General features: G+C 40.4%; 8 protein-coding genes and 2 long non-coding RNA genes across 11 annotated transcripts; 3 read left to right on the top strand and 7 right to left on the bottom strand.

Annotated features, from left to right (window-relative positions):
• Window positions 1-10,729: 10,729 nt before the first annotated feature.
• On the bottom strand, window positions 10,730-22,003 carry prox2 (prospero homeobox 2). The gene is made up of 5 exons (XM_088305679.1): window positions 21,953-22,003; window positions 19,198-20,762; window positions 16,061-16,168; window positions 14,753-14,947; window positions 10,730-11,569 (listed from the first exon to the last, which is right to left on the bottom strand). Exons 2-5 carry the CDS (start codon window positions 20,722-20,724, stop codon window positions 11,402-11,404), a joined length of 1,998 nt encoding a protein of 665 aa, XP_088161805.1. The 5' UTR covers window positions 20,725-20,762; window positions 21,953-22,003; the 3' UTR covers window positions 10,730-11,401.
• A 2,222-nt stretch (window positions 22,004-24,225) lies between these two features.
• Window positions 24,226-35,561, top strand: dlst (dihydrolipoamide S-succinyltransferase). The gene is made up of 15 exons (XM_088316543.1): window positions 24,226-24,414; window positions 27,019-27,052; window positions 27,137-27,176; window positions 27,853-27,914; window positions 29,160-29,234; window positions 29,330-29,385; window positions 29,578-29,686; window positions 30,256-30,432; window positions 30,565-30,638; window positions 30,733-30,830; window positions 33,105-33,235; window positions 33,572-33,645; window positions 33,731-33,814; window positions 34,512-34,679; window positions 34,990-35,561. Exons 1-15 carry the CDS (start codon window positions 24,352-24,354, stop codon window positions 35,122-35,124), a joined length of 1,380 nt encoding a protein of 459 aa, XP_088172669.1. The 5' UTR covers window positions 24,226-24,351; the 3' UTR covers window positions 35,125-35,561.
• A 48-nt stretch (window positions 35,562-35,609) lies between these two features.
• rps6kl1 (ribosomal protein S6 kinase-like 1) lies at window positions 35,610-43,416 on the bottom strand. Its single transcript, XM_088316533.1, has 10 exons — window positions 43,267-43,416; window positions 42,198-42,322; window positions 41,865-41,957; window positions 41,709-41,756; window positions 40,545-40,677; window positions 39,077-40,411; window positions 38,907-38,996; window positions 37,904-37,986; window positions 37,469-37,564; window positions 35,610-36,654 (listed from the first exon to the last, which is right to left on the bottom strand). Exons 1-10 carry the CDS (start codon window positions 43,400-43,402, stop codon window positions 36,544-36,546), a joined length of 2,250 nt encoding a protein of 749 aa, XP_088172659.1. The 5' UTR covers window positions 43,403-43,416; the 3' UTR covers window positions 35,610-36,543.
• A 2,640-nt stretch (window positions 43,417-46,056) lies between these two features.
• On the bottom strand, window positions 46,057-50,286 carry olfm4.2 (olfactomedin 4, tandem duplicate 2). Of its 2 annotated transcripts, none has more exons than XM_088305629.1 (6): window positions 50,208-50,286; window positions 49,247-49,357; window positions 49,000-49,167; window positions 48,095-48,307; window positions 47,127-47,268; window positions 46,057-47,046 (listed from the first exon to the last, which is right to left on the bottom strand). In XM_088305629.1, the coding sequence occupies exons 2-6, from the start codon at window positions 49,301-49,303 to the stop codon at window positions 46,253-46,255; spliced, it is 1,374 nt and encodes a 457-aa protein (XP_088161755.1). In that variant the 5' UTR covers window positions 49,304-49,357; window positions 50,208-50,286; the 3' UTR covers window positions 46,057-46,252. The 2 variants fall into 2 exon arrangements, with proteins under 2 accessions (XP_088161755.1, XP_088161765.1); XM_088305639.1 differs by lacking the exon at window positions 50,208-50,286 and adding an exon at window positions 49,830-49,848.
• LOC148343178 (uncharacterized) lies at window positions 49,131-50,708 on the top strand. The gene is made up of 3 exons (XR_015845178.1): window positions 49,131-49,545; window positions 50,043-50,119; window positions 50,201-50,708. It is a non-coding gene; the product is annotated as an uncharacterized LOC148343178 (long non-coding RNA).
• A 1,022-nt stretch (window positions 50,709-51,730) lies between these two features.
• Window positions 51,731-54,106, bottom strand: LOC148343177 (inactive Rho GTPase-activating protein 11B-like). Its single transcript, XM_088308810.1, has 8 exons — window positions 54,019-54,106; window positions 53,680-53,824; window positions 53,252-53,319; window positions 53,075-53,171; window positions 52,733-52,989; window positions 52,485-52,648; window positions 52,273-52,398; window positions 51,731-51,966 (listed from the first exon to the last, which is right to left on the bottom strand). Exons 2-8 carry the CDS (start codon window positions 53,803-53,805, stop codon window positions 51,731-51,733), a joined length of 1,074 nt encoding a protein of 357 aa, XP_088164936.1. The 5' UTR covers window positions 53,806-53,824; window positions 54,019-54,106.
• A 1,310-nt stretch (window positions 54,107-55,416) lies between these two features.
• LOC148343176 (actin, alpha cardiac muscle) lies at window positions 55,417-59,310 on the bottom strand. Its single transcript, XM_088316520.1, has 9 exons — window positions 59,202-59,310; window positions 57,873-58,023; window positions 57,659-57,787; window positions 57,392-57,502; window positions 56,745-56,829; window positions 56,292-56,453; window positions 56,023-56,214; window positions 55,747-55,928; window positions 55,417-55,655 (listed from the first exon to the last, which is right to left on the bottom strand). The coding sequence occupies exons 2-9, from the start codon at window positions 57,999-58,001 to the stop codon at window positions 55,512-55,514; spliced, it is 1,134 nt and encodes a 377-aa protein (XP_088172646.1). The 5' UTR covers window positions 58,002-58,023; window positions 59,202-59,310; the 3' UTR covers window positions 55,417-55,511.
• Window positions 59,311-60,991: 1,681 nt separating this feature from the next.
• On the bottom strand, window positions 60,992-77,258 carry tonsl (tonsoku-like, DNA repair protein). Its single transcript, XM_088303907.1, has 28 exons — window positions 76,842-77,258; window positions 76,635-76,730; window positions 75,830-75,972; window positions 75,556-75,736; window positions 75,332-75,461; window positions 74,512-74,683; window positions 74,303-74,417; window positions 73,912-74,063; window positions 73,661-73,813; window positions 73,461-73,586; window positions 71,510-71,708; window positions 71,372-71,427; window positions 71,205-71,294; window positions 70,206-70,278; window positions 69,952-70,115; window positions 69,345-69,468; window positions 69,031-69,269; window positions 68,015-68,489; window positions 67,741-67,943; window positions 67,157-67,251; window positions 66,925-67,081; window positions 66,783-66,861; window positions 65,833-66,140; window positions 64,659-64,830; window positions 64,405-64,580; window positions 64,223-64,296; window positions 61,698-61,831; window positions 60,992-61,600 (listed from the first exon to the last, which is right to left on the bottom strand). Exons 1-28 carry the CDS (start codon window positions 76,864-76,866, stop codon window positions 61,401-61,403), a joined length of 4,311 nt encoding a protein of 1,436 aa, XP_088160033.1. The 5' UTR covers window positions 76,867-77,258; the 3' UTR covers window positions 60,992-61,400.
• Window positions 77,259-79,611: 2,353 nt separating this feature from the next.
• Window positions 79,612-99,216, top strand: LOC148343174 (gamma-aminobutyric acid receptor subunit rho-1-like). The gene is made up of 10 exons (XM_088316508.1): window positions 79,612-80,089; window positions 85,417-85,467; window positions 85,879-85,985; window positions 86,677-86,744; window positions 87,172-87,395; window positions 88,456-88,538; window positions 90,015-90,155; window positions 90,595-90,747; window positions 92,227-92,423; window positions 97,661-99,216. Exons 1-10 carry the CDS (start codon window positions 79,980-79,982, stop codon window positions 97,961-97,963), a joined length of 1,437 nt encoding a protein of 478 aa, XP_088172634.1. The 5' UTR covers window positions 79,612-79,979; the 3' UTR covers window positions 97,964-99,216.
• A 2,100-nt stretch (window positions 99,217-101,316) lies between these two features.
• LOC148343173 (uncharacterized) lies at window positions 101,317-102,088 on the bottom strand. The gene is made up of 3 exons (XR_015844734.1): window positions 101,956-102,088; window positions 101,514-101,582; window positions 101,317-101,419 (listed from the first exon to the last, which is right to left on the bottom strand). It is a non-coding gene; the product is annotated as an uncharacterized LOC148343173 (long non-coding RNA).
• Window positions 102,089-112,490: the final 10,402 nt, after the last annotated feature.

Below are 112,490 nucleotides of genomic sequence, written 5' to 3'. Positions count from 1 at the left end.
TCTCCCATGGTCTATATTTACATTTCAACTTCCGCTAAACAGGCATGACAAACACACATAGCAAAGGCCCTGCCGCAGTCGCGTCTCATTTGCATACACTTTCCTCTCTTCCAGACCAGACCGCGCTGGTCCTCTTCATGCAAAAGTTCCTGACATGTCGGCAGAAGGCACAGAGCAGGTGAGAGAGAAAGTGAAAGAGTGAGACACCAAGAGAGAAAGCGGGAGACGGTGCTGGGATGCTGAGAGCGGTTCCACTGAGGATGCATTTCAGCTTTCAGGTGAGTGTCCATCATTCAAGCAAAGAGGATGGGTTCATGGCCTTTGCAATCCATCCATGGTAAGGGGGTCTTCACAGTGAATATAAATATATTTGTGTGAGCGTGTCTGCGTGCGCTCCATGGCCAGGGCCACTCTTGACAAGCCAACAGCTGTTAATTATGAATTGGCCCGCAGAGTGGGAGACAGGCTGGTGAATATGCAGAGCTAAAGAGGCACGCAGAGCCAATGCAACACAAGTGTCAGACCCCGACTGCACCTGGAGTGGCAGAACTTGACCTGGGTGTCAATCATTGGGAAAGGCCAGGCAACATTACAAGGATTGCTTGGATTTGAACCAAAAAATGTCATTTGACTCTTGTTAAAAATAAACTAGTACGTAAGTAAGTAAGCAATCGTAATACACAAGAGCAAATTTGGTCATGTCAAAAGAAACGCCAATGTTAATTTTGTCGTTCTTCATTATTGTGCTCCATCAACTATTATAAGAGGGAAAACTCACTTGCATTCAAACCTATACACCAGGGGTGGGCAAACCTTTTGATTGCTGGGCCACAGTGGGTTATAAATTTTGACAGAGGGGCCGGACCAGGAGCAGATAGTTGGAGTGTTTTGGTAACCTCACCTCATCGGAGAAAAAGAATACATTTAATTTTAAATGAAAATGAACGAAAGCATTAAAACTAAATATCTGTGTTGGACACACCAGCGTGTTTGGAAATTAAAACATTAACAAGCTTTATTCATTTAATTTTTTTCAAGTTTGCCGGGCCGGATTAAAACGTTTAGTGGGCCGCATGTGGTCCCCGGGCCGTAGTTTGCCCACACCTGCTATACACCATTCCTAACATGCATGTTTTTGCTGTGTAGGGGCAATCCACATAGAAGATCCAAACTCCACACAAGAACTTTCAAATCAAACAAACTACAAAAAAAAAAAAAAAATCTAACAAATCAGTTTTGGCATAAGAAATGTCGGCAGAAGAAGTAACATTTCAGATCTTTTATGAGAATAAAGTGCTTATGGGACTTTACCTGCCTGCAGTCACTAATCAGCTCATACATTTAAAAAAAATTAACTATTAAAGCTCCATAAAACACACCGTATGAGACGCCCTTCTGCAGTCACGATGACAAGCGCAAAGGAGGAAATCACGGATGGTCAAATATATGCTTTTGATTCTGTACATTTTTCCTACATTTTTGATTGGCGGGCCACAAGGGGTTCTAAAATTTGACAAAGGGGCGGGACCAGGAGCAGATTGATGGAGTGTTTTGGTAACCTCACGTCATCATTGAAAAAAAATAGATTTAATTTTAAATGAAATTGAACAAAATCATTAAAACAATATATATGTTTTTGAAAAACCACAGTATTTAGAAAATATACCATTAACAAGGTTTATTCATTTAATTTTTTTCAAGTTCGGCAGGCCGGATTGAAATGTTTAATGGACCGCATGAGGCCCCCGGGCCGTAGTTTGCCCACGCCTGATCTAAACATTTTGAATAGGAATCAATCGCGCACAAGTTATGCAAAAGTGGTAACCTGTCCACTTCCTGGTCCAGTCACGTCAAAAACATGAATCAAGTGTTTATTGCTTTGCAATGGCAATGAGGAAGAAGGCAGAAGCGAAACAGATTGTATAAGTTACCATAAAGAGACATGGACAAATATAAAAGAGTCCCTTTAATGAGGCAGTTACCTCAGGGGTTATTCACAATTATTTGCCAACCTTTAAAAGCCCACACTCCTCGTTGTGGTTACCTCAGAGGGCCCCTGTGTGTACACACATTAGGACCAGGGTTAACAAGGCCTGTGCCTCTTACGCCAGGAACATCAGAAGGAATTTTAATTAATTTTCCACTCTTCGGAGCTGAATCCGCGTTAATTTGCCCCTCAAGGACTTTTATAAATTTCATCATTAATAAAATCAGACATTCAATTAGAACCAAAATCCAGATGTTTCATAGCAGTACTGGTCCAATTGTCCCTTTTTTTACTCAGCTAAGTGAAAAAAAAAACCTAATTTCATTAATCTAATTGTCATAACTTTAAACATCTCTTAATTAGTTCAAATTAATATGATTAATCACAATCATGACAAAAAAACGCATTCAATTACAAGTTTTCAATGGCAAGTGGATGTGTCGAGGGTGATAGGGGCATAAAGGATGAGGGCGGGAAGCAGAGCTGGCTCCTACAAACGGGATTGGTCGCGATTATGCCCGTGACTGACAGGTTATCAATCATATAGCACACTTTTAATAAAGGCTGCTTGAACTCTCGGGGGGTGACGGTGGGTCTTTCTTGTTTTATTTCTTCTAAACGCTTTGCAACTCCGCTTATTCCTCAATGAAATATGATCCTCATGTGAATGACTTCAAGTGCATATTTTAATGAAGAGACATACGACTAACTCATCCATATGTAAATCAAACGATGGCTCATCTCCACTGTCCCATTATTGTGGAAAATTGCACATGTTTATGTGCTCAAATGAGATCACTTTATTTTCATTTGTCTGACTGTCGGAGCTTTCCAAAACAACCTCGGCCCCCTCTTCGTTCCTTCTTTTCCCCAACTCTTCGGTTCAAACAAAGCAGGGCAGCAGAAGCATGTCGCCATTTGTCACACACCACTGTGGCACAAGTTGAGCAGCAGGTCCACCCTCGGGTGTCCTGTGCCAGGAGGGAGTGCTACAGCTGCCAGTCTCAGACAGGTTTCCTCTTGTCCCATGAGCTCCCCGAGGACAGGCCACCCAAATGTCTCCATGCAGTCACTGAGGATTTGGGTCTGGGATTTCCACCACCCATCTGGACAAACGGCTGCGTTTAGGAGCCTGCTTTGCTTCTTTCACCCTGACGAGGAACGGCAGTTGTAATGTACAAATATTTTGTTACTATACTTAAGTTGGTGGGCAAAACGTGAGTATTTGTAATTTTAAAAAGAAATAAATAAATAATTATAATGCTTACATGGTATTTGAAAACAAAATTGTTACTTTGTCGTCCTTAATTTTTCAAAAACAGCCAGGTCACTATTTTTTTGTAATGTTAAAAAAAAAAAATTTAAATAGGGGTGGGATGCTGTTAGAAAGGAAATACCGAGGGGTATGGACTGAGATTCCGATTGATTCAGATTTTTGCGACAGCCGATTCAGAGAAGCAGATACCGCACCGTTAAAACATGTGCTCATACAGAACCTTTCAGTTTAGTGTTGAACTTGGCAGAATTTAGCTTCCAGCAATCCTGTCCAATGATTTTTTTCTTCCCCATAAAATATATAATTTTGTGTGCAAGTAATCAAACGTGTATTATATAAAACAGGGGTGGGCAAGCTTTTTGATTGGTGGGCCACAATCGGTTCTAAAATTTGACAGAGGGGCCAGACCAGGAGCAGATGGATGGAGTGTTTTGGTAACCTCATCTCATCGGAGGAAAAAAAAATACATTTAATTTTAAATGAAAGTGAACAAAAGCATTACAACAAAATATATGTCTTTGAAAAACCACAGTATTTTGAAAATAAAACATTAACAAGGTTTATTCATTTAATTCGGCGGGACGGATTAAAACGTATAACGGGCCACATGTGGCCCCCGGGCCGTAGTTTGCCCACGCCTGATATAAAATGTTTACATAAAAAACATTGTCACTTTTTACTTGAGTACTTGAGTACCTTTCCAAGTCTGCAAATGTATACGTTTACTTCCAAGGAATTGAATCAATGCTTCGACTTTTAACAGAACTTTTTCATAGTACTAATACGTACAGAGTATGGACTACTTTCACCCCCCTCTGATGGAGAACGATGACAAGGCCCGACTGTCTGATAGAGATTCCCACCCCAGGTAGAGTCAACCCAAATCCACTGGAGCATTAGGCATCGCTACATAGCATAGCTACATATGTTATATCAATGTGACGGTGCTTATCATGCAGCTCAAGGGCTCATATCCTTTTACCCAATGCTTATATCTCACACTACATTGGATCCATGTCTGATGTATATCTTGGCTGACAGCGCAGTTGAAAGCCCACAGCATGACAGACATGTAAAAAGTAGACATTGTATACCCAAGTGTGCTGAGAACCGTATACCGAGGCTTTTAGGTTGTGTTCGTTCCGCATTGGCGTGTTTACAATTGTTGGCAGAGCTCTGTGATTAGAGGTTATTGGACGACGGGCCACTGCCGCCGCACTTTTTGATTTGGGTTGTTGCAACCACATGGGGCAGCATATGGAGCTATTTCCTCTTCTCTCTCCCCAGGACTTTTTAGACATGTCAGTTAGGCCATAATCATGCATTTTTCTGCATGAGGGGAGAAGTGGAGAGTCTGCACCAAGCTGGCTTCTTTGCCCCAAGGTGCTCCACCAACACAGCCAATCAATAGTGCCCATCATCCGTGCGTGCATGCACACATGCAACATATACAGTTTATCAAGGGCACGTTTCCAGGCCTTTTTTTGATCTAGTCCGGTACGCAGGAGACAATTTCCTTATTGTCCATTTAATTAGAGAGGATGGAAGCTGTCGGGTGGACCACCGAACCTCAATGGTTCAGCCTTCAGGAAACGCAGGGACAAAAGAGACATTTTTCAAGGTCTAAGCCCACCCTCCCCTCATATAGCGAGCCATCTCGGAGTCCCCAGCCACCCTTGAGCGGGTAGCACAGCCTTCCATGTGCATAAAGTTGAAATAAACTGCAGTCTGTATTTTCATTGGGGAAAGTGAACCCAATTTACACGCTGCTCCATTGGAGATGAGCACTCTAGCGTGCACCTGCAGGTAATCTCGCCCAGATTCCCCCTTTGTGTCCCGCATTATTGTTGAAATAAATAACCTTTCACAGCAATCAGCGTGGGGATCTTCACTTAAATTATCGCCACACAGATAGCTCACTCATGATCTGCTTCTATATCCATTAACTATCTGGGAAAGTGATTTATTGGTGAAGGGTAAGGAGGGGGAAAGGTATGAGCGAGAAAGTGAGGGAGACGCTTTGGTAAGACAATAGTGCCCTCTACTGATTCTAAATAGTACTGATTTCAGATGATCATATATTCAGGCCTGATGCTCTGATCAAGTTTGGGGAATTGGTTCTGTGTCTTATGTAACCACAGGACTGTTTATCTCTGTCTATCTAGCTTCTTTAATTAAAATAGTAAACAAAATGGGAATCAACCTTTTTAGCGATGCAGGAAAATGAGAAACTAATCCCGAATTTCATCACAACGGTGCAACTAAAGTTGACTTTAGTTTTGGGCATTGTGCCTTCGATGTGCCAGGGCTCCAGTAGCTGCCCCCACCACACCCCGCCTGCCTCCCCCCACCCACCTCGGCCATCCTTCCTTCCCCACACTCCTGTGATGTGTCGTTACACGCTCGGCTGGCTCCTCTTCCATGACAGACTGTTACTTCCTGGAGCGGAAACGCATTTGATTGTTAACATCTGGGCCATTACAATTGCAAACTAGGGCTCTGTACATCAATCAGGAAGTGATTTCAAAACAAAGAGACCATCCTCCAATCAATCTATTGGGAAGTAGGGGCATTACATGCTCCTGTAATCCCGGCTAATTAGCGGGATAATGGGAATGAGATTTATGAATCTGCTGAGGAGAGTGGAGGTGCGAGGGCACACTCAAATTAGCAGGGACGCATGCCAGGCCATGCTGCAATAAGAGGGTGTGCTCTCGTTGTTTCTTTGCAACATGGCCACCTTTGGACATGACAAAACTAGGAGATGAGCACCTGCTTTCAGTGAGAGGCATCTTGAAATATTTGTGATTGTTTCCAAGATGAGTTTATCGTCATCAAGCCTTCTGTCATTAATCAACATCATTGGTGATTGTCTTATTATAATTGTGGAACTTGTGATCACTTAAGACAGAAATGCTTCGGATTTGTGAGTTTTCATGGTTTTGTTATTACGCACCTCCATAATTCATTGTGTAGACACTGAGCTTTAATTTAGGTTTCACAAAAATTTGGCATTCAGCTTTAATGATTTTGATCGTGATTGGTTGATGAGCAGTACGGCAGCTCATTCATAGTCAGCTGGGACAGGATGCAGCTCCGCCATCAGCCGTCTACTGAATACAAGTGCTACAGAATATTGGAGGGTGTATGTGCGAGGTTCAACAGTTTTGAGAATGAAGGAGTGGTTGAATCGACTCTCCGTCCTTTCTGTGTGGAGTTTGGATGTTCTCCCACTTGTGTGAGATTTTTTCCACATACTCTGGTTTCCTCACACATTTCAAAAATACATGCATGGTAGGTTGATTCAAGAAAATAATTCCTTAAGTGTGTACAAAGTCAGCTGGGATATTATTCAGCACACCTGTGAACCGAGTGAGAATAAGCATTTTACACTGCTTAGTGCTTACTATCATATTATTATTATGGATATTATAGATATTATACGTATTATCAATCGATCTGTGAAATCAACAGGACTAGCAAACAAGCAGCAACTGAAGCAATTTACATCTAATTATTTCTGTGTATCTCAAAAAATAAATAAATAAATAAAATGTACATATATATATATATATATATATATATATATATATATATATATATATATATATATATATACACAAATCATCACTCCTGATTTAAGGCAGCCATCTTGCTTTTGACCTTTGGCCTCATCAAGGAGAACATACCTGTAAACGCAGCCACCACACCTGGCCCCTGAGGGGCGCACCAACCAAAAACATCCATATAAGTTTAAGACTTCAAAAACCGAACTGAACTACAACAAAGGCACAACTTCTACATGAATGTCTTTCAATTATTAACAAATCAATTAATTTAATCCACAGACAGAAATACGAGATTTACACAACTGCCGTCAGAGATGGTGGCTCAAACAATTGGTGTTGATGTGAATAAACCGTCATAATCTGTTCTAATTGTGCATTGTGTGAATGAAACATTTTGACACTGTGACCTGAGAGTTTTACCCTTGTCTTTAATGCCTCCCACACTTTCAGGTGTCCTCGTAATAGAGCATGACGAACTACATTTTACTAAATGGCTTACAGTATGTCAATGCGTGCGTGAGTGCGTGTGTGTGTGTGTGTGTGTGTGTGTAAGTTACAGTCTGTATCCCAGGAGCGTAACAGCGTGGTGCCACCCTGCAGCATCTTCCTCCCCAGCGGCCCATGGGCCTGACCTTGCCTACTGGCTGGGGACATCTTCTATTAAAGCAGCGCGCCGTGATAAGGCCATTTCTTTTCCTTCAGCATCCCTTTAATGTCATCCCTGAAATATGAAGTCATTAAGCGATATTAAAACAGTGCTGACAAACTAATTAACAGAAGACATTATACGGGATGGGCTCGATTAATCCGCTTTAATTGCTCTTTTAAATGGAGGCCCCAATTAAAATTAATAAAGATTTACTGGTGATCGCACCAAACTACGCCAAGAAGTGGATCTCTGAAGGGCAGCCTAAAGTCAGGCTCCCCTATTGTCAAGTTGCTCTCCATTGACTCATGATGCCAAAAAAAAGCTTGTATAAGAGCATGAGCGTGGAGATTAAATAGTCCGAATGTCTCAGACCTCCCGATTCACTGATTCCATTCCTCTGCAGCCTCCTGAGCCGCTTGATCCCGTCTTCATCCTCCCTGTTAAAGAAGATCCACACACACTTCACTTGAATGGAAAACGGCGCACGCTGCTGTGGATTTTTACATACAGCAGAGGAAACACAACAATGCAATGACAATCTTCTCTGCCTCTATATGCTGAACCGTATTTCATTTTTAAAAGTGTAATAAGTGAGGTCCAATATCTAGGCAGGGTCGTGTGCAATATCTTCGATTTTCACTAGATGGCGGTGTTCATCTTTCCTGTGGGTAAGTTCAACCAAGCAGCTTTGAAGTATGATTCAGTAGGCTCATTTATTTCTCTGAAACGCACATTGAGTAAATTGCTGTGTGATTTTCCATTTCAATTTCATCTAGCTATGCGGCATTTTTCATCTTCATTACTGACACACTTTGCTTCATCAAATACATATTTCTTTTATCGGGCCATTTAAGTGCTTTAAGCCTTGACTGCCAGAGGCAGTAGAACAACTGAAGGTATTTTTCGTTGTTTTCTTTCATTATATCAGAGGTGACCAAGTCCTGTTCTGAAAATGTCACCCAACAAATTAATTGGAGCAAAGCTCTTTGCTGCAACCGGAGGCATTTTAATTGTATTGAGGATGTAAATCAATTTGCGGAAGAAGGCAGCTTTAATTGAAAAGACATGTCTATTAAAAGATTAGTATAGTTTATTGTTTCCTGTCTTTCTCATCACCAAATCCAACTAATGTTTTAATTTCCTTAATGTTATCATTTCTGATGTAATTGGTGCTTGGCTACCTAACAGCGTTTCCAATTAAATGTTTGTTTTTGTTACCAACACATTGACAAGAAAAAGTGGCACTTGTGCATTGTTCTCTGTTGTCTTTTCTCAGTTCGCAGAACATCTTGTAGCCTCGTGTGTCAGAAACACGTGACAAAATCTGCTTTATTGGCCAGCTATGGCCAAAATCAAAAGAAATTTGGTTCCAACTGTATGTCTAGAACACTGATTCTCAAAGTGTGGTACTCAGGCCCACTCTCGTGGTATGCAAAAGAGTCAATTGAAAAATAGTTCACAAAATGTAAAGGGGAAGTCAACCCAAAAAAATCTTTGCAGTAAAATGTCCCATTTGGTTTCACTAATTGAAACATGGCATTCTGATTAATATTGAGTTTGTGGAACATGAGTAAAGCAGCAAAATCTCCGCCACCCCATAGGGCAGCCATTTTGTCACTTCCGTCTACAAAAATGACAACACAATTGCTCAGGTGTCAGGTAACGACCAATCACGGCTCATCCGGTTTCTGAAGTTGAGCGATGATTGGTGGTTATCTGAGCTCTGAGAAACTGTATACGTAGCCAGATGAGGTGGCTCGGGAATCTGTTTCAGATGCATCCTGCTTGCCTCCATGGTGCGATGTTCTGGAAACATCCAATCGGGAGAAGATCTTAGGAACAGCGCAGGACACGCTGGAGAGTCTGTATCTCGCGATTGGCTTGGATTCCCACAGAAGACTCAAATAAAGTGGCTGGGGAAAGGGAAGTCCTAGCTTCCCCATATAAATGAATCTCGTGAGCCGATTCCAGATAAGCGGAAGAAAATAGATTGATGAACGGCTGGTTGTGTGAATTATTTATAGAATTATTAGAATTCATAACATTCTGCACGTGTATCAAATTGGTGTCCAGTGACTGTTTCTCCACAAGACCCAAACTTGATACACTCATATCAAATTGAATCAACAATTGTGTGTTTCGTTGTGGTTGAACTCTGAGGTGTTTAACACATGCGAACATTTTTCCTTGCATGTGATGTTGTATGGAGTTAAGCAGAGCATTATTGCAAAATGTTCCTTTTTTTTTTTTTGTGAAAGAATTTCTCAGAATAATTTGAATGTTAAAAAGGATTTCCTCAAAGTTTTCCAATAAGAGCATTGAAAAATGATTTTGATTTTCATGAATTTATCTAAAAAAATCTAAAGCTTACAGTCACTTTCTTGTGTCACTCATTCCCCGTTTGAAGACCCCCATCAATAGATGACAATGAATTTTAAATAAATCACTTTCACACTATTTGGATATTGTGTGAATAAATAGCCTGTTCAAAAAGTTGGCCTGTTCTAAAAATAGCTCACAGATGATGGGGCATTGTGATTTCCTTGGAATGCGGTAGAAGTGATCAGTTCCATGATACTTACAGAGATTTGTTGATAGTAACTGGGTGCTACCTTGCTAAATCCTCGTTGAAAAATATTTATTTCAGAAGTTTGTATCAAACTCGCAGCCCTAATCAGCACCCATGAAGTAGGTCTTAGTTTTAAAAAGTTTTGTGACCCCTGCCATAAGGGCGTCAAAATGCGTGGCGTTTTTTCGTGATTTCATCCGACTTGCGTGCATGCTTTTCCAATCAGTGTGCTTTGAGCGGCCGGCTGCCTGGAAGAAAGAACCAGTGGGTTTGCGGAATTCTGCCTCGGTGGCACAACCGTGTTATGAGGTCACCTCGGGCATTAGTCATGAGGAGGGAATGCATTGTGGCTGTTTTTTAAGAAAATGGCATTTGTCGGCATCCGCAGTGGCCGCACAATGAATGCAGGCCTTAGAAAGTTGACTTGAATTGGCTACGGGAACAATGTGGACAGAATAGTTGGGGTCAACGTGGATTAGAGGCACCTTCAGGGCTCGGGGCCTGGACGCAGTATTTTCATATTTCAACATGTGCAGCTGAAAAGAAAGCTTTTGAACAGAATTCAATGAGTGATTACTGTGAAGAAAAAAAACATAAACCAGTGGAGTTATGTGGTAATTTAGAGCTTCTTTAATTCCGGTATTATCCATTACAATGTATATTACTGAAATATCCGGAAGTGATTGTACTTTACATTTCCAAACTTTGTCTATGATAAATCATTTCTTTCCACATGCACTTTATGTTAAGGAACTCGTGTACAGCAAAATCACAGAACATGACACAAACAGCATAAGTGCGTGTTTTTTTTTTTCCCCCTCACAGCACACAGCAATGGAAAAAAAATATATACGAGTCTCAATAAAACCATCTAAATCAGGATCAAGCTAAAATATAGTTGACAATGAAGGGATGGTCATAATGAACAAATACAGTAAAACAATGAATTATTGTTTTCAATTACAAATTACAATTTGTTCTTAAATAACAGTAAGTTAACTTCACCCATAGTTGATCAAGGCGATACAGTCAAAGGGCTCACCTCGAGTTGATGGAACTGGAAAAGAAGGATTGCATTTTTACTACAAACTCAATAATTGTCTAATTGTACTGAGGCAGATTATATAAGTAAACACAAACTCTATAATACACAAAAAGTATCAATAATTCATTCCATTTGATTCAACAAGAATATGAACAAACTACCTCTAGTCATCCAACATAATCCAACAGCTACATTTCACTTCACTAGTAAAAAGCACTACAAGAAATGATCAAAATACTGAAGTGACTAACTTCCCCCGTCACCAGTTCCTACAATATATTTGTCATCATGGATTTCCATTTGAGCCTACAAATAGGAAGACGTCTTGAACTCATCTGGGACGTCACTGTCCAGTTTACAGATGACCTTGTAGATGGCCTTTTTCCACGAGGGGTCTGTATCTTTGGCCACAGAAATGGCTTTGTAAAACTCATGCAGAGTGATTTCTGCAACCTCGAGGAATTTGTCTGGAACCTAGAAAAGATGAGAGGTGGAAAGACTAAGTTAATATGTTAGAGCTACACAGAACGAGGTTAAATAGAAACTAAAATGTTCCACCACTATTAACTATCGAGCTTGAGAAATTAATCATTTCCCGCAGCACTCCTAAGGATCTTTCACGGCATGTCGGTATGCCAAGGTGATGGAAAATTTAGCCACACATATTACAAATGCAGTACAGCAATTCTTGACATTAAAAGCTGTTTTAATTATCCTGATCTGACAAGAAGGCTAAATGTGAAGTTGTTCTTCAGTTGTTCACTCGAGGACAGTAGTAATAGATTATTTGATTGATAAGAATTTTGAGCAAGGAGTGGAAGTAATTGATAACTAATCCAGTCTTAAAGCACGTAAGGCATCTTGAAGTAGTTTTTACTTTAAAGATCATGACTTCGGCTGTGGATGTTGTGTTTTTGTGATAAGCATTTACTGTCCTATAATTAATTTATTGAACTTTTTCTTCAAATCGTGTAATAACTATATCTAATGTTTTATACGCATGCGCTCTTGCACTTTGGGAATGCTATCAGTGAGGTTTTTACTTATTGTTAATTTGTTTAAACAATTATATTATTACTACTATTACTATTGCTATTACTACTACAACTAATAAAAAATATAATAATAATAATAACTATTATTATTATTATTATTATTATTGTATTGACAAACTTTCACTTGTGCATTTTGTAGATGCAAAAATTTGCCTTTAGTACTTTCCACCTAAAACAATTTAGAGTTAATTTTCCCCACGGTCAATCAGGGAAACCTTAAATTTCAGTCAGCTTAATCACAATTAAGTGTGAGGCAGACTGTGTTTTTCCTTTTTTTTTTTAAATTCCTTTTACTTAGAAACACAGCAATTAAAACTGAAATACGAAAATTGAACTACTGATATGACTGTGGTGTTCTGATTGTGAATTATTGCTCATTTACACCCAATCCTTGGTCCCAGCAGACAAATTGTTGGGGAGGTTGAAATGAAAAGTTAATGATTAAAGATAAGAATTCTTAGAAGCAGTCACAATACAATCAAAATGGATTCCAACATTGTGCTCCTTATGAAAAGAAGTCCATTCACATTTTTCCAAGTATAGACACACACACACATGTATACGCACACGCTCACACACATCAGACAATAGACAAAAATAATTAGCAATGACAATGGTGAGATGAGACAAACATTTTGTTCTACAGTAAATCTATGCACATCATCAACAAAAGAATAATGCAGTTGCAAAAGATGCTGAGCAAAAACTGTCTTGTTTCCCATCAACTGGCCCGGCGGTCAGCACCAGTTGTTGGCATTAGTTATTTTTCTTTCCCCTCATCTCCTGACACAAAGCATCCCTGGGAAAGGAATGTCTTAGTCCCAAGGTAAAGAAAACGGTCCCATCCCTTTCCCACTGAGTGGCCTTCTGCCTCGCAATCCACAGCGTCTTTCTCAGCATTCCGCATCAGTAGCAATCTCGGCCTCGCTCAGGCGTACGGGTCCTCTAATCCGGAGTTGTTTTAGTGGGATTTTGCGGCTTCCTCTTCCCACAGTGTGATAAAGCATCATTCTGAAGTTTAGATAATGGCGGCAAAGGCTGGCAAGCCGCAGGTGCAATGTGACACACAGGTCAGTAGGAGGACGTAGGTGAGCAGAGAGTCAGTTGCATGCAGGAGCTCTGACATGCCTCTGCAACGTAAAAGCTCCAATGATGATGTGGCTATTTTTTCGCTAATCATGTGGATCGCTATCCAATTTGTAAATGTACTTCTATACAGGGATGAATGATTTAGAAAAATAAAAAAATTATTACTTTTCATCCCCCCCCCTCGATATTGCAATTAATTAATTCATATGCGATTCACAAACGCATTAAGTTAATCCGTTAATTTTTTTTTTAAACATACAAGTAATGATTTTATAAATTAATCTCATGGTAAAATAAGGGCAAATGAACTTGAATTAATTTGAGAGACAGTTTATCACCTTCAATTAGCCTTGTTTATTTACGGCACTAAATCGTTGGACTTGCGATCTTTAAGTGTTCACTAAAGACAACTTCACAAAATTCGACATACAATGTATGTGTGTGTGGGTGCGGGGGTGTGTGTGTGTGTGTGTAGGTGTGTGTTTCTTTTTTTTTAAAGCCTACCAACCGATCGAAGCAGTTGTTTTGGAGGAGGACATTACCAAATTGAGCCTTAACGATTTGAAAATTGCGTTTGACTACATTGCGATGTCTATTTGAATTTGATAACTTAGACATCGCGACGTCTATACTCCTGGCTTGGAAGTTGCATCGTACAGCCGTGAGAGATAGTCTTCAGATCACCTCACACTTTTTTAACTATTAACTATTAAACATCCATCCATATAATGCGCTTTTCGTCATTGAGGGCACGTATAAACAATTAGGCTGTTTGATAATCAAATGTCTTCCTTCTTTTTTCCAGGCTGATTTTAGACCTGGATTTAGTACTGTGTCAGCAACAATGAAGGTTGTGAATGCTCTTGCACATATTTTGAATAACAAACATGAATGTGTTCTTTTTAAAGCCTGTGACATAATTGAGCATGCCGTACTTCTATAGCAGTATGATATTTGGGGCTGACTTATTCTGTTGGCAACAGGTAGATACCCAGGTTTGTTGTACCTTTTATGAATTGGAAGAGCATTAAATTGTTCTGCCTGTCATCACATATCCGTGGCAACGATAGGTGAACAAAGAATTATTTGTAATTAACAAAGAATAATTTTCAGACAAATCAAGTGAAACTGGGTCACTCGGGCCACCGTGCCTCCACAAAATTGGATCCAATGAGCAAAATGCATTTGCTGAGTTTGAAATGACCATATTCTAGCGACCGTAGAGCACTTTTAGGGACTATAAAACGACTTTGAGGTTTAAGCTATTGTTGGGCTCTAAATAACTAAAGATAAAGATAAAGATGTCCTTTATTAGTCCCACAATGGGGAAATTTGAAGTGTTACAGCAGCAAAGATATAGATCACACAGAGTTAAATCTCTATCATTTCTTTAAAACCTGAGCAGATGAGATGACAAACCCATGTCAATGAAACCATAACCTCCTGGGCTGAAGTAACAATAAAACATGCAACATAAAAGATGACGACTTATTGACCGACGAGCAGCACTCACATGGAAGTCATTGGCCTTGTTGTAGTGCATGTTGAGTGCACGGAATAGCTCGGAGTCTCTGCTGACGGTGATATCTTTGACTTCACTGATGCCGTCCACGATGGCTTGGCGGGCAAACTTCTCCATTTGGATGTAGTAGAACTCCCTGAAGTTACTGAACCACTTGATCAGCTGAGATGTGATGCAGCGATTGAACTGGAGACAGGGAAAAGAAAAATAGAATAGAAGGCAAAAGAAATGACAATTTTGAGAGTAAATAGTCATTTGAAACTTCATTTCGATAAAAATGAATTAGCTCTAAGGTTTTAAATCAAATCAAATCAATTAAATGGCCTTTGTGGCAGATGTGACTTATTGAAGGCTCTCGCAGTAATTGACTTGCATTCAGTACCTGTGGGGCAAAATTCCAGCAAATAGTCTGTCAGCCTATTTATACGAGACACAAATTGCGCTGATCTTTTCCCATCAATGTCCAGAGTAAAAGAAAACACCTGCCAGGCCTGTGTATTTCTAATCACAGTCTTGACATTAGTCGTGTTGTTCTATCTCGTCATCCAGAAAGATGAGTGAAAGAGGAAAAAAAAGGGCCTAAGGGCTGGGCAGGCATCAAAGACGCTTCTTCCCACTGGTGTGAACGCGATGTGCTAAGGACAGAAGGAAGCTTCCCTCTCGCTGACTCGGGCTGATAGGATGGAATCAGACACTGGGATTAAGCGCTCTTTTGTTCCGTGCCACTTCCCACCGCCGGATTGTAAGCAAGGAGGAGACGTTTGCAGGCCGCCGCCACAGCATCCTCCCCCCTGACCCGGGGGTCAACATAGATTGGGAAGCAGGGGCCCAGACTGAGGGACGATAAGCGGGGACAGAAGAAGCATTTGGGAGAAATTTCTAACGCGGCATGTATGATGGTGAAAAGAAACGAAGCAAAGACAAAAAGAACGGATGCCGGCTGTAAGAACGGACACAAGACCGAGGCCAACAGGATGTTTTGTTTAGGGCCAGCAAGTCTCTAATACCAACTCTGTTGACACTCAATAGCAATGCCTTGCCTACAGAGTCCTTTGTCACTCCATTTGCTGACTGGAGTGGCTTTTTTTAAACAGAGAATGGCTCTGTATCTCCCTTTGCCCCCAGGACACACTAGCAGCTCAGCGGCTTTGTTATTTAAACCCTCTGCGTTTTTGTCTCTTTCCTCCGACACACTGCGCCTCTTTTCAGTCGCAAACACACACTGACAAGTTGATGCCGGGAGTTAGATGCAAGAGAAACGGTCCGAGAGGTCGTTGAATGTTAGGTAGAGTATATTACCTTGACATCAGGGAAGAATGTCTTCAGGACATTGGAACTGGGGTAGCGAGTGTAGAAGAACATCAGTTTGGCCTTCTTCAAGTGACTCGGGGTGAGACCCTCCTGGATGTTCATCATCACGTTAAGACAAACACACGGACAAATAGAAACGTGCAGAGCAGTGCAAGTGCAAGGTGATAGTAGAGCAGAGTATTGTGTTGCATCAATCTTCAGCTAAATTTAATTTGGCTGAAGACTAGCTCGAGTCAATAATGACCCGAACATGTGCTTATTGGCAAAACAGAATTACGAATTGGATTAGGGATTTTTAATTAGCAAGCAAAGCACTTCATGGCTGGCTGTTAAAACCAAAGAGGAGCTAATTTAAAGCCAGCATATGTCGCACCCTCTTCTTCTTTTTCTTCATTTTTACAACAAAAAAAAAAAAAAAGTTCCAGGTGGTTCATTTTTACTTCTGGCTTCTTTGTTCTTTTTTTTAAGTTTGAAATTAAAAAATATATATTTTTTCAGAAGGGCTATACACAACAATTTAATGAGCGCTGCTCCTGTTTGAGTTTTTCTCCCCTGTGGCAATGAAGATGTTATGGAGCATTTCCTCTGTAGTCCACCAACATGCCTCAGGTCACAAAATTTCTTCATCAGGCCACAACATGATACATTTATTCGAAAAGCCTACCTTTCAAACGGAGATGTGCGGATGAAAGATTAATGTACTATTGTTCAAAGAGAAGCAGGGCCGCCAAAAAATCACCATCAAATGTTTCTCTCGCATAATCAACTTATTTTGACTAAATCAATTCCTCCATCAGGTAATCAAGCAATGGATGTGAGCGGAGCATCTTGTCCCCTACGGACTTTCTTTCAGTGTTCACACAAGTCAAAGCTGCTGCTGTCATCTTGTACGCTTGTAAAATTGTGTGCATTCTGACAAAGGTACACGATAACATATACTCAAGACAAGAGCTCAAGTGTTGTGGTTGGGAGGCACTTGTGGTTTCCACCAGCACTCAGATGTGACCTTTTCTATGCACCCCCATCACTATGATGATGGAGAAATAGATCCTGAACCTTTTCAAGTATGAAAAAAAAATGATGCTTCCTGAAACAGGACACGATGCTTTCTCTGCCTTTGAAAAATTGGCTTTTGTTCCTGGCAATTCTTATCAAAGCCTTGTATTCCTTTTTATTTGTCTTTTTGCGGACTTAAAGTCATTATTCGGCTCAGATTAAAGAAGATGCAGTAATTTTCGATGGGAGGGGGGAGCGAGATCAAAGAAATAAATTCTCCTTGAAGTTACTGCCGCTGCCCGTTCTAAAACTGACCAGCGAGTCAAAGCTCAATTATAGTGAAGGTTGCATAAAAACATAAGACATCACCAAACATTGTGTCGATATAACGATAGGCCGACTATATTGATTTGATTTACGGTAATTGACTCGCCTCTTATTTTTCAAACATGTTTTTTTTAAGAGATGTTACAATACTCGTGAATACTGAGAGATATGCATAATAATGGTATTGTTTTTTTTATATTTTTCTAATTATTATTTTCATTGATCTTAAGAGTTGTGTAGTGGTAGATATTGCTGTCTTTCAGATCTGTTCATTGCACCCAACGGATCATGGTGCGGATCATGAAGGGAAAAAATAACAAGCTATTCAACAATCATTAATGTTACAAACATGTCAAAAGACAAGGAGATTATTCAAAATTAATCCGGAAAAAAATGGGTTTTTTTTTTGTTTTTTTGTTTTTTTTAGGACAGATCTATTGCCTACTTTTCTCGGAACAAATAATTATCTTCCTATTACTCCATTGCACGTCCAATCAGATGCCACTCTATCGGAAATATGAAACATAACATCTGGAGGTGTATAATCTCAAGCTCATGAAGAATGATGTCAATTGTGTTGAATTGTTTACTAATTAATCATGTTTTGAGAAGATTAGGGCAAAAATGAGTTATGTACTTGCCTGCAACCAGCAAAGATGATTTTAATTTAGTCTCAGGCAAAGTTTGGACACTATCTGAAGTACAGGAGTAGTAGTAGGAAGGATGCCCACACCCAAAAAACTGAATTTAACCCGATATCAAGGAAATATTATGTAAAGAAAATCTAGCATCCTTACTTTAAACAAATTAATTTGTTTAAAAAAAAAAAAGATTTCTTTAGAAAAGGGAGGTGAAATTACCAATACACGTATGACGGTCTGACAGTTCAAGGTGTTTTCCAATTGCCCAGGTCACATGCACGGCCGACTGCATCATCCGCAAGGGGTGATCGTGCAGTTTACGTGTATAAGCAAAATTTGCGACAATCAAATGCACTGACTCCAGCAAGTCAATTTGTACTTGAACAATATGTGCAACTCGCAACCGCCCTGATTTTAAAGGGGATGAGGGACGACACTTCGATTTGCCGAGAGTCTGCAGTGTTCCATCCCACAACGGCGCAAACGCCCTCTTCCACTTGTTATTAATAAAGTGAGAGCACTGGTTTAGTTGTTCTTTTTTTTAAATAATGGAAAACTGTTTGGGGGGGAGGGATACTTGCTGCGACCCAGACACACCCAGTTGAGTTTGAGATAGATAGATAGATAGTTAGATAGATAGATAGATAGATAGATAGATAGATAGATAGATAGATAGATAGATAGATAGATAGATAGATAGATAGATAGATAGATAGATAGATAGGTAGATAGATAGATAGATAGATAGATAGATAGATAGATAGATAGATCATAAGTATCCACCCAATGTCAGAACCACTTATCTGAAAAAAATAAATGATTGGTTGTTAATTTCGAGGTGATTAAAGTAATTTAGTCAACTGTCTAACTGTCTTCTCATTGAAGTTGATATCTATCATTCCTTGTTGTACTCATTTCATTTACTTATTTGATATTTTACCACTGTGAGACACGCTCTCAGCATTCACAGGTAATTTCTCGCGGGTCTGCCCTTTCAATTTCAAAAGATTTTAAAAAACATTCTGTAACCTCTATGGACGACTTTCTTATTTTTTTCAAATTTTAAGCCAGTTCTCCTACCATGGGTGAGAACAGGCTGGATCACATGAGTAGGTGAAAAGCAGACATTCTGTCTCAATGGCTACTTTGGTGAAAGGATATATTGAGAGACATGTAGGGGTTTCGCTCAGCCATATTTTGCAGCTCCCCACACTCTAGCTTGACATGAGGGAGGCAGAGGGCGTCGACCGTCACGGGTCCCAGGGCGGAGGAACGAGGGTGGTGGCTGAGGTGACTGGGTGTCACTTTGGATCTCAATGCAATGGTGTCCCAAGGTAGATCTACTGGGTCTGGAGAGGACCTGTCCATTGAATGGGGTATGCAGTGGAGAGCCCCAAAGTTAGAATGTGGCCCGTACTTCAGAAGGTGCTCCAGGATCTGACTATCATGCAGGGGGGCACTGTAGTTGAACTGGAATGGCGTCTGGTGCACTGGATAGGGCCGCTTCACTGTGGAGGTGACCGAACTCAGAGGTGTTGTCACTGGTTTGCGAACGACGAGTGAGAGTGCTTCAGTCTGGTCATGGTGTGCCTCGGAGTTATCATAATATTCCAAAGAGTGGGACTTGGTGGGACTCTCTTCAGTCTGCTGGTGCTCTTGCATTGAAGCATCTTGTTGGTTCTTTCTACCAACACTTGAACTGATCCTCACTTCTGGAGAAGGGCACATTCGCTGTTGATTGGACCCATCGTGTACTGATGAGGACACCTTGGTCAATACTCGGTCGACACAGTCATTCAGAGCTGTGGACAACTCCTGCTTCAAGATTTCCCGAAGGTTCTGACTCTCTCTTTGGTGAGCCAGATGACCAACTACTTTACTTCTATCGTCACACTCTGAGCTCAGCCTACTCTTCCTCTCGAAACCATCTTCAGTTCTCGTGTAGCTGCTTTCCACCAGGGTGTGACAATCAGTGGCTACAGCTGCCCTGTCGTCGGGATCTGCTCCTTCCTGCTTATAAACTTGAAAGAATTTTTCCTGGAGCTGACGTAGAAGCTTTTGCATGCTGTGGAGTTGCTCTTTCAGTTTGTGACACTCCTCCTCCTTGGTGTTAGTATCATCGCAATCACCTTGAGTTTTTCGACTCGCCGGTCCTCCAATGCTGTGCTCCTGATGTTGAGGTAGCCGTTGCTTGCGTTTATTCTCCCGGTATGCCTCTCTAGACTCTCGGGTGTCTCGGGAATCAACGTCGGGCCGCTCACTGTCCCCATGTGCCCTGTTGCTAGGAGAGCCTGCCATCACCCTGATGATGTTCTCCACTCTGGCTCGCTTGGCTTGAAGGTGGTCCGTCGTAGATGGGTCTCCCTCGGTGCTGCATCTTGTAGACATGTGGCAATTGGGGGAGGATGCCTCCGTCGTGCTGTCTTTTGATGACACACTGCTGCGGTCCTCCTGCCCAGAGTCAGTGGCAGTAGAGTTGGAAATGTAGAAATGGCTTTCATCAAGTGCTCTTTTGCCGTGCATGGTCTTCCGGAGAAGTTGCGATATGATCGAGCCGTTGGAGTAAGAGGAAAGTGGCTCATCGTAGATGTTTCTGCGTAAGCAAGGCAGCAGGACATTGTGTTTGTCATCCTCCAGACAGCTTTCATTGGAGTTGTGAATGCTCTGGTCTGAAGGGCTGAGGTTCATGTTCACTGAGATCTTTACACCCTTTGCAATATCGCAATCTGAAAAGATGGAGAAGGCGGATCTCAAGTAAGTATGTAAATAATAATAAATGCATCTCAAGTCGCATAAAGAAAAAAAACAATCCTTACACGTTCAACATTTCAGAATATCTACTGATATTTCTGCGAACAGAAATGGAAGCCCCGAAAAGATTAATCAGTTTTATGGTTGTCGTATTTTTTATAGGTTTAAGAATCTTGATCAAACTGTTACAGACTTCTTCACCCTTTAACTTGATGTAGATTTAGAGTTTCAATAATGCTTGAACACGAAAATGAATGTTGCACACAGCCAAAATGAGCAAATCGATGACATTTGCAAAACCTTAATTGGGAGCAATAAGAGTTTCCTCCTTTTGATCTTGCGGCAATAACACAGAAAAAGATTGTACAGCATGTCTAAATTATTTTGCGAATTATTATGTATACTCTGGTTTTGTATCAGTAAACAAACATCCCTTCTCTGTTTCATTTTCATTGTGTCCTCTCGTAGGCTTTTATTTCAAGTGCATAGTGTATATTTAAAAAAAATTACCATGGACCATATGTGTATTCTTAAAAAAAACAATTCAACTGGAATAGAAGGAATTTTTAAAATACAATTTTGATTTGTTATTGTACATTATGCGATAATGTTTAAGTAAAATTAGCGATGAGGCTTGTGTTTGTGTCTGCGTGCGCGCGCGTGTGTGTGTGTAAGTGTGTGTGTCATTAAAATACTGGAATTGTCTTATTCCTTGATTCAGCAAAAAGGGTACAATGATGCACAATTCGTGTAAAGCAAAAGTGATGAACACATTTAGAATAGTTTCTAAAATGCAAAACTTCACATGAAAATGACTATTAGAATTTTTTTTATTTAATTTAATTCGCAAAACAGTAACTGTATAAGGAGTTTACATAAAAGTATTTATTCTTTAAAAGGCACACATATCTGAAAGAAATGTTAAAATTTTAGGCATGGGGAAAATAAACTATTTTAACTTCAACTTATTTTTACAAAACGGAACTTGCACTGTCTTAGAATTAAATCTAATTAAATGACAACAGTGAAATAAATGAAAAGTTTGAGCTGTCACGTGATCACTGCTTCAGAACTAGAACAAGTCACAAAACAACGGAACGAAAGATTTGGACATTAGCTGGTTGGAACAAAAATGAGCGGGTAAAGTGACAAGGAACCCCCTTACCTGTTGCCGGGCTGGTGGCCTCACGCTCACTCTGATGTGAGCAGTGCAGGAGCAGATGCATTGTAGTGCCTGAGGAGGCGTGACCATGAACGCATCACTCACGAGCAAAGTTGAGTGACAGCACGCGCTGGCTCGTCGGACCTGCCAACATGCATCACGCGATGCTTGAGGAAACCTTTGGATTTCCAAATGTTCAATTTTGTAAGATTTATCTACAAGTGGAAAAAAAAGACAAACTAAAATGTCAAGTTGGATTTGTAAAACGAACATGTTGGACCACATCATTCTGAGATGGGGTTGGAAAACAATGTTAGACGTTGCAGAATATGTAAATTAGTTAAAATAGTAAAATGTCATTCATGCTAATTTTGTACTGTATTGCATCTACTGTATTTAAAGTAATGAATTAACTCTGTATTTATTTTTTATTTTAAATCGTTTTTTACTAATAGTTTTGCATTTTGGTTTGCCTTAATAAAAATAATTAATTAATATATTTTAAATAGATTCAAATAAACACATAATTAATTGACCGATGATTTAATGAAATAAAAAATACATTATGTATTTTATTATTTACAGTAAATCAAATAAATTATTTATTTTTGCATTAATGATGAATACTTGTTGACTGGAAGAGAACCCAGTAGGCTGTATGTGGCCCACGGGTCATACATTGCACCCACACCCCCTTGTAGTCTTTCACTTAGGGAATAAAAAACAGAATAAACACAATGTTCTTATATGACAGTTCATTTGGCATACTTGAACCTTCTTATGTGATCTAATTAAAAAATGTTGTCAGAGATAGGGATCAGACAAATCATATACAACTTAGAGGTATTTCTTCTCCAGTCACATACAGCCTGGGGGAGAGTGTGTATGTAAGATACTGTCAGGTTCGCCAATTTGACATATAGGGTTCATAGCTGAAAAGGAGAGACAAACAGCTCTTGTGGAGACAGAAAGGTTAACAAAGTTTATTTGACAACTTTATCTCCCCCCCTGTTCCTCGATGCTTTTCACACATTCCCTTTTATAACATCGGGGAATCAGATTACACTTCAAGAAATCAGATTACACTCAAGGGTGGTACAGTTCGTCTTCTCAAAAGATGGTTCAGTCCGGTTTATCATTGGGGTGTCGCCATGGATCGCAGCTGACTTTGACGTCAACATCCTTTATCAGGACCCAGTTGCTTGCTTCAGACTTCGATGCCAACTTATCAGGGCTCTTCAAGATGTTGTTTACTTCATCCTCACTTCTGAAGAAGTGCCACCGCCCCGCCAATTGCAGACACCTCTCTGCAGTAGAGGTGTCTCCCTGTATCACCCCTCACACTGCAAACACTCAGCATAGTTCACTATATTAAACTGCAACATGTTATATGCACTACATATTAAAATAAGCTGCATCACGGCAAATGTATAATAACCTCTAAATATTATTCTAACAGATACGAAAAGGCATTGTATTCTAAATTTTTTTTAAAATTAAAGAAAACATGGAGAAGCTGCATTTAGCTGTCATGCAGTTATTCTATGTACTCCAAATAGAAGTGAAGTCAGCCCGCTTTTAAATTCAGTTTTAAAAAACATGCGGATTAATGTCTTCTCAACAACTTTATATAATTTTATTTACTTTAATCTTTACTCTTTACTTTTGAATATTCTGAAAGTTTTTTTGGAAATTTGTTTCTTTGTCAATGTTGTCAACGTGTCATGTCATGTCATTATCCACACCGCTTATCCTGAACAGGGTCGCGGGAGGGGTCTGGAGCCTATCCCAGCTGACTTGGGGCGAAAGGCGCACTACACCCTGAACTGGTCGCCAGCCAGTCACAGGGCCGATGTTGTCAACGTACTGTCTCTTAAAAAAATGTAAGATACTGTATTTTTGTTTTCTCTGCTTCTGCTTTACTTGTAAATGTTGTTAACCCTTGTATTTATATATGCTTTGAGGTGTTGTCTTTGCTTGTGTAAAGCACATTGAGTTGCCTTGCGTATGAAATGTCCGATATAAATAAAGCTATAATATAAATCATTTTGTGTGAGGGCGAAGGGTTAAATTGGGTTGGAGTTTGTGAGAAGAACGCTACCACACATCTACTGCGCTCTTCGCTCTGGGTGCGGTAGGATGTGTTCTACGTGATACAGCATCCAATTATGTTGCAGTAATCCGTGACTAAAGCCAATCACATTGCAGTGGGGCGTGACCTACCAGAACCGTGGCTATTCCGTCACAGTAAAAAAACAAATTCTGCCATGGTAGAGACCATTTTGTTCCCAAACCCCCCTCTTAATTCAGCGCACTTGGTTTGTCCCGCAACGCTTCCTCCATTCTAGTCCGACTGTTTGACCCGCTCCCTTCCGCTGACAGGTAGCTGTCACACGGCCATCATGTTGTCCCGTTCCCGGTGTCTCTCCAGGAATATTGGTCGCTCCCTGTCTGCGATCCGCCAGGTAGGCCAAAATGCACAAATACGACAAGAGGAGCCTACTTTCGATTGGAATCACTTTGGGCGGGTGCTGGTTTCGCCGCTATCGTCGCTAGCATTAGCTTTAGCATGAGCCCCGCCACTGTAGGCCACGGAACAGGCCGTAACATTGTGAGCCAAGGACAGTATGACACCTTGCCTTTTAAGTGTTTATTGCTCTCCGTCATGCACGTGTAAATGTATTTTCTGCACGAATGTCATCTGTTTTGCCCTAAATGGTTTTCATTTCTAAGACGTTGTGATTATATTGAAATTCAACTTTACATTACTCGCTGACAAGCAGTGACGTTCTATTGTCAGATTACCGAACTTTTGTAGGTTAATTTGTTGGTTGGGTTGAACTTGATTACTAACTAGACACGTGCCTTGATTGCTTATAATAGAGTATTTCGTTATGAATGTCAATGTTCTGAAAGTAAAAGTGAATGCAAGAAAACGGTGGGGAAACCTTGGAATGGAATTGAATATGGTTATTGATTGTAAAATATTATAGCTGCTTATCTTTTAACTAATGTGCTGGTCACATTAGTGGTTGTTTGCCTGCAAGGTTGATTGTGTCAGCGGGAGCATCGTCTAACATTTTACCTTTGACCCTGGGTGCTATTCCTGCCGTTTCCTCCCATCTCCTTGCAGGTTGACCTCCCAACTGTCAACACTCATCACTGCTGCAACTTGTCACTTTTACATGATATTGCAAGATTACATTTTGTCTGTCTTATTCTCTGTGCATCTATGTGCAGGGAATTAGGGCAGGACATGTGTAACGATGAAGAAAAAAAACAGGAATATTGTATTTTGAAAGACTTTGCTTCGTCTCATTCACTTTAATGGACTGAATGAAGTGCGTGCATTCCCACAAGCTTTATTTCATATACAGGTACACATGAAATTATGAATATGGTTAAATACTGTTGCAAAAAGACAATATATGTGTACTTTCCCCATTGTGGGACTAATAAAGGCATTATTATTATTATTATTATTATTATATATTTGGGGTGAAACAAGTCCTATGTTCTTCAAGTACTTTATGTATTTATTTTTATTTTTTTAAACCAAAGAAATGCTTGAGGCATTTATTGTGCTTCAAGTAGCTGTAATCATGAGAAAGAAGTCAATCCAACCGCAGCAAAAATAGTTCATGCTATACATATTTATATATAGTAACATGCCAACAACCCGATGATAAAACCAACCTCAAAATAAACCTTACCTTACCAAATAATACATAATTTGATATGCTTTTATCTTGGAGTTGTTCCCGACAGTGTGTCGCTGCATAACCACTGACTTTACATCGTCGTCCCGGAATCAAGTTCAACTGCTAACGCGGATTAAAAAAAAAAAAAAAAAAAACTATTTAATTACGCCTGTTGTCAGAGTTTAACGGCAACTCCAGCATTAGCGGCCGCCAAGCAAGTGCTCCATATAGGCTGTCAAGAGCGCCATTGGATTACTTTTTCAATGGCAGTTTATAGACAAAGATGACTCACTTACTGATGCTTCTAGAGGGGAAAATAATTTGCTGCCCAGCGCAGTTTCAATTTAAGTAAAAAAAGGTTCATTCATTCATTCAAGAGGACATGTTTTTTTGTTCTGTATTTATAGCTGTTCTTTCAGCAAGCATTTTCTTTAAACCCGAATACTCGGTTATTCTATAGAATTTTAAGTAGGGCTTCCCAAAGCTAAAATATGCAAAAGCTGCAGCCTTACCATATGCACGGTATTTATGACTTGGGGGAGCGTGGCTGTGTGTCACTCACTTGAAACCAGCAAACGTGTTTCTTCCGTGTGTCTGTAAGATGATTGTTGGCTGGCGTTAAATCAACAGCAACTTAGTACCTACTAAAAATATTATTGCTTAGAATTGCATACATTAAACAATACAAGCATTAATGTTTTAAAACTCATCTTACAACACGACACTTTTAGAGATTTGCATTTAGAAAAATGCATCAGGGCTGTGCGGACGCAGGTGTGTATGTCGTTGCTTCGCAAACTTAAGCAATACCAATTTTGAAGCACCAACTAGACCACCTGACCCCAGTTTTTAGCTTGAATGTTTAAAGCCACTCGGCGTAGCTAAAACATACACATTTAGGGATGTGTCTCCATTATTATAACAACCACGGGTAAGATTAGGACCCCCTCGACATAGGAAGAGCTTAGAATATTTATCACTTGAACATACTTCCCTGACACCAGTCACTACGTTCCTATTAGGGAAGCATGCTTTGGCACCGACCTGTTGCAGTTGGATCTATCGGAAAGAAAACCAAAAACACGCAACTAAATAGCCCACTGTAATTAGGGGGCGGTTCACTATACTTACATTTTTTTTCACAAGTAACTCTGTTTTTAGTTGGGCATTTACATTGAGTCGCTAGCCTTTCGCAGCTGATCAGCTCTTAACTTCCAAAACTGCCAATTGCTAGACCATTTTCTTCATCATCCTTAGGAAGTTTACCTCACTGCTTTCTCCAACATGGATTTTTTTTCAGCCAATAGTTATTTGTCAGTTTTAGCCGTTGACTATGCTGTTGTTTTATCGTATTTTGTCTTTCCGTAGGGAAATAATGTGTTGACTCGCAGAGGCGCAGCAGGTATGTGTCAAGTCCACATTTATGCTTTTGGATATTGTTGCTCCTGTCAAGTTGGTGACGTCTTTTTTGTCCTTTTCTTTGCAGCTATATCAACGAGCTACCCTTTCCCTGCCAAGAACTCTGTGTAAGAGAGCACAGGGGCTTTGAAAAGCGCAGTGGTTAGAAAGGCAAAACATGTAGTCCTTGTAGAATATGAGCAAATGTTCGCATTTCCTGGTATAGGAGTATAGTGTTGTTGTTTTTTAAATTTATTTTTATTAACCATTTTCAGAGGCATATTTCCTGCCCACCATATTCCTGAGGGCTGTGGCATAGTAATAATTATGAGCACGACTTCCTCTAAGATTCGAGAAGGAGCATTGAGCATTATTTTTCACAGCGGCTTTAGTTTTCCTGGAGTGTATTATTTGAATTAAAAAAAATGCTTTGGGCTGAGTTCTACTTCTGCTTTAAGGGTAATGCTGTGTTCAACCTCTTTCAACAAAATGCAACCATTTGCAACCATACAGTGTAAATAATGCAACACTTTTTTTCTTTTTTTGGGTCATCCTACATTAAGTCTCTAACCGTCAAATTGGCCTCATGCCAACAGTTACCATGTAAACAAAACGGTACTGGTTTGTACCAGAAGTCACGCCCATAATTCACCCAGATGCTCCGGGGGGGGCTTGGTATAAGGTGGACTTCAAAATTTCATGTCATTATACGGCAGAAATAGGTCGTTTTGTGCATGAATAACAGTTAAATTTAAATCAATGTACTACATGTTTTAATATATATATATTTTTTCTCTTCTAAAGAAAATCTGATCCACGCTCCAGTGTCTTCCAAATCCATTACTTCAGGACCTCTGTTGCCTACAGTATGTCTCGTTATAATATAGTATATTATCTGTGTATAATGTTTGTATGTGCATATGTACTGCATGTGTACGTTGTATCACAAATCAAAGCATAATGGTAAACTATTCCTGTATCTTAATTTAAAAAAAAAAGTGAAACTCGTATAGATTAACGACATCTAGTGAAGTATTTCTTTATTTTATTTTGGATGATTTTGAGGTTAGGAGTTTGAATCTGGGCTTCAGTCTTCCTGTTTGGTTTGGAATAGAATAAATATTTATTCTCCACCCAGGGTGGAAATTTGACTTAGTCCTACCAAGCACAATAACAATGTTGATATAAAATAGGAAGAAAGAAAGAAATTTCAAAAAGATACTTATAGGTAAGATTATATACATCAAAAGCACTGAGCATTAATTATTAAGAGCAGACTCTGCAGCGTCTCCCAGAGTTTAAAAGCTCAAACTGGTTGAACAAGGGATGAGAACGGTCCGATAAGGATGCGCCTCGCCTTTTTTCTTGTCTTGTCCGTAAAACGTTGCGTTAGAGACTTTTGAAGTTTGCCAATTATTTTGTTTGTCACCGACAAAGTCTTGGCGCGTTTGTTCTTAAGTCTGCAATTTAGGTGACCATACCAAGCAGGAAAACACTTTTCCACCATAGTTTTATAGACAAGCTCCAAAATCTGCTGACTAGTTCCAATGCCATAGTTTCCTCCTGGTTAAAGACGGCGTGAGAAAACCTCTGTTTCCAGAGAACTCTCCTGAGTGCCAAAAATCATTCAAAGATATTTGGAATTATGACAGTTTCAACATGTTGACCAGCAAGCGAAACTGGTTGTGTGTTTTCACATCTTGTTTTGAGCAGATGACTCACTCTTTGGAGCATGACTCCGTTTTGAAGTGTCTAAGACAAGTGGGCAACTTCACCTACCTGTCTTGTCATGCTTTCCGCTTCACTGAAAATAGATGGCTAGGCATTTTACAAGCAAACGAAAACCCCCAAATTCACCCATTCAAGGAAGCGGAATTTTACATAAGCAACCAACAAAATATTTTAAAATGTGGAAATCCGGTCAGAATTTGGTCTCTGAAACGTATTTGTTGATTGTAAGATTATCACTTTTAAAATTGAACAACCCACATAAACTTTTCTACAATATTTATTGAAATGCACCTGCAGACTGTACCTACATACACGATGTACAACCTGAACTGTATTTGTGAGTGCCATTTTAATCTTTTTTTTTTTTTTTTGTGGATAAGGAGATGAAGTTCTCACCATTAAGACCCCTGCCTTTGCGGAGTCTGTGACAGAGGGGGACGTGCGGTGGGAAAAAGGTAACTCATTTTATCCTTGACTTCATGGTTGCTTTTATTGTGGGCTGTGTAGAGTCACCATTTGGATTGTGAAACACATTTTTTTCTCCCTACAGCTGTGGGGGACACTGTTTCAGAGGATGAGGTGGTGTGTGAAATTGAGACTGATAAGGTAAATGAATGTTATAAGGACTATTTAAGGCATGTAAAAGCAGTGTAAGACTATATAATAATAAAGTACACTGGGTTAAAATCGTATTGGTGACCTAGTAGAATGACGAATAGTTTTCCAAATAAAGATTTGAAATTACCTTCAAATATGAAATAAATATGAAATATTTCATCTGCTTTTTTTTCCCACTAGACATCTGTGCAGGTTCCTTCTCCGTCTTCCGGAGTGATTGTGGAGCTTTTGGTTCCCGATGGAGGCAAAGTCGAGGGAGGAACGCCTCTGTTCAAGCTTCGAAAAGGCCGTGTGTAGTTCAAAATTAATTAAATAAGATAAGACTATTGATTTTTTTTTGTTTGTTTTCTATTTTATTTACTTTTTCTTTTTTAATACAATAATGATTTTTTTATTTCAAAATGAGCCTCTGTTGCCAATGATTCTGTAATTGGAACTGAGAAGTGTAGCGACTTAAAATCCACTTATGGGCTCCTGAAATAAATTGTTGATTCATTTAAAAAAAAAAATGTATACATATGACAACCATGATAAAAAGACATCCAAGTGAATAATTCTTAAATTTGGGCTTATTAAAACAATATGATTCTAGCAAAGCTCGTGTGTCAGCTTCGCTTGGCTCCTCTCGTTAGCACAATGAATACGTTAGTCAGTCAACCGCGTCATGTGATGCTAACCCAAACTTGAAAATATGTTAACATTTACCTCAACTTGTGCATGTGACTTGATTTCGTCCAGCTGTTATTTGAAACCCACTTTTAATCATTGAACTATGGGCTGTTACAAATACCATTTTAAAAGTAATATGTGGTCGAACTCAAACCTTAATGTCTTATGTCCTCTCTTGGACCTTTTTAGCTGGAGCTCCTCAAGCTGCAGAAGCCCCAAAAGCAGAGGCCCCCGCAGCAGCTGCCCCCTCTGCTGCTGCACCTCCCCCTCCACCGCCTCCTCCTCCCCCCTCAGCTGTTGGCCCGATTCCCACCACGATGCCCCCTGTGCCACCCGTGCCAGCGCAAGCTATGGACTCCAAACCAGGTTAGCGGGCCGTGTTGTGCGAGAGCTGCTTCACAATTGCGCGCTTGACATTCTAGAAGAATGCGTGATTCATCATTCTTTGGCTCAGTGGGCAACAGATTTTATGTTCACTGTCTGTGTCTTTGTCCGCAGTGTCGGCCATCAAGCCCACCACACCGGCGACTCCAGTGGATGGAGGAGCGAAAGCAGCCCGCACGGAGAGCAGGGTACACAAACAATAATACATGGAGAGGATTTTGATGGCTAATAATGGAGTTAAAAAAGGTTAGCTGAAACTTGTAATTCTGTTTCTGAATTCAGGTTAAGATGAACCGCATGAGACTGAGAATTGCCCAAAGGCTGAAGGAAGCACAAAACACCTGCGCAATGTTGACTACCTTTAATGAGATTGACATGAGGTAAGGAGCTTTAATTGGTTAAGTGAACATCCTTCCTTGCCTTTACATCAGGAGAGGGCAAAATATGGCTTGAGGCGGGGCCACATTCTTAAATCCGGCCCACCAAGCTATTTGTTGCGCTAATTTAAAAAAAAAAAAATGTTACTCATTTGTTTTTTAGTTAATTGATCATTTAGCAATTGGGTGATGAATGAATAATTATGTATAAGTAAAAGGTTAAAAATATTTTTTTATCTTTAACCTAATTACAAGTAAATGAATTGCAAATAATACAGGTTTGGAAATGCAACTAAAAAAAAGTAACATTCTAGATAATTTTTGTTTTTGCTCATCTACAATAGACTAGTCAGTTGTAGCCCCTGTGCATAAAACTTTGCCCACCCTTAATTATTCATATGCTCTTCAACTAGCAAAATACAGTCAACATCTCAACAGTCTTAGTAGCTGCTTGCGCGCTACTGTGGGTTTGTAAATGCAATTGATACTAACTCAAATGGTTATAGATTGGAATCTGCCCAATAGAAAAAGCTTTTTGAAACCGAATCCCCGTCTGAAACACCGGAATGTAAATATTTGGTCATAAATCCATCTAAAACCAAGATAAGAAATGTTAAAACAGGCTTTATTAATTTAAAAGGAAATGTTATTGTCTGCACTCGCCCCCGCTGCTCATGAGGACACTTTGAGGATTTCTTTCCTCGGCAAATGCGCGGTGTCAGCTTTCAGCTATTGAAGCTTTTCCGTGTGTCCTAATTGGATTGACATTGACGGTCTGGAGGAAGACTTCCCAGGCTCTGGCTCATCTGGAGCCGAAGGAGGCGGTCAGCGTGCGAGGCGGCAGCATCTACGGGGGCCCGCAGAGACTTGCGCCCTGAGTGGAAGGGCAGCCTCCACTGATAGGGGCTTTTATGTCAGCCCAATAAGATTTACACGTGCTAGAAAGTGAAGATTTTTATCGCTTCTTCTCTCCTTTCTCACAGAGTCTGTGTCTTGGGAGGGGCTAATTGTGTTAGCAGAGAAACCCTAGAGCTTTACAGACAGGAAAACAAACAATTAAAAAGAAAGATAAAAGTGAAAGAGCAAAGGTAAAATGATTAGCCGGCCAATCGCAGTAGCTTTCCAAAGGGCCATTATTTTTGTTCTAAAGTGGAGAAAATAATTTATATATTTTTTTTAGCTTCTTGTATGTTGTAACAAATGATAACTGACAAACATTCACAATAAATACTCCATCATTAAACAAACATTTCCTGAAGTATTCAACCTTAGGTGCTTGCAAGCACCAGCGCAACAGTGACACTTGGCTGGGATGTCTTACCCATCAAGTGTGTTATAAAATTGCTGAACCTGAAAGCAAAAAACAAAATTATCACCTCAGACTATGATTGACGTGCAAGCTTTTGATATCAAGGCTTTCTCCGTAATTAAATTTAGTGCTTGAAATGGTCACAGCCACCCTTCAGTGCGTGAAGCACAAAGGGTAACTACCCCGCCCCCTTTTTTTGTTTTTTAATTATACAGGTGGCCAGTAAATTTGAATATACTTACATTTTTACACTAGTTAAATTAAAAATAGTCAATATATATATGATATTCATTAAAGTAAAATACTTTTCACAAGACCGATTCCTACATTCTATTCATAAAAGTGTTTTGGACTTTTTTTTTTTTTTCTTACGTAGCCAAATTGAAATTTCTTGAAATTCAAACTTTTGGATCTTTAACTGTTAGTTATAATCATCAAAATTATTTTTCAAAAATTCAATTAATATAATGCACTCTGTTTTGTGAATCTGTATAAGGTTCAATTTTTAAATTTAACTACAGTACTGCAATACATTGTTTTCCACATTTTGGCTGTGGGGCGAGAACCTCCTATGTCACGATTTGGTTAATTTTATATTTTTTCACAAATTTCTACCATTGGCACCTGTGGGAGTTATTGTTTAGCAAATTTTTTGACTAATATAAAGTGTTGAAATTGGCTTGCTCATTTTTTTACGGTGTAATGTGAATGGTTGAACAAACATGCCGTTTTTGGGGGTCCTCTTAAAAGTGTCGGAGAATTCCGCCCAAGGCCAGTGATATTCAAATATTTTGCTCTCATGTTAAATAATTGGAGTGTACACGTTATGTACCTGAACAATTTTAAATGTTTTGAAAGTACTTGAATGTGACCTTGCGAAGGTTGTTTGAAACATGTAAATATTCTTATTTATTTATTCTTATTTTCTTTGGCTCATTTGCAACTTTTCCTTGCCTCCCTCACTGTAGCAACATCTCAGAGATGCGAAAGACTTACAAAGACGCCTTCTTGAAGAAGCACAACATCAAGTTAGGCTTCATGTCGGCGTTCGTGAAGGCGTCCGCCTTCGCTCTGACTGACCAACCTGCTGTCAATGCTGGTATGGGCTTCACCACACAAGATAGCCTGGCATCACACTTTAGTTTTATTTGACTCAAGTGCATGCTGTACAACGGTGTCAAGATGTCTTTCAGTGTCAACCTCAAAACCACCACTGACTTCCACCAAATGTATTTACTGAATTTTTCCATTGCTGACCTACTTAGAGCGACCACAGTCAACTTTTGGTGGTCTGTAGGGTATTTTTTTGTTTTTTAAAATATTAGTAATAATCTAAGACAGTTTTCTTTCTGCATCCATGTAAAAGTTGTAATACAGTAATTGCGTGCTGCATGACCATATTTGTTTACGCATTTGCTGTCTTTTGTTTTGCCAGTCATTGATGACACAACCAAAGAGATTGTGTACAGGGATTACGTAGACATCAGCGTGGCTGTGGCCACTCCAAAGGTAAATCGAGTGTGTGTGTGTCACGCTCGTGCGAAGCGTTCAACGGCACACCTGACAATAAGTTTCCTTGTGTCTTCTCCCTCAGGGTTTGGTTGTTCCTGTAATCAGGAATGTTGAGGGAATGAATTTTGCCGACATTGAGAAGACCATCAATATGTTGGGCGAAAAGGTTGGTATTTTTCCAAACTCTAACTAAAGAACATAGATGGATTAGCACGTCTCCAACACCCTAGTGAATAAATATAATTCAGTGACAGCAGCAAATGGAGATTCTTCCACTTTCTGCTCAATACCAAGATCCGAAATGTTCAACATAGTACACCATAATGATGCTCATGTAAACGCTAATTTAAAGGCTGTCACCATAGTGCAAATCGCTGTTTTGGTTCTGTGTGGAGATGATTCTGTTGTTCAAAGTCATGGACTTTTTGCTTTCTCACCTAGCTCTTTGTGTAATAAACTGCATATAAAAATAAGACAGAATTGGTTAGCATATTTTGACCTAAACTGGTGAATTCTTTTTAGTGTGCTGAATAAATTAAAGGTGGCGAATGTTAAAGTGGCCCTTGCATTCTTTAATTTTGGATGAAAAAAGTTTGGACACCCCTGCTCTAAATTGTCCAGAGGTGTAAATGTAAATGAGTGCTTGGTCATCTTTGTCATCTGCGATTGGCTGACAACCAGTCCAGCGTGTACCCCGCATCTCATCCTAAGTCAGCTGGGATCGGCTCCAGCTCACCCATGACCGCAATAATGCTAAGCGGTATGGTAAATAGATGGATGATGTTGCAAAAACAGAATTGTAAAGATTGTTGCGTTGTTGTGATAAAGCCGCATTTCAAGTGTATGTGAATATTTGTTTGTAGGCCCGCAATAATGAGCTGGCAGTGGAAGACATGGACGGAGGAACCTTCACCATCAGCAACGGCGGCGTGTTCGGCTCCATGTTCGGCACACCCATCATCAACCCGCCTCAGTCTGCTATCTTGGGCATGCATGGCATATTTGACAGGCCCGTGGCAGTAGCTGGCAAGGTTTGTGTTCTCCCTGTGGAACTTCAGCATCTACATTGATAGAGCCAGTAGACTTTAAGGAAGATTTATAAAATCAAATGTTTGAAATTAAAGCAGGACTGCAAGCTCTGCAGTTCCATAAAACACCACAGGGTGGAGCTTTACTCCACGTTAGTATGAAATTCTACACTTCTAAAAGGGGTTATAAAAATGGAACCAGAGTTGAGTGGACATTTTTAAATTCATCAATTTAACGCAATCAATAAATGAACATTGTGATGCAAGTTGGAGGTCTTTTTTCTTAACTTGTTTGGTTTTGTTGACGGTGCAGGTAGAGATCCGTCCCATGATGTATGTGGCCCTGACATACGATCATCGCCTTGTCGACGGAAGAGAGGCCGTCACCTTCCTGCGCAAGATCAAGTCTGTGGTGGAGGACCCCAGGGTGCTGCTCCTTGACATGTGATCCCACCCCGTCAGCTGCAGGCCCGACCGACTGAACCGCCCCATCCAACCAGTGGCTATAACCCACCCTATGGACATGAGTCAAAATACAGATTTTCTTTTTCTTGGTAAACAGTTGGGTTGTGCAATAAAAGGCTGGCACTGATATGAGGGTTTGGTACTGTCTGAGGATTTTCCGGGTTCTGGTCTTTTGATCAAATAGTATATTCAATCTTGTATGTTCACTATATGTAATTTTCTACATACAATATGTTGAAGTTATTATGGGATGGCAAATCTAGGTTCAACGTGCTTGCTGAGACAATAAGGATGCGTTCAGACCAAGGAACAACGATATGTCCAAAGTTAAGAACTCTAATTGGAGAATTGGCGTTCTCCTTATGCTCTGTTAGAATATTTAAGGAAAAAAATGTTTTAATAAAAATCTACATTACTGGAGCTTGTATGTGTTTGTGTCTCATTGGACATTAAAGAGGGAGAAAAGCATGCTGTGGAAAGATGCAGTTTAATTCATGGCAAAAGTAAATGCATCGTACAAGTTGGGTATTGACGCTGCACACATTTATGAATATTCAGTATTGACATTTTCTATTCATTCCAGTTTGGCTTGATACATGCAGCTTTGGTGTCTGGAGAATTCTATTAATACTGAACCCACTCAAATGTTAATTGTATTAATTTTGGGGGGATTCTAGAAGAGTGTGGGTATCCTTCTGGTATTTGTTTTATGTAGCTTTTCTACCTTCCGGGGACTGTCATCTGGCGTGACAGTGATAGTATTTATTCTCTCCACAAAATACGGCATAATTTCAGATGGCGTAAAGGATTGTCAGAAGTTATCCAGTTCCATGCATGGTGATAATGTTGGATGATTATGGATATGATAAATAAGTTACGAATATCAAAAGTCTAATGGTGATGTGTGTTGAAGTGAATTTATAAGTCCAGTAATAACCGCGTTTTTGTGGTTAATTTGGACCGGATGTTTTTATTGTGATTAATGTGGAAGAATCTGGCGGATACATCTGTGGATGCTGGGATGATGCACAGCCAATCAGCTCACGGGATAAATCCACTCGTGCTTTCATTGGTCGGTCCTGCGACCGGAAACCAATCATGCGCCTTAAGAGTGACCGTGGGTATGTACAAAGCCTCCGATTCAAAACAACGCTTCTTTCCGTAATATGTATATAGAATTTTTTTGACCAATATTTTGGACAAATCGGCCTTTAACTGAAGCCACGTAAAGTAAAGCGCGAAGTGGCGAGGAACTACTGTGTATGCTCTAGGTGGGACTTCATGTAGTGATTACTTTTCTTTTTCACAGTCACTTTTCTTTGGGAAGCACAAAATGCCAGTTTGGTCACGTTTCGTTGCTCTTTCTTCATTTCCAGTGCATCGCAAAGGTGTCTGCACTCAGCTAGCAGCTCAAAGCCTTCCAGGAGACGCTGCTGAAGAACGGGTGACACTTAATGTCGCTCACACCTCCCCCGCCGCAGCCCAGACGATAGCCAGCATCAAACTGAAGTAACTGCGGAAGAAGAAGAAGAAGCAAAAGCCAAAGTGACGTATGGTGACATGCAGAACAATCGCATGCTCTTCCGCTAAACCCACAAGTTTCAAACTCCAGTCCTGGAGGGCCACTTTCATGCGTGTTTACTATCTCTCCCGGTTGCAACACACCTGATTCAAATGAGCAAGATACTTATCAGGCTTCTTCTGAGCTTGTTGATGAGCTGATGATTTCAATCAGGTGTGTTGCAGCCGGGAGAAATTGAAATGGCATCCAGGAAAGGAAAGCGGCCCTCCCGGACTAGAATTTTACACTTATACACAAAACGTAATCTATGCATGACAACATTTCCAGTTAAACTACTCTCAACCGATGAATGCACATCTATGTACAACAGATTATTTCTGTACTCTCTGCACAACTTTCTGTTCTCTAAGAAGGAGCAAACATTTCCATGTATGCAGTTTGGCACCATGAGGCCAAGATGGCGCCAAACAACTGATCAACAGTACTCTAAATTGGAATATCTCAAAGAAACGTGGCCACAAGACTTGGAGTGTCACCCTGTCATCATCGGGTTGCAACAGAGACAGAGAAAAGTGTCACTGAAAGGCATAAAAGTGAATGTCCTTGGAATTGTACTGGTTGATACATGGATCAAGCACCTTCTGTGAATTTAAGCAAAAAGTAAGGAAGAGTCGGATGGACTCAAAAATTTGGAGATGGTCAAATTAAGTTCACCAGTAAAATGTGTGCCAAGTGGTCTAATGCTGGTCGAATATACATTTTGCTACAGGAGCGAATTGTCATAGAGTGATATGATGTTGCGTACCTCAGTGAGCAGGGATGCAGCTGTGGTGCTCAGGTGGTCGGGGATGAGCAGCTGAGTGTGGGAGTTGATTCCTGTTGGGTGGAGCTGCCATAGTGGCTGAAGGTACAGAGAGCAAGAAAACACATTTTAAAAAAAAATAGTAATTTTCATATTGTGGTTGATGAGGTACAACCACAAAATCTTATGAGATCCAATGCAAGAGTTGTATCACTATGCCTGCCTTTACAAAGATAATAACAGTTTAGATTCTTGTTAGAAGAGTGTGGAAAAAGTTTGAAAACATTCGTCAGTTGGTCGTGTGCATTAAAAAGTTTAGAAAGAGTTGAATTAAGTACACTTGTAAAGTGTTGACTATATCTTTGGTTCATTCTCAGATTTGATCTGGAAGCTTTCTACCCGTAAATTTTGTGAATATTGTATGCGTGTATAACTTGCCATTCCGGTGAGAAGTTCAAACAGCAGAGCACCCAAACTCCACCAATCACAAGCTTCTGTGACTCTGGACACTCCGCCAATTTCTGGTGACAAAAGCAACCACTCACTACTTGTAATAAATCCATATACACACTTGGACAAAATTGTTATTGCCACTCTGCTCGTGAAATAATAAATAAAAAAGAAAGAAATAATAATGATGTAATTTCAATTAACCAATAAAATACAGACACTGCTTTTGAATTTGGGTTCAGCAGAATTATTTAAACACTGATTAACTCATGAAACAGGCCTGGACAAAAATTATCTCACCCTGAAAGTAATATTTTGTTGCACAAACTTTTGAGGCAATTACTACCATAAAATGATTTTTGTGTTATTCCAGTTGTCCCAGATTTGAAGGGTGATTTGTTCAAAATCTCCTCTGTTCAAGAGGATTTTGATCAAGGCTCATAGAGGGCCACTTTAGACTTTTTGCTCTTGCTTGCCATTCTTGGATGTAATAGCAATGTTTTGGGTCAGTATCCTGTTGCAAGGACCAATATTTCAGATCCAGAGAAGCTCTCTAGAATAGCTTGATAGTCTTGAGATTTCCTTTTGATTTCCCCTGACACCCAATGCCTGATGTAGCAAAGCAACCCCAGAGCAAAACAGAGCCTCCTCCATATTTCACAGTAGGGGTGGTGTTCTTTTCTTGGCATGCTTCATTTCTGCGTCTGATGCGCTTTGTTAAAAAGGAATTTATTTTCCACAGGGGTCTCCTCCTTGGTCATATCCATGAAGTCCACTTTGGATTTTTTTTTTTTACATTGAACATCAATTTTGTCCAATCCTGTCTCATGAGTTAATGATAAAATAAAATAATGCTTGACTCACAATTAAAAAATCGATATCAAATTGTAACTTGTTAATTTTCATGACATTATTATTATTATTTCATTAATAGAGGAGTATTAAACATTTTGTCCAGGTGTCTACAACAAGACCAGAGGTTGAGAGCTACCTGGAGCACAGTACATCTGTTCCATGGCATCACAGTAAATCTCCGACTGAACCTCACTCCATTGTCCAAAAAATGTCAAGCATACCTTTCCTGTATCAACATAAATTCGAATTGAATTTCAGCCAATTGAAATCGAACATCCTGCATACAATCCTTCGCATGACACTCACCATGGCTGGTCAGCAGAATGTTTCTGGGGTTGAGGTCCCGACATATGATGCCCTGCTGATGAAGGCTCTCCAAGGCCAGCAGAATCTGGGCCCCCCACACACGCACATCAGCTTCAGGGAGCCCCCAGCAGGTCTGACGTCCAGTTTTATCTGAGGATTTGAGCGGTACACGAGGCACGTGGCACCATCCGTCCACCTCAATGATCTGGTCATCTCCTTGCCCCGCCGGCTTCACCGGTGAGCCCTCAGTCGTCTTTTGGGGCCCGAGCAGGCGAGGGGAGTACCAGCTAGAAAAGGATCCCTCTGCGGGCTGGGCCACGTTTCCTGGACTGAGCAGCTCACATGCTTCTTCCACACCGTCTCTCACATCGACTGGACATGTTTCCCTCGTTGAGAAAGGCCAAGAGGTTCCCTGGGTGGCCCGTGCTTCCCTGCGGTCTGAGAACACAGCTTGGTCGGTGCTCCTAAGGACCACTACTCCATTTCGTTCTTCTGAACTGGGACTGCAGCCAGACTGCTTTGCGTCCAAGTTTGTAACCTCGTCCGCAGCACTTAATATGGATCCCTGATGAAAGCCCGGACCATCCCAAGATGCCATTCCGTGAATTTGTGTTTGGCAATGGAGAGGAAGATGTAAAATAGCCGGAGAGGAACTAAAAATCTGACTTTTGGTATTTGGGGAATCCGTTTTTAAACACGAGGTCTGCTTTGAATGAGGTGTCATGTTCAAGTCACCGTCCGTGACTGCATAGGGGTTTATTTGGTCACCTCTCAGTGCTGGATCTGCAGCTTTCCAAGCTACCTCAAAGTCCGAGCTGCATTCTATGAGCCCAGTTCCAGCTTTGCTGTCATTGAGTTCTGACATGACGTCCAGAGCTTGGCTGACACGAGCACAAGACAGAGGAAGAGCGGGCTTGTCCTGAGTTTGAGACGAGTGCAAACACAAAGTTGGAGCTGGTGGATGGATGCGAGCGCTGACCTGGGATCGGGAGGGTCCAGAAAGCAAAGTCACACGGTCGAGCTTGCTGTAGAATGATGCGGCCGAACGGGAGTTCTGCAGGCAGCCCGTCTCCTCGATGTAGGAGTGAGTCCCACAGCTGTCCAGACGCCGCCGAGTCTCGTCCCAAGATCTCGGGTCGTCCCCGTCTGGGCTCTCGCCTCTCGGCTTCTGAGGACCGGTTTCCATGCTGATACTACGCTGGTTGTCGGTGCAGATTGTGGGTGAGGTGTAGCTGCTCTTCATTTTGATGTTGTTTTGGCCGGGTGTGATGCATTCTGGGTGTTCCTTGGCTCTCTCCTTCCTCAGCTTGTGAAGTTTGGAGAAAAGCCTCCCACCTTGGGAAAACAAAGAAGGCATAGGACTTGAAGTTCCTGTGTGAAGCAGTGAAAGCCCTTGATGTTTTTTTTTTTTTCTAAAATAAACTTTATGGTGCACTTGATGTCCTTTTGTATTATTATTTTTTTTTACCTTTGACATGTTCAAGATGGAGGTAAACTGCGTCCTCGCTGACGTAATACCTCAGCAGCTTTACCATGTACGGCACTCCTTGAGGGATGATGGTCGGCTGCTCCCTGCTTTCCCAGCTGGACTTCATCAGACTCTACAAAAGCAAATGCAAGACTTCACCTTCTCTGAAAGGAAAACATGACTTACTGTTGTCGTCTTAAACAGTCGTGGGACGTAAAAAAGTATGAAGACTTGGTTACTACTGTATGTGAGAAAAACGTGAACCAGAGAGCATTAACAGAGATGACAAAACCTATTCCGTCAAAGGAGGTATTTTCCGTAGTCTTATTTAAAGGGCGTAGCAAAATCCACCCATTTTTATCCATCTCAGGGGACGGCCATTATGCCATTTGCTGTCGACTAAAAATGACATCACCGTGGCTAAGGACTCAGGTAATGACTAATCACAGCTCACCTGCTTTATTGGTTTGGACATGTGACGTTTCACGAATGCAATATTAATCAGAATACTGTGTTTACTCTGACTTCCCCATTAAGAGAATTTTGAATGCTGTCTGCTATGAAAATGATTCATGGTGAATGTGCTGTCTTGTGCGAGCCTAAAAAAAACGTCCATTTCAAAAATCCAGACTGTATTGTATGTGTAATCTGGAAAATATAAAAAGTAAGTTAACGTCTATATTTTTCAATAATTCTTATTTACTTATTTTGGATTTTTGTTGTTTTGTTTGACTCATGCAGGATTTACCTTAAAAGTAAAGTTCTCCTGTTTGTGTCTCTGGTGGGTATGCCCCTGCAGTTGGTCACTTTATAGGAAATTACACACCTAAGATTTAGTACCTAAAAAGCCTTAACATCTTCAACAGCCAATAAAAGACCTGGATTGACTTTTACAGATTACCATGACCTGGATCAATAAAGAATTTCACAAATGGGAATAATGAAAGCTTCAAACTAGTTGAAAATCACCGGTTTAGAAGTAAGAAGTAAAGAAGCAGTTCATGATCCAAACCATATCATATAATGTGACATTCATGACAATCCGCCACTTGAATAGAGCAACCAAATAAAGCATGTTCGTCACTCACTGAAAAAAAAAAAAAGTGAAAGCAACTACTCGCAAGACACACAAATAAGCAGCATAGCACAAAAATAAACGCCCACCTTTACGACAAACGTCTCTTTATTTACCATGCTTTGGACGACTAGGACCTATGCAAGGAAACAAAATATTGTATGAATTTTTGCATTAAACAATACAAGGATTTCTCCGTTAACCCTCCCTTTTTCAATCAACAGAAGCACCATTCGTTCATTTACCTTATCACTGACGCCCACCACCTTACACATCTCCAGATCCTCCACAGGAGAACTCAAGTGTCTCACAGGACGGAATCTCAGACTGCTGTAGCCCTGCGCATACAAAGAAAAACAGCAGCTAGCCTATGCCGGTCACATGTTTTGCCATATTTGAAGTTTATAAAGCTCATGTATGAAACTTTTATCCAAAAGGATCAAAGGCTGTGTGCTCGATCTTTTTGGCATCCATCAAATAGTTCAACTGACAATATTCAGCCTTATGGTAGTCAATATGAAGCGAACATTAACGATAGGCAGAGCAACGGAAGTTCCTTCTGAACTTTTCAGTCCTACCCCTAAATGAGAGTTGCCTTTGCCGAGGTTGTCCTGCAGGTGCGTGATGAAGATTTCTTCAGCTCTCTTCAGATACTGGGTTGTCTTCCTTTTCACAGCCTCCCGACGATCCTTGTTTGGGTCCACTGAAAGACAAACTTTCGCAGACTCAAATTCATCGTTGCTACTTGCTGTGTTGTTTGTTCTAATGAATGGAACTAAAGAGCATGGCCTGTCCTAAATCAACTTTGGTCTTTGTGCTGTGAATTTCTGATATGTAACTTCCTATTTTTATTCTGAGCTGTATGTTCCTGTCACATGCCCTGTGCTGCACAAATATCTATATTTGTTTATAATAATGCACATATGCAGATCGCTGTATTTACTCCTTGACTGGTTGCAATTTTTAGGTATAGCACCAGACACTCATAGGTTTGGATGCACATGTTCTTTGTATTGTATTAATTAGAAAGTGATTCCAATTTTTTCACTGGTACTGGAGTGCCTTTTGTCAAATAAGAAAAAATATTTGATTCCTGTACTTGTATTTTTTTTTGGGCCTAAAACATTGATTTAAGTTGGAAAAACCTTCAAATATATATTAATGACATTTATGGCAACAATTTAATTTAGCATAATAAAGTCAAGTTGAAGTTATGTTCAATAACAGAGGCGACCATTCTGTAACCTAATTCCTTTGTGAAGTAGAGGAAAGGAAACAAAAAACATTTTGTTGAATTGTCCAAAAATGTGTGTTGCCTTAAAATGTTAAGAGCACCCAACGTTTTTTTTTTTTTTTTTTTTTTTTTTACAGTTTTGTTTCAAATGGCTATTTTACTAAGCCAACAGCTTGGCAGCTGTAACTTTTGAGCAGCCTGGGTTAATTTTACCCAAGGTTGGGTTCATTATTTTTGACCCAGAATATTGGTCTAGTCCACCATGCTCCCCCCCCCCCTTGTTATTTAATCAACTGATCAGAATCCAAATCAACCATTTGGAAAATTGTGATCAACGAATAACTTCTCTAATAAAATATGAACGTGATTTTGGAATATGAATGGAGTGGAAGATGTGGAACAATTTTTCTTACATTGGACCCCGTTCAGCAGTAAGTCCACCCCATTCTTGTAGTAACTAAAAGCTGCCTCATAGTCTTCGTTGACCTCGCTGTCGAGAGCCATGCGAATCTGCTTAGCTGCTTCCACCAAGTAATCACGCTTCGCCATCCTCGCCTTTTTTGGGGCCTTGTCAAGGGGCCTGAACACAGTTTGACAAGTATTGAAGTCAGCACCGATTGCCAAGATCTTTCTGTATGTATATCATCAATTGTTTTTTGTTTTCTTGTGGGCTCACCTTTGCTTCCTGGTCTCATGAAAAACAGGACACATTTCTGCGAGGTGTCACCGGGCTTTTTGTGGTTCTCTCCTGAGTGACCTGGAGTTTTAGGCCTCTGTGACAGAACATGATGGTCTGCAAAAATGGAAGCAAAGAGTTAACTGTGATTGTTGCAGACAGGAAGTGAATACAAAAAAATGGGCCTACTATTTATGACATAAAGGACAGATGCTAGGTGATAAAATGTTTCATCACCTTAGCATTATGAAGACTAAAATTTGGCATATTGGTCAACCATAATATCAGTCTTTTGCACTTTACAGTATATTATTAATACATGCAACCATGCTCTTTACCTTAAGAAACAAAACTACATATTGTTTTACATAAAATCTTATATTAGGACGATATCAATTGCATAATTTGGTAACATATAGCATTCTTTTCCTCTTAGAACTGCCAAGCCCAAGCTTTAAATCCTTATAGCAAGAGGCTATACATCATTTTCTTGGAGTTCCTCAGCCATCATCTTTTCTTCATGCATTGAACCATATTTGAGCCAGTATCTTAACATTAACCATAAACAAACAAAAAACAACGAGAATGCACAAATAAACACAACGTACCTTATGTGACGAGGCCGACCGTGTGCCTTCGCAGCATCAGCATCAGTCAGCACACACCGCACACTCCCGAGGAGCAGCGGGAGGAGGAGAATCGGCAGGCCCGGCCTCCGATTGGCTGAGCGTGATGTCACGTTCGGGTACCATTTCACACGCAAGCACTCGCTTCCCCCACTCTCATCATGCCAGATGCTGCCTGATTTAAAGAGACAGCCTTGTTTTTGTGTGCATTGAATGAGAGCTTTGTCATTTTTCACTTTAACTTCCCGTCTAAATTGTATCGAGGCTCAACAATAGCATAATTCGGTAAATGGGTAATAAAACTGCCATATTTCCTTTCATATATGTGCTATCCATTATGAACTGAATGCTCTTATTCAGATTCCAAAGTGATGGGTGCTTAGTACCAGATGGAACTAGGCTGCTCCCCCGCTCTCTCACCCTCCAGGGAAGGGCTGGATTACAGAGGGGGGCAGTGGTAACCTTGTATGACTCACAAGGAGGATGCAGTAGCCTTTTCCCAAAAGTACAAATGGGGAAGCTCAGTATTGATTAGATTATGATGAGCTCGTCATTTTTTTAAGATTTGCTTTTTTTTCAGTTAGCACATCAGCCTCACATTACGACTGTATATTAAAGATAGTTTTGCTTCATCGTCACGGGATATACTACATGGTCAATGTGAATGAAACTCAACAGGGTTCTTGTTGAGCAATATAAGATTTATTCCTCCGGAAATGAATGAAAAATTCAAAGATGTGTGGATTTATTTGCTGATTTAACAAATGTTCACTACGTGCTCTGCCTGAGACACGTCAGACACTAATTCTCTCTCTTATCAATAATATCGACTGACCATTTGTTGCTACCTTTCAAGATTCATTGGCGATACAGTATTTTGAGGGGAATACACACTCACTACATGTTCAAACAGTGCGACAAAATGACAATATCAGGCACAATATAGCGTAAAAGGCAGGGGTGACCAACGCCGTGCTCCCGGGCAGCAGGTGGCCCACAAAGACCAAATGAGTAGCTTGCATTGATGGGACTTTGGTGATTTTCAAGGAATGTTGTAGTTTGTAGAAAGGAAATTGAAAAAGTAGCTGAGATTTAAAACAAACAAAAAAATAACAATAATAATAATGAGAAGTGTAGTATGTTGATATTGATCAGCTTTCTAATTATTATGGTGAGTATTTTAATTATTTTTGTCTTCATATAGATCAAGCGTGGGCAAACTACGGCCCGTGCGGCCCGTTAAACGTTTTAATTCGGCCCGCTGAACTTAAAAAAAATTAAATGAATAAACCTTGTTAATTTTTCATCTTCTAAATAAATAGTTTTTTCAAAGACATATATATATAGTTGTAATGCTTTTGATCACTTTCATTTACAATAAAATTTATTTGTTTTTCTCCGATGAGGTGAGGGTACCAAAACACTCCATCCATCTGCTCCTGGTCCTCTGTCAAATTTTAGAACACATTGTGCCCCGCCAATCAAAACGTTTGCCCACCCCTGATATAGACGAATGTCATCTATTATGAATAACACGCAACATTATTAAAAGTAACGTGAGCCAATTTGTTATTTCAGAGGTGAGTATGAAATTGGTCGCCCTTCACATTAATCAGTATCAAAGAAGTTGCTCTCAGTTTCAGAAGAGCATCTTAATTCCACACTGGAGCCCACATAGTAAAAATCCAGCCAAATTAGATTTTTTTTTTCCAAGCAAAGATTTAATCAGAATCAGAAATCCCTTTCTTGTCCTTGTACTCAGTGTGCAACAAGATTAGAGACCTCCCCTCACCTACCCTAATGAACATTGAGAAATTGTGATAAAAACTAGTGCAAAACATGACATTTACCTTTAAATTTACCTGCATATGCAAAATAGCAGTACATCCATGTCTTTTCATTTTATTCTTTCATTCATTCATCCATTCACCCATTCATTCAGGGAATGTGACGGATGAATTGCCTCAAGTTGTTTGAATGCTTCAATTCGATTTTTATTGAGGACAAGGCAGTAAATGTGCAGGTGCGCACTGAGCTAAAGGCTCATAAAAAGATCAACCGCATCAATCACAATACAGTTGATCCCAAAGAGGGGACTCATACCATGTCAAATTTCACATAGTAAGACACGTAGTAGCCATTGTTGTACATATAGAGGAGCTGATCGGTGGGGTTGTAGTCCAGGCTGCTATATTTCTCCTGGAACTTGGGAAAGCGAATGCTGAGGTGTTTCTCCTCGCCACTCTTGGTGTCGAAGGCGTAGTAGATCTCCTCGGTGTTCAAGTCCACAGCCCTGGTGGCGTACATGACCCCGCAGGCCATGAAGGCATTGCCGGTCATCTGTTTGTACGCGGCCGTGTTCCACACATTCTCAATGCCGAAGCCTTTCTCGTCGATCTTTGCTATGACGATTTTACCTTTGCTCTCCTCGGAGGCATACATTACCCACAATCCTTTTTCATCTGCTGCAAAGTCCATGTTCTGGTAGCTGGAGTAAGTGTATGAGTAGTCTGTGCTGGCAGCTGGGATCACTCTTGAATCATAGCCACTACTGGTCAGATTGTACTTGCCCATACTGAAGGGCGATTGTCTCTGATAATAAATGCTGTTACCATAAATGATGTAATTGTTGCCGTGGCCTCTATAACCAGCTGGAAATTCAATGTAACCGGATGTTGACATCAGAAGCAGGTGTTTATAGTCTGGGTAAAAATAGAACCGACTTGTTGAGGCACTGCTGTACCCACTGTAGAAGTACACGGACTCAGAACCTTTAATGGGTTTGGAGTCCTTCCCCCATCCGCCATAAATATAACCTGTCTGCAAATGGGAGTTTAGTTGGCCGACTATGGGTTTGCTGAGTCTCACGATTCCCGTGTGATTGCAGTTGCCTAGAAAAGAAAAATCATGTGACGGGGTCAGACTTTTATCATTTTTCTTTTTAAAAAGGCAATGTGACGAGTTGACGGACCAATATCTGGTTCGGAGAATTCTTGTTCCTTCTGGCACTCCTCAAGCTTCTTCTGCAATTTGATAAACTGGATGCGGATCACTTCCAGGTTGCTCTTGTCGTACGTCTCCAGTTGGTTCACAAGGAGAGTCATGTTGCGGATCTATGATGAAAAATCGGAGTAAGGTGAATGCTGTGACACAGAACGTGAGCGAATCTGCAACTTGAGAAAAATAATATTACTCCAGCTAAATGTTAAAGGAAAAAATGATTGTTTTCTTGTTCCTGTCATGAACTCCAAAAAACTTTGTTAACAATGCACAGTGAGGAATTATTTTGATGTGAAAATTCACTACATGTAATTTGACTGAAATTACATAAAGGCCTTCGAAAGAGCAGTTTACACGCAACTTAAACGAGAAGCTTTTGTGGGGCGCTTTTCAAATCAAAATCAAAACAGGATTAGTTTATAGTGCTTGTAATTATGTGGATGAGGCAAATCACAACACACATGTAGACAAACATTTACACTCACATTCGCGCCTGTGTGTGATTTCAATTTTACGGAAAATAAAAATTACATAAAATATGTAAAAGTGTTTCCTGTGTTTTTTTTAGATTTTTCATTACCATTTCCTAAACTTTTCAATTTATGGGTGAGTTGGAGCGTATATCAGCTGACAGGCCACTTTGTTATTGTATTATTTACAATTTCGTAGATTTAAAATGTAAAAGTGTTTATTTTACTCGTAATTTGTATTTTATTTATACTAAATAAATTATACCGATCATTTAATGAGATAATAAAATAAATAAATAGCATTTGGAGTGACATAAAGTTCTCAAAATGAGATTTTACCCATCATTTATATGCTACTCAAATTTGAACACACAAATTGTTTACAAATAAAATCAAAATGAAGTACTAGCAGTGATTGTCTGTCCGGTGGGATTGAAAAAAAAAAAGACAAAAAGAAAAGAAAAATCACCTCGGTATAGAGAGAGTCAAACATGGGTGAGGAGGAATTGAAGGCATCTTTGAGCTGAGACACCAGAGATTCAAACTCCCTAAGCTCAATTCTGAGCAGCTCAAAGTCCAATTTGATGTAGTCGTCAGCACTTGAGGCCATGATGGCGACTCTGTCCAGCAGCCCTTTCAGTTCTACCAAGTTGGACTCCAGCTTTTCTTCATAAGAACTTATCTACAACATTAGCAAGAAAAGGAAAGACACGGATCAGTGAGATGATATTGTGCACATATGCTTATTCGGAATTAGGAGTTAGAAGGAGTCAAAGTTGATTTGGCCAGTTACCAAGACTAAAAGCACCACAATGCTTTGCAATAGATGGTCACAGAGTGAATCATATTCATTTGTTAATTCTGTGATCATCTCAATATAAAAAAAAACTAATCTTCTTGTACTTGTTCAGCAAATTGTACAGTTTTGTAATTTGTATTGTTTATGTACATTGAAGTTCTCAATATGAAAAAAAAATAATTCTGTGGATCGTTGGGTAAGGTAAGGCTGTTGTTTTTTTTTTTCAAACTAACTTTTTTCACATTACACAATATATAGCTAAAAAGATAATTGTGTTTTATTTAGTTGCTGTTGTTGTTATTTTTAATACACTTTATTGAGTGAATTAATAGTGATATTATTGTTCTGTTTAATAATAGCATGTATTCAGTTTTAAAAATTCAATAATGATTAACCAAAAATTATATGATATCAGGAAATCCGATTAATAGATACATTTTGATATTACTGTTAAATAAAAAAAAAACTACAATACCTATAAAAATTAAAGCACAGTAAAACTGACTCTGGCTATTTTGTTTGTTTGTTTGTCTGTTTGTTTTACAACGCTCTGTCATGGACATCTCGCGCCATACCTTGTTCATTTGTATCAGCACTTCCTGGATCAGATCCTTGCTAACTTCCTGCATGTGCTGCAGCCGATCAGCAGGGAAGGTGGTGTCAGGCAGGTACACGTGACAAAGACATTCCCCCACACTTCCCACGGATGACGTCACATTACCAGACCCCCAGTCTTCCGCTGGCTGGGTAAAGCAAAAAAACAATGACGAAGTTCAGCGTTTGCCTCAAGTTAAGATGCATTTGTTAGTCAGCGTCACTTACGACCCAGGCCAGAGCTGGACTGATGATTGGTAGTAGCAGGAACAGCGTGGACAGCATCTCGTCGCACTTCACCTCCCGAGTGTCTCCTTAATAGCCAGCAGAAAGCTGGCCCTTTTAAATAAAATGTCTTATCAGCTCATTACAAACATATTCTCTCTTCCCAAATTTATTGCGCTCCCTGAAACACAAGGACAGATGTTGGTTCACACAAAATCGTTTGATGACAGCTCGACCCGGAACCTTTAGAGTTCATTCAAGGCGGATGAGAAAATCAGCACATGTAGAAGTGGCATCTCAATGTATGTTTAAGGTTTGTTTGTTTAATTGACGGCAGTTGTATCACTTATATTGCAGTCACTTTACACGTTTAATAATTAAACACACAATGATTGTTCCTTGAACTATTTTTCTAAGGATGTTCCCATCACATTTTTATTTAGATACATTTTCAATATCTAATTCAATCCAATTGATTGATTCGTTTTAAATGAATCTGATATAGATTGGTCGCTTTTTAAACCCCAAATAAATTACATTCATGTAATTATCCATTAAGTTTTGAAATAACATTTGTTTTGCTTACATTAAAGACATTTTAACGAAATACTTTAATAAGAGTTGAAACACACAGGCACTCGCGCGCACGCCCACGCACACGTTTCAAAAAATATTAACTACAAATAGACACCGTTAGTTATGTAAGTGTTGCTCGCAACTCTTAGATTGGAAAATAATTTATACTTTTTTAGTTAAGTCAGAACTTGGGTAATTTTATGTTTTATGCTCGTGCTCGAAGTTAGACTGACGATAAAAGGACGCTGAAAGAAGACTAAAAGGAACTCTTTCGTGGATTCACGGCAAGCTTCCAACGAGGTATTTATTTGTTGTGTTTTTTGTTTATTTTGTCACCACCGTGCGTCTCATTTGTATTGTTCTATTTCATTTTAAATGTAGTTCTCACGGTGTGTGTAAATCCGATGCAAGTCATGACCACCGCAGAAGACGTGAAAGGAATAAACGCCCGTTCTCAAGAACCGCCTGTGTCAGTGTTGTTGAGAAGAGAGCGACAAGTTACTGTTGACTTTAGAAACAACGTAAACTGAGTCAAGGCATTTTCCATTATAGAAATGCCACGGAATGTCAAATTAGAACTAGTAGACTGAAATGTTGGCACGTCTCCATTCAAAGACACTTTATTTACGGTAGTTAGTTCATATCATATATTGTACACAAAATGTAATTTTGTCTTTTGTCTCAAATGCAGAAAGACAACTGATTTACAGCAACAGGACAAACATTTACTTAAAACACCTTAAAGGCAAAATGCAGGGTAACACTTCATTTTTAATGTCATTCTACGGAAACGTATTTATTCAAAATTATCCTAGTTGAATGAAAGCGCTAAAGGAGTTCTTAACTGGTTTCATTTGCTTGCTCACAATGAAGAAGTTGATCTTGCGAAGTAGGAGGAGTAACCAACGACAACATTTAAACATGTGGTCAGTGTTATCACTGAACTTAAGGGAAGGTTGCGATGGACGTAGATATTTGAAATGATTTATTACCTCTAGAGTGTTACTAGATCAGTCTTCTGCCATTTAGTGGAAGAACATTTATTTAGGCGTTATGTCACAAGAGGTCGCTGACAAATGGATAGATTAATATATCGTACATTTGTCGCAAATTATCATTTTCATGAGTAAACAATGCATAATTTCCTAAAGAACATTTGATGAGCTCTCATTTGTTTAAACAACCCAGGTGTCATATTTATGTGTTCACTAAGGACTGAAATATACTATTACTATTCTGGCGCTTTTTGTCATATTGTGGTGACATTATTATTATTTTAATCAGAGAAGGATGTGAATACATGAACTTTATTTTACATTTTGTCAACATCTAATAATAATAATCTAATTTTGTGGGTAAATCATTGTAAATGTCTGTTTAGCAACAGATGAAAAGATCTATTACATTAATATTTTGATGTGCTGTAATTGATTTTTACAGTGATCAGTGTGTGCATTTGGCTTGGAAAGAAAAACATTTTTTTTTTTTGAGCTCATGCAATGCAAGAGAGGAACTCTTTGATCGAAGAATTGCAATGGCCCCTACGGTGGAGATTTTTTTCTATATTTTTTTTAATGGCATCTACTTAATAATCTGCACAATCATTCAATTGTATCATCCTTACGTGTTTTGTTTATTAAAATGATTGATGATAAAATATTCCTTCTTAGGTGTTGTATTTGATGATTCAAAGACAATGTAAAGAGAACAACAAGTTGGTCATGATGGACATTTGTCATGTTTATTCATGTTATAGAAAATGGAAAAATACATATGTAGATAGAATATTGATTATTACTTAACTGATTTAATGACAAATAAATATACAAGAATTGATTTAACTATATACCACCAATGCAAGCCAATTGGATAGTCATGAAGAAGACAACCATGTTCCTCCTCTCTGTGACATTATTGTGACCTGTAAGACTTGAATTCATCATTCTCATCCCTAATTCGATGTTTCAAAAGTGCAATGTTGTTGTCTGCAGGTGTACTTGGAAGTTGGGAGACTTCAGTCAAGGAATTGCACCATGACTGGAACAGAAATTTCTTTCTGCGATACAACCAGGTCTGCTTTTTCTGGTTAAATGTGTAACAATGCCGCTGCTTTGCTCTTATGGACGTCATTGCTGTTTTGAATTTATCTGAAACACAAAATAAGAACCAAGATTTAGTGTGAGATTTGTTTGTTATTGATATGAGTGAAATGTGAACTAATTTGACTGTGACTGACCCTAATGCAAATATATCTCACTTTAGAAAACATTCAGATGTTTTTGCCAATTATTTCAAAAATAATTATATGGTCTTTTGCAGAGATGAGAAACATTTTCTGGTCTTAACAAAAAAAAAAAAAAAAAAAAAAAAAACAATGACTAGCTAATGGACGGATTGTTCAAAGCTGAACTTTCCACAAGGATTTTAGAGTATAATTCATATAATTTCCTTACCCATGAAACCATCTCTGACCACCCTCTTAATTTCTGAGTTTGGGTCAAGATCCCCAAACTCACCGAACACTGCCGATTCGTAGTCAAGAGCAGAAAGCTTCTCCTCTGGCATTTGTGGCAGCTTACCTGTAACACACAGAAGAAGCAAAGAAAGTAGAAGTGAACAAGACTGAGGCTGAGTAGACTCGCAGCTGAGTTGTCAGCAGCGTTACCAAAGTTGTGCGCGTTCTCGATGAAGCAGTGAACGAAAGCCGTCTGGAGTTGGAGGCGTTTCTCGGTCTTGAGGTTCAGCTTTTCTTTGCCATGTCCAGACTGGAGGAAGGTGGGAGCCAAGACAAGTGCCAAGTTACTGCAGTCCATTTTATTCTTTGCACTCCTGGAATCAAACCCAAATTACGGGGATTAGCACACTGAGAAAAAAAGTTTGTCCTGGATCAGGCAAAAAATAAAATGCAAGTACCTCTTGGACACCTTTTGGAGAAAGTCAGTGAAGTACCGCAAGACACTGAGGTTTTTCTCAGGCAGGATGCATGTGAGCAGCATGGTGGCGGAGGTGCGGTCCTCCCTGGTGGGAAGCTGCTGGGCCTTGAGGAAGGCCTCCCGCATCCTGGTGGGTAGCACTGGTTCGGGCAACTCCCTGAAGAATGACTTCAGCATGCTGGCCAAGTTGCAGGGAAGCACGGCAGATAGGCACTCCTCACCGGCGTCCACATTTTTCTGGATATATGCAACAAAACTCAATATCGGAAAGCCCTTCCAAGGGGTCAAGGTCACAGTGAGCGCCAATTCACCAATCCCTCACCTGTAGTGCTTTCAGGTCAACAACTGAGCCAGATTTTCGGAAGAGGCCCTCTGTATCAACGTGGGGCAGCAAGTTCTTGCATGCATCCACGAGAAACCTAGAAGTCCAGTGAGTGATATGTTTAATACTTGCGATTTGACCAATCTTCAACACTTGCAAATGAGCGCATTCACTAACGTGGGGACACTTCCATATTCCATCTGGTAACAAGGCAAGCACTCCAGAGGCACTCCAAAGACCTTTTTCTGTGGACAAAATTATCAAATGGAGAGCAAGATGAGAAACATTGTAATGGCAATAACTGTAACTTAGTGAAAATGCTAAAATGATACTTTTAATTCAAGTAATTAATTAATCAAATTCAAATTAATCACAGGACAAATAAATCATGTATTGATCATAATCTAGGTCTGAAATATTTCAGAATGTGTTATTACTCTCAGTATGGCAACTGCAACCAAATATAATGAAGCGTTGTGCGTCTCGCAATTTGCATCGGATTGAAGGTCATCATACTAAACTAAGTGAAATACTGGATTATTTATGACATTGTGATTTAAAAAAAAATGAAAATGATATTGGTAGTGTTATCGTTTCAAACTTACCGACTGTGTTGCACTTGATTTACAACTGCCTTGTTTTTTGTTCCCCTTCTTTATCCTGATGCCATACGTTGTCCAGAGATGCTGCACAGCCACTTGCTGAATCGCAGTTCTCTCCGAGTCTCTCATTCTGCACACTTTTTCACAACTGAAGTACAAAAAAAATTCCATAAAAAATAAAATAAAACTAGCTTGGCGACAAGACATTAAGTGGGGTTCAATACTGCAGTCATCGGGCTAATGTTAGCTGAGACGTGCAGGGAAAAACAAGAAACAACAGTAATACAAACATAAAAATAAAATACTTTGCGAAAACGAGCAAATAAAGAAAATCTAACTTACATTTAGCAGGTAACATAAACCAAGTCGATGTAATAATTTTGCTTGCTGACTTCGTCCGTGCGACTTGCTTGCGCTGCTGAGCTCGTTCGACTAACTGCCGCGGTGCAAAGCGGTTGCGCTGCGCCCGTTTTATTGACTCGGACACCTTTCAACTCTTTGAAGATTCGATCAAACAATTTGGCCTCTTATCGCTTATCAACTGTCAAATGAAGTCAGATGGAGTTGCTAAGAGAAAAACAAGCAAAGTACCTCTGAAACAGGAGTGCTGAGGTTAAGTAGTAATTGTATCACGCTTTTAACATAAAGCACAACTAGAGGGCGACACAAACTCTTGTACATCGTTTTCCAAATTCTTCAGTTGTACAATACACTGTAAAGTATTTTATGTAGCATTTGCATTTATTTAATTTTTATATACATTTATTGCGCGGCGTTAATGTATTGTGTTGCAAACTATGGCCATTTAAATGTGATGTTATAGGTATATTACTATTAATATTTTCTTCACAAATGTGAAGTATTTTTATTTTGTGGTTGAGTTTCACGTTAATGCATGATCATTTTCACGTATTTACATGATAGTTTTCGCGTTCTTACATGATATTTTTTTTCTGGTGTGGCAGCATTATGCTTCCTTATATTTGCAACTTTTTAAGCATCTAAACTAGGTGACATGTTACCAGAAAATTAAAGACAATGGTAACTATTCTACTTTTTTTGTAAGTGCATGTATAATCGCAGACGAAATGACTAGGGCAGAGAAAACCTCGCCTTCTGCGACATATTACTGGACTTCCCAGTGGGAATCTGATGTCAATTCAACATCAAATACGTTCAATTAAAGTCATATTGATAAATTAAAATGCCACAATTGAGTTGTTCATACAACCAGGAAAACGTCAAAGTGTTTCTTTTTCTGTGCATAACGATTTCACTCCTTGTCATTTTGGACCAATATTAGCATGGATTGATGCCTCATTCAATAATAAATGCATACAAAAGTTCTTTCTATATACAGTACATATATTGAGCACATAAGCGGAATCATCGTCGGATTCATGATTTTTTTTGCACCTGACAATTTTCTTCTTAAAGTGAATCGAAATGAGTTTGCAGAGTATGCACAAATGTAAAAACAAACACATTGATTAATCACAAATTTGTACGGCTGCACTTATTGAATATGAGGCCCAAAATTGTTGCTAATTATGCCAGGAAATAACTTTCAATGACAATCTTGTATTTGTGTGGATATTGCTTTATGGACAACCAGTGCTTATCCATATCACTTCATTGATTGACTTGGTAATTGCTTTTTATTGCTTATTCATTTTTTATTGAAATGCAAACATCGATCATGCTTCAACGAAGTGAAAGGAAGACGACAAATCAGGAAGCTACTCTCTCAAGGGCTTAGTTTTATTACAACAGAACATATATATACAGGAGACAACAACGGACAAATCCGAGAATGAATGAGGTTGGTTGTGTATTTAGAAGCATTTCCTGTGGACAATGGAAGGGCCTGCCTCATCATATTCCTGCTTGCTGATCCACATCTGCTGGAAGGTGGACAGTGAAGCCAGGATGGAGCCACCGATCCAGACGGAGTATTTCCTCTCAGGTGGGGCGATGATCTATGATAGGGGAAAAACATGACATTTAGTGTTTTGTAACTTTGCAGAATAGTGACCAAAAAAAAAAAAAAAAAGGCTTTTTTTTTTTTACCTTAATCTTCATGGTGCTTGGAGCCAGAGCAGTAATCTCCTTCTGCATACGGTCAGCAATACCGGGGTACATGGTGGTACCACCGGACAGCACATTGTTGGCATAAAGGTCCTTACGGATGTCAATGTCACATTTCATGATGCTGTTGTAGGCAGTCTCATGGATACCAGCAGACTCCATACCTGATCGATGACAAGCACAACAAATTAGGTACTGTATAGTAATCAATCACAAAAAAAACAAAAAAACGGGTATAAACAAAAGACAGGAACTCACCAATGAAAGAGGGCTGGAACAGAGTCTCGGGGCAACGGAAACGCTCATTACCAATGGTGATGACCTGACCGTCGGGCAGCTCGTAGCTCTTCTCCAAGGAGGAGGAAGAGGCAGCGGTGGCCATCTCATTCTCAAAGTCAAGAGCCACGTAGCACAACTTCTCCTTGATGTCACGCACGATCTCACGCTCAGCTAAGACACACAGTGTTGAAGTTAGGGAACGACTTGACGACATCGTTAAAACAATTAAATATGATGAGTGGACTTACCAGTTGTGACAAAGGAGTAGCCACGCTCAGTCAGGATCTTCATCAGGTAGTCAGTGAGGTCACGACCAGCCAAATCCAAACGCATGATAGCATGTGGCAGAGCATAGCCCTCGTAGATGGGGACATTGTGGGTCACACCATCACCAGAGTCCAGCACAATACCTTTGAAAAGCAGAAAAGATCCAGAATTTTATTGAGTGCCAAATAAAAGTTTGCTCACTTGAAGTAGGTCAGAAATTGATTTCTATTACTGCTGATAGCAAAATTCACATAGCTTCTAGGAGTGGGACTAACACTTCTTGTTTATAGTCAGGGTGGAATTTTTACACGTTTGACACCCTAAGTGTGAACATTTCTCGCGTGTGGCGCCATTTTAAGTGCTGGACCTGTATCGTTTGACTGTGCCCAGTATAAGGATATTGTAAAGTACTGGGAAAAATGCATTGTACTAACCGGTGGTACGGCCAGAGGCATACAGGGACAGAACAGCCTGGATGGCCACATACATAGCGGGGACGTTGAAGGTCTCAAACATGATCTGGAAAATAAGGCCAGCTGAGTGTTAAAAGTGCTTCACTGAATCTCCCAAATTATACAGTTAATAATTGATCATTATTATTAAAAAAAAACAACAACAACAACAATGAAGTTGACTGTAATGTTTGCCGCAATAAACACATTTTAAATCCATCGACAGAAGGGGAGGCTCCCAAGTGTGGGGCAGCCTGACTAGAGACGACTCTGTAGGTGACTGTTAAAAGTTTGTTCTGAACCCTAATGAAAAACTGTCTGTATGACCTGATAATAGAAAAAAAAAATCAAAATGACCTTTTGAAACCCTTCTTTGGTCCCATCTTATACCTTTAATTTCATTTTCAGTTACTATTTCCAGCCAATCAGAGAATGCAGAGACAGAAGGTGTGATCCAATAAAATGTTCCCATGTGCTCTAAAAAATTCCATTTGCGACAAATGTTAAAACAGAAAAATTGGACAGCTCTCCAAACAAATCAAAGGTAAATAAATATATGAAATGTTGATCTTCTATGCAGTCTGCCGAGTCGCTCGGCCGGGAGAACGAATGGCAAACGTCATTCTCACCTGCGTCATCTTTTCCCTGTTGGCCTTGGGGTTGAGAGGGGCCTCGGTGAGCAGGGTGGGGTGCTCCTCAGGGGCCACACGCAGCTCATTGTAGAAGGTGTGGTGCCAGATCTGATTGACAAAAAGACAGCAACTGCTCTCAGGACTGTAACATCAACAGCAACCTTAAAAATAGCTTTGCCAATTGTGGCTCAGTTGTGAATTGTCCCGGATCTGGAAGGTCAACTGCCACAAATGCTGTTAATGAGCATCAATGTCAATACGCACCTTCTCCATATCATCCCAGTTGGTGATGATGCCATGCTCGATGGGGTACTTGAGGGTGAGGATACCTCTCTTGCTCTGGGCCTCATCACCGACATAGCTGTCCTTCTGACCCATACCCACCATCACACCCTGTGGAAGCAATCAATGCGTTTAACTTTCCGTCCTTTTTCAAACACAACAATAAACGAGGAGTGCATGGTAAAGTCAAGCAAACCTGGTGGCGGGGCCTTCCAACAATGGAAGGGAAGACAGCACGGGGAGCGTCATCTCCGGCAAATCCAGCCTTGACCAAGCCAGAGCCGTTGTCGCACACAAGGGCGGTAGTCTCGTCGTCGTCGCACATGATTAGGCTTCACTGGAGTGGTCTGAGATGTGTGAAGAGAAGAAACAGATAGTATGGCATGAAGTGACCTGCTTGTGATATCCTAAACTTTTATTAACCGGATAGTGTGTCTTAAAAGACCCGACTCTGGTGTTTAAATTTAGGGTGCTAATTAGACATGCCCTTGCCGTATTTTTATCTGGACCTTGATGTAAAGCAGGTGTGGGTAAAGTATGGCCCTCTCTGTTCTTCAATCTCACCCATTGATAATTTTACATTATCAAGAGTACTGTATATGATTAGAAGATGTTGAATTTGGTATTTATTTTTTTTCCTGTATTTGGTTGACTGATGAATTATTTTTTAATGTACATGATGGCTATAAATTGTCATGAAGGCATATATTAAAAATGTCTAAAATATCTTTTTGCATTATCTGACTTTATTGGGATTTTGCAACACTCACAGAAATAATTATTTAAAAATTAAAAACAGTCATTTTTTTTTTTACTATTTGCTAGCAGATCACATAGACAAGAAACGTCTGAAAGAAAGACGCAGAAGGCGGGTTAATTCAAATTTCAATATAATTAAAATCACAATTAAACGCAATTTAGTAAAATGAACAATGTTACCGAATGCATTTACATTAAGCCAATTTTTTTTTTTAACCTTGTCCCCATTTGTCAGTTTTGAAATCCAAAAGCGGCCCTTGAGTCCCTATATTTGCCCACCCCTGTTGTGGAATGACAGATAGCATATCTCGGTGATTGTTCCTAGAAGCTGCTGAGGTAGCACCAAAAAGGGTCATAACAGAGAGAGAGAGAGTGAGAGACTATTTTGGGCCAGCTCCCTTCACAGCAGTTAACACAAATGACACTTGGATCCTCTCCTGCTATTTCGGATCCAGCTGTTGCCTCACGTTGACACTTTTGTTTTACTACATCACCCCAGCTATCAATTAACCCTTTTTATGGGCAAACAAATTTGTCAAACTCTTTAATAGCATATTATGAAACATGGCACCTTATAATGAAGACGTATGCTGTATTATCTATTCTGTCAACACTCCATTATGACACTTCGATCGTTAATTTCATCAAAGCAATCAATTGTTTCAGATAACTAAAATCAAAACTTGCCAAAAATTAAAATTAAAAATGAATTTGCCATCATGCGATGTTCAACCTACAAAGAGAAGTCTTCATGCGGCATACTCACCAAGGTGCACTTGTAGACGGATGCTTCCACTGGAACAAGGACTGGGGCTGAGTGGAGCCCTTTAAATAAGACTCGTGCTCAGTCTGGGACCAGGGGGCGTGTCTGAAAGTTCACACAAGTCCAAATAAGTGCCGCTCGAAAAGAAATCTACAAGCCAGACGGAAGAGAGTGTTTGGCAAATAGGGATGTGACTGCTTCACGGCAAAATTATGCTCAGTTATGATTACAGATGTGCAAGTAATAGAAATGTGAGGAGCAGAAAACGCCTTCACTCATTTGTGAGAATGTGACGTGAATCATATTTGTTGGAACACTTTTAATATATACACATGTAAAGTTAAATTATCTCCACTGTCCATTTTGTGGACACCATTTAATCAACTGCGGCAGTTTTGACCATAAATGGTGTTGGTTTTTTTTTGTTTTGTTTTTTAATTGAATTCATGAATATATGAACTTCATTACAGGGATCCAGACTAACATTTTGACATTTTTCTTTTATTAGTAGCCCTGTATTACTTATAAATGGGCTGATATGCGAGTCAGAAGTTTGTCAGCAAGAAAAAATAAAAATACTGGTCACATGCAGGCATGATTCGATTCCAAATTTAATTGCATTGTCTGATATTTTAGGAGCAAAATGCCACTCTTTAGACACGACATCCCGTGAAATGAATACAACAAATCTCTGCTTCATATGTTATTTTGATCCACACTGTGCAACTTTACAGTCGCAAGTCATTCATGGCCAACTCCAAGGCTCACTCTGATGACCCAGTCAAGGCAGCGCCGCTGGTGTCTTGTTCAGGAGATGAAAACATTGCATATGTGTGTGAACCATGCGGCTGGTATGTGCGTTGAGCCTCAGCCATGTGTGCAACAGCTGATGGTAAAGCCAGAGTGTGCTCAGGCTGTGCGTGAGTGGCTGTCAAGAGTTTCAGTGCTGCGCCCTGATTGGCCCAGCCTTCTCCTTCTAGGGTTATGCTCAGCAGCAGAGTCATTGATGAGCACCCACTGAGGTTACTGAGGCGCCGGTTGCCAAGATGAGCTCCATATTTGTGCCGCCCACATAACTGATTATTTTCTTTGATGTATAGTGAACCTTATGAGGTAAACGTCTTGCCTCGGGGAGTGACACAAACATTCCCCGAGTGCAGGAAGGATATAATTCTTCTGGTTTGCATACACTGTACTACTACAGCATGCATATACAGTACGGATAATGTGTGTAGGTTTTAGTCATTTGAGAGATGTAGACAGACATATAATGATGTTATGTAATAGCGGGAGATATGTGGCAGCATTGTTTGGCTGTGACACCACCACCATTCCTTTCCAAACATGTACAGAAGTTCATTGCATGCAGCATGATGTGAGCTTCTCATATATAAGGACAGATTTAGAAAACAAAGGTTATTATGATTTAACGAGGTGATTCTGCAGAATAATTGTTTACTCTTGCAGTATATGGGATATATTTCAACCACAATATTGATGACTTCCTTCAAAGAAAGTTAACCAAATAAAAATCTTTATCCATTGTCATTAGCTGTTCTGCACAGCTTCCACCAACAGCAGGGCTGAGAACAAAGTGGAGCTAGTTTACGAAAGTAGCGCGTGTTGCCAGATTACTGATGTGCCCATTATATTTAGCAACTTTTCCAAATGCTCTCGTGATTATCTTTCGCCCAAAAGTTAGAAGTGGCTTTAATTATTGCTGAGAAACAAATAAGTATGTTTAAAAAGTTTGCATATGTCAAGTTGGTGGAAGGCACGCACGGAGACTGCCGCGCTGATCATTGTCAAAGTCATGGAACGCTCATGGAAAAATGCAATCGTTTACAACCTGGGGGCACCATAATATTTTTTTCTGGGCCGTTTATTTGAGATGATTTTTTTTTTGTCTAAAACAGTGATGCCAAAACCACTTTGCTGTGGCACCATCTTCATGTTGACTTTCTATATACATAAAAATTATATCCTTTATAATGACTTGAGGTCCTTTAATTGTTTTCTGTGTTTTTTTTTTTTTTTTAACAAATACAAAGCTAACAAAACATTTATATAAAAAACACAATCACGTAAATAAGTTAAACAACATATAAGTAGTCACACAAAAGGGGAATTTCCCAATAAAATGTCGCAGATTTCACTAAATATCCGCCACTGTCTCTGGTCTGTAAGCATAATTGACTCAAGTCACGAGGACGCTGCAGTCGAGAGGAAGCACGTCGCCTTTCGGTCGACAAAATAGCCGTGAGGCTGATGACTGGTCCAGCTCTGCTTTAAAGCCTGCCGGTCCAGCTTATTGAGGCCCTGAGAGCAAAAACGCAGGTCTTGGACCAGCTCTGACAACGTGTCCAGATCCTCACTGTCCAAAGGCCCCGACACCTGGCAACCTGATGGCAGTGCAAATGGAATCAAAATTTAACATACTGGACACCCTCTGATATATAGGTTTTAAATTTGGTAGACTTTAATCACACAAGAAGGTACCTTGAAGGTTTAGATGAGTTAGTGGCCGATGCGCTTCTCGGAGGGCGCCGAGGATGCTGTGGAATCCGACTGAGGTGATGGACGGGTTTCCTGACAGGTCCAAATTCACGAGGTCGGGACAGAAAGGGAGACACCTAAAGATAGAAAGATGACAATACGAGAGAATTTAGACAAAGACAAAAGAGAAGTGCATATCGATCCTTGTCAATGACACATGTAACCTGAAATCTCTGCAGTGACTCATTGAATTAAAAAAAAAAAAAAACTCTAAAAGGGGCACCAACTGCTTGTGGCAGACTTTTGCGGTACTTCTCGTCAAGGAAAAATGAAGCGAGCGTATCTTTCAGGGCATGCAAAAAAAAAGAAAAAAAAAAACTACAACTTTGTCCCATTTGACACCCGAAGCACAACTGGACATGACATAGGGCTGGGCGATTAACCGAAAATTTACCGTTACCGAAATTTATTAGAATGACCGACAACATTTTGCCCTTGTCGGTAAATTCGGTGTCTAAAAAAAAAATGAAAAAGGAAAGTCTTTTCTGTCTGCGGCAATGTTCATGCCTCTTTAAGTCTGCTCCAGCGCATGTCGTCACGTGACTCAGGCGCTGTAGAAGAATGTAAACACAAGACGCGTTCGTAGCTGGCGATTCAAATTCAGAAGCGGCTGACACGGCTGCAGACGAAGTAACGTTAGTTGAAATTGGTCTTGTCGCGCTTGTCCCAAAAAGAAATTCGACATCTGTCGTTTGGAAATGTTTTGGGTTCCATAAAGACGATGTTTGCGCAAAAGAACATGAACTACAAAGTGCGTCGTAAGCACCTGAAACAGCGCGTCCAACCTTTTCTTTTTCACCACCCACAACACAACCATGCTGTTGACTTGGAGCTTGTGCTAAAAGTTCAAAGTGAGAAGCAAGGTTGGACAAGTGACAACAGCCCACTAACGGAGGCGAAACCATACGAGAGAACGTCTCAGTGGTGGACGGGATAGCCTAGCACATAGCTAAAGATAGAGCTCCTGAAGTTACAGTGGAGCGCACAGGATTTAAACGCCTCATGAAAGTAGCCGACAAGAGATACGAAAATATTTGCCGCAAACAGCACTTCCCGATATGGACAACATCGGGACGGGAGCGGAGACATGTCGAGCATTTTGCATCCACATCCGACTTGTGGTCGAGTCGCAACATGCATCCCTGTTTGAGCCTGAATGTGCAGTACATAGACGACAAGTGGCGACTGCGCACCGGAGTACTCGAGACGGCACATTTTACTGATGAAGCACACGCGTTTGTTTGGCACTGGCATTCCATTGATTTTTTTTTTTTTCATTTTATTTAGCATTTTGTTTACAGGCGACTAGTGCCTTTGCACATGGCATTATTTATATTGTTTACAAGATACCTTTACACAAATCTAAGCATTTGCAAATGGCATTACACCATCTCGGCACAATCTATTTGCAGGAAAAGATTTTGTGAGAGGTACCCTTTTTTTCCTGTTCTTTGTGACATTGTTCAAGTCATGCAAAGCAAGCTATTTTGAATGTTTATTCAAATGATTTTTGTACTTCTATTTTTCATTGAAAGTAATGTGTACCAGTTGGTCAATAAAAAAAAGCAGTTAATATGCATTTTCTGCATTTATTTAGATTTTGGTCCTCAGGGGGAATTTATTGTGCATTTATCGTTATCGAGGTAAAATTGCCCAATTTATCGCGATATTGATTTTAGGTCATATCGCCCAGCCCTAACATGACATGTTGACTGAAGTGAACCTGCTTAGCCTAGATTACTTAAACACAGTAAAATAATCAGTAACTATTTTGTATTTGGGCGATATCATATATCTCCTTGAATCTTCTGTATGTAACATTAAATCAAATATATTATCAGGAACTGTGAAGTTGAAGAATCATTAATTATTCCAAACAGATCTTTATATTTTCTTTAATTTTTTTTTTTTTTAATATTAAAATTCCAGTGATTTGCTCCCCTTTTTAAATCAATCATATGATCTGATTTAATGTAATAAAATACATAAATGTCATACAATAAAACAAAATTCTCGTTCTTAAATTGTGGATATTTGGGTGCCATGGCGCTGGTAAATGTATTATTATTACCTTTTTTTTTTTTTTTAAATCAACCTCAGGTGAGCAGGAACAAAAGACCGCAAATTATTTAAATTATTTACTTTTTTATTCTTTGCTTGATTGTGTTTTTTGTCATTTGGAAAAAGGAGCATATTTCACTTGCATCTGTTATGTTACATTGTATTTAAAGTTTTATTGCATGATTGTGCACTTGTGCTATTTAAAAAAAAAAGATTTCTGGATTGAATGATGATCTTTTTTTTTCTTGTTTTTGGGCCGGGAGTGACCCCATGGTTGCACACCCAAGACACACCCCTGCCTGGACTGATCGTCAGCCAATTTTAGATATTGAAATGTTGTTTGTGGAAAAATGTAAAAATGATGATTTTGTCCCACCCAAAAAAAAATGCATGCGTTATCACCAAACCTGGCCAAGGTCGCTGCACTGCTGTCGGTTAAACCATTAGCTGCCAGCTTGAGGGAGGTTAGTGAACAGTTGTCCTAAAGAAACATAAAAGTACATTATAACACAGATCTTAGATGAACAGCAAATCTAAATGAACCAGTATATTTATCAGTCCATTAATGGTGGACGTGTATTTCATGTACCTGCGACAGGAGGATGGTGAGGTGCTCCAGAGCCGGGGAATCAGTGGTGCCCCTGCGCACAGCCGACAGGTCCAAGTGTGTGAGTGTGTGTAGAGGCAGCGTTTTCAGCACGAGTTCAAATCCAGTGGAGCCCAGCGCATTGTGGGAAAGACACACTGACTTCAGGTGGCCCGTACCTGGAGGGTATTCAATATGAATAGAGACATTTATCGTGGAGACAGGCTTGTATTAGTTGACAGGACAAATGTTGCCACCTGTTAGGGCGCCGGCGAGCAGCAAGCGATGTTGTTGCAGGAAGCGAGATGTCAGGCCACAGCTGCACAGAGACAGCTCAGCCAGCAGCGGGCAGGAGGACAGGAGTGAGGACAGAGAGTCTGATATACTATCACCCAGCGGGTTCAGGCTGAGGTTCAACTCCTTTAGACACTAGCAGGAAACACAAAGAACAATGATTTGACACACATGGGAGAATAAAAGTCAAAAGTTTCCAACACGTCGATAAATCATTGCCTTAGTAAGGTATATATTATCAATGGCAAAGTTCACTGTGATTGCCTTTTTCCTTTTTTTAATCATACAGAAAAAAAATATCAAAATTATTTCGTGAAGTTGTTTTTTTCTTGAGATGAATTAAAGTCAACATTTTGGAAAAATTGTCACTAAAGGTAAATTCATTAAGTAAATTTAATTTAGCAACTCTCTCTGTTGTTAGTGGAAATTTAGCATGTCAGTGGGAACACAGTTTAAACTAGGTAAAAAGCAAAAATAAAAAGAAAATAAAAAGAATCCCTGCCTATTTGGTCCAAAGATCGTCAAATATCATAGGAGTCCTGTTTCACTAGCAAAATAGCTGATAAGGTTCTGACCTCCAGTTTTCTGGTGTCAGAGCAGAATACTGCCTCAAGGAGATACACCATAGCAAACTCAACTGCAGACTATCAAAACTCAGGGTTATTAGCTTTGTGTTTTTATGATACTCTGGAAATCTTTCATTATCATGTGGGACATCATCAACATCATCTAAATATCTCACGAGACTTTACCTTAAAGCATCTCAAATTAACTTAAGTGTGTTTTTCTTTTTCTTTGAATTTTGTAGGGACACCAAGAGTTGTCAGAGGCAAACTGTGGCAACCACGGCACCAGAAATGGAATTTAATTAAATATCAACTATACATACAGGCAATTTTTACCAAACAGAGCAATACCCAGAAAAATCCACTGGGTGACAGCACCACACTGTTAACACCTTTCTGTTCCTCTTTAAGTCTTGCAAGTATCTTCACAGCATGAGTAATTTCACTTATTTAGTTAACGTCTCTTCGTACTTCTATGAGCCAGCGCCACAGAATAGTCAGCGCTCAATTTCCGCTTTATATTGTTTAAAAAAATAGTCGGTTTCATCACAGTAATGGAAACGCGACTTACTGGAAATGCAGGACGGTTGAGTCCCTCTAAGGCTTTTGCTGCTTTCTCAAGCCCCTCTCTTGTGACCTGATTGGCCGAAATATCCAGCACACACAATTGAGGCATGGTGGCGGCGGCGGCGACCAGCTCGGGGAGGAGGTTGTTGTCGAGGCGGTTGCCTGACAGGCGCAGCTCTGTGAGGCTGGCTTGCAGTTTGAGGGCACGGAGGAGAGCGGCGAGGGAGGACGCCGCCAAGCCGAGTCCGCATACCAAAACAGAGGAGTTCCCGTCCTGCACCTCGCACAGCCGGCTGACGCGCCTGTTTTCCTCTGCATTGACGCACACATACAACCCACAATTTAAAATAGTTCCCTGGTGTCTTAATAACATATGACATGCTTTCATCCAAATAGGCCAAGGATCATGTATTAAAGAACACTAAACACACAATCTTGTGTCTTGCTGAAATTGGCCTGTTTTTCGAAGCCAGCCACCATCCTGCTTCCTACTTGTATACTTCTACACCAATTGAAAGTCCTGCGACTGATTGACACGTAAGGATTTTTTTTTTTTTTTTTTTAAATCTCAAGAGATTGCTCACAGACAACACAGATGAGGATTAAAAAAATCAGGAATTTAACAGTTTTGATCATACTGTGTTTGTTGTCTTGTTGTCTGCTGTGGTGGAGATTAGCGGATAAAGATTCTATTCTAGAATCTAGTCTTTTTCTTCTCTTTCCTTTTAGCATCAAAATCTCAAACTAAAATGATGATGACGCAGGAGGAATATTCTGTAATTTTTTCTTGTTTTGTTTTTGATTGCCTGATATGTTTTGATTTAAAAAAAAATGTAGCTGCAGAGACCCAAGTTTTTGTAGATGTTCAATTAAAAGTCAACTTCCTTAATGTGTGTGCTTGATAAACTGCTGAGTGAATTAGGATAATCGAGTGTGTGTGTGTTAGTTGCTCACCCACTGCCAGGCTGATGCACGCCTTCTTGTAGCGCTCCTGCAGAGGGGGAAGGTCCCAAGACGACACCTCAGCCAACACCTGCAACATCAGTCTTGGTCAGTCTTCATGTTGTTAGGACAAAGACGTCAATGCGGTCCAAACCTCCTCGTTGGTGTGCAGGATGGTCAATAAAAGGTCGTGCGAGGACAGCAGAGCTCCCTCTTTCTGCAGCGACAGGCGAGGTAGCAAGCCACACTTCTGGTAGTAACGTTGTGCTGCCTGGTCACAGAGCCACGAGACCGTGCAAGATTCTGCCTCACTGCAGTCGATGACAGATTACAAATATCAAAGAAAAAAAATCAACATGTTTTTTTTTTTTGCATTGTCATCAAACCTTTGTGGAACTGGGATGAGGAAGATGTCGTCCTGAACTCTGACCCTCATCCTTATTGGTGGGGGCAGTGCCATAGGCGTGGAAGCAGCCGGCCCCTGAATCAGAGGGTGAAAAAAAACGCAAAAATTCTAATTCAATTAAAATTTTGAAACAATGTAAAGTCGTATTAGGCTCGATTGTGACCATTTGCGACGTTTAGTTTTGTTATACGGTGGTCAACTCCTCTTCATGAACTGGCGGGGTCAGTGCATCGTCATGTTAGCACAAGTGAATGTGAATAAACTAAAATGTAAAGAAAAACACATTTTCTGTTAAACCAAACTTTAAATCAACTCTAGTACAAAATGACCAAAATGTGAGGCCACGCAGGTAGCAAGCATGAATGATTGTTTATAAGTACCCTGCAATGCTCACCTACGATCCTAAGGACAAGCTTTACAGAAAATGAATGGACGCATAATAAACACTGTTAAATTAATTTATCTCTGACTGTGTCGATCAAAACTGAGCATTATTAACTTGAAGAAAAAAAACATGACATACTGTTGCTATGATATTGTATTCTGCAACAGTACTTGATGTACCTGCATGTGTATTGGATGAGCTGGCGGAGGAGTCTCTGGTCTTGAGTCGTCATCTGTCAGGGTGGGGCTATGCGACCTGTTGACTTCTCGTCTGCCCAAACGGACCATGCCAGGCATCTGAGTCATTTTCACTTGCTGAGGCTTTACCGAGCTGTTCCTTTTCACAGAGGACCCCCTGGTGCCGGATGGCGGAAGCGTAGAACCTGTGTGCATACAAAAAAAAAAATTAACTATGGACACAATAAAGAGGATCACAAATGTTGCAAGTTCTCACTCCTGTAAGACATCTGAGGGTTTTGCGTTCTCGCAGGTGAAGATAGAGCGTTGTCTCCTCTTACTGCATCCTGCTCAACTCGAAACCTCCTTTTCTTTTTGGGCTGACTTTCCACCAAATCATCCTCCAGCCAGTCATCACCCTGGTAGTCCTCCTCGGGAACCAGAGCTGATTTGCTGCTGGATGAAAGGCCATGCGAGACGGGGAAGTGAGGTTGTGTTGTGCAGCCTTGCAGGAGGGTTTTAGCGCTGCCCAACCCTCGGATGGCCGTGTGGTACTCCTCCTGTGCAAAGACGCAGGGAGCAGGTGGATCATGGCCACTTTCCCTGCTGGGGGTGGTAACTAAATCCGCCTCTTTATTTGGAGTGGGAACTTTTTGAGACGGAGCAGCTGGGACTGAGAGTCTTTGGCGGACCGGATGTAGAGGACTAACAGGGCTGTCTGAGTCACTGTCATCTGAAGAGCTGGTCTTATTCTGAAAAGGAAACAAAGGTTGAATGACTGAAATGCAGAGTGCCAAGTGTTTCTCACGTGGCATATTATATTGTAGAGGACGTGTGAGAGGGTAGGGTGAGGCAATTTGAGCTCACCAATGTAGTATATAAAAGGTTTAAGTATTACAAATGTTCAATACACAAACTGTGTTGTTTTTGCTGGATTGTACTTGCTGCACAGCTGGAAGACCACTTCAGAAATTAGATTTGGCTTTCAAATCGGATATATCGGCTCATTGGACTGTGATGATGTGCTTTTATATTTACAGCTATCTTAGAACCAAGTTGTGTGCGTTCTTTTTGGGAAGAGGTTTTAATTTATTCAAGTGGACTAATAATTGAGGAACAGTGGCTCTCAAGTATTAAAAGATCCACACACCTAAAACTCACACATCCTCGTAATGGGTACAAAAGAATTTCCAAGGCAATAAATATACCATGAAACAGAGTGAAGACAGACATCCTCAAGGGGAATATATTGTACCGGTATATCAGTACACTAACTACAACGACACTAATTACCCCATAAAGAAGAGCGGCTTCTGTCCCTCTGGCTCTGAGCCGCTGCGGTGAACTACCAAGCTGCCGCTTCTTGAGACTAGGAAAAGGATTTGCCGCGAACGGATCGTTGCTCCCGGGCCAGTCTTGGTGGGCGACACAGCCCTCTCCTGAGGACAAAAGCGGTTCAGAGTTTTCGGCATCAAATAGCTGGCTGTCCTGCAGAGCGTCAAAAGGTTTGGCAGGCGGGGCAGTGACGGGTGCTGTGGAAAGCAGAAAAATTAGGTATGATTTGAGAGAATGTTTAGGGTACAAAAAAAAATGTAGTTATTTATTACCTCCTCCTGCAAGCGCCTTCTTCAGCAGTCGCTCTGTAGCTGCACACTCTTGCTTGGCCTCATGGTCCAGCTCTTTTTTGTATGTCCTCTGCCATTGACGGAGCGTGTCCATTGCAGTGTCACCCTGGCAGACAGAAAAGACATAATGAGACTGAAATATATAAAAAAAAAAAGTGTAATAGTCTGATTTTGTATTTCAGGATAGTTCAGCTAGCTAGCTAGCTAGATATATAGCTTGCTAGCTAGCTAGCTAGGTAGGTAAAATGAAAAAAATAAATGCAAACACTTTTGGCTTACTTTCTCACACTTTATAACTTTGTCATCACAGATAAATGTTATGTTTTTACTATTAAAAAGGGATTACGACTTTAGTGAGAGTGAAGAATGTTGCTCAAAATTGCCTGGGCAGTTCGGAAATCAAATACATTTTGAACATGTTCATTATTTGAGGGCGACAAGAAAAACTGTTTGCGACATCTGTTGGCGAATGTCAGGTGAACGACTTTGCATTCATGATCAAACCCGCAAGAAAAAGCAAAACCTTCTCTGTGTAGTGCGATCCACGCTGTAACACTAACACGCAACACACTGACACACTCACGCATACCTTAGCGTTGCGGAGGTTGATGGAGGCCCCTCGTTCCACCAGGAGTCTGGCCACCGGGAAGTTGCCGCAGGTCAGGGCGTCGTGGAGAGGAGTCACGCCCTCACACAAGTTGCCACCCTGGTCGTTTATGTTGGCACCTCGGTCGAGCAGCACGGCCACGATGTCTGGATCAAAATGAAGGAGAGAGAGAGTGAGGTGGTATTCTTATCAAGAAACATAATACAGAAGCAGTTTCTTGAGTTGAAATCAGTTACCGTAGTGACCATGGTTGCACGCCTCATGCAGGGGAGTCCAGCCACAGTAGTCTCTGGGGTTTACTGGGTGGCCCTGAGTGCAGAAGCATATCGGCTTTCACAATTAGTGAACTCCATTAGTGCAAAGTAAAAGAAAACAAAAAGATTTATAACATAGGGGAGGGTGGCGCGTTGGGCAACTGGTTAGCACGATGGCCTCACAGTGCAGAGGTGATAGGATCAATTTCGGCTCCAGTCTTCCGGTGTGGAGTTTGTATGCATCCTCCCAAAAACATGCATGGAAGGTTGATTGAACTCTTAATTGTCCTTATGTGTGAGTTTGAGTTCGGATGCGTTGGCTCTTTTAGTTAAAATTGAAAGTGTATGTTCACAGCTTGATTACGACTATTATTGTATTATAAATCAAATTATTATTATCTATGTCAGAATAATACTTTGTCATTTTTAGGAGCAATTTTTGCAGGTTAATCCTGGGGCAGTTATTTTTCTGCCCTAATTAAAACGGTTTCAAATCCATCAAAAAATCAGATTAAAGCAATGATGAATACTAAGGAGAAACTAAAATATTTCACTTAATAACAAATGAGCTTTCCCTTTTTTTATATAATCAACAGTTTCTATTTGTTAAATTTACATTGTGCATTGTTACGTTTATAATTAATGTTAAATTTAATGATTTGGGATCCGATGCAACTTCCCACTGAGCGTTTTCGGCGGAGTGCAAGGACTGTGTGACAACGAGTACGCGTCTTGCGTTTTAATCTGAAATGCTGGCACATTTGCATTTTTGTGGAAAAATATACTGCGGTATAAACTTATAAATGTCTGGTAGTTTGGTCTAGATACTTTACAAGGAAATTATAAGTGCAGGTTGTCTGATTCTATTTTTTTTTCCTTCTTTTTGCTAAGGTAACTAAGGCAATGCTATTCATCAATTGGTTATTTTGGAAATTCATGGAAATCAAACTTTTCATGTCTTTCAATCAATCTTTGACCCACCTGTTCTACCAGATACTGGACTTGCTTCAAGTTGCCGTCTATGCACGCCCTGTGGAGGGAAGTCTCACCCTTCTCATTCCTCTTGTTCCACTGCAGGAAGAAGAAGTGCAGCAGAAATTTATCACTGAAGTTGTGCGAGAGAAATGATATTTCTCCCTCCCTCTCACCCGTCCTGCTTTCCTCCTTCCGGACACCATTTTGTCATATCCCTCCAGGTCGTCATCTAGAAACAATACAATTGCACTAGGAAACCAACTTGAGAGCCAATTGTAAGCTTTGAGTGAAAAAAAAATTGACAGGCCAACCTGAGTCGGAGAGGACAACGTCACTATCATCAAGAGGTTCACTGTAGTCCATTTCCTCCTCTGCCTCCTCCTCTCCATCGCTGCCATCTGCACTCCAGCCTTTGGAGGCGCACAGCTCCAGCAGTTTAGATTCAGTGTCGTTGGCGTCTGACACGCCCTTTCGCCTCTGGGCCGCCAACCATTGCCTCAAAACGCGCTTCTGTAGACGAAGAAAACATGTGCTGACTCCTACACATGCAACATTAGCATCTAAAAATCCCTATGCAAATGTTTTCTGTGAAGCCCGCAGCGTAATATGGTAGAGGCACATTGCATTGTGAGGAGAACTCTCCCATCACCCATTCTCTATAACTCTTGTCTGCATTCAGGTTGGGAGTGAGCTGGAGCCGATCCCAACCGACCTTGGGCAAAGACTTAAGTGGTGGACTGTTCACCCGGCAATTGCAGTCCGCATACAAATAGAAAACCAACATTTAGACTCACACTCACCCCTAAGGATAATTTCGAGTCGTCACTGGACTTAACCTGCATGTTTTTGGAATATGGGACAAAGCCAGAATACCTGACGAAATCCACACAAGCAAGGGGCGAATATGCAAACTCCACACAAGAATGGAACTCATAATCTCAATTGTTAGAGCGTCGTTAAACCACTTGGGCTCCATGCTGTCCTCAGCGAAACATCATCGCCAAAATATGAGACGCACCTACTGACATGATGACAGTTCAGAAATGTTAACAATGAAAAGCCGCGAAGGTGCACGCATGACCTGATGTAACAGCTGTCTGCTACCATAGCAACACAGATCCTTAACTGCGGTTCGCTTGGGGGTGGGTGAGAAATCTTTTATGGTTACTGGAGTCAAGTTAAATTGATGGGCATAATCTTTGATCGCTAAGAATAAAATAAAATGGCATTTTGATCTTACTATGAATATATTTGAAGAGCAACACTGTGAACAGCAGTTTATGTGGCATGCACCGTGTCACGTAATCAACACGGCGGATCAAGCTCGCTGGCGAAGATGACCAGTGCCCACTATTTGACTTTGAGTCCTACACAGCTTTTTTACAGTGACTTTGTTAATGTACCTTTTTTACATTCTTGTGGAGGGCTTGGTCTCTGTTAATTATGGCTGGCTTCCGTCTAATTTGTGGTTTATTACTATGGTGACAAGTACAGTATATGTTAACTCGTCAGGTCCATATTGTTCAAGATTTTTATTTTTTTTATAAATGTCATGTAACTTTCTACTTGATTATATTTCAATATTATAAAAGAACAAATAGTGAATCCATAATTTAATAAGAATTATGATTCTAGAGTAATTATGTAGTGCAATTGAACAGTATACAGAATTATTTTTATACTATTGCATAATAAACTGCAAAATCTGTGCCACATTAATGTTCTAGATATAATTTTTAAAACACAGAAATTAAGACAAATTGTTCAGGAAGTGAATTTCTGTTGGTCAGCTGCTCCGAAATTGGCAATTCTTTCTGAAGTGAAATGTCTTATTTTCACTTTTGTATTCAGAATTTACCCAACCATCAACCAAGCAAAAATATACTTTATCCCAACACTCAACTATGCAATATAATTTTCAGAAGGAAACGCGAATACAAAACTATATTTGTTAGCTGCAGGCCTACATTCAACTCCGCCTTAATATTATTGTACTTAGCCCCTGGGATTAAACACAAAAAATGCTCCTCAAAAGTACAAAGTTGCTCCTCAATTGAAGTCACCGAAAAGTAAAACTGCTCCTCCGTTATTTCAACAGTCCTAAATGACTAGAACCATTCGATTCAGTCTCAAAGCTTTTGCGGTACTACCTAAACTGAACATGACATTAATTCCAGGTAGATGACCCACTTGAGAGCAAAAAGAAGTGAAGAACATTCCCAGGTTCTCCCATCCCATCGCTCCCTTCATAGGCCTCCTCACCTGTAGCCTGGGCTGCTCACAAATCTGAGCGCAGTGAAGTGCCGCATTGTAGCTGCGGTCCAGTTCCTCGGGGGCACCGCCGCTCTCCTCCTGGGCCGCTGCGACGTTTAGCCAAGTACTACATTCCTGACACACAGACAAAGATTCGAGTTGACGTGCGAACGGCACATTTCCCAGCCATCAATCGCAAATGGGATTACCTCGGCAGGGCTGCCCTCCCGTAGCGCCAGCTCTTGCTTGTAGTGCTGCACGGCCTCGCTGTGCCGCCGCAGGTCAGTAAAGGTGGCGGCCAGAGACACGTGGATGACCGCCAACTCGCGTGCGGGCTTCCCCAACGCCTCAGCTCCTTTGAGCTAATCCAGATGGATAAACGGAATTAATTCAAAAAATGCATTCATAGATTACATATAAAAAGTAATTAACTAACGCACGCAAGGGAAAAAAAAATCACCTGAGATTGATATGCATCCAGAGCTTTGTGGAAGCAGCCGACCTTGCAGTAGAGATCACCGAGTTGTTCTGCCAGCCCAATGGCCTCATGGGAGCTCAGTTTTCTGTCCTGATTCTCCCCTAACTCCTCTTCCAGCTTGCAGCCCTGGTTGGCTATGAGATTCATTAAAAAAAACAACAACAAAAAAAACACATTAGACATAGTATAACAATAGACTTTCCACTGAACTTTTAAGAGCGGTCGTGCATGAGCTACGGAAGAAGACAGTTTATTTTAGTGAGAATTTTTAAAAATAAAAAAAATCAAATAGTGGCTTAATACATGTACACATCCCTCCTAAAAAAATGAATTGAACGTAGATGAAGTAAGTAAGCTTTTTTTTTTTTTTTACCGTATTTAAACATTTTTTTCACCGCCTGCTTGTCCTGTTGCTGCTGGGAACCTAACAACAGAGATTCTTTTAGGGATCGTCTCGCAGCTACAAAATCACCCAAAGCAAGCTGGACCTGAGTGTGATAAAAAATAAATAAATAAATACATAAATAAAGGTCACAAAATCGGGTAATCTTAGTCTCCATCTTTTTTCTCCCAACTTGTCACCTTGCCGATGCAGTGGAAGCACTCGCTTTCACTGAACTTGTCCTTCATCTTTCGGGCGCATTCTTTGGCCTGCTCTAGACAGCGCACAGAGTTGGAGTGCTGGCCGTTGCGGAAGAAGATGTTTCCAAGGTTGTAATTGGCGCGATAGAGATCCTCGAGCAACCCACTCTTCCTTTTTTAAGAGCAAAGGAGAAGAGAGTTAACAGCAAGCAAATGAAGGCAAAGATACCTGAAAGTACTTGGACGAAAGGTTGTTCCAATTGTAAAAATACTTGGAAAAGGTCAGGTGCCTCGGTGCAACCTTTAACCCACCTTTAGCATAGGTTACTCCAGATTAACCTTTACGAAAGGATTTCACCCCAAATCATTTACGGCAGTAATATTTAATTGAAAAGCCCATCGACTTGACACGAAGATGCTCGAGAGTACAGACGTAAACACTGATAGAAAATCTGTGACAAATTGTTATGGTTATGTTACAAAACAATAAAGGATGATGAAATATTTAAAAAAAAAAAAACATCAGAATAGTTATTTTCATCGCCCCACCATAAAAAAAATAAAATGCTAACTGTGCATTTACAGTAAAAACTAATGACTAACGACTAATGGGACAGCGAATTTGCACATCTTGTTTAGCTGCATAAGAGGTTCTCATTGTTTGCAACAACTGATTAAAAAAATAATAATAAAAAAAATACAATAAGCATGCATAGATCGTAGCATTGCTTTTTTTTTTTTTTTTTTTTTTTTAAATAATCAATTTTGGGAACATGATAGTTTCACGCGGTGCTGGGTGTCTCTCTGAGGCAGCTCTTACTCTGCAATGAAGACACTGCGACGGATGTACTCGCTGCAGCGTTCGGGCTGTCCCAGGTGGTCACAAACCAAACCGAGATTAAGGAAAAGTCGAGCCTTCATTTCATGGATCTCCCCATCTGGTACCGTCCCTTGAAAAGATACACAAGGGCAGAAACAAGGATTAATTGAAATCATAATTTTATTTATACATGAAAGGGGCCGAGAGCAGCAGTGGGTCCACACCTTGAAGATCATCTACAATGTTAAGGCTCTTCCTGAAGGCCTCTTCTGCTTGTTCGAGACTTTTCCTTGATTGGTCAGATTCGAAGCAAAAGAGGTAAGTCCGACCTATTGTGGCGAGCGCCCGCTGCTCCTCAGTGTGATCTCTGACAGAACGAGCCAGGTCAAGGTGAAGGCGCTGATGCTAGACAAGACAAAGGTGCACACAACATTTCTATACAGTATATAGAATGTCTTATTGCAAATGAATACTTATCCATACAAAAGATTAACTCACTTTAAGTGCAGTCTCAATATTCCCCAGCTCTGCATAGCACTCTCCTATCTTACGATTGGCCACGGCTCGTCCAATTACGTCATTTGACACCTCAGATAGCGACAACTCCTGCTGGTGCTCCTCAATGGCAGCTTCATAGTCACCTGGACGAAAGAACCGAAAAAGATCCACAAAAAAAAAAAAAAAAAAAAGTTTTTCCAAAGGGACAAATAAAAATGTATGGACTATTTTTTTTATATAGATGGTCTTAAATTTGAAAATTTAAAATAATCCAAAAACTTTCCAAAGCAGCACATACCATTTGCACATGTATGTGGGATGGTTCTGTGTGGTGTGAAACAATATACGGAATACAGTCGACAGGGAAAAGTGAGGCATAATGATTTGGACAAAGATAATTATTATTATACCAATAAAAGTAACATGTTATATATGTTATATATGTGTTATATGTTATATATGTTTTAAATGCATTTATATTCAAAATAACCAATTGGTCAAGGAATTAAGGGAATAAATATAATACGCAACAGAAGCGGTTATTATTATGATATAATTCTATTCTATTCTATAACTTCTTCGATTCCTTTCAAATCAGCTATGCATTTGTGATTGACATTACATTTTATATATTAGTGATTTACTATTTGATTAGTATATGCATCATTAATGTCAATGATATAATCAGAAAAATAAAAATAGCAGCATAATGTGGTATTTTGAAAACCATTTAACTCAGGCGTGACTTTTCCACCTATTATCTTTTCTCCTTGAAGGAAAAGGTTAGGAGAAATGGTGCAATTACCGTTTCGTGATAGCAGCTCTCCAAGCTGATTGCAGATGTTGGCCTCTTCTCTTATGTTGTTGCTGTTTTGGGCTTTCCATTTCGCTTTCTCCAGCACTGCAAAAGAACAATCGCCGCCAACGACAACATCAATGGCGTAACAAGGACTACCAACAATCACGGCGAGGTGAGACTGTAAAGCAACAGGTCGATCAAGGGAATACTTACACTTTTTCTCCCGTGAAAAGCTCATCCTTCAAGATAGAGCAATGTTAGCCACTTGCTAATATGCTAATAAATGACTGACAGTGGTTGAGGGGAGCGCGCTCAGCTGAATGTGTCGCGTTGAAAAAAATATTCTGGCTGACTGACTGACAGACGCTTTTGCGCGTATTTTTCATTAAAGCGCGTCTCTACGGGTAGTTTAAGGGCCGATCGAATTATTACTGATGATAAGAAACATCATTGCCCTACATGTATTGCCTTTCTGTTGAGGAAGTTTACAAAAGCCCCGCCAGCGCGCGACCAACCAATCGCACAAAAACTCGCCTTTAGCCCGGGTTTAATACTGTCAGGTTACGCGTCATTTAACCTCCTAATACAAAGAATATTAATTGCAACAATTTCACTAATTGGATTACAACTGTTGTGGCGTGAAATGAATTCCTAGTGGTGGGTATACTAGGCGTGAAAAAGCATTTTATAACATTCCTGTGAGTCAAAAATAGGAGCCCATTTAATGCTTCTTTAACTATGATTGGCTACCTGGGGATCACATGACACATAACGCTTCCTCATAGAAACAAGAAAACTTTTTTTTTTTTTACAAACAAGAAAACTCTTCTGTTAAAATCTGTTGCCATGACGCTAAGATATATATAATGAATTTAGTTGTACATGGATTTTTGTAAATATAAAAGCGTCAAAACGCAAATTCATGAGCATGTGAGAGGCTGAAGCAAGAGTCACGCATCAATCTTCACTACGTGACGTCCGTTACTGTTAAGATTGTAATAAAAATAATGAATTTATTTCAGTGAAAGTATAGGATTTTTTACTCGTTTTATGCTGTCCACCTTAACTGTGAAGGACACCATTAGCGCCCTCGTTTGACGAATTAGGCAAAGTACAGTTAATCTGTTTTGATGAATTAGTGCTCAAGTGCCATTTTTTTTTAATGGACCGGTGGGCCAGGTCATTTCTAAATCAAGCAAAAGACAATGCTACGGAGCCCCTAAAGTGACATGGGGGGGGATCAACTCTAATTTTTAAAAAGAAAGATCATTGACCCATTGATACAAAACACTTTCAGAAATGTGAAATTATATGTATTCGTTGAACTGTAAACAGACTTCTACGCAAAATGAATGACATGTGATTATGAAATGCTAAAATTTATCTCATTATTAATTAGTCTTAAAGGTACCTTGGGGTTGATATTGACTCAGACAATGCTGTTAGGTCATCATTCGAATGTGTCAGCATGAGCCTTTAAACGAAAAGAAACAAACTTTTAATACTCTGTGTAATGTATTCAAATGCAATAAAACATCTCAAGAACATATGAGAACAAATAACAACTTTATCATCATAATATTACTATTTTTCAATAATATTGCAATTGTACTGGATTACAACTTTCTCCTAAAAAATGTACAATTAGTGAAAAAAACTTTCATTTTGTGGATTTATGACTTTATCTCATAATGTTGTCTTTGGCACAAAAAAATTAACACTTGGAACCTTTTATCCCAGGTGACTTAGGGTGAAAGGCATTAATACTTTTTACCTTTTGTCTTTCTTCTTGTGATATTATGACTTATTCTTGTAACATTAGTTTTCTACAAAAAAACAAATTGACAAGTTTTGACATTGCCTCGTCACATTACCACTTTTCTTTTCTTGTAACCCTACAACTTCCATCCCTCCATTATCTGTACCGCTTGTCCTCACAAGCGTCATGGGGGATGCTGGGGCCTATCCCAGCTATCATCGGGCAGTAGGCGGGGTACACCCTGAACTGGTTGCCAGCCAATCGCAGGGCACACAGAGACGAACAACCATCCGCGCTCACACACATACCTAGGGGCAATTTAGAGTGTCCAATCAACCTGCCATGCATGTTTTTGGAATGTGGGAGGAAAGCTGAGTACCCGGAGGAAACCCACGCAGGCACAGGGAGAACATGCAAACTCCACACAGGAAGGCCGGAGCCGGAATCGAACCCATGACCTCTGAGAACATTGTCTACCGTGCCGCTCAACTCTACAACTTTCTGTCATCAAATTAAAACATTTGTCATCTTATTACACTATGACTATTTTCTCATAGGGGCCATATTTATTAATTTCTATATGAGAACATTAGCCAAAAGTGCAAATTAATTATCTATGATTTGTAATATTACAACTTTATCTCACAGCATTATGATTTTATTCTGGCGACTCTATTCTTCGCCTGCTGTTACTTTGACTTTGACCTTTGTGCAATGAAAATAACTCACATGCAACAAACATATATGGCGCCGAGCTGCATTGTCGTTTTTCTGGCACAATATTTTTGTGATGGAGCAGCATGGTGGTGGAGTGGTGACCATATCCGCCTCATTTCTGACTTTGTGGGTTTGAATCTGATGCCTTCCGGTGTCAAGTTTGTATTTCATCTTCATGTTTATTAGGTTAATTGAAGACTCTTAATTGTCCTTTTGTTTGAATGTTGGCTGATGACCAGTCTAGGGTGTACTCAACCTCTCTCCCATAGTCAGCTGGGAGAGGCTTCAGCTCTCCCGTGACAATAGTGGGGATATAAGTGGCATTGAGGACAGATGGATGGATTTTTGACATGATAGGCTCACAAGGAGTTAAATAGCCTTTCACATGCAACTCAGGCCAACCCTCCACCACGCCTTCCTCCACCTCCACCATGCCAGCCTCCGTGAGTCTGCAGCTCCAAAGCGATGCCCTTACAAATGAGCACACTGCATCATTGAGGGAATTGTTGCTTCTGGGCGGTGCAAAGTCGAGTAGAGAGCACACATCAGTGAGTGCAGCAGAGAGGCAGGCACATCCGCCGCTCGCTGCAGGGATCAAATCTGCACCATCTGACGCTCAAGGATTTATGGGTTTAGTCAAAATTGCTTTTCCCACTGTGGAGATTAAGCACCGGAGGACGTAGGATGTTTTCCACCCGGGCTGTAGAATAAACCAGTGTAGCTTTACTTTGCTTTGCTTGCTGCTTTTTTTTTTTTCAACGTAGGAGCTCAGACACTGGCTGAGGGAATGCCTGAGGAAGTAGTTGGAGCCCAAGAGAGGAGCACGTTCTGACTGACGGGACAGAGAGCGGTCCGTCCTCCAGGGAATGTGAGCCATGCGGGTGGATACTGTGCTTGTGTTCTTCATCTGCGCCTGCCTGGCGGGTGCCGGCGGGAAGATGGCTCGGTCGCGGGGTCACAAGCTGGAGACCTTTAAACAAAGCAGGTACAAACGTGGCAAAGCAATGAACACGCACGCTTGTTGCTTCAGTGGCTTTTGCGGTGTGTGCGTGAAAAGGAGTTCGGATTGACAGGATGTGGGCCGGCGTTTCCTGTGTCACCTGTGTGCTATTTCGCCCCATCCGTTTGGGATTTTCTTTTTTTTTTTTCGGAGCAGATTGGAGGGCAAGGGAGACCTAAATCCCGAGATCTATTTATGAACCACTGACGAGTTGTTTTGTCCCACAATGACTGCAGGCATGCTAGATAACGTTTACTCACCCGGATTTTATTCCCTGATCATTTATGCAATTAGAAGTTGGACCATTTGCTTTAATGCTTTACTCAGCGTTTTGACTGTTAAATCTTGCAAAACCAACATTTCCTTGTGATGTATATTTCCCCAAAAGTGACTCCGGAATCAATCAATCCATCCATCCATTTTCTTCACTGTGTGTCCTCATTAAGGTCGTGGGGTAGCTGGAGCTTATCTCATCCGAGGCAAGAGGCGGGTTACATCCTGGACTGGTCAGCAGCCAATAGCACGCCACTGAGAATACGTCCTGATTAATTAATTAGAGTAGCTAGCGAAAGCTAACCAGAGCTGGCGAAACTATGAAACTGTGCTCATAAAAATATAAGAGGAAGTGTTTCTTAAAAAACAACAAATGCTCGACATTTATTATGAAAAGCATTTGTTTGATTATCGCATTATATTTTTTCATCAATTTTTTTATGGCCCTGTGAGGACAAGGCACAAATGTCTCCGCACAGGAAAAAGACAAACACATTCATTGAATCGTTGCCAACTTTAATTATATATCCATCAGTTTGATTGAGACACTTGTTTTCGCCCGGGCATATAGACTGAGGATTCATTTTCAAAATTAATTTATGACTTCATTAAAAAACCATTGGCAGTCTAATCAGAAATTAAAAGAGTCACTGTGAATAAATAGGACTGTTTTGGTGGTGGAAAAAAAAAACACAAAATTCCATCGTTCCGCAATGAACTTCTGATTGGTTTCTTTTGAGGTTGATAAAAGTCACAAGTTTATCGAGAGCAAAGCCCATCATATCATATAATCCCGTTGCCTTTAGATACACTATCATTTGTCCAGATGTTGTTTCAGAGATCAGTGGAGACATTAAACAGCTAAGCATCATCAGGCGGAATGAACGAGCCTCAGGTCATTTGGGCTGCGACATGCGAGTGTGCACCATTTTGTCGCTAATCATCTCACGGATGATTGGAGGTTGTCGAGTAGAATGAGGAGCGCAGTCATGGACGCAAACGTGATTGAAAGCAGTAATCCCTGCAGGCGTCTGTGTCATTTTTCTTCTCAAATCTGGAGTCATGCGTTTTGTTTTTTCTCTGTTTCAGTCAGCTGGTCAACTCTTAGTTTATTTGAAATTTAAAATCATATCGGATATAATTCTCATTTTTGAGGGGAAAATGGAGCCTTTATTAACTGGAACGACAATGTTTTAAGTCATGTTTTAACCCGCTCTTAACCACGATGGCGTGCTGAACTATGAGATTACTGCATGTGCCTGTGAGTGGGGGAGCTCTCTTTACGTAAAGACTAAGAAAAGCTGACTTTGCTGCGTACGTTCTGTTTTACTTTTGTTCTCATTGGTGTGGATTTATTGTTGCTTTAGCCATTACACTGGTCAACAGCAAATAAATAAGTAACAAATGACAGAATTCTTCAAATAACCATAATCAAATAATCCATGAAAAAGTGGGGAAGAAAAAAAAAACAGAACGCCCCCAAAAAATAAATATTAATAAACATATTAAAAATATCGAATGTAATTTCGGCAAATGCGCAGGTGGTATGCGAGGGTCCACTGCACACTTGACCAAAAACATAAACCCATCCATCCATTATCTGATCCGCTTCTCCTCACGAAGGTTGCAGGCGTGTTGGAACCTACCCCAACTACCTTCAGGCAGTAGGCGGGGTACACCCTGAGCTGGTTGTCAGCCAATCACAGGCTACACGTAGACAACCATTCACAATCACAATAACACGTAGGGACAATCTGGAGTGAACATGCAAACTCCTCACCGGAAGACTGGAGTGGAATCCTGCACCGCTGTACTGCGAGAGGCCATCGTGCTCACCAGTCGGCCACCGCGCCGCCCCAAACACATCTAATGAACAGAAAATGAGTTAATGACATTTCGATTCATTTTCGGTGCGGCCATTTTATATGATCGACAAGTAAATGGAGTTACAATCTCCCTCTGTAATTATGCGCCAATCTTGATTTGCCATTTTACACGCGTAAAGCATTTGTCACTACAATAAGTCTTCGATGGACAGCGTCGCACTTTTTTGCTACCACCGGTATCCTTCTGTCAAGTAGTTCAAGTCCACAAAATGTAATCTAAAAAAAAAATACTTGTGGGGTGTAACCTTCAGTTGCTCCCTAAACTGAAGTTGCACAAGATTTACGACTTACTTCTCCTGAAAATATTGGTTGGATTTTAAAAAATCTTTCAGAGCTAGTTCCACTTTTACTTTTTCATTCTGTGCAGCAAACACAATCCTCTCCAACCTGGGAATCATCTCTGATTTCTCATCGCCTAACGCCTCCTCCCAGAAGTGCGAAATTACACAAACATGCTGCTGCTGTGTGCTGTGGGTGTGTTTCATGCTACTTTGATTAATCGCCCTTGACTTTCACTTGTGCGATTCAAATTGACAACATGGGGGCTCTTCTAGATTGATTGAGTCGGCCTGTAATTGGGGCTCCCCCGTGGCCGCAGCACACAGGGGAAAGTGCCGCGAGGTAAAGCGGAGTGCAGACGGCCAGTCGGCTGTGTTCCGATGACAGTCCGAGAGGGGATTGGCGCGTCATTTCTGCCAAGAGGATTAGGAACCAGCTGCTGGATGCAAGCAGACGAGTAGCACCCATCAGCCATCGGTGCAGCCAGCACCCATGATTTTCTTTCTTTGCTTCTGTGCCGTCGTCTTTATGTTCGTCTGTGCTTGTCAGAGGGATTTGTCTCTGTCTGTCACAACATGCTCTACTCCATTAATCCATTTTAGAGGGTTTGGAATTCATCTTTTCTCTTGCGCTCTCGTGCCGCATGTGGTCTGACGAAAGCCGGCTAAGCCATGAACGTACTGGAGGCACGCCTCTGGAATAGTGACATCAGAGAAGGGAGGCCTTCACTCAACTTGGAAGCCATGAGGAGATGATGCCCTTTTGGCCCATGTGCGATTGATGCTGGGATTGAAGTGTGTGATTAGCTCTTAAGAGTCGAGAGAATGGTAGAAAATATGTGCTCTTGTTTGTCTTGTTTGAGGTGAATGAGTAGAGTGCTTATAAAAAAAAAGTCTACACACCCCATTTCAATGTCTTTTGTGATATAAAAATGCCAAATTATTTCAAACGTTTTTTCCCCACTAATGTGACCTATAAACTGTAAACTCAACAGATTTTTGATTTTTTTTTATCTTCTCCAGAAGGGTAGTAAAAATCACTGAAATACTGTGGCTGCACAAGTCTGCACACCCTTGTGACTAAAATATGTTTAGAATTACTTTCAAATTCTAGGTCAGTGCACACCTCCCACCATTTATGGTACTTCTGATTAACAGCCGCTCTCGTAAATTTGATTTGCTTCACAGCAAAAGCCAGAAATTTTTGCACTAACATAAAGGGCCGTAGTTTTGTGCGTCTAACGCAAAGTGCAGTCGAACTGTGTGCATTGGTGGAGTTGTCTTTCTTTTTCTATTTTCATAGACGAGGGTTGTTGGATAGGGGCGTTCCCACCGTCGTGGGAGTGAACAAAGTTAGAGTGGACGATGTCAAGTTGGCCAGAGCAGTCACAGATCACCACTGTGTGGAGATCAGTTTGCATTCTGATCGTTTGTGACTCCACCCCCATACCCGCCCCCATAGCCTCGCCGAGGTGATGATAATAATGATGCGTTCAGTGAATTGATTTCTGCATGATTCGGAGGGTTAATTGCAAGCTGTTGTAATATTTATTAATGGCCTACAATTACATGACCCGCACATTCTGTATCGGCGGAGCGGAGAATCTGTCTGCCTGCCTGTCACATTGGTCTAAAGTCTAGTCTGTCACCAAATTTTCAGGGACGTGTAAAAGAAAATGCCAAATTAAAGTCTGCCAAATTCCCAAACATGGCAAACTAAACCTGCCTCGGCACTCAAATCAAGGTGTGCCAGTTTTTACGCCGAGCGCATGTGTGGTGTCGACGAATATAAATCAATTTCATCTGTTTATACAATAACTTTCTCCACCTTGGTGATGGCCCCAAGTTCCAGCATGATGTGACCACCACAATACAATACTGACCATGAGGCATTTTCCCACATTTTGGGGATTTTGTCATTGTCCAATGAAACAAAGGTTGAACTGTTTGGCAATCAGTCCAGAAGCTCCATTATGTTTAAAAAAAAAAAAAATTCGTATCAACAATACAACACCATGACAACTTCAGTTGTCAGTGGAGGCAACTAAGAACAGTTAAAAATAACAGTCAGCGTTAGTACAAAACCTTTAGACCTCTGCAAAAAAAAATAAAAAATCAGGATAAGTCAACAAGAGCATCGGAATCTGAACTATTTGCGGTTCATTAGCAGCACTTTAAATGGCAGCAGGTGTGTAATTTAACATGAGTTTCAATGTGATTGGCTAATTCTGAGGAGAATCACATCCCAGTAATAAGTTTCTGCACGTTCGTTTATTTTTACTTCCTCGTTTGAAAATATTTTTTGAATCATTTGAGTTGTTTGATTCTATGCCATAAATAATGTTCAAAAAAACAAATTATTTAGCCAACGTTTGAACAGGGGTGTGTAAACTTTTTAAAATTTTGTTATCCATTGTAAATGCGACATTTGGGTATGTCATTTTCTCGAGCTTGTCCATGGTTGCGATTGAGCTGCCACCAATCCCAGCTGACTGATTGAGAGGTGATCACCAACTAACTGCAAGACACAGACAACCATTTCATTTGTAGTGTTCAATGAACCTATCGTGCGTTTTTGGACTGTGGGAGGAAGCCGTAGTACTGAAGAAAACCCACGCAAGAACAGGCAGAATGTATAGAATCCACACAAGAAGGGAACATTTTTTATTTAAAACCTCAGAACTGTGAGGCAAGCAAAAGTTCATCATTGCGGCCCGCTTCAACTATCATACATCTATGAATTTCCCAGAGCACTTGTCCTCATTCATTCATATTTGCAACGTGTGTTGAAACATTAACAATTCTTTTGACTCTGAGCCAGACTTGCTTAACCACATCTACACTAATATATTATTTATTTTATGTCAACAATCAGGTTCCGAAGAGAAACGAGAATGGATGGCGGTTCAGGTCACAAAAAGGGAAGGTCAGTTAATTCACTTTATTTATTTTTGATTTTTTTTCTTCTTCACTTGTTCTTTTTGACAGTGCGAACTGGTAAACTCTGGAATCGGATTCAATTCCACAGCAATAGGTATAATTATTTGATCAACTGACAATTGTATCGATTGTGTGGAGTTGATCAGTGACTTGTTAAAATCGAAAGCCCGACTTGGCTGCATCCAGCATAGGCGCTTACGTGTTTCGTCTTTATACAAGTGTCAGCTATTTGAAGTGACACTACATCCATGCAGACTTCCAGTATGGCAGAACTTTATTCTGCTCATTACACCGGGATGGAAGATCATTTGGAGATGATCCCATCACATTAAAAGTAATAGCAAGCACAAAGTAGTCAAATGGCCCATGTCCACTTAAATTGTGTTTATTTCCACAGCCCAATCTACAAGAGAAGCCCTGACATGACAAAATCTCTGATGACTAAATCGGAGCAGCTTCTCAGAATAGATGACCACGATTTCACGATGAGACCGGCGTTTGGAGGTCAGCCAAGAGACTTTTGTGTTTGGGTTGGGCACAAAACAAATGTGTTGCTTGCAGCCATATGAGTGCTGTGCTCTCACTTATTCGAGGCAAATTGTTCAGTCTTTGGTTATCAAAGCGAGTTGTGCTATGACAACCATAACTGAGCTCTTTAGATCGCGTGTCTTTGAGCACTCACTCTGTACAGTGGAAGGGGAATATGAAAAATTGCTGAATGAAATAAAACATAAATCCCATGTTCCCCGTATCATATAATTAATCATATTTTTAATGCAGCTCTCTGTAGTCAAACCCTGTTTTGAACTGTGTGGACTAAACATAAACTGCCTCATTCATTGATGCCGAATGAGAGAAACCGTGACTCACATCACCAAACAAATATTTTCCCGCATCACACTTGAACCGCACGTCCTATGAAAGTGCAAGCACAAGCTGGATTTCATCCCGCCGCTGCATCAACTTTGATCCATTATTGCGACCTAATTGTGTTCGCGCACTTATCGCAGGATGACGCTGTGGAGTCGCAAAGCTGAAATAGGTCACATGGATTCTAGAATCCCAGCCAGACTGATTTGCGGGGTTGAATGTTTACACTAAATATGTTTTTATGAGTGACTACTGAAGAAAGATGACAATAAAAGCATTCTGTGTAAACTCAGTATCACTGGTATGATACTCTTCCGTATTTCAGGTCCCCCCATTCCAGTCGGAGTAGATGTCCAAGTGGAAAGTTTGGACACCATCTCCGAAGTGGATATGGTGAGCAAATAAACACTAGCATTCATTCATCCCATTTTCTTCCACTTATCCAGCTCGGGTCACGGGGGACCAGCTTTAGCAGGAAAGTCTGAACTCTCTCCCCAGCCACTTCGTCCAGCTCTTTTGGAGGAATCCCAAGGCGTTCCCGGGGCAGCCAGGAGACATCCCGGGTCGTGCCCGGGTCTCCTCCTAGTGACAGGCCTCAAGCAACTTAGTTCCTATGACCATTGGGTCACACATATCCCTCCACCACTATAAGGAGAGGGCAATAACAGATTTTATTATTCATCGCATATTACAAAATTATTAAACCTCACAAAATGTCTCTAAAAAATTATCATCATTATGTTATTCTATTAAATCTCCCATATTGGGCCTCATTAGATATGCAGGGGTAATAAAGCGTGTTTCCCCCCCCCCCCCATAGGACTTCACCATGACTCTGTATTTGCGTCACTACTGGAAGGACGAGAGGCTGTCATTCCCCAGCACGAACAACCAGAGCATGACCTTTGACAGTCGCCTGGTGAAGAAGATTTGGGTCCCGGACATGTTCTTCGTGCACTCTAAACGCTCTTTCATCCATGACACCACCACCGACAATGTCATGCTGAGAGTTTATCCTGATGGCAACGTCCTGTACAGCCTCAGGTAAACACAGGAGACGTAGATTTGTAGATTTTTTTTGTTGTTGTCTTGGTGTACACTCATTGGATATTCATTGTTTTATTTGTGGTTTATTGAAGATTATTGGCTACTTTATTAGAAACATTCTGTTGGTTGTCTAATGAATCCGTTAAAGCTGCACTCCGCAGGCTGTTGAGTTTATCGCTACTGCCACCTGTGGCCGTACAATGAAATTACACAACCCTTTCTTTGTGTGCATTTGTCATGGTTTTGCTTTGTTTTTGCCTTCCTCCGAGACACTGTGGGCGTCTTAGGCGTCCTCGACCGTGGTCTCTGAGCAGATGTAGAAGCCATTATGACGAAATGATACATTTTGGTCACGACTCTGTGAGATGACGACGAGAACGAGCATGACATCACATCCGCAGAAATAGCGCGGGAAATTCAAATCCGGATCCGGTCTGAAAATTATTTTTCAGGCTTGCATGAATCCTCATTTTGAAGAGCTGAAGTGTTAATCTGATACGTGTGAAATATTTATTTTGGGGCAAAATCCTACGGAGTGCATCTTTAAGGATTATATATACTGTATTGTGCGAACGTTAGTTCAAATGGGGAAGTGCTTTCCTCAAATTTTACATTTGAAGGGAACAATTGTATCTCTCTGTCATGTTTGCAATTTCCTCGACAAAGAACTTGAATTATTCATGGGTGGTTTTTGTATGAAAGTGAAAGAATGGTCAACAAAGAAGCGCTGTTCCCTGAAACGCAGTGGGGATGAAATTGAATCGGCAATGCAGGGTACAGCATATAAACAAAACTTAAAGGTTGCTCCTGCAAGAGAAGGGCACCTGGGATCTGTCATGGTACAATAAATAATAACTGTAATCAGTGTACAAGACAAATGTGATATTGTTTAGCTCACCACAGGACAATATGAAATTATTCAAAGCACATTCTCGGAAGGCATAATAACAGCCGTTGTGTTCTTTGTGGAACGCAGCTCACCAAAGGAAAAAAAGACCACTGCAAGATTACAGTTCAATCTATTCCTTTTTTTTTTTTTGTGTGCGTCATAAATTAGGGTCACGGTCACCGCCATGTGCAACATGGACCTCAGCCGCTTCCCTCTGGATACTCAAACGTGCTCTCTGGAGATCGAAAGCTGTGAGTGGATTCATCATTGCATCTTTCATATCTTGACAAGAGTTCTCCCAAGAGCTATGCCCACATGAAAAGAGAAAAAAAACACCCACCTCCTTTTTATCTCGTGTTCCGCGGCATCTGATACCGCCAGATATAGCGGATAATATATATTTGGACCAAAATGAAAACGGCGTTGGTGTTTTAATCTCAGTTAACGCAGTCTGACCCATTTGTACAATTACAAATTATTTAAAACGCAATTATAATACCTTAGAAATATGCAGGAGCTTTTTGTTTTAAAAGCCTCGACATGCAACATTTTGAAGGTTACCAACGCTGCGTGCGTGCAATGAAATCACAGCAGCACGTGAATATGCGTGGGACAACAAAGCAGGCTCAGTTCGTGCTTTGCTTTTCTTACTGTTTTTCATTCGTTTGATAGCGATGATCTACATGTGTATCTCATAAAAATATGTACTGTAATTATGACTTCACTACTGCTGTAGGTTTGTGGTGCTCCATTTCCATTTTACATTCAAATTCAAATGACTTCACCCTGGTAGAAACAGAAATTGATTATAAATCGAGGACCCCCTGTACTCTATTTCCTTAAAGAGGGGCTTTTCCTTCAATTAATTTAATTAGTTGTTGGGTGTTCCATCCAGATTGGGTAAACAAACTCATCCCTCCTTCACCGATTATCAAATTAATTGATCATCATTTTTGAGAATTGATTCACCGTTTAGACTTGAGACTAGTTGAATTTGAAATTGATTGATTAACTGATTATCTTGGTGTTGCGTCAAAATGAAACATCTGCTTTTACTTTGAAAAACAGTGATCAACATTTTTTTGCGCATTTTCTGGCACGTTGCGGACTAAACCAGTAACTGTATCGTAACTAATTTACATTTTCTGCCATTCATTTTGAATTAATGTCCCTTTTTGAATATTTATTTATTTATTTATTTATTTATTTATTTATTTGTCCGGTTCATTGATTAACCAACCAACCAACCGACAGATCAGTTGATTATTAAAATAATTGTTTGGTACAGCCCTACTCTAATCACCTCTGTGCAAAGATGTCTGTGTTTACGAGCCTTGCCATGTGCTGGAAAACGAATCACCTTTGCGGTATTTAAGATAAACCCGTATGTTTCAAGACAATTAGCGTTCCCGTGTTCACTCCACAATGTTGACGTGTTAACGTTTAAGGCCTGCTCATTTACAGTACACTTCTTTGTTTTAAACTGCGTCTTCATTTGAAATGCATTGCGATATACTTACTACACGTTTGATACAGCTCAAAAACTGTGTACAAATATAGTACTCTGATTGAAAAGTTGAAATGAATGCCTGCTATGCTCTACTGTTGAGAATCATAATCATGGCGGTTGTGGAGTTATGGCTTTTGAAAAGCCGTCTTTGAACCATTTCAAGTAGTTTCAGGGCGGGGGCGGCTATTGTCATGGTTTGGCTTGTTGCTTCCCACAGACGCGTACACGGACGACGACCTGATGCTTTACTGGAAGAAAGGCAACGAATCCCTGAACACGGACGACAGAATATCCCTTTCCCAGTTCCTCATCCAGAAATTTCACACCACCACCAAGCTGGCTTTCTACAGCAGCACAGGTAATCTCCTCCTTCCTGTGTATTCAAGCCAAATGTGAGCGTCCACATGTGAATTCCAATTCAACCCGTTTAGCTTTCGGATCCTCTCCCACACTGGGGATCAGTGTGGGAGAAGCTCCGAAAAGCAAATTACGGCTCGATGAAAAACTGTTCTCCTTGCACAGCCCACCCCGTCATCTGCGCAACTATTTAAATTTCACACTGACATCGAATGAATCAAATGACTTCGAACAACTTGTGCGGCGCTTTGAAGGCCCTGCAGCAGTTTTCCAAGCGCCCATCATTTCCCCGCTCACAAGAGCCTCTGAAGTGTTAAAAGGATTTTGAGCGCTATCTTCCCTTGCCAGAAATAGCATGAACCTTTCCTTGAAGTGGTTTCATGTCCTATCAACTGCTTGTACACAGCGCGTGCGAATGTGTGTATATTTGTCCTTCCCAGGCTGGTACAACCGCTTGTACATCCACTTCACCCTGCGGCGCCACATCTTCTTCTTCCTGCTGCAGACGTACTTCCCCGCTACGCTCATGGTCATGTTGTCTTGGGTGTCCTTCTGGATCGACCGCAGGGCCGTACCTGCCAGAGTCCCGCTAGGTAGGCCCCACCTTCCAGTTTACTCCAGGGACTCTTCCTGGTTTTGGAGTAATGCGGCTTTAATGTTCACAATGGAAGACTTTCAAAGAAAACCCCGCCTACAGGGCTCCTTGATTCGCTCGAAAAAAGAAGTCTTCCTGGAATTGTGCATCAGCTCATCCAGATTTAATAAACACATTGACAGTGTAAGAGAAACTGCAACGACAAATAGTGATTGAATTCCCGTACAAATTGACACGAGATGATCTCCTCAAGCGGACGTTGGCACTGGTAAATACGGTGCATTAAACGCTCCGCAGGCCATTTTGGGAAAAAAAAACAAAAAAACAACCTTGCAATAATTCCGATTTATTTATTATTCGAGGCTGAAAAATATTTTAGGTTGAAAAGTTCCCGACTTCTCACCGTTTCATCGTATTCTTGACGTATGTCCTAATGCTAATTGTCTCGGTCGCGTTATGCTAATATCAAACCCATAAGCTAGCAAAAAGTGTACGACCACATACGAAGCCCGCTTTTCACTATATGGTGTGAGAACCTACCCCGTTAGTGGTCTGCAAAAGCTAGGGACTTGGATAAACCAGACCACGGTGAAAAAAGGTTGGGGACCACCGCATTATACGATATCACAACCTGCTGATAGCAAACCTAATATCCACCTTGTAATCTGATTATCCAAGGATGTGATCCCTCATGATTGGGTCCATTCTTAATATTAACATTAGGTATGCTTGACTTGTGGTGATTCATGAAGTGAAGATTAACAGCAGCATTTCATTTTTTTTTAATGGTCAAGTGTTAATGCAGTTCTAAATCCCTTTTTTTGGGCGGGGGAATTTAGGCCAAATTTGACCTTTGGGTTATTTGACTTTAGACTACACACTATTATTTTTAATGAGATGGTAGAATATAAATAATCTGGACTGCTGTTGCCATGGCACCGTCCTATTAAGCAGAACAATACTGCCCAGAGGAATAGTGGAGGAAGTTCCCAGAGCTCTCATCATGCCCATTTTCTTTAGACAGAAAACTAGTTGAGACTCAATCAACAGGATTGCTGCCAAGTGCTGCGCTCCATGTTGTCTCAATTACTTCAAGACATGATCAGTAACGAGTCAAATACTTCACAATCAATGAATCAACTTTTATTGCACTTCCTATTTTTGTGCATCGTGAATAAAAACTCTCTTTGTGTAGCTTTTTAATGCATGTTTTTCTCCACCAGCCTCACAAATAAAAAGCTGTTTATTTCCTAATGTGACAATCTAAACCCTGAGGCGCACCACGGAGGACAGCTGCAGGCAGACTGTGTCCTACATGCTTACTTGTCCTGTCTGACCTTGCTGTGCAGCACGACCGCGCAAATAATCGCGTCTCGCGCCGTTCAGTATTGCTTTCTATTTTCGTGTCTGATTTAACATGGGAATATTCAATATGAAATATTTATTTGTGTGCGCACGTGTGTGTTTCTCATGGCAGGCATCACCACTGTGCTCACCATGTCCACCATCATCACCGGGGTCAACGCCTCCATGCCGCGGGTGTCCTACATCAAGGCGGTGGATATTTACCTGTGGGTCAGCTTTGTCTTTGTCTTCCTGTCGGTGATAGAGTACGCAGCAGTCAACTATTTGTCCACCGTGCAGGAGAGGAAAGAGAGGAAGCTCAGAGAGAGAGTGAGTGTTGCTGTTGGAATTGTTAATGGGACATTTAACCTGCGAGATGTTGAAAAATGCGCTTGCACATTGTCTCCTGCAATAATTATTTGCTACATTACACTTGAGCAAACAAATTACCTAAGGGAAGATTAAAACATTCGACGAACAACGGTGTTTCCAAGGGGTGATTTATTAAAAGCCAATGAGAACGAAATTGTTTCACTTTTGGAATCAATATAGCTTTTTCCCCGATGCAGAATGCCTACTGTCAAAAATGTGATTATTGCCTGGAGGAAGTTTTACTATTCTACCAAGTGCAAAAGTCTGAGACCAAAAAGAGAAAATGTAAATGTGAAACGGATGGTTGGATGAAGCCAATTCAAATCTTAAATAGCCTCTCTGACTGGTGAAAATTCAAACTAAAACTCATATTACAGGTCGAAATGTTCTAAACTGCCACAGGCAAGAAAGATTAATATACTATAATGTACATTTTACATAATCATCCACTCCAGGCTCAGTTACCATCATAAAATATTTATTAGCTGTTGCTGGGATTTTTTTAAAAGTAACTTTTGACTTCTCAAACGACTTACTGGAGTGACGATGGCTTGGGATAGCGCAATGCATTGTGCTAATCAACGGGAGAAATCTAAATCCATCCGTGAGCACAACGAAGACAGGCATCATTAAAAAAAAAAGAAAAAAAAAGCATTGGATGGATGGTTGCATACATCATATTAAAAGGCAGCTCTAAATCTGTACGGGTAATAATTCATAATATAATCTATTTTTTAAGATTGCATCATTTTAAGCTTCTCTCAGGGTCAAGGCCAATTATTGGTGCAACTTCATCACATGGATATTCATATTTTTTTTCATTTCCCAAATGCAAAAGACAAATGCAAAAAGGTTTACCTTGTAATAAAAAAAAAATGAAATGATTTAAATTCCATATTTTGATATTTCTACTGGCGTGGCAACCAAGCCACGACTGTTTAGCTGCTACAATAAACGCATGCTCATTTGTTTTCATGTGTGTTCACGTTAATCTATGTTCGTTGTTCCATGTTCAGGGTTTGTTGTCCTTATTGTAAACTCACCTTGAAGGAGATACATTCATCCAGAGAAAAATTTCATGAGATTTTTCAATGATCGAGCAACATTTTTCTATTTTTACTTCAATATTTAGTAGTTTGGCCGTTCACCAAGAAGTTTCATGCCTTGCATCAGTCAGTGGCAATGTGGTGCATTCAGTTTTGCTTTTGAATTAAATGTTGGTCTTTGAGAAAACCCCACAAAAATAACAGGAGAAAATATGGTATTGGAAATAAGTTTAAGGAGGAACAGAAACATAACAGCCTTAGATTTTACTCATTTTCCACTTGACAACAAATGAGGCTGTCACTGTTGTTTCAACTTATTAGTTTAATATTAGATAAAATAGTTGCATGTTTATTTTACCCATAAATTTGAAATATTTGAACACAAAACATTTAATTTCAAATTTTGTTACTTTGTCGTTAAAACATTTAATACTCAAATACAATGAACACCATCATAAATGTATAAATATGAAGCAACTAGGCTAACCCCTAGCCCTATCCCTAACCCCTTACCCCTAACTTTAACCCCTAACCCTAACACCTAACCCTAACCTTAAACCATAATCCCTAACCCTAACCCTAACCCCTAACCTTAACCCTAACCTTACCCTTTCCCTAAACCCTAACCCCTAGCCCTATCCCTAACCCTAACCCTAACCCTACCCTTACCCTTTCCCTAAACCTAACCTAAACCCTGACCCTATCCCTAACCCTTACCATGCCCTTACCCTAACCCTAACCTAAACCCTAACCCTACTCTTACCCTTACCCTTTCCCTAACCCTAACCCCAACCCTATCCCTAACCCTTACCCTACCCTTACTCTAACCCTAACCCCTAACCCTAACCTTAACCCCTAACCCTAACCCTAACCTTACCTTTTCCCTAAACCCTAACCCCTAGCCCTAACCCTAACCCGACCCTTACCCTTTCCCTAACACTAACCTTAACCTTACCCTTTCCCTAAACCCAAACCCCTAACCCTATCCCTAACCCTAACCCTAACCCTACCTTTACCCTTTCCGTTTCCCTAACCCTAACCTAAACCCTAACCCTATCCCTAACCCTTACCATGCCCTTACCCTAACCCTAACCTTAACCCCTAACCTTACCCTTTCCCTAAACCCTAACCCCTAGCCCTATCCCTAACCCGAACCCTGCCCTTACCCTTTCCCTTACCCTAACCTAAACCCTAACCCTAACCCTTACCATACCCTTACCCTAACCTCTAGCCCTATCCCTAACCCTAACCTGACCCTTACCCTTTCCCTAACCCTAACCTAAACCCTAACCCTAACCCCTAGCCCTAGCCCTAACCCCTAACTTTAACCCGTAACCCTAACACCTAACCCTAACCTTAAACCATAATCCCTAACCCTAACCCCTAACCTTAACCCTAACCTTACCCTTTCCCTAAACCCTAACCCCTAGCCCTATCCCTACCCTTACCCTTTCCCTTTCCCTAACCCTAACCTAAACCCTGACCCTATCCCTAACCCTTACCATGCCCTTACCCTAACCCTAACCTAAACCCTAACCATAACCCCTAGCCCGATCCCTAACCCTACCCTTACCCTTTCCCTAACCCTAACCTAAACCCTAACCCCAAACCTATCCCTAACCCTGCCCTACCCTTACCCTAACCCTAACCTAAACACTAACCCTAACACTAACCCTATCCCTAACCCTTACCATGCCCTTACCCTAACCCTAACCTTAACCCCTAACCCTGCCCTACCCTTACCCTAACCCTAACCTAAACACTAACCCTAACACTAACCCTATCCCTAACCCTTACCATGCCCTTACCCTAACCCTAACCTTAACCCCTAACCTTACCCTTTCCCTAAACCCTAACCCCTAGCCCTATCCCTAACCCGAACCCCGCCCTTACCCTTTCCCTTACCCTAACCCTAACCTAAACCCTAACCATAACCCCTAGCCCGATCCCTCACCCTACCCTTACCCTTTCCCTAACCCTAACCTAAACCCTAACCCCAAACCTATCCCTAACCCTGCCCTACCCTTACCCTAACCCTAACCTAAACCCTAACCCTAACACTAACCCTATCCCTAACCCTTACCATGCCCTTACCCTAACCCTAACCTTAACCCCTAACCTTACCCTTTCCCTAAACCCTAACCCCTAGCCCTATCCCTAACCCGAACCCTGCCCTTACCCTTTCCCTTACCCTAACCCTAACCTAAACCCTAACCCTAACCCTTACCATACCCTTACCCGAACCTCTAGCCCTATCCCTAACCCTAACCTGACCCTTACCCTTTCCCTAACCCTAACCTAAACCCTAACCCTAACCCCTAGCCCTATCCCTAACCCCTAACTTTAACACGTAACCCTAACACCTAACCCTAACCTTAAACCATAATCCCTAACCCTAACCCCTAACCTTAACCCTAACCTTACCCTTTCCCTAAACCCTAACCCCTAGCCCTATCCCTAACCCTACCCTTACCCTTTCCCTTTCCCTAACCCTAACCTAAACCCTGACCCTATCCCTAACCCTTACCATGCCCTTACCCTAACCCTAACCTAAACCCTAACCATAACCCCTAGCCCGATCCCTAACCCTACCCTTACCCTTTCCCTAACCCTAACCTAAACCCTAACCCCAACCCTATCCCTAACCCTGCCCTACCCTTACCCTAACCCTAACCTAAACCCTAACCCTAACACTAACCCTAACCCTAACCCTAACCCTTACCCTCACCCCTAACCCTAACCTTAACCCCTAACCCTAACACCTCACCCTAACCTTAAACACTAATCCCTAACCCTACCCTTACCCTTTCCCTAACCCTAACCTAAACCCTAACCCCAACCCTATCCCTAAACTTACCCTACCCTTACCCTAACCCTAACACTAACCCTAACCCTACTCCCTAACCCTAACCCTTACCCTAAACCCTAACCCTAACCCTAAACCCTCACCCTAATCCTAACCCTATCCCTAACCCTACCTTTACCCTTTACTCTAACCCTAAACCCTACCCCTATCCCTAACCCTAACCCTACCCTTAACCTATACCCTAATCCTAACCCTAACCCTACCCTTAACCTATACCCTAATCCTAACCCTAACCCTACCCTTACCCTTACCCTAAACCCTAACCCTAACCCGAACCCTAACTCTATCTCACACCCTCACTTTAACCCTAACCCTACAACCTAACCTTAAACCTAAACTCTAAACCTAGACCCTTGTGAGATAGCCAGCTGTGATGGTCAAATGGTTAATGACTTGGTGTGCAGGCGACCCTGTTCACTTAATTAATTGAGTATATTAATTTCTATTTACTTTTCTTTCCAAATAACTTGAAATTAAAAGTTAATAGTAATAATTAATTTGCATGTAATTATATTGGAAGTGAGTTTCCGCCAATTGTTGGCACCTTTAGCAATTGCCTCCTCGCTGGTGGCACTAAATAAGCTAGAGCGGCGAAATGTGACAATCACCAAAGAAACACAAATGGAACTCCCCAGCTCCATTCCTACAGTGCCGACATAACCGGAACTTGTACGGAATTCGGAACACGTCGTAGTCTATCATTACCCTGCACTAACACAGCCTTCAATTTATAGTGACACTGATATCTACATCAGAACTTTATGCCATAATTATAAAATGATCCAATGATCATTAATTAATCGAGTGTGCCTTCTCGTTATGAGGGACAGCGTATTCCAATGCCGCTTAAATAAATGTTTGTTGATGGCAACAGTTTGAGTCAGCCATAAGAAATAATCCACTTTACATTATTTGCTATAGTTTTAAAACTAATTAAAGTCGAGACTACCAGTTAAATAAAACAGCCAATAAGCAACGCGAAGGGAATTCTAAACTGGAACATGCGAGAATGAATAATATATGATGTTAATTTGCAGTGACTATTTTCTAAATTGCATCAGTATAAGCCTCTCTTAGCGCCATGGCCAATCAATGCAGGCCTGGAGCTCCCCCATATTACAATATTACATCCAGCCAAAATCACCCACGTAACCCGCAGAAACATTTCCAGCACAAACCTCACTCAATAAATATCACCATTTATTTATAGGTCATGAAAGAAGATGGACAAACTAATAATAGATTCTTATTATTATTTTTTTTTTTAACATATGCTTGCCTAGCTGCCATGCACGTGCGGCATCGGCAACCCGGACGACATGATGATCGACCCCCAGATCACCGGATACGGCGCCATGGACATGAACACCACGGGGAACTACAGCCTGCCGGAGAACGGCGGGCGCCAGGATCGGATTCTGGCTCAGGTGGCCCTGAACGATCCGCAACTCACGGGCCAGGTGAAGCCCTCCAGGGGCTACGTGAACATATGGATCGACACACACGCCATAGACAAATACTCGCGCGTGGTCTTTCCCGGAGCTTACATCCTCTTCAACATCATCTACTGGTCCATCTACTCATAATGTGCACGCACGAGAGGAACAACGTGCAACGTGGTTCGTCGAGCTGAGAAGAACTGACGGACGCGTGGCACGTGGAGGACATGGACGTGGGAACGCCACTTGGAATGAGGACCACCGCCTTCTCAACAGCAGCCTCTTACAACTGGTGACTTGCACTGGTTCCGCTCCAAAAGTGTATGTGCGTGCGTGTGTGTGTGTGCTGTCATGCCGCTGTGGCGTTCGGAAAGGAAAGACGTTTGCTGTCTCTTGATGTACCGCCTGCTATGACAGGCGAAAGCAGCACTTTTTCAGTCCTCGAGGGATGAACAGACCGCACAAATATGTCTCTTATTATATATTATGAGTATTTAATGTTTTGGGGTTTTGCGTCACATTTGCTCCGAAGTTCTATTAGGACCCACGCACCAGGCAATGCGTTTGGTTATTTCACAGACAAATGAATCGCCTTTTGGGGGGCCTCAACATGCCTGCATCCCCCCCCTCCCCCGATTCGTGTTTACTGGTGAATATTTTAGAGATCCGCAGCATGACAGCCTGAAACTCACTCAGTCATGCCTGGCGTGTGAGGCACAAGAATGACAATAGAAAAAATGCTAAATAACTGGAGCAAGAGATGTAACCCAAAACCCACACATAAAACAAGCTATCCTACGCCATGGGCGGAGCTTAACATCAAAGTTTGATAATTAGTGAGTTTGTCATGAAAAGAGGAACAAGGACCTGTTCATCACTGCCTGCCGCATTCATCATTCTTTTAACGAATAACGCATCTTATTTCAAGCTTCAGTAAATGTGTATTATGTTGAAAATGTAGTATTTTGGAGTCCTGCCCTCTGAAATGTAGGGCTCCCCCTACTTCAAAAATAACATCAGTTCCACAGATCAAGAGGAAATTTCTGAAATTTGCAGAGCTGGGCACATGACCCTTTTTTGCCGATCAGCCCCCCCATCCCCCAATGGTAATCTCTGTGCTGTTCCGGACACAACTTATTCATAAAAATTGCCCAGCTCCGGAAATTTGGTGAGCTATCATAATCCTGGGTGTTCCGAGAAGGATTTTATACCGCTGATTCTGATACCGATCATACATCAGTGGGATCAGCCGATTACAATATTGATCAAATTTACAGTTCATAAAATGTACAATCATTCTGATTCAGTTACTAGTTTGGTCTCGAGTTGGCTGCAGGCTGCACAGTACAAACTGCGGGTGATCGTTTTTGGTGCTTCCGTATTTTTCCACGGAAATTGACCGATCATTTAGCCAAAGGATACCAAATCAGAAGACGGTTTCCTAGATACTAGCTGGCTAGATATTAGCTGATTGATGACTAGCGTGTAGTTTTATTTTATTTTTAGAATTTCATGGTCTTGCGGGTCGTATTTTGGCCCATGCGCCGTAGGTTGCCCCCCCCCCCCCCCCCCCAACACGAACATTGAGAGACACTGCTTCATCTTTCTGGACACTTGCCAATCAGTCACACAACACTGAACCTCCTCAAGACAATCAGCATGTGAAATATGACTCGATGTATGTTTCCTTGTGTGACTTTCGTATCAGTGCTGTGAAGCTACCGCGTTGCATCTTTGTGATTGGACAATGTTTTGTTAAAAATCAAATACAAATGTAAAATTAAAAAAAAAAAAAAAAAAGCACTGATGTACCTAATCATTAAAACGACTATTCTTCTTTATTAATACAAGGACATCTTGTTTTCTCTGTTAAGTGTTGTAAGGCTTTGAGGTCGACTGTTGTGCTACCTAGATGTTTACACTCAAAATATACTTTACGGGTAAATTAACAAGAAAAAAAATTAGAGGGATTTATATTCATCGACCTGACAGCTGCATACGCGTGAAAGCTACAGCTAAATTGACTTGTCTGTACAAGCCTTAATTTGCATATTTGGGAGTTTGGGGAACCGCGATCTGACATACCAAAGACGTTTTCCTTTGAATGTGCCCAACAAAGCTGACATATTGTTGGCTGTAATTCATCTGAAGCTGCGAGGCAAACACTGACTACATCAATATATTAATTATTGCAAAAAATAAATAAATAAATAAAAAGACCCGAGATGTTAAATCAGATCACAAGACATGATCGTGATTAGCAGGAAGCCAAAGAAATACTGTAGACCAGGCGTCTTCAATCAAAAATAAAAACACCACCACAAATGGTTAATTCAGACTGGTTCCAGGATTATCGATTCTTATAACCTGCACAACTCAATTAAAAGGAAGAGGGAAAGTCAAAATCAACACCTGAGATGATGTGGTTGCACAAGTGTGCACACCCTCTCATAATTTAGTAGGTGGCTGTATTCAGAATTAGCCAATCACGTTCAAACTCACGTTAAATGGGATTCAGCACACACCTGCCAACATTTAATGTGCTTTTGATTTCGACAAAAATAAAGTTCAACTATTTTAGTGGGTTTTTCTGACATTTTTCTGACATCACTTTACATTGTAAGCCCTGATTTGTAGAGAGCTACCATGGCATCGGAGGAATTACATTGTTCAAAGGAATCAGCCAGAAGAAAGGTAGATATACCATAAAATGTAGCGAAGATTGGAGAAAATACCACACAACAGTGACATTACGAAGAACTGGACATCCCTCCAAAGTTGATGAAAAGCAGACAATAAAACTGGTCAGGAATGCTGCCAAGAGGCAATTTTAAGGCGCAGCAGTAATTTCTACCAAGTAGTGGCTATTCAGTACAAGTGACAACAAAAAACCTCCCGTCTTCTTCAGAGGATTGCTGTCTTATATAACTACAACGTTTAATACTTGGATGAAAATATTTTACAGTCAATGACCTTCAATTTAGAATTCATAAGCAAAAAGCATACTCTATTGACTCGTCTCCTGAACAATATTCAATGTCATTGCTTTCAACTTCAAAAGTGCAGGATGAGAGACGGTGTTCTTGAATGAAAAAAATGGTTTGACTCATCTTAAGATTTTTTTTTTTTTTTTTTTTGAAGAAAAGAAATCCAACATGCTCCGGTGAGATTGGTGACAATGTTCTTGTTAGCTGAGCAAGCAAAGGTGCTGCAGTAAAGATGATGTCTGTGAGCTCCGGACTTCTACTGATGTTAGATCAAACATTAAAATTGAGGGTTTTACTTGCAACTATCAAATGGAATCTTCCCTTTGACCCCTGGAAAATTGGAATTCTCTGCATAAAATGCCTTTCATACCTGAATTATCATGTTTTGTGAAATCTCTTATATTAAAGCTAAAAGCATCATTTGGATTCCATTGCAGTGGCATATAAATGCAAATCCTTAAAAACTCTCTTTTCGTCAATTCTCTTGCTTCCGTTTGGCCACAGCAAAATCCTCTCTCATTTTGGCTCAGCAGACGTGGGCTGCACACGACATCAACATCTGTCATGGCCAGAACCTTGGCCACCCTCAGGGTGTACATCTGGGCTTCTTCAGCAGCTGGCAAAGACAGACGAGAAGGAGCGGATGGCGTCAAGTAGACTAAATAAACAGGGAAATAACATGGCTAAAATAAGTGGCATTATTACGCTACCTGCTACTCTGGCATATTCCTCAGTGTGATTAAACGTGTCTGTGCCAATATAGAAGAAATGTTGGGAGCCTGGGACCACAAACAAACACCAAAGTCTGAGGAAACTGCTAGATTGAATAAATGCATGCATCCACACATGGCCACTGTGTGGGAGTGCCTTCATTAATTTGATCTTGAAGCAGTTGAGGCAAACTGGAGTACATTACACGGCTTCATGTCGATTGAACGCGACTACTTGCTCTCTGAAGCACAGCTTCTCAAAGTGTGGTGTGTGTACTACAAGTGATGTGCCGGCTAGTGGTACACAAGAGAATCGCCAAATGAAATGTAGGAATACCATATTTCATGCCTCTTCTTATCATTATGAATTATGCTGTGCTATCTCTTCAAGCCTGAGTGCTGCCAAGATAGTTAAAGCAAAGCAGGATGAAGAGCAACTTACTTGTTGGTTGCAACACCGGGCATGAAAGGCGCATCCTCCACAGACAGGTGGGTCATGAAGTTAAAGTCGATGTCAGAAAAAACTCCCGCGGTGAGCAACTCAGTATTTTCTCCAATATCCTCCTCGGCTGGAGTTCCTAGAAGAGTCAATTGGCCAAAGAGTAAATGAGCCAGTTCCAGCTTTAGTAGCTACTTGCTTTGATCGTCTTTCACAAAACTATCTTTTGTTTGACACTTTTCAATCTGTTTTCTGTACCATGTCCTATCCCAGTTGACTTTGAGCGAGAAACAGGGTACACATCTATCTATCTATTTTTATATATCCTATTCAGTATTATTTTCCATTGCACTAACTATTCTCTTATTTATCTAATTTATATATTTATCTGAATTATTGTTGTATTGCACTGGAGAGGGGAGCTCTCTAATCTTGTTGCACGCTTGAGTACAATGACAATAAAGGGATTTCTGATTCTGATCTATCTATCTATCTATCTAGCTAGCTAGCTAGCTAGATAGATAGATAGATAGCTTTCTAGCTAGCTAGCTAGAAAAACTCATACTACTACACCCTTGACTGGTTCCCTGCCAATCTATTGTTATGCTATTCCATTTTAATTGTTCCTACATTCATTCTATGTTTATTTGTCATTAGTTAACAAAGGTATAGACCACCCTGGTATCCTGAAGTCCTTTAATGCAATGTTACAGATATCATTGATTCATTTTAGTGAGAATCCACACACACGACTTTTTGGTGTATCCTGAGGGATTTACTACTGCTGCGTGCGACCTCACTGGAACATTTCTCTCTAAACGTTTGAATTTATGTGTGGAGAATGAGAAACAAGGCAACAGTATAGTGGAATTTGCTCTTTTGGGAAGTAAAAAGTTCAATCATAAGATGACAGCTGAGGTCTCCATGGCAACAATTGATGGATGGTGAAGGCCTTCTCTTTGAACCTATCACAATATTGACTGCAGTCAACTCTATTCGACTCTGTTTTCTTTCTGTGGACTTTGGGTACGTAGTTTAATGTAACTATGACAACAGTCATGTCCAGTCAAGAAATTTTCTGCAAGCCATGAGTGTGTGTGTGTGTGTGTGTGTGTGTGTGTGTGAATGTGCGTCTGTTTATGTGTGCGCAGAAGAGGGACTTGTGGATACATCTGTTTCAATTCACTGATCCATTTAGCCATTTTCTTATTGTCATTAGGATCACGAAGGAGTCTAGCCAGATGACTTTGGGCGACAGGCGGGGTGCACCAAGGCCTTTCACATACAAATCATCAGGCTGGCCTCAGTAAATAGGTTTCCAAAAAAATATATATATCCCCAGGTTGGGTTTTCTTTTCGCACAACAATAGAAAAAAAAAATCTATCATCTATCATCATCGCAAACATCTTTCATTGCTACATTCTCAGCCAGTAGGTTTGGCTTGTGTTCTTTTCATTCTTTCATGCCCTTCATTCTTTTCATTCATTATTTCATCTCTGTTTGAGGCAAAAACAAATTCTTAAATAGCTTCATTTGAGCTGGTATGTGTATATGTTGTTTTTTATTTATTTAGTGAATAATAAAGTTCAGTGCTTACGAAGTACAATCTCCATGCTTACATATTATTGTTTCATGACAAATGGAAATGTTGATGTGATAAAGCCGCTCTGGCTCAATGGGAGATGCACTTCACACCTCACAAAACGCTGCCAGAGTGGGCTTAAAACTGTAGGCAAAAAGAGGTGAAGTGAGAAAAGTTCCAAATGTCAAGAAGAAAATGCTCTACTACAGTTGGCATCATGCCAAGTTTCTTTTTTTTTTCAACTTTATCAAACAACTTGGCCTTTGGGTATAATTGCATTCTTCCCATGCCAGACTCATTTATTATCGTGGAAATTGGCGGCTACTTCCACACTCACAGCACAAGCACAAAACAAGCAGAAGCAGGCCTTGGCAGAGGTGATAACTGACAACTCCGCTCAAGCCAATGGTGCATGTTTTGTTTAACACTTTGGTGACGGGGAAGAAGTGTCAAAAAAATTATTAGAGTAAAGCTTTTGTCATTAAGGTGTGGATGTGCTGTTTTGCTAGTAGACAGCAATACTTTTTTTGGCAATTTAACCTTGAAACGCATTTTTGTCATCGATCCGGTTGGGAATGGGTGGACCTATAGTAGCCCTGTAAAAAATAATTGTGTCCCCCTTCATATTTTAAGATGCTCATCCCTGGAATTGATGAAACGTTGGATGGTTTTCTGAAGCATGTGGCCCCATCTGCTGGTCTACTGTATAAACTATTTCAAAACACTTGGAGTCACTGTCTTTAGAAACCAAAGACTGAGTCCGGAATCTTGGGGTGCTGATAGACACGAACCAGACTTTGAACAATCAAATCAAATCAATCCGTAAAACAGCCTTTAGCAGCTGAAAAACATATCCAGACTGAAGATTTGCCTGCACCAAACAGTAGTGATGGGAAAATGAAGCTTCAAATTTTCTTCATGAACCAGTTGTTGTATTTTTGAGTCCTCTAGATGGCACTGTTGGTTTAAATAAAGGATTTAAAAAAAATGGCAAGTCGGTGTGCTTTCAGACCAATGTTGAACAGAGAGTAACATCTACAGGAGTCCAAAATACTTCAAATGGTTCATGAAGCACATTTGAAGCTTCGTTTAGCAATCACTACAAAGCAGACCAGGAGAATCCATGCTTTTATCTCCAATAGACGAGAACAAAGATATCAAAATATATTATTCCAGTCCTGGTGGCTTTATGCTGGCTCCCAATTAGCTGTAGGGTTGATTTAATAATTCTGGTCTATAAGACAAAGAAATTTGAATATAAACTCAGTCGGGCTCTGAGGTCTGCGGACTCAGGTCAGTTAGTGGAGCCCAGAGTTCAAAGTGAACATGGTGAAGTTGCGTTTAGTTGTTATGCACACGAATGGAAAAAGCTCCCAACAGAAGAGAACTAATACTTTGAAATCCAGATTCAAAACTGGTTTACTTTTTTGTTTTTCTATCCCTTTGATTAAGGCAGGCGCGCCCAAGTCCGATCCATCTTTGAACAATTTTCCCTTTTAGTTATTAAAAAAAAAAAAATCTTGACTTTTAAATGTTTTGTTTAAGTGTTTAAAAGTTGTCATTATACTTTCTTTGCGTAGTTTTGGTAAGGTACGTCCAAATGCCTTTGTGTGCGCATTGAATTGCCTTGTATCTGAAACACAATGCTACATAAGTAAAGCAGCCTCGCCTTGCCAATACCTGCACACTATTAAACGATTAAAAATCTTTATATGGTACACATTTCAGAAACAACCCATACAAGACAAATCCCATTGTTTGCATGCTGATATCACGCATGAATGAAGTGATGTGCCCGCCATTGTTTTGAAAAGGTCAGAGGGAGGCCGTGCATGTGATGAAAGTGCACACTAGGCAGACGGAATTCAATCCAACCCACTGGCCATCACTCTGGAAGCACACTAGAGGGACCCAGACCTCCTCTGTGAAATGGCAGTGAACATGGATCTGTATGCATAGATATACATCACGTATGGATGCAAATGAGATGATCGTCTGGAACGAGGTCAATGGAATTAATGAAGACACAACTGAGTGCGTGGGAGCGAGCAAGTGTACGTGTGCATATATGTGTGCTGGGGGTTTAATTGGGGGCGGCTGTCACTCACAGGAGGGGGGACATGTTGAACAGAACTCAGCTCGTCGGCAGCCTGACGTGACCTGTCCGTCAGCGAGGTTTTACGCACCACCGACCATGTCCGCCATTTTCTATTGAATCAGTTGAATGACACGGAAGGGAAGGGGAGTGAGAGGATGGGTGGGGTGAGGCGGACCATGTGTCACTCCATTGTTTTAGCGAAGGATTTGCCTAGTGGGGAAATGTGCTTGTTTACAGATAATTCATTTGGACGAGCACAAGTCAGGATTGACAATGATGCATACGATAACAAAACAAAGTAAGTAAAACAATACAAAAGTATTGAAATCATCAATATAAAACAATTGAAAACATTTTCATTCTTTAAAAAAATATTAAATGTATTTAATTAAATTTAAATTAACACATTTGTGAACACACAAAATAAAATTATTATTTTTGCAGAAATATATAGAAAATCAAAATAATATAATTAAAAATGTAAAAACTCTTAAACTAATGTGCCAAATAAAACACAAAATATGGATATACTGAAAAATGATTTTGTTCTTTTAAATTTAAACAAGAATTAAATATCCTAAGCTAAGCAAAATGGAAAATACTACACATCATTTAAATATCATAAAATACATAAAGATATTGACACAACCACCGGTCACCAGATTAACTATCAATGTTCAAACTTTTTTTTTTCTGACATAGAGGAGCCCCCTGCTTCTCCACTTTGAGCAACTCAACTTTCGTTCCCCCGTGAAGAAAAGAAGATGGATAATAATATGTTTTATATCTGTGCAAGGTAAAACAGAAAATTAAAGTTTGTAATATAGATTCCAAGTAGATAATGAATATGAATCAACAAAACGTATAAAAACACACAAGAAACAAGCCATGAAACAAACAACATAAACTTCCAGTCCGTTCCAAATCACAGAAGGCTGACAAGGTGTTGATGAGTGTGATTTTAAACATGAAAGTTCCGCCCTGCTGACTGAAGCTGACATTGTGTCAGTTTGAACCTCCTGACACAAAAATGCATCTCCAATCACACCCCGGGGTCATTGCGATATGTGTGTGTGTTCATGTGCAAGTGTGTCATTGCTGTCATTGGCATCACATCAGAGCACTCTTGTGTTTTTCCAAGCTAGAATATATTAACACCTCGTCCTACATCTTCAGGGGATGGAGTTTGGAGGGGGTGGGGATGAGGGGCCACACTATATTAGTGTTTTTCTATTAAAGCTTTTCAGTGTAAACTGAATGAAATCATTTGATGCAACTGCAACTAATTCCTAAAAGCTTTTTTCCCCCACTCAGTCATCTTTGATTTTTTTCCCCTGTTTTGCTAGACTGCTGGTAATTTACAGAGGAAAAAAAATCAGGACTGTCTGTTATTACGATGCAAGTGGCATCATGTGGACTTGTTGTTTTGGTTACGGCCAAATTAAAGTGCATTTCAAGCTTGCAATGGTAAAAAGTGGCAATTGTCTCTAAAAGGAGAAAAGCTCGAGTTGCACAGCAGCCCTGTAGGAGATGAACCCTTCCTTTGTTTGACAATCGTGGCAAGGATGCTGTCTGCTCCAATAACATCAAACTTGTAGAGCAAGCGCGAGAAGGAGGCGGAGAGCTGAATGTGTTAAGCAGAGCTGACGTTTACCTTCGAGAGAAAATGCTATGTTCAAAATATACAAATGTGCTTGTAAGTTTGCAGTGCAGTTCAAATGCTTTTGAGAAAAATCTCTCCTTCACACGTAGCTAAAAATAAACCCTACCTCACTTTACACTCCACCCACATTAATAAATCATTATTATTATTTACAGTAGCAGTAGTATTATTAATTATTTTTCAAGCACTAACACAAAGGTAAACATTAACTCCGACTTTAACTTTAACTCCTAACACTAAACCCTACAAAAACCGTATCCGTAATCCCAACTCTAATCCATAACATTTCACTATTCATACTGTGAATGAGATGCACATTTATGTTATCTTCTCCACACCAAAAAAAATTTAATTTAATTTAAATTTCAAGGGCATGTTACAGAAATGGATCTCGAACAGAAACTAGTTTTCTCTAACACTTCAGAAAGAGGAACTCTAGTACACAAAGCAAGGAAACATAAATCCGCAATCTTAAAAAAAACGTTCATGAGAACAGACGATCACCAAATGTTCTTTGCGTTCATCTACCGTAATTGGATTTATGGTTATCCTTCCGATGTTCATGTTCAGGAACAGAAAAAAAAGAAACAAATCTGAAGTCTTGGAATCTGTTTATTTTTAGATTTGTGTCCTTGGCACGTGGAAAAGTGTGCCGGTGGTTGTTCAGTGAAATGGTGAAATGCAAGGACAGAAGCGCTTTAAAAGACGAGGACGGACCTGCAAAATAGGGCGAAGTGCCCATCTTTTTTTTTTTTTTTTTTTTTTTTTTACAAAAAGACCAGTTGCATGCTTCGAGGTTGGTCCTACTATTGAAACGAATATTGTGTGAAATGAAATGAAAACAGAACCGAAACAGTCCAACCCTAATCCTTAACTCTACCCTGAATTCCTAAATTTAACACTAACCCCAACCACAAACTCTGCTTTAATCATAACACCCTATCCATAAACATATTTTAATATCAACTACAACGCCCATTTTGAACACTAAAACTATTTCCAGCCTATTCACAAACCGCAACATGAACACTTACTTTCGCCTTAATCTCGAATTTTAACACTAATTATAAACCCAACGCTAATCCCTAATTTTAACACTAACCCTTCCATAATCCTGCACCTCATGTTGTGCCCGGTGAGCGTTGATCAGAACTCTGCAGTGCTCCAGAGGAAGAAACAGGCATTCAAATCTGATAATTGCCACAGGCACATGTTAAATAAAACGTGGAGGATGATGGCACTGCAAGGCCTGCAGGGAGAGAGTGAGAAAGCAGACCTCTGTCATTTAACGGTGACGAATGATCACAGGAAAATCACTTTGAATAAATGACAACGGCGTTATCGTCGGATAGGACGTGCGGTGAATCTTGTAAACAATAACACTCATTAATGTGTTCATGCAAATTAAATTGGAAGTTGGCAATGTTTCTTAGTTAAAAAAAATAATAAAAAAAACATGACACGAGGATGAATCGTGTTGCTTCCACACTGACAAGGAGAAAGCTGGAGTGTTAATTGGGAGCACTCCCGGGGGAACTCGTAGGTGTCTCACTTGGCCCTGATTGTTTATCTTCTAATGTGATTGCCACAGATTCATAGTGCTCCGTGAATAATGATCACGTTGGATATTCCTTCCGTGCTCCTTTTAAGCTGTTGTGGACCAACAACTCCAAATGATTGCGACTGATGGGAACGATTACAAGAGCCGCGCAGTTTGAAGGGAGGTAGTTGTCGTGTAATGAGTTGGCTGTTATTTTGACGATTTGAGACGTGTTTGTTTCAAGGATGTGTGATATACGCAAAGGCCCGAGAGCCATCATTTTATGAGGGCTGCTAAAGTAATTCATGTACTTCATGTTTCTTGCGAAAATCGCTTCCAAAGCACATTGTCGTCACTTTTAATAATGTTGAGAAATCAGAAGCTTTTTATCAATAAGCCACTTTAAAAAATGAGCAAATTGTTTTTTTCTCATGATGCAGATTTCAAAACGAGTTATTGATCAATTGGATTACACTTTTAAATGATTTCACCATCTCAACGGCTGTATATGAGTTTGTCACCAACTGATGGGAAAGAACAGCTAACATTAATTGTTTCCATCAAGGTTTCGCTTTTTTTTTTTTTTTTTTACTGATCCAAGGCACCCATTTTACATTAGAACAATCTCATGCGACACCAGTAAACAAAAATGTCAAAAAGTATAAACTTCAATTGTATAAGCAACTCTCAGTTTGGTTTGAAAAAAATCCCCAAGGAGAGCCTCATCTGAGATTCAAACCTTTCAACTAAGTGAGCCAGACATGATCACCCCTAATCCACTGTGCTACCTGTATGAATTATTCTTATGAAAATTGGTCTAAATGGGAAATTTTAGTTTGGAAACCGAGAAAAAGAAAATCAACCATTGTCAGAGAGCAGAGCAGCATTGTTTTCGACTTGGGAGGCTCCACTGCATTTTAATGACTTGTTTCCAAAATCTCGACCCAGACTCCCAAAGCTCATATACGTCAAGAAAATAACTGAAACAGCCTCACTTTCACACTCATCCCCCCTCGCTCACATTAAAGCAAAGCGAGATTTCCTCCGCAATGCTTTGGAGAGAATAATCCGAGAACTAATTCATACTGTGCTGTGATTTCTATGTGGGAACAGGTGTTGCCGCGTGACATGCCATTAATCAATCAGGATTTAACAATGCACTTCCAACTCTGGTGGTCATGGCCCTTTGACCTGATTGACAATCTGACAGCAGGGGTTTGAACCTGTGCAAAGACAAAGCTGGAGCACACTAATGAGGTGACAACGAACGTGTAAAGACGGTACGTTGTACAGCGATGTCATCTGCATCGCACAAACACAGAGCCGCACGGCAACAGCAATGTGCTAAAATCATTTGCAGTGCAGTAACAATCACAAAAAAAATAAATAATTGAATGTACAAATGTTACTTGAGCTAGCGAAAATTAATCAAATAACTAGAATTAAAATTTAAAATAAACAAAAACATTTTTGTGAATTAAATTAAATACAAACAGAAACACAAAAATTACTGGAACTGAATTGAGCGTTCATAAAACTAAATATAGTCAAAATGGCCTTTGTTTTTATCTTTGGCTATTAATATCATACATGACCTCTCAGCATTCAGTTTAACTCGACTTATTTTAATATTGTTGTACGTCAGAAAAAAACACGGTTAAACAGTCGTTTTAGAATTGAAGTTCACACAATATTTAGCGACTGCCCTCAACATATATTGAATATATTTCTCCAAAAAAGGTAATATTAATACTGATAAAAACTAAACTAAAACAAAGCAGTTATAAAAACCAACAAACCTACAAATTGTTCAGCAACCGAAAATTTAAAACTGACTTTAATAACTACTATGAAAAAAAAATCTGAACTTTTATAACCTTTAGATGTACAAATTTTAAATAATGTATTTGTTCAACAAGCAAATACATAAATCATTATGAAACTGAAGATAGGTACAAAAATTTTTTTAAATATAATATGTTGACAATGTTATCTCAAATATAGGTGAAATGTGCAAAAGCTTAAGATTCTTTTTTTAGTTGTTTTTTTTTTTATGAACTTCATTAAAACCAAAACAGATGCTTCATTCCCTTACGTTTTGTTCCAACTTTGCAAAAACCCAACTCTAGTGTGCAGCGTTTGAAACATCTTCCATTAGAAAATAAGTGGACAGAATGCGTGTCTGCAGGGTTTCTCGATGAGCACACGCAGACAAGCGGCCTACTGTATGCGCACAAAAATGAATAAAGCAGAAAAATATTCCTAACAGCACGTGTCGGGCTGGATGGTGAGGAGTGAAGATAAGAAGCCGTTTCTGTGATGAGCTGTAATGCAGGGCTGGGACCACAGGGGATAATATCTACGGATTGAAGTTTAGGGCACGTATGCAATAGCCTGCAGTCAATTACACCTCAAGCTGAGAAGTGTGTGGCGTGGGTGAGTTTAATGGCGGGAAGGGGGTTGTAGGTACAGGGATCCTCACGCTATGCCAATTTTCTCTTGATGGCTGGCAGCCGGCGGCCTATAGAGATGCTTATGCGCCGCCGCAGCCATCGATGTATTTTCCAGCACGGAAGGCTGTGATTACTTTTTGGAGGGCCATGGTGGAGTCCTACCTGACAAGTATTTCAATGAAATATGTCTGTGTGTTATATTTGCTTGTTGTGGGTAAAACATGGAAAATACACAGTGGTTTACATCCATGGAAGAGCATTCCATTTATCATACTTGCATACAGATTATTGACATGAGATTTTAGTAGAAAATCTCACAACAATGGAGAAGGAAACAGAGCACAACAGCCTACTAAAACGTCTTCACGTGGCCCAAGAAATCATGCTCAGTTATTGCCAAATTACTGTTTCTCATTTGAATGTTAATATTTATGGCCTGCGAGGGTTTTTCAAACAAATATTCACTGTAATTATGACTTCATAACCTCATAAGTGCATGCTAGCGATAGACTACCACGTGTTCTTGCTTATGTTCAAATTTGGCTTTCATTAGCGCATAGGAACAGAACTTACTCCAATGTAAACTGAGGACGCCTTGTCAGTGAAAATGAGACAGACCAATATTGTGATTTTTGTAAACCAATCAGCAAAGAGAAGAAGTGAGAATACGGTGCACCCGCACTATTTGTGAGGGCCAGGATCTGACCAGCCCATGAACAGCAAAAATCTACATAAATATTACAATTGAGACCCATTCAAATTGAGACAAAAAATACATATATACGTATACATATATGCATACACACACACACACACACCCACACACACACACACGCACGCACACCCCCCCCACAGACACGCATATATGAAAACCCCAAAAATCTCTTCCGAGTTTCAGAGTTCTGAGGCTCTGATGGTAACCAAAACAGCAGCAAATGAGTTATGAGGAACGTTAACAGTTTCAGTTTCATTTTGGACACTTGTTGTAAATGAGTTCACTGCACCAATGTTGAAGATGATCTTGAGTCAACAAGTGGCACTCCAGTAGACTCTGACGTGATTGCTTCCCAATATGTGTCCTTGGCGTTCTGTGGAGATTCACTCGTCTCAATCGTAAGCTTGTTTTACAGCAACTATCACTTTGTGATTACAGAAACCATTAATACAATGTAATTACGCAATATAACAACTTCTGCAGCAG

The sequence above is a fragment of the Idiotropiscis lumnitzeri genome, chromosome 1, assembly GCF_059441095.1.
Source record: "Idiotropiscis lumnitzeri isolate Australia: NSW breed Sydney's pygmy pipehorse chromosome 1, RoL_Ilum_1.0, whole genome shotgun sequence".
Lineage (NCBI taxonomy): Eukaryota > Metazoa > Chordata > Actinopteri > Syngnathiformes > Syngnathidae > Idiotropiscis > Idiotropiscis lumnitzeri.
The sequence above is the reverse complement of the archived record's forward strand: the minus strand, read 5'-3'. Positions and strand labels throughout refer to the sequence as shown.

Bases quoted from the DNA above. Each gene is read 5' to 3' on its own strand.
- dlst (XM_088316543.1), top strand. From the start codon at position 24,352: ATGTTGTCCCGTTCCCGGTGTCTCTCCAGGAATATTGGTCGCTCCCTG. The intron at 27,053-27,136 runs GTATGTGTCAAG...TTTTCTTTGCAG, and splicing joins GACTCGCAGAGGCGCAGCAG to CTATATCAACGAGCTACCCT. The intron at 33,646-33,730 runs GTAAATCGAGTG...CTTCTCCCTCAG, and splicing joins TGGCTGTGGCCACTCCAAAG to GGTTTGGTTGTTCCTGTAAT.
- tonsl (XM_088303907.1), bottom strand. From the start codon at position 76,866: ATGAGCTTTTCACGGGAGAAAAAGT. The intron at 74,418-74,511 runs GTGACAAGTTGG...TATCACACTCAG, and splicing joins GCTTCCACTGCATCGGCAAG to GTCCAGCTTGCTTTGGGTGA. The intron at 61,601-61,697 runs GTACCTTCTTGT...CACTGCCATCAG, and splicing joins AACTCATCTAAACCTTCAAG to GTTGCCAGGTGTCGGGGCCT.
- LOC148343174 (XM_088316508.1), top strand. From the start codon at position 79,980: ATGCGGGTGGATACTGTGCTTGTGTTCTTCATCTGCGCCTGCCTGGCG. The intron at 87,396-88,455 runs GTAAACACAGGA...GTCATAAATTAG, and splicing joins AACGTCCTGTACAGCCTCAG to GGTCACGGTCACCGCCATGT. The intron at 90,748-92,226 runs GTAGGCCCCACC...TTCTCATGGCAG, and splicing joins ACCTGCCAGAGTCCCGCTAG to GCATCACCACTGTGCTCACC.
- olfm4.2 (XM_088305629.1), bottom strand. From the start codon at position 49,303: ATGCTGTCCACGCTGTTCCTGCTACTACCAATCATCAGTCCAGCTCTG. The intron at 49,168-49,246 runs GTAAGTGACGCT...TGCTTTACCCAG, and splicing joins GTCCAGCTCTGGCCTGGGTC to CCAGCGGAAGACTGGGGGTC. The intron at 47,269-48,094 runs GTGATTTTTCTT...TTTTCATCATAG, and splicing joins TTGACTCTCTCTATACCGAG to ATCCGCAACATGACTCTCCT.
- LOC148343177 (XM_088308810.1), bottom strand. From the start codon at position 53,805: ATGAGAGACTCGGAGAGAACTGCGATTCAGCAAGTGGCTGTGCAGCAT. The intron at 53,172-53,251 runs GTTAGTGAATGC...CTGGACTTCTAG, and splicing joins GAATATGGAAGTGTCCCCAC to GTTTCTCGTGGATGCATGCA. The intron at 51,967-52,272 runs GTAAGGAAATTA...TTTGTGTTTCAG, and splicing joins GGTCAGAGATGGTTTCATGG to ATAAATTCAAAACAGCAATG.
- LOC148343176 (XM_088316520.1), bottom strand. From the start codon at position 58,001: ATGTGCGACGACGACGAGACTACCGCCCTTGTGTGCGACAACGGCTCT. The intron at 57,788-57,872 runs GTTTGCTTGACT...TTGCTTCCACAG, and splicing joins TTGGAAGGCCCCGCCACCAG to GGTGTGATGGTGGGTATGGG. The intron at 56,454-56,744 runs GTTAGTACAATG...TGCTTTTCAAAG, and splicing joins TGCCTCTGGCCGTACCACCG to GTATTGTGCTGGACTCTGGT.
- prox2 (XM_088305679.1), bottom strand. From the start codon at position 20,724: ATGAACCTCAGCCCTTCAGACCAGAGCATTCACAACTCCAATGAAAGC. The intron at 14,948-16,060 runs GTAATATACTCT...CCCTGTCTCCAG, and splicing joins CATTCTTCCCTGATGTCAAG to TTCAATCGCTGCATCACATC. The intron at 11,570-14,752 runs GTGAGTGCTGCT...CATCTTTTCTAG, and splicing joins ACAAGGCCAATGACTTCCAT to GTTCCAGACAAATTCCTCGA.
- rps6kl1 (XM_088316533.1), bottom strand. From the start codon at position 43,402: ATGGCGAAGCGTGATTACTTGGTGGAAGCAGCTAAGCAGATTCGCATG. The intron at 40,412-40,544 runs GTAAAAAAAAAT...TGTTTTCCCAAG, and splicing joins CCATCTTGAACATGTCAAAG to GTGGGAGGCTTTTCTCCAAA. The intron at 37,987-38,906 runs GTAGCTCTCAAC...TTTTGTCACCAG, and splicing joins ACAGATGTACTGTGCTCCAG to AAATTGGCGGAGTGTCCAGA.